This window comes from Scardinius erythrophthalmus, assembly GCF_964197995.2.
Source record: "Scardinius erythrophthalmus genome assembly, chromosome: 7".
NCBI lineage: Eukaryota > Metazoa > Chordata > Actinopteri > Cypriniformes > Leuciscidae > Scardinius > Scardinius erythrophthalmus.
The window spans coordinates 16,211,128-16,331,497 of NC_138227.1; the positions used below are offsets into that span (position 1 = coordinate 16,211,128).

Here is a 120,370-nt window from a genome sequence, read left to right on the forward strand (position 1 = left end):
TTAGCACTAGCTAAACATCTAGTTGCAAATCGGCACTACAGTTCACGAGTTCAAGAGACAGTTCACCCAACCCTGATCCAACTAAAAGACTTTCGATCACCTTCGAAACACAATTGAAGATATTTTAATGAAACCTACATTAAAAGTTCCTTCTACTTTGACAAAAAGTTATTAGGAACATTGTGAAAGTAATAGTAAAAAGTAAAGTCTTCAGAAGAGACACGTTCGGTTTATATGATGAACCGGTTTTAATTTAGGCTTTTATTCACATATAAATTAAACATTAATCAACTCACATAACATGGAGCACATCAAATATGGTTAACGGCAGCTCAACCGCACTTGCTTGTAGTAGTCATTAATGTGGCACTTTACGGCATGTACACATTGTCTTATAGTGTATGAATTTTTGATGGAACACTTATCGGTTTTCAATATACAGGAACATTTGCTGTTCCATTTAAAGGAAATAATGTTTCAAATGCACATGCTGTGTTGCTGTTAGCTTTAGCATGTTTAGCCTTAATAGCCCCATCCACCATGTAGGGAAGGCTGTGATAAAGTGTCCAACATTACACACTTCATTTTTATCTCTTTGTGCATTTTTCTGTGTGAATTTCTGTGTGAACACACTACTTAAGGCCTTTTCACACCATGCACTATAACTAACTCATTTTAATAATCATTCTAATGCTATGAGAATATGGAAGTTCACACCACAACAACAATAAAAAAACACATAGAGGAACAAATTTTTTTAAATCATTTGAAGAATTATTGTTTTTTAGAATCAACAGGCTTTAATGAGTGAGAGCGTTTAAAGCGGCAGATGACAAAACTGCATAGCACGCTTATAGTAAACAGAACATTGTTGAGCGTTCATGTGGAAGCTTGTTATTGTTATCTTTATAGTTAGTTATATAAACTGTTCTTATGTGAATTATTTTTATTCTAAAAAATGACTTTCTCTTACCAAACAAACCTTGCTAGCATATAACCTCTTGTTAGCCATTTGGAAGGCACTCCCAGCTCTGTGTATACAAATATATCCTGTTTTATAGCCAGTTCAAATTGACTGGTTATCACTCAAAAAGTTCAAACAACACAACAGTGCTATGTGACCAAAGTTGGGCATTAAGAATGTGGTGGGCTTATACATCATGACATAAGAATGCCAAAGCAGTTAATCTGTAGCCTTATCACTATCGCAATATCATCAGCAGGGTGTGGGTTCACACATTGACAGACTTCCTGATAATACAAAGCTTGAAAGAGAAAACAAAACCAATCGGTTTAAAAATAAAACATTGATGTTCAGTCGAAAGATCCTTATCACTGCATTGAAACTGATTCAATGACCTTCCCTTTTCTTTTTCTTTCAGTTTGCTATGAAACGTTTGTAAAACTCGGCTTGCACATCTATGACCAGCATTATTCTGCTCATGGTGCAGCTAACGTCACTGTGACCAATTAGCTTAGCCGCAGGTGCCTGCTTATCTGAGAGGCACAGAAAACTGCAGGGAAAAGATTTTAAGACTCCCACAAAGCAAACAAGACTGACGAGCGGACAGATGGAATGAAGAGTATGAAAGGGGAGTAAACTTCCATATCGGGACTTTATTATCAGTTTAAAAATCAAGCAGACTGTAAGTGCTAACACAAGTCATTTACAGGAATAGGCTACAATGCTATGCAACTTGAAGCTAAAGGAAGGTTAAGGGGTTAGTTCTCCCCAAAATGAAAATTCTGTCATTAATTACTCCCCCTCATGTTGTTCCAAACCTTCGTTCATCTTCGGAACACAAACAAAGATCATTTTGATGAAATCCAAGGGCTTTCTGACCCCTCCATAGACAGCAACGCAACGACCACTTTCAAGGCCCAGAAAGGTAGTAAAGACATCGTTAAAATAGTTCATGTGACTACAGTGGTTCAACCTTAATGTTATGAAGCAACGAGAATACTTTTTGTGCGAAAAAAACGACGACTTAATTGAAGGATTTCTTCTCTTCTGTGTCCGTCTCCTACGCTATTGACGTAGTAAACACACTGCAGCGCTTCCGGGTTCTACGTCACAACGGTAGTTTTGTATTGGCTACAATGATATATTACACTATCATTTAATAAGGTTTGGTAAAAAAAAAAGTTTTTGAAAGATGTCTCTTAAACCAATCAAATACTGTAAAACAGTAGTATTGTGAAATATTATTACAATTTAAAACAACTGTTTTCTATTTTAATATAAATTTAACTTATTCCTGATTACTATCAGTCTTCAGTGTCACATGATCCTTCGGAAATCATTCTAATATGCTGATTTGATGCTCAAGAATATTTTCTTACCATTATCAATGTTGTTCTGCATAATATGTTTGTTTGATGAATAGAAAGTTAAAAAGAACAGCATAAATTTGAAATAAATAAAAACTTCATAAATGTATTTATTTAATGCAGACTTTCTGGATCAGTTGACTCAGGATGTTTCTATAATTATTTATACATTTTTGAGAGTTTTGGGGTGATAAATAGAAAATCTTAATGGTGGGTCTCTGTACAGAGACAAATCTGAGTGTCTGTGGGCTGGTGGTGAGGACAGGTGTCAGACCAGGCTGGGCCCACATGTCAACGCTCCCCAGGGAGAGCGAGAGCAGCTCAATCCTCCCTCCCCCCTTTCAAGCCCCGGCTTCTGTCTTTGAATGGAGGAAGAGGAAGAATGGGGGGTGAATGGCAGGTGATCCTGTCTGAGGACCATTAATAACCCTTCACAATTTTCTCTGCCTTCATCTGTACTGCTCTGACCAGAGCTGCTAACAGCAAATCTGGCTGCCAGACTAATTATACAACACAATAATTACTTTATGTCAATTAGTGAAGTTAATATTGGAATTCTTTCTGATTAATTTGACTAGAAAATTGTTCACTACAGCTGTTTAGATAATTTCCTTTTCTAATAGTGATCAAACCTTGAATCATATAGGGTATAACATTCATTTATAAGTTATTTGGATGTTGCATTTATACCATAGGCGGTAAAACAAGTCTAATCTGATTCAAAATAAAAGTTTGAATAAATCCATCCTGGAATAACCGATATCAGTTTCATATGAAGAAAAACAAGTCATGATACAAAGTAAATTATTTCAGGATTTATTGTATGAAAAAATATATATTTCTGGCCTTGTGACAAAAGGCACAATACATAAACATATATACATTTATCTTTTATAAATACAAATTATTTACATTCCAATTAAATAGTACGAATATTTTGTACAATATTGCATTGTTAAATTAAGAATGACAATATAAAATATAAAAGTATCTATTTTGGTTTAAATGGTTTAAAAAACTATTAGGAAACAAATGCCACATACAACAAAAAAAAAAGGAAAAGGAAAAAAGAAAAGAAAGAATTCTACTCTTGATACGTTTTTGTTTTTGAAAAAGACCCTTAATGCAGAGGTTCACAAAACCAGGAAATCTTGACAATGATGAGGCTATCAGTTTGAACCCACTGGTCCTTTCCAGCCCTGGGAATGTCGGAAATAGCTTAGCAGCAGTGAACGGTGACAGGATGAAAACTGTACACAACAACATCCATCATGCACTGCTGTTTAAACAATTTGAACCCAAGTCATTTTCTCGTTGAAAAACATACTCCTGTAGTTAAAAAAGTTAGTTTTTTTTAGTGTTTCTAAGGAGTACCTTCTTCATTGAGCTATAACACATTAAAAGACGAGGCACTTAATCAAGATTAGGTTTGGTTTGAGTGAACATCACTGATAGTCAAATCCATTGGAGGCACTAAGTAAAATCACAGCCGTAATAAACTGTAGATTCCCAAGACATTTGTTCACAGCCGAAACAGCTTGTTTCGATAACTTTGATTGCTTATCATCACAGATCCATTTATAAATAGCATTTCGAACCATATCCGAAAAAAATGTAAATAATAAAATACTCCACGGTCACAGTTCCAGATCCATCAGTTGCACCTCCTTTGCCCATAAGGCTGATTGACTGGGCTTCGTGTGATTTATAGAGCGAGATGAACTTCAGGATGTCTGCTTTCTTCCTTTTCAAGGCTTCTGTGATTAATGAATCCTTGTTTCTTCTCAGCTCTTCCAGAGAGTTCTTGTTCTTTATGTACATTTTAAATATGATGAAATATATATAAATTCTATTTGGGTCGTTTAAAAAAAAAGAAAAAAAAAGAGGAAAAGAAAGTAGTGCAAATAATGCAAGTCTTCAAGTCTCTTGCTTTGTCTTCGCAAAATGTCCATATCAAAAAGTAGTCCTTTTACTGAGCAGCATGAATAAATAAATAATATAATGCAGATATAATATAGTCTCTCTTCACGTCTTCCTTTTGTCCTTTAAGACTGTAAACATTTTGGGGGTCGGGCCCTCTGGTGATTAAGGGACTCCAGATAGAAAAATACTGTTAAACCTGAAGAAGAACGAAAAAAGAAGGAAACTATTAACGTACGTTCTTTGAAAGCATCACATTGAAATCTTAAATATCAAACTGTCTGGAGATGCTTACCTCAGTAGCAAATACACATTGTTCTATGTGTTCGGGGATGATGTACACAGGGTGATACACTCCCTCTTTCGGATAGTTCAAGGGTGGAACTAACAATGTCGATTCAGAGTTTTTCCTGAAATGAAGCACACATAAACGTTAGATTTGCACATCAAATAAAAACACGCCATCAACATAAAAAGCATGAACACGAACTTACATGTCTAACTTGTTGTTTGTAGGTTTTTCGTCAATGCTCAGGTTGTAGTCCACCATCTTCTGCTTGTAATTTGATTGAGAGTCCACGGTGGTACATCTGAATGCCACGTCCTTATTGGACACCTTAAACGGACCACCAGGAATGAGGAAAGCCTCCTTCTCTCTACCTAATGTCGAGGACGGGTTCAAGGAGACGCGGTTGTTGATGGACTCCAGGTCGTTGCGCACGGTGGTCGAGGTGACTTTGCAGTCTTGTCGCATCTGTCTCAGCACCACGACGGCGGCGCAGATCACAAGAGTGAGAGTGATGAGGCCTAGAGTAAATGACACCACCATGGCCGCTGGAAGAGAAGGGCTGGTCACAGGGGGCTTCTCGTTATACTCGCATCGGGTTCCCATGAAACCTGGTGGGCACTCGCAGACGGGCCCGGAGAAGTGGGTGTAGCAGGTCCCTCCGTTCTCACAGGGCATGTGGCTGCAGGCATCAGAGCGGACGCTGCAGTATTTGCCTGAGAAGCCAAGCGTGCATGAGCAGGTGTAGCCGTTGATGCCGTCCACGCAGGTGCCTGCGTTTTGGCAGGGGTTACTTGCGCAGTCGTCTATGTTTATTTCGCAACGTGAGCCTGTGAAGCCGGGGCGGCATCTGCATGTCAGTCTGATACCCAAATCGAGACATTGGCCACCTTTAAAAAAACCAAAGAGGATGTTAAAACCACAAACTATGTTAACGTATTAGCCTAAAAATTAGGGAAGGTGAACTGAATAAGGGCAAGGGAGTAAACCAGAGCAATTATAACCCTTGGGAATGCAATGGTGATTTCTTTAGACTAATAAAGGCCTATTGCTTTATGACAGCTCTATCTCGCCATTCATATCAGTGTAAGAGCCTCACTGGCGTCTTTTCTATCATGCATGACTAGTACGTCATGCACTGTGGATGCATCTCAAAACAAAACAAAACTGAAAGATCAGCAAGTTGCCTGAGATGGAGGATGATGGAATGCTGTGGTGGACAAAGTACACAAATCAAGTACTTAAGTAATCTTTTATTAGGGTATCTGTACTTTTGCTTAAGTAAAAGTATTATGTCCTTTTCAGTTTCACTTGAGTAAAAGTACAAAAGTACTTGAATTTGAACGTACTTAAGTACTAAAAAGTACTGTTTGATGAATGCATATTTATTTAGCAAATTTATACTTTTATATCTTTATATCTATACTTTATATCTTTCATTCAAGCATTTAATACTATGGGCTTAAACACCTCACCTTTTACAGCAGATTTAATGTACAAACAACTGACAGTCGTGACCTAAATATGATTATCATTTCATGATATATCGTATAACACACATTATGTTATAAAATTCCAATCAATCTCCGAGGATCACGTTCTTGGCTCGTTTTGAGTCTGACTTATAAATTCAGTGAATTGTTAACTGGAGGCTCGCTCTTACCGGATTATTTGAATCAGTGAGTTGTCGACTCGAGGACAGATGCAATCGGATCAGTCCAATTCACAAATGAATCATTCTGTGCGATTTGCGAACCGATTTAACAGGCTAAATGAGAAGAATCAGCTTGTTCCACGAAACTTGTATCATGTCTCGGAGCGGGTGACGATTTCTTCAGTTCAAAATAACGAGGAACGACATGCCTTTATAAAATGTAGTGAAGTAAAAGTAAAGTTTCCCTAACATAAAAATACTCCAATAAAGTACATATACTTGAAAAATGTACTTAAGTACAGTAACTATGTAAAAATATGTTGTTACTGTCCACCACTGCTGGAATGTTTAGCATTTATGACTAAAGATAAGATTAAAATGTGCTTACCATTGGCACAGGGGTCACTGCTGCACCGGTCGATTTTCTTCTCACAGTTGGAGCCCATGTAACCGGCAACACAGCGGCAGGAGTAGCCACCGGTCCCCTTTTCTGTACAGGTTCCTCCATTGAAGCAGGGTCCGTCGGCACAGGTCATAGCGCTGACCTCGCAGTTCTTCCCATAGAAGCCTTGAGGGCATGTGCAGGTGTAATCGTTCACCAGGTCCTGAGAAGAAAAAGCAAAAGCCATTAACGTTCGAGCTCCAGCAAAGACAAGACTCAAGCGTATAGTGTCGTAACCGGCTGCTTACATTGCAACTGCCTCCGTTCTTGCACGGATTGCTGTCGCACTCGTTGGTCTCGATCTCGCAGCTTTTGCCACTGAAGCCCGGCTTGCAGATGCAGGTGTAGCTGCCCTGGCCGGTGTTGGTACAGGTGGCGTCGTTCATGCAGGGCTTGTGATTGGTGCAGAAGTTCAGATCCTCGTTGCAGAACAGGCCGCCCCAGCCTTCCTTGCAAGTGCACTGAAATGGCTGTTTGCAGGTGCCATGCAGGCACCCCGGGTATCGCTTGCACTCGTCGCAGAGGGGGCCCTCCCACCCGAGGCGGCACTTGCACTCACCCGGGGCCTCACAATAACCGTGCTCCTCGCTACAGCCAGACGAGCAGATGGCTGTTTAAAAGGGAGAGGGAGAAAAAGGGGGACATTAGAATGACTGGCATCATAAAACAACCCCCCTTCTAGAGGCTCAGGCACATCAAGTATTTGTTAAGTACTAAACTAAGCAGCTGGGGGACACACAAAAGAAACACATGCCGCCTTTTTCACGGAAGGCAGAGCATATTAGGTTTCAACGCGTGTCCTTGTTAAATTATGCTCTTTGCTTCTATTGTTACAGTGAACAAAAGCTAACTTAGAGTTTTATGTGGAAACCGTTGAACTTGGCCGCGATTTTTTTCTTTTCTTTTTTCTTCATGATCTCTGCGGTGCACATAATAATGCACAACATTCGAAAAAACACTTACGTTCTGTTTTTGAATACACTTACGTTCTGCGCAATATTCGCCTTTCCATCCCGGCAGGCAAATTCTGTTTCCAGCGGCGTCACAGTTGAAGTGGCCGAACGGATCACTGCGTGGGCGGCAGAAACCCGAGCAGTCCTCGCCGTGGTAGAATTCATCGCACACGACGCGAAAAGAAAAGCGCAGTTGGCTTTGCTCTCCGAGATGCACGTCCTGGGACCAGTCCTCGCCGACAGCGAGTCGCCGTTTGGTGGCCAAACGGCTGATCATGTTGTTGATATTCTCTGAAATGCATGTAAAATATGTGTTAATTAAATACAGAAATAGGCGTAACAAATGTTAACTACTGAAAAAAAGAAGAAGAAGAAGAAAAAAAAAAAAAAAAAAAAAACAGGTGAGGGCGCATACCTGTTAACTGGTCAGTAGACTCTGCGTTCCAGGCTTCGATTATCAGCGAGACAATCCCCTGTAATGACAAAAAACTCTGTTGAATATGTTTGCATGCATACATAGGCCTACATAAGAAGTGATAGTGAATCGTTTAAGGCTGATTTTGAGCTACTCACCGGCCACTTGAAATTAAAAGGCACGCGAATATGCGCACTGCTGGAGATGGAGTCCGCGCTGAATATGTCTGTCATTCCAGTGCCGTAAGTGCACGGCGGCTCGGGTAGTATGATGTCTTGTGAATGCTTCAGGCAAACGCGGAAAAAGATCTGGCAGTCGCTGGACAGTTTACACACACTGCTTGTGCTTGTGAAAGAGTGCACTTTCAACTCAAACACACCGGATGATTCAGCCTATGGAAATACAAAACAGGACTAAGATTAGCACCGTGAAAACACTTGTCAAAAGAATCGGCTTACATTCAAATACATGTGAAATAGCCTACTCACCTGGTGCGCTAATATCAAAATAAAAAAACACGTTAATAAAACACAAGCCATTTTGGATCTTCTTGTCTGCTACTGAACGATAGCAGACTGTAAGAGTAATCCGATATGAATGTTTGTAGTGGTATCCACGATTTAAAGAAAAAAGTAGTTGAAAAAAATATCAAATGCAATAAGCTAAATTACTAAACTATTTGAAAAATCTTAATGTCGTCTGTGTTGGAGCTAAAAATCTAAGAGAAACCGATTTCTTGCTCCAGGAGACTTTGGACCCGTCAGTTTACCTTTCGTGTAGTGTGGAGTGCGCGTGGGGTTTAAATAGCGAGCCAAGAGAAGGCGTGGCTTATGCAAGGAAAAACTCATAAAAAGTGCTTTAAAATGTACATCATGACGCTTTACGTTCATTTCATAGTAAAAGAGATATAGGGCATATTACAGAACAATATAAGCTGTAAATAACACAGGCGTATGGAAACTTTAAAAAAGTAGGCTAATGTTGAAAACAAATTAAATATTAACTATTAACTAAATATGTACACTGCACTGGTTTCAAATGATTTCAAACGCCAAATCACTTTTGGTTTTAAATGCTAGGCCTATATAGGAATATCCTTAATTCTAAACCCCTTTTTAAAAAATATTTTTTTTATATAAACAATTGTCTGGTGTGTTATTATTAATCCTGTGCCTTTTGCCATAGTTTTAAGGATGTGAGAAAAAAAATCGAATTAATGGCTAATAATGTCTTTAACCAACTAAACGCACATTTTATTATTTTTCGATGCCGCGTGCCACGCAATTCTCCAAAAGTTTGTTTTCGTCTTAAGAATTAATGTTCGTCACCGATCGCGGAAGGGGGTGGTTGGGGGTGATCTGCTCATCCCATTTTATTCAGCTCTAAAATCTGTAATTGTTCTGACGCGTGTGAGTCGTTAAACCGGCAAGCGCTTTATTGTGCCCTGGAAAGATCCGGAGGGGTCTTTTGTTATCTTGGGGTTGGATTGTAGGTCTTTGGTAAAGAGGGTGAAATGGTGGGGGGTGCGCAGAGCATTTAAGATTGCAGATAATTGCTTTCTGCAGTAAGAGTGTGTGTGTACGTGTGCTGGGAGGGGGGCACTCGCTCACTACAGCTGTATGATAATCCTTGCACCTGCGCACTGTTTGCGCTTCGGTTTCTTCATTTATAAACACACATGAAAATGTAGGCTATATGGTATTTTGTATCGTCTTCTTTACTAATGTAAGTTTATTTAAATAACCCCAACTGGCATTCATGATTTCAAAGTTTAGTGAATGCGCTACAACATGCATGCAACAGCAAGTTGTTGCTGAAATGTTATTGGAACACAAAATTAAGAACTGCAGGTAAAAAAATTCCTTTTGCAAATGCATTAACTTCAGAGTATGAAAGGAAGGTTATGTCGCTCATGTTAAGGGTAAACAGAGGAGACACGCGAACAATGCAACGCGTTCCAAACTGTTGCTCGTGCTTTAGTGATTTTCTATTGTGATTCTAATGAGAGCAGCGCGTGCCTCCGCTGGCCCCATCTTTACCCCAGGCACGCTTTGCCTACTGGACGGCACCATGATTAGGGGGTTAAGAAGGACCTCTATTGTTAATTTATTGTCGGACAATTATTAAGACAGTCTGGTTTCTTGGCTTCTGATGAACACAAGGATGAATACGTAAACAATAGTTATTATCTGTGTAAACAAGAAAAGTAAGTAAATAACACTTTATAGCACACTTTATCCATACAGCGATTGTGTGGTTTAATGCAATACATAGCACGTCATTAGGCTATACAATATAATGTTAATTCCAACTTACCAACTTATTCGAGCTATTGCAATTGAAAACCAAATTAAAATGGTAACATTTTAATGTTCTTCCTCCATGAATTTCAAGGCAATTGTATATTTTTGAAATTAATAATACAACCAGGCTGCAGTCCAACAATCATTTTAGCATTTTAACATTTTTTGTTCATTTTTGGATATGGATTAGCTGTATGTATACATTTTAAGGTGGTTACATTTCCAGCTATGTCTTTTAAAAAGTAGTTTTAAACGTAACTTAGGCACATAATAAAATAAGAAAACTTAACTTTTTTTTGACCCGGCCCCATTCTGAGATACGTGCGCGTGCCCAAGCTCGTATTGATGTGCGCTATGGGGTACATGTTCGGCAAAATAGGTGTCGTGTGCCCATTATGTTCATTCGACAAAGAGAGTGATGAGGGGAAAGCGGGGAAAAGTCACAAAATCAATAGCCATCTGGCTCAATCGAAGACGCACATGCTGCATCTCTGATGTTTCCTGATATAGGTGAACGATAGATCAAACTTACACCAGCCCCATTTCCCCCGGGTACGTTATAAAGTCACCACTATTTTCATCGCCCGCTTTTGCGACTTACAAAATTAAGCGTTAGATGTTTTGCTTTGCGCGCCCGTGTTTAACACTTTCCCATCCACGTGTCTAACATCCAAACGGTGCGAGAGTCGTCGCGTTTGCTGGGATAAAGCGTGCCTGTGGGTGCTAGTGAATTCTGGCGGGAGGGGAAGGATTGGCACATGGGGGTGAAATGACACATGGCGACAGTTATGGTGAGGTGTTAGCCAGTGGCAGAAGGCGCGTCCATAAATGTGAATTGGTGCTCCTCTTTCAAGGTGTGAAGTGCGACACGCGGTGCCCAACGGAGACCGGTTCCCAGGCTGCCTGCACGTGCATGATGCTTGGAGGTGTCATTTAATTCGCATGTCATTTGTTCACACCTTTGGGAAAAATCTGTTCTGCAACTGGCAGCTTCATTTCATTGGTCTGGGAAAACAGTTGTGCCATATTTGTACAAACTTTCCGAGAACCGAGTTCGGAACACGTAACGTTAGGCCTACCATTAAAAAAATAGGCTTGCCTACTTGAACTGATAGATTTGTATGACTTTCGGTTCATCGCACTACTGTGCTGTACATAATCAGTGTAGGCTAGGCCTACTCTTTGTAACCTACTTATTATGAACTCAAATTATCTAAAAACAAAATTCAGTGCGATTTGCCATTATGAGTCGGTTCTTTTAAGTGAGCCAGCGTGAACAGCGTAGTTCGAAACTTCGAATCACAGGCGAATGGCTTTTAATGAGTGATTTCTTTTAAATGAATCTGGTTCTCAAACGAATGACTCCCACGAGCCGGTTCAATTGAAATGAATCAAAAACACTCGGAGAGGTCACTGAATTAATTTATCTTACTAAAGTTACTTCTTTCGTCGTGTCCGACTCTGAATTATGAATTTAAAGCTCATCAAACTTTGCAGTTACGTCATATGACAACGTGTATTTAACGTTTATTCACCTGTTTGTATAGGCCTAAATACAAATTAATGATGTCCCCTCATGTTTTTTTTTTTTGAACGTTTTACTCACTAGTTTACTCTGCAGAGGCCAGACAGACGATTCGTGCAATTCAGTGGTTACCATAAAGGCATAATTGGCACGTGTGCGTCTGTCAAACGCAAAGGTGTGACATTGACAAAAGTTTAACACCTCGCATTCTGTCTCCCAATTGACTCAAATTGTGTGCGTTGTGAAGCGTGCTGCTGGGGCATCGGTCGGTCACAGAGGTTGTCCACATTATGGGTGATTCTCCAACTACAGGCACTTTTGTTGTCCCTGGCCTTTTTTTGTAAATAAATAAACAAACAAGTGCACAAATAAACTGTCATTATGAAGTTCATGCTCCAACATCATAGTAACCACCAAATCTTGCCCCTTTTTTCTTTTAAAAATGCTTTTGCATGGCTGTTTATTAGCAGATTTTGCAGTTTTATGCTTGTCCCCAACCCAGACTGGCCCTCTTTGAATGTTAGAAAATTCTATTAAAGGATCGATTTAAAAATATTTTTTAACATGTTTGTCTTAAGGACAAATAAAATAATATCATACCATCGAAATTCCATATGTATATCATAATTTTAAACTATTTTTGGAATGAAATACGTCTGTCCCCAGGTTTTCCGTCATTTCCACCTCCCTCAACAAAATCCACTTTAATAGATCCACCTTAAATATTTTATTTACTTGGTAATCATGGAAATAATAGTGAAAAGGACGTATTAGTTGAAGATGAAACTTCAGGCACATGTGCTCTTCAGCACAAGAAAATAAATCAAGGTAAGTCAAGCTTTTATACAGAATATTTTTATTCAGCGTCATTTCCACCTTGGCTGTAGTTCGGTTGAATTATGTACAACAAATATGAAAATAATGTATTTATGTTTATTACGAGTAAACAACATAATAAGTCCAAAAGTAGCTAAGCCTGACATGAGGGTGTGCTAATATTGCAGAAAAACTGCTAAAATGTCATTTCCACCTCCGTCATTTCCACCTCTGAGAAATTTGAGGCGTAGATTTGGACATGATATATGCTGTTTTTGTGCGCTTTTGGCATGTTCTCATGACATATTTGTGCTTTTGGACTGAGAACTTTATATATCACCATTCCAGTACACTCTAAATGTATTTTTATTTATCTATATTTATATGAATGTTTTGAGCAGGTTTATATAATTTGCATATCATTTGTAATCATTATTTTTAAAACTATTAGGTATACTGTTCAACTCATATATGTTAAATAATAAAATACATGGCTAAAAATATTTTGGACTGGCAATTTAAGTAAAAATAAACAGAAACAATCTTTCCACCATAAACCGTCATTTCCACCACTTTCCACCACTACAGTTTTTAAGAAAAAATATAAGAATAACCAATGATGTGGATCTAAATGTATTTTAAAATAAGTAGTAATAGTTCATTACTTACAATATATGTGTGAGTGACTTATAATAAACATAGACCTGAGTAAAAATGAGATGCTGTAGGCAAAAATCCCAACTCGTGGCAACCCGTGGCATTTAGCAACTTTAAATGAAAATGCATTAAGTTCATGAAGTATTAATATTTATTTTGTTACATGATTAGGTAGCCACTGATGTTGTTGACAGATACATAATCTTATATAACAATTTTACAATATTATATTGTAATAAAATACATAAATTGAAAAGTGGTGGAAATGACATGGCTCTTCAGAAAAACTGTTAAAAATAATAATAATCCATGGAATTCTAAAACTGCCCACTGTTATATTGTGTTAGAAGACAAATGAATGAAGCTAGGAAGATTGTTTTAAGAGTGTTTTAAGAGAGTGAATTTTACATAAACTCACAGTGCCAAAAGTGCTTCTAGTTGGAGAATCACCCTTATGTGGGTGACTGGGTGTTATTTTAAGTGCACTTAGATCGAGTTAGAGTGTTAGTAAAAGAAACTGATTTCGTACTGGATTCTAATTCACACTAGAAAAAGGAACACAAATATATATACTTTTACAGTAGGGTATGAATTTGTAATATGTGCAACAAATCCATCAGTTACATTTAACCATCTAATTATTTTAAGTCTGATTATATTTTTAAGGGATTTTATTATTTTTTGCATCAAAGACCTTTGCACGGAACAGAATTTGAAAATGGCAAGACAATTATAATTAATTCTCATCTCAACACTTTGTTTCCTGAAATAAATACTGCAGCCACTCAATAAAATCAACAATTCACATTAATTTCTCTGCAATTGTTATTTTTTTTATTTACTTACATAAAGGCCTAAAAGAGTGCACTTTAAAAATAATAATAAAAGGCACAAATAATAAATAAAACCATAAAATGCAGTGTTAAAAAGGCAGTGTGTTTATTTATTTTTACATTACAGTATGTGTTTACTTCAGGACCACATTTAACTACCTGCCATAAATATATATAACAAATTATGATTCATGATAAACTACAGTACAAGTTTGTAATTTAAAGCAACACAATTAAAGGTGATGAAAGCAGATTTGCTCTGGATAAGACCTTTCAGCATTGAAAATAAAATACCATGACATCACACATCACACACATTATGTTATAGTTTGTTTATTGGAGATATTCTGGGTGTTTCACAACTTAAGCAATACAAAGCACATCCTTAGACATGATGGGCCATTTCTGAAATAGCACCAGACTGAGCTCGCTTTATTTGAGAGGTTCTCCTCAACACACTGCAACAGAATCACCATGACAAAGACAGTCTTGCTGGCAGCATGAACACAAATCCAAGGTTTTGCTTCATGTGCCGTGTCATGATCAGAACTTATGGGAGTCTAATATCAGGCTATTGCCAACAGCATCAGTTATGGGTTTAAAATGGGGCCTACATGATGGAAACAAGATCAATTCTTCAGTTCACGTGGTGCTATGCAGTTCTTTGCTCTTGCAGAGATAAGGGAGCCATAGAAGTGGACAAGAACAAGTCCTACAACCCTGAAACAATTTCTAATCAGTGAGATCATAAGTGAGGGCACCGTATCTGTGTCTGCTGTCCAGGAAGTGCTATCTTCCACAGGAATGAAACGTCTTTTGGAGTCGCTCGCTCCTATCCCAATCCCTGTAACAAGGTAGCATCCCTCCAGTGTAGCCGATTGGATGTTCTTTCCACACATGCCCTTCTGGTCCCATTCTCCCCTCCCGCCCACATACACTGCCCACCTGTTTGACTATGACCTTCATCTCAATGGCTGGTCACAGTCGAGGTGGGACCGTTTTAGGTGGGTGTGAGCAGGACGAGTCCTCACTGCTGTTTCCGAGACCAGAAACGACCTGCGATGGTACCTAATGAAATTCCCTGTTTCTTCTGTTGCGCAAGCTCCGAAAGTCTCTGTTCTTCTTCCTGTGTGTGCAAAAATATTCATGCAATATTAGCAAACACCACGAAATGTGACACCTGACAGGGAAGAAGAAAATGTGATGAGTACCTGTGCAAGCTGTGCTTGCCTTCTTTTGAAGGCTTCAATGGGGTCTTCCTCGTGGGCGTAGTTCTCTAATACTGAACGCACATCCTCCACTCCGCTGATGGCAATAGCTACACACCATATAGAAGGTCAATTGAGTTGTACGAATGAACAATACAATACAATCTGACAACATCTATTTGCCCCACACATGCATACTCACTTTTAAGGAAGGCAGCCAAGTCATAGAGCGTGCGATCCTCTGAGTTGCCGTCCCACTTGCACAACGCCAAACCGTTGAAAGGCTGTAGACCGAAGGCCTCTCGCTTACAGTCCACCACAATGACTTTGGAGGTATCTCTGTTCAAACAAGACACGTCCTGCAAGACAAACAAAGTCATTAGTGAATATCATTTTTAAAATAATTGTTCAGACTTTAATTTCTTTGAAAGTCTAGTGCATTGTCAGTACAAGATCTTGACCAGAAACTGATAACAACATTTCCATCAAGAGGTGAATTTAAGGTCTGGACTCAGAGGTGCCAATTCATGTGTGAAAATGATTCTTCATGCTCCCTCCCAACCATTCTTTCACTATTTGAGCCTGATGATGTGTCTTCCTATGTAGTTGTTTAAGAAATAAAAAAAACTACACACTCCATCAATCAAGGCCCTTTCACACTGAGTGTGACTCGATAAAGCTAAGCGAATCGCCAACGAACGAAGCTTTCAGAGCATCTCCAAGGTTTCCCATTTGGCATTAACCTCATCCGCTGCACAACATACAAAAGTAAATTAAGATAAATAAAGTTTGGTACCACTGTAGCAGCAGCTTGGGTAAGCTCAAATCTAATTGGACGGCTTGTTTCATTGCGGGGCGACGAGAAAGAAAAAAAAAGAAAAGAAAAAAAATCTACACTGGTCGAGAAAAAAAAAACAATCTCACTTTGTCGTGTTGCGATTGATCGCGCCCAGTGTGAATAGCTCCATAGGGATCTATTGTTTTCGCCATTTAATAGCTCTGTGTGAAAAGGTGCTTTAGGGTTAGAAGAACTGTTGCCAAACATATAACATGCTAGAAACATAATAATCACTGCAATAATGACCCAATCATTGACTCTTAAAGGATAATTCCGGTATTTAACACTTTGAATCTATTTTGTAGTTTGTTTTGGATGAACAAGAGTGGTGGACAATGAAATTGACAATGGTTCCTGTCTCGACTTTTTGACTATTTTAGAATTGCCCAAGACCGCTTTAGAATGGGAGTCTATGGCCATGAACAAACATGTCCTTAAAACAACCCACAACGTTCTTTTTCAAAACTGTGCAACTCACCGAGTGGTTAGTGGTGTTCGTTGATGATTAAAAACAAATATATCGGCGCAATGTATGATTTAAATCCGTTTATTTTTCTATAGTGGAACTATTTTTTCAGATACCTCACAACCGCGTAAAAACTTCCGCTCGATATTTGAGTCTGAAGCGTCTTTTCTGTTCCCGGTAGCGCAGTTATATCAACGAGCAATAAGTCCTCCAACAGAAATCAATGGGATTTTACAAAATGCCAAATAAAACACGACAGAAACTGTATTTCGCTACTCTACTTGTTTTGGAACATCAACGAACACCACTAACCACTCGGTGAGTTGCACAGTTTTGAAAGCGAACGGTAAGGGTTGTTTTAAGGACATGTTTGTGCATGGCCATAGACTCCCATTCTAAAGCGGTCATGGGCAATTCTAAAACAGTCAAAAAGTCGAGACAGGAACCATTGTCAAAATTGTCCACCACTCTTGTTCATCCAAAACAAACTACAAAATAGATTCAAAGTGTTAAATACCGGAATTATCATTTAAGCATTTGCCTATTTAAATCCAAACAGCGACTTTTTTTTGGCTGGGCAATCACACATACACAGACAAATTTGTAAAATGTTATATTCTTTATATTTTATTTAATATTTTTTATCTATCTGTATATATGCTGAACATTGCATTCTTTAATCATATTGCTGTTGTTAACGTTTAAAAAAAACATTTGAGGCTGTGTGGTACTGTAACTTAAATTCCAAAAACACCCCTAACTCTTGACCTCTTGCTGCTTATTGCTTCAAATGGCCTGACATCTAGCAAAATAGGTCCAGTCTGAGTCTATTTATCACAGCTATACATACAAATTGAGGTTAAATGTGACCTCTCACACCCCCAAACGTTTGTGTGACACTGATGTGAACCATATTTACACCTATGCATTTGTGGAGGGGTGCAAAGACTTAACACCAGCCCATTGCCCCCAGTTTTCGCTCTCTCGCTCGCTCACACACGCACACACTCTATCCGGGCCAGCTGTCTCAGTGGTGGTCCTGCAGAGCAGATGGACAGGGACGCTGCACTCTCTCTATCACTGAGGTCATCTGCATCCCCCAGAGAGACTGAAAAAGTTGCGTGTGCTAGAGAGATGGAGGGGCCCCGAAAGGAAAGCCCTCTTGACGGCGGCACACTCCGTAGCATTTACAATAAATTACCCGCATCTGCTTTCCCTATGAGACACGCCCAAACCCCACCGGGAGTGCGAGTGTGTGTTTCAGTGTATTTGTTATTGAGTGTATGAGCGTGCATGTATAAATAATGAGATTTTTATGGATTATAGCAATAGGCGAGCTTAATGGCGCCCAAATCGCATTCAAAATGTGAAACTGAACGATAATTAGTACGTTTTACGTAGCTAGTGTGTATTTGATCTTCAGTGTGGGTGTGTGAGCAGAGCTGTGTAACGCAGCTGGGCATAAGAGTGTCATGTTGCCGAGTCAAACAGCCTCTTCAATTCCCCAGGTAAAACACTGGAGCACGAGCCGGAGGAAGCGTGCCGCTGACTATACGCACGTGCCACACTATGCACCTGCCAATCAAAGCCCAGCTCGCCCCCCTATCTGTGCTGAGGACCTCAGCTGGGGGAGGGGAGAAGCATCTACTGGTGTCATATCTGTATGAAACAGTTCACAGAAAGGTAGGGCCCAATCAAATCAGTTATATTTTTCCACAAATTCAGTTTCTTCCATTTTCAATATTTCAAAATGAGCTAAATTTAAATAACGAGTCAATACATCATCAATCCTTCCAAAATGTGTTTTTGTCTGACCCTGATTCTGTAAGTCTATTAACTTTATATCTATGACCGGGCGGGATTAGCCTGGGTTTCCCCATGCTGCCTTGCGCGCAGCGCGATTTTATTCACGCTGCTAGGCAGCCTGAATTCCATGGACCAGATTTTCACCTCAGCGAGGGGACCAATCACAGAACGGGGAGGGAGCAGCAAGACGATGACGACGTCTCTGCGACACACCGAAGCAGTTTGTTTATATCTATGGATCCAACATGGCAGCAGGCGCGAAGTTACCTTTCGATGCAGCCTTAGATAGTGATAGCTGAACGCCATCGTGTGTACACATAAATCTCTGACCCATCGTCGTCTTCCTCGTCGAATTACATACGTCATCTGGTATAATTGAAATGATTAGCTATGAGATACGTACAGGCGCATTTGATAGACATTCGTAGCGCCCAATAAACAGCTCTGGGCATTCGTAACCCACACCTCAAATACGAGAAAATGAACATGTGGTTCCCAGACCACGACTCAATGAGACGAGGTCTGACGTTAGCCAGGCTGGGGCGGGATGGTTTTTGCCAGAAATTGCATACATGCGCTCGGGTTACTTTAACGCGTGTATGGTTGTAAGGGTGCCATAGGTTAGTTGTTACAACGAGCGAGAAAGGTTGACATGGAGAATGCTAAATCTCAAACCTCCAGGAAATCACCCCTTTTTAAGAAAAAAACCCCAAAAAACTGCAGAATAGAGTTTGCTGGTAAATGAGAAAGCAAGTCACAGAGCTCGTAATAAATCGAGAATCAACACTGGCTTTTCAGAGATAGCGAGAACTGAGGGTATTGCGAGTCAGCTTGAGATCCTTTCCATCTAAACTGGTTATATCTTTTAAGTCTAGTAGTGCATGTTTTATGAGCAGTAGGATAACCATATTCATCCGCACAGTCACAGAGCTGAAGCACAACCAAAACAATGTTCTTCCGCAAAATGCATACAGTATTTTTTTTAAACGCTAGAGGGCCAAAAGTTACATAGTTTACCTTTAAATTGTATTATTCAAAAAGCATGTCCAATTAACTAAATTCATAAAACACAAAATTGCGTTGTAAAGTCGCATTTTATTACATTCAGAAATAATGTAAAATAGTAGTGCATAACCTAACTTAGTGGTGTTTCTATAAACAATTTTTATTATAAATGCCAAGCCTAAGTGAATTTACGAAACATAACTGTACAGTAACACACTCAACCGCAGGAGAAAGCTGTTCTGCAAGCTTTCTCCTCCAGCTCAGGGCAACGAGCTTGTTTAGTCTTCATTTCATTTAGGGTAAAGTATGTAGTTTCGGCCACACTAGTGGCACCTCTGCTAGAACTGTATTGTTTTTCACGTGTATTTGTGTGTATATTTTGTGTGCTTATAGGCTGGAAAAAACGGTACATGTTGTTGATGAAACTGTGCCACTCATTCACACAGCATGTAGATTTCATGTTTTGTTTACGTTTACAGCCCTACTTTTGATTGACTCATCCATAATTTGCCAAATTCCGTGATATTGCACAATTCAGTCTGCATTGCAGAAATCATAGGGCCCAACAGAAAGGCCATCCTGGGAAAGTGAACGCATTCGTGAGATTCTTATAAATACCAGGGAACTCTTCCTTCATGCATCACTCAAAGCGATCAAGTTCATGCTGGCCCAAAATGCATCATGGCGCTGTAGAATTTGCTTTCAGTGTCATTATTGTCATGTCACCAGTTTTACTCTTATTTCACGTTTTTGTAACTAACCGTTTTAGTCATTCATTCTTGTTCATCTGCAGCTTTTTTACGTTTTTCCTTCTTAATTCTTCAGAAGGAAAACTCATTCGACTGCATTTGTTTTCTCCTTCCCCCCTCCCGCTTCTGAGGGCCAGATGGGAGGTGAGGGAGGGGAGAGAGAGGAGAGGAGAGGAGGGTGAAGCGGAGTGAAATAAACTTGTGTTGGCAGAAGGTGGATGGAGAGAGAGTGCCTGATGGGGGTCTGGTGGACAAGGCCAGACAGGCAGTGGTGAAATGTGACCGGAGTGAAGACCTATTGCACAAATACGCATGCATACACTGTTACTTCTGTAAGAGCACTAAGCAGTTACCAAGTAGCATGACTGTAAGAATAGAAAATTGTTTCAATTCTGCACATTAACAATTAAGGCTGTTCACTTAAAAAAACAAAACACTGTTCACTGTTCAAATCTCAAAATGATCATCTATTTTTCATGACTGCACATTATTATATTGAGATGCTTAAATGCACTTTGGTGAATGATCTACTTATTTTATTTAGACAAAAGAGTATAGAATTTTAATAATATTGGATATATCAGTTATGTGGAAACATTTTAATAAATGAAAATTAGAAAATACTTTTGCTTAATTTGTTTCAATCCAAACATGTTCTACAAGTTTCAATGTAAAATCTTGATATTAATATTAGTATTTTAACTATATGTATTTAAGGACACAGAGTTAAATGAATACCTTTAGAATGTTTTATACACCACCATTTAAAAGTTCGTTTTAAAAGTAAAATATAAACTTATTTTGTTAAATTATAAATGTCTTTACTGTAACTTTCGAACAATTGAATGCATCATCGCTAAATAAAAGTATTAAATTATTTAAAAAGAAAAGACCTGAAACTTTTGTGTATAAAGAATAAAATAATTCTATAATACCCTCCAGCAACATGTGACACTGTAATATAACCAAGGATGCTAAAAACTGATTTAATTTGTACACTAATGCAATTGCAAATTTGATCTTAAGCGTTAGATGTGCACCATTCATAAGCCTAATGAGGAGAGAGTTTAGGTAACGGCGGACGGCCTAACGAAGGAAAAAGGAGGGGGCAGAAGGTTAATGAGGCCTGAGAAGAGAGAAGGGAGGAGGAGGAGAGAAGGAGGGGAAGAAACTGCTATTGTCTTGGGCTGTTGAGAAAAGAAAAAAAAGAATAAGGACATAGCAGTGGGGAAATCAATGGGCGAACAGAAGGACGGCATGCAGCAGAGACACGGGGGGCATCGCGCCATAATGTTGCCCGGGTCACTCAGGAGAGGGGGCCCATGGGGCCGGGATCTTGAGCAATAAGATCAGACCATACTGTATTACATTCACATGGAGGAGCTTTACTCAGAGCAATTTATAATAAATGAGGAAATTAGCAAATGTATGTAACTAAATCTGTATTGCAGCATGAAAGCAAACATTTTGAAACTATAAATGGATTTCCCCAAGACGTGTTGTCTTTGTTGAGATGAACCATTAACATCTGTACAAGAAAACACAACATCTGGTCAAAAAAAGCAGCTTCTTGGTTTGCAACATATTGCTTATCTCTGATGATTTTGATGTGACTCAAACAACTTGTTGGGGTGAAATACCAGACAGCTGGATTTTACGGTAAGTGGCAGACACTGTTTACAAGAACAGAGAAGTGTCCTAAATACTGAGAGTGAGTTTGCACACGTCACCAACAAAGCATGATACTGAGAAGCAGATATATAGGCAAGCAGACTGAAGTTTACCTTAACATGGTGGCCCTCCATGTAGCGTGTGGCGTCCCGAAAGAGCCGGTACATCACGAATCCTTGAGGATCTATGCTGTCAATCAAGGGGTACGCCGTCTGCCCACACACAAACACACATTGCAGCATTCAGGAATCATTTTTATGTTTTACAATGAGAGATTGTCTTTAAGTGGGGTGGTGGTGGTGCAATGGATAAGACACATGCCTCTGGTGTGAGAGACCCGGGTTCGAATCCACTGTGAGACACCAACGTGTCCTTGAGCAAGACACTTAACCCCTAGTTGCTCCAGAGGCGTGCGACCTCTGACATATATAGCAATTGTAAGTCGCTTTGGTTAAAAGCGTCAGCTAAATGAATAAATGTAAATGTAAGTGAAGTTAAATTTCATGCAGGGGAAATCAAGAAATCTAAACATCCAATTTACCCATAAAAAGCACACATTACAAATGCTAGTTGTTCTAAAAAAAAAAAATCTGCTGAAAAGCTGAACTGACTTTATTTCACTGACCTGACTTTACTGTTTAGAATAAAACAAAACACCAGCAGCAAAAGGCAGTTCAAACAAAACAAGGCTCATTTGCATGACTTTACAAGTGTGCCACACCAACAGACACACACAAACACTTGCAGACTGAAGCTTAGCATAAAGGTCCCACTAATGGCATCATTTGGGAAACGTTATATTTGAGCACAAGACGACGTGTTTGTAGAATCAACAAAAGGGTAGGTGTGCCACTGTATCCAAAATAGCATCTATTATAAGTGGGTTCAATGCCAAGCATGGTTCAAGAAACTTTTCCTTTTAACTGCAATTGAAACAGTGTATGCGAAAACAAATAAGCCAATCGTAATGGTATTATTGTGGTAAACAGTCCTCACCACCACTGAGACTCACCATGCCTGTCTCTGATGTGAAGATGACTATCTCGTAGAGCGGGGCCAGTTGCTGGAACAGATAGTCTATGCCAGGCCTCTTCTTAAAACGCCAGCCTGTGGCCAACTAGAGGCGGCAGAGGAGATCCATAAAACATTAAAACTCAAAAAAAGTTGCATTAAACTGACCAAAAGTGATAATGTTACAAAAAGACTTCCGTTTCAAATAAATCGTTTCATCAAAGAATCCTGAAAAAAAAATATATATATTAAGCAGCACAACTGTTCAGCACTGATAATAATAAGCAAATCAGCATATCAGAATGATTTCTGAAGGATAATGTGATACTGAAGACTGGAGTAATGATGCTGAACATTCAGATTTGCATCACAGGAATAAATGACATTTTATAGAATATTAAAATAGAAAACACTTATTTTAATTTGTAATAATATTTCACAATATTACGGTTTTATTGTATTTTTGATCAAATAAATGCAGCCTTGAATAGCTTCTTTGAATTTTTTTTTTTTTTAAACGACCCCAACCTTTTGAAAGATAGTGAATATATTTTCCTTTCAAAATACAGTGCATTTATTTTAATGCAGTCAGTTCCTTGTTAAAGTGAGGAAAAAATTAAAAAAGGAAATATGTAACAGATTTTTGCCTCAGGTCTGCTAAAGCAGCCAACAGCTGGCCGTCTTATGCCATTAACGAAATGTTTTGCCTACACACGAGTATTGCTATTTGAAATCAAACATCTTTAGACGGCCCATCTGGAATACATTTATGAATAAACGAAGTTAGAGAGTCTTTCTCAAAAATTTACTGGAAGCCTGACTATTCCGATCATTAGTCAGTAGAAAGAAGGAATAGCAGGAAGCAGCATTTTACGTCAATTGACTGCGTTAAATATATGCCTTTAGTCGCTGAAGTTGCATTTTACCATCAAACTCAACTAAGTCTTCTTTACTTAGATAGGATTCTTACTTTTGTATCATTTAGAGTAACAGATACTTTAATTGTGCTTTTATCTGGCACCGAACACCTAATCGGAGTGTACATGTCAAACAAAGCCAAAAACAAGAGTACAGTCACAGACAAAGCTTCACTTGAGGTTCAACAAAAATCACTGTGCCGTGCGCCACGGCAACAGTCTGCTGAGGTGTGTCAGATTACAGGTAGGCTATGCTCCACCTGTCACCTTTGTGTGGCCCTTCCCTCACAGCTGGCCAGGTAGAGAGAACAGAGGGAAGGAGGGAGCAGGTAAGGGAGGCGACAGGTGGTTCGCCCAAAACAGCATTCCAGATGGCCTCATGTGATTAACAGGAATTGATAAGGAAAGTTTGTAATAAACAGATAGGTGACAAAGGGTCGTTTAATAGTAAATCAAATAGAGACACTTTATTGCAGATGGGATCTGAGTGCACAAATATACACACTATACAGCACAGCACGTAGAGAGTATGTACAAAATATACTAGAGTGCTTGCAGCTGTGTTTAAATTGGAACAGCATTAGGCCTGCAATTAGGAGCAAAACTTTTATGGGGGATTTTACCAGAGATCTAGTGTCTAATGATATGAACTTGCATCAAGCAGACTGAAACAATCTAGATTTAAGAGTCATTTTATGGTAAATAGAGTTCTGAGAATGCAAAGTCTTTGTCCCACAGCTCAAAGTGGCTCAGTTAGAAGGGCAGTAGACACTCTAAACTCAACCTAAAACTATTTTAAGCAGCATTTCGATATTTTATAATTATTATACATGCAGTATGGAAGCCGTATTCTAAATCAGAGAACAAAAGAAAGGTATTTATGTGATAAAGTGTGAAAAAAAAGTTTTCGAATTAATCGAAAAATACTCGATAGATTAATTGATTGGAAAACAAATAGTCAGTTCCAGCAATATTTTCTATTTTAATATATTCTGAAGTGAAGCTTTTCCAGCATCATTACTCCAGCCTTCGGGTGTCACACGATCCGATTCCATTCAGAAATCAAAATCATTCTAATATTATCTAATATATCTTTTTTTTTTTTAAATCTTGAAAACAGTTGTGCTGCTTAATATTTTTGTGGAAACCATGATATCTTTTATTTCATACTTTGATAAGTAGAAAGTTTGGAGCTCAGGATCAAAAGTGACAGTAGTGTACATTGGTCCTTACTTGATCCTCAAATGTTCTCTTGGTTACATTAATTGAGCTGTGACACCTACCGACCACTCTGGATGGAGGAGGACATCGGTGAGCTCCAGCACTAGAGTGTATGGAGGCTGGTAATAGGGTTCTCGCAGTGGGTCTGGGAGAAGCTTTGGGCTTGTGGGCTCGATGATCATCTACAGAGAAGCAGAAAGAGAACATTTGGTACCTCAGATTCTTACTTGTGAGGATACAAATGGGGTTTATTTTCTGTATCCTCTAACCTGTCGGTAATCTTTGAAATATTTGAAGGTTCTTCTGAGCTGCTGGATGACGGGAACATCTAGAGGAAGAAAAAAATAAATAAATTATCAACTGGTGTAGCCACATCGATAAAAAATGATTCATGATTAAAAGTAAAAATTGTTTCTTTAAGCTCTTTGTATGTCTTCAACTTACTGTATAAAATGCAAATATTAAATGTTAAGTCATTTTAAAAGGTTTAGGGCTTACTGATAACAACTACGTAAGCACATCAAATACTAATGGTAACTTCAAGACACTATTCAACATCCCCACATCATTCAAACTGAAGTGATTAGCCCCATTTTCATGGCTTTAGCTCCCTCCAATCGCCACATGCCATATGCCACCTCAAGCGGCAGAATGGACAGATAAAGTTGCGGCACACAGGTTCCATGCGCCTCCTGCCTGGCTCGCTGTGCGTCTGTTAAGGCAGCCAGCCCGCCAAGGGGCCCATCAACAACATCAGGGCACGAGGAAGGAGGTTGATTGGGGGAGGGACGACACAAACTGCCTAAACACCCTCTCCTCCAGCCCTATCCCTCCTTTTCTCCTGTTGGATTAGTTTGGAGGGGGAGTGTTTGTGCTCTTTGAGGGAGCATGTGCCTGTTGGCAGCCTCCAATGGAATAAGCTTTCCCTTGAGGCTAATGAGCGAGACGAGACGGACGTCTCCTTATCATACTTATGTTGAAGAGAGACAGTGGTGGTGTGAGTAGGTTCCATTTACATGATATCAGCATCACAGCTTTGTTTCTGAAAAGTAATGGATCAATGAAGAAACGTAGCTGTGTTAGACAAAACACCTGTTGAACAAGGAATAGTAGCTCCGTAAAAGTGGTCCATGCACTATACCTCAAGTCTTCTGAAGCCATACGATAGATTTGTTTAATGAAAACACCACAAGCACATCGTTATGCAGATCTCAAATCAAACATGGCACCTGAGGTGGATGAAGCACTTTATTTGAGAGTGAATAATGACTTAAATTTCGTTGCGCTTATAACAATCAGAGACATTACATATAAATATATTATTTATAGGGCTGCTTTTATGGTGCTTTTCTAACTTTGTGGCACATTGTAAATGTGAACAGATAAGTAGAATAACATGTAGGCGAGTTAATAATGACCGAAAGTGCTGAATTAAAGAACTTTTTTTTTTTCCTCTCCCAAAAAAACAAAAATTCTGACCCCAAACCTTTGAATGGGGTTGTCAGTATTCCTTGTAGTGTTTTCTAAAGAGATTTGTTTAGAGAAAGTTTATCCTCTTCACATCGACCCCAGTCGTCTGTTTAACTCCATCCAAACTGGCACACATCTGTCCCAACATAAGTCCTTCCTTCTCCACAAGTCCAAGATCAATACAAAGGGTGAACAGTTGCAAGAACCGTTACCAAGACTGATCCAAGACGACACCGGAGAAGCGGGGAACCACTGGGTGCGCTTTGAAGAGTCTCTTGTGCTAACCTTGTTTGTCAGTGTAAATGGCGAGGAGTCCCATTGTTGCTTCACAGAGGGTCTGTGTCTCTCTGGAGGGATGTCCACTGAGTCTCAGGCGAGGAGGGAGGGAGAGGAAGATCGATGGCTAGGCCTCTGGACACAACAAAGGCCTCCTTTAATCCTGCACTGGGTTAGCATATGCTTCGCTAGTTTGCCAAAGGCCATTACTCAATTGCCTTTCTTCCATCCCTTTCTTTGGGAGCCTCTTGCTTTTTTCTTCCCTGTCAATCGCTTCTTTCTGCAGCTGTGAAAAGTGGTCTTTAGGTGCAGCCCTTCTCTCATTGCTGTCATATGGGGACCTAACCGATCTGTGGATAGAGTACCAGGCCTGTGCTAAATTTTCCTGGATGATCTACAGCTCGCTATTTGTTTGCTTTGAGAACTGGAGGTTCTCTAAACACAATGTTAATGTAATGTAAACAAAAAAAAAATCGCAAAAAATAAAAACACATCTAATATTTTGCTCCATATAACTATAATGCTACAATATTACTGGAGATTTTTGAATCATTCTTCATGCCAAACTGAAATAATCACAATTAATAGTTGACCAATATATCATCAAAGCCTTACTTAAATATTAAAACAGCTAAATATGTTCATATTTAAAAGACCCATATACAACTGTTCACTGTGTAGACTACCAGAGGGATGTTAACTTCGTTTGGAGTCAGTAAGATGAAGAAATATATACTTTTCTTAAAGCAAGGATGCATTAAACTTATCAAAAGCGACAGTAAGTAATATCTGCTATATACACTCACCTAAAGGCTTATTAGGAACATCATACTAATACTGTGTTTGACCCCCTTTCGCCTTCAGAACTGCCTTAATTCTACGTGGCATTGATACAACAAGGTGCTGAAAGCATCCTTTAGAAATGTTGGCCCATATTGATAGGATAGCATCTTGCAGTTGATGGAGATTTGTGGGATGCACATCCAGGGCACGAAGCTCCCGTTCCTCCACATCCCAAAGATGCTCTATTGGGTTGAGATCTGGTGACTGTGGGGGCCATTTTAGTACAGTGAACTCATTGTCATGTTCAAGAAACCAATTTGAAATGTTTCGAGCTTTGTGACATGGTGCATTATCCTGCTGGAAGTAGCCATCAGAGGATGGGTACATGGTGGTCATACATCTGCTTGTGCAAATTGTAGCCTCTTTTTCCTATTTGTAGTGGAGATGAATGGTACCCGGTGGGGTCTTCTGCTGTTGTAGCCCATCCGCCTCAAGGTTGTGCGTGTTGTGGCTTCACAAATGCTTTGCTGCATACCTCGGTTGTAACGAGTGGTTATTTCAGTCAAAGTTGCTCTTCTATCAGCTTGAATCAGTTGGCCCATTCTGCCCTCTGACCTCTAGCATCAACAAGGCATTTTCGCCCACAGGACTGCCGCATACTGGATGTTTTTCCCTTTTCACACCATTCTTTGTAAACCCTAGAAATGGTTGTGCGTGAAAATTCCAGTAACTGAGCAGATTGTGAAATACTCAGACCGCCCCGTCTGGCACCAACAACCATGCCACGCTCAAAATTGCTTAAATCACCTTTCTTTCCCATTCTGACATTCAGTTTGGAGTTCAGGAGATTGTCTTGACCAGGACCACACCCCTAAATGCATTGAAGCAACTGCCATGTGATTGGTTGATTAGATAATTGCATTAATGAGAAATTGAACAGGTGTTCCTAATAATCCTTTAGGTGAGTGCTTTGTCTGACACATGTACTTCCTCTTTAGAGAGTTTGGGAAAAGAATTTAGGTCATGGAATATGTAACAATTAGTATCTTAAGTGTACTTCATTGGGGGTTCACAAACTTTATTATAAATTCATTAATAGAATCTCTCACACACCATTGTAAATTCTAATTTACATTAAATTCTATTGTTAATTGTAAATTCACGGCTTTTGGTACTGTGCATTTCTTCACTGCTTTTGGTACCGTGATAAAATCATCCATTTCTGGTCCAAAATACGTAACTACTACATCCTACAAGATTTTGTTTCTCTTTGAAATTGCATCTGTTATCGATCAGAGTGGAGACGATGTTTGACTCTCATGCTAAACATGTTTTTAATTTTGGTTTATCTGACAAAGAAATATATATAGTTGCTGTGGTCATTCCCTCAGGTGCCGCACTTCTTTCAAAATGTGGATGTCTCAAATATCTGCATTACTACCACTCGAGAATCTCACTTCTGATACACTTCAAAAGTCTAATGACTTTTGGCAGATGTGGACAACTCTTTGGCACCATGTTAATAACCTCTCCTTATTCCCTACTCTACTGTGTATATTTACCGAAGTGATATTTTTTTTTTATGGATTTCTTTTTCTCCCTTTTGTCCCTCATTGTATGTTTGAGGCTGTATTTGAATGCATCTGGACATTGGAGTAACCAATAAAAAATAAAAAAAAATAGAAAAAAAAGTGACAGTGAGAACATATAGTGTTACAAATGATTTCCATTTCAACTACATGCTGTTCTTTTGAACTATGTCCATCAATAAGTCCTGTATAAAAATATCACTGTATTCAACAATAATAAGAAATGTTTCTTGAGCAGAAAATCAGTATATTAGAATTATTTCTGAAGGAAACAGAACATTATCATCTATTGGCGTAGACGCTATATAGTTACCATTAGTTACAGACTTTTTAAAAAGTTTTTCTTTAAGTTAAAGTTTCTGAGATGCAGACTAAAAAGGGAGAACAGAATAAAACAGTGCAATGCCTTAAACGAAAATTGAGCTTTCACACCTGAGCATGTTACACAAACCATCCTTTTTTATTTCCAGTTTATTGTTGTTGCGATTGGTTGGAGATTACATCTTTGTATGTATAAGCTCAAGCAAAACAACCCCTCCTTCCTGACACATTTGAAGTCACACTGTACCACCTCAAACAAGACTACACTTGTCATTTCAGATATCAGACCCAAGTGATGGGTGAATCTGTCGTTAAATTCCAATTCAAAAATACCAGTAACACAAGTATAAAACCAAGCGGTTTCCAAGGTTTTAAACAAACAGAGAAGACAACTTATTTTTAGTCTCTATGATCTCATAACAAAAATAATTCATGTGACTCCATTAATTATGGCACTGGCCAGTTGCCATCCGGTACATATTGAGTGATGCAGCTTTGTATGAGGCGGCGGGCTGGCACAAGATGTGCATGTATGTGTCTTCCATTGAATGCCTTCACTTGGCACAGCAGAAAAGTTTTTTTTTTTTTTTTTGCAGTCGCGCCTCTTTGCCTTGTCCCTTCTCCCTGAGGATGCCGCTTATCAAGGGTCCACTCTTCGTCCCCACGCTGGCCTTCTGCTATTTTAGGCAGGGTGATCATGGGCCCAGGAGGCAGAAAACCTGCTTCTCCACTCCCATGAGGGAGTAGGCGTTTCACCTCGGTCCCTAAAGTAATCATGGCCCTTCGTTATGGCATTAAAAGCTATAAGAGCATTAGTGTTGGACAGCAGCGCTCCAGGCTCGGAGGTAATAAATCGAGGTGGGGGGAGAAAAGGACACTTCAGGGAACGCGTGGAATTAATTACGTAATTATTATGAGACCGAATGATTGCATAGAGCAAGCGAAAGCAGCCTGTTATCTCAATTGGCATCAGAGGTGAATGAAAAACGCAGGTGGTTTGCTTTTATCTGATGCGTGGCGTCTCTACCTTTACTCTATTAATGATAATGCCTGCTCCAAAGACAGCATACTGGTATCTGTTGTTGATGGTGTTATAAAGACGTCAGTCAAATCACCATAAAACCCAAGCCATTTCGCTGACAGAAAGCCAAACTTAAAGAAACAGTATACCTTTAAAAAATGTAATTCTGTCGTCATTTGCTCACCCTCATTTAGTGATTTTCTCGAAGACAAATGATGAAAAGCATGTACACTGCCGTTTAAAGGTTTGGGGTCAGTAAGATTTAAAAAAAAATATATATTTTATTAAGCAGCAATACATTACATTTATTAAAAGTGACATTAAGGACATATAATGTTATGAAAGATTTGTATAAATGCTGTTCTTTTGAACTTTCTATTCATCAAAGAATCTTTGAAAAAACGTCTCATGTTTTCACAAAAATATTAAGCGGTATTTTTAGTGTTGTTAAGAAAAGTTTCTGGAGTAATGGCTGCTTTGAAAATCAGCTTTTTAAATTACATTTTAAAATATTATTATTAATAAGTTAAACTGAATAGTTTTTAAATTGCAATTATATTTCACAATTTTATAGTTTTTACTGTATTCTTAAACAAATACAGCCTTGATAAGCATAAGAGACTTATCAAAAACATTAAATACATCTTAAAAACCCAAACTTTTGAACAGTGGTGTATTTTCCATGTAAAATTATGTGAAAGAGGTCACAGGGTTTCAAGCGCCAAAATAATTATGTCAAATGTTCATTTTATGTTAAAACAAAAAAATCAATGCGTGTTTCATGGATGAAAGAAAGTCGTACAGGTTTGCAACGACAAAAAGGTTGCAAATTGGTGACTGATTTTCTATTTTTCTGTAAACTAACAAAAAAGAGGCACAAGCCTCATAATTCAATAACCCGCAATTAAGAGTCAATGCAGCATGAATGAAAGCAATGAAACAATAGCCAATGTGAATGGCACATGTGCCACAGGCCACTGGTTAAGGGCCAATCAGGGTATGCGAGAGATTGATGCTTGCAGGGGTCATGTGCAGAGGTTCGGTCCCATGAAACATTTGGCTGTGAAGTGGGTTGAAACCCGCTGGCACTGGGTAAAGAGTGCTGCATGGCACCAGAAATCCATCATGAGCCTTGCTAACCTGACAGGTGAACAAACACACAACAAGCAGGCCAGAAGGGTCCTCATCTGCTAAAAAGGACCGCACAAGGGAACGAACAACAATACTCTGCATTCAAAAGGACGGGGGAATAACAGCATTTCACGCTTGTAGACCAAAGGTCTACAAATAATGGAGTTCTCAACTTTCTGTCATGTTAACTTCCTCCTGAGCTTTGCCTTTCACAGCCTTTAAACAAAGTGAAACTAAATTCTTAGTCTTATCACTTCGGTGAACATCTGTAAGACATTTAGATTAACGTGTGTAGGAATAAAATGGCCACTACAACAGGCCCAAGCTTAGGCTAATACATAGATCATTTACGGTTATTTAAAAAAGCATAGTTGGAAGGAACGTGTCCAAATCGTTAAAAAAACAAAGTGCCTTACATGTGTTTAGATAAGGGGAGGACTTACCGTTATCAAACTCATCTGGAATCTGAAAAAAAAAAAGAAAAGAGAGAGTTAAGGTACAAGACGAAATGTTCTTCATGCACACTGGTATATCAAGTTATGTTTGTACCACATGTGGGTATGAGGAGAGTTCAACCAAGTGTCTTTATACAAACTAGACTCCCACACCAAATTAACAGTAAAAGTAAAAAAAAAAAACAAAAAAAAAACTCTTTTAGACTGAGAGGGTTTAATGGATGGAAGCTTTCAGACACCATGTAAAAATTGTGTAATTCTTTGTTATGTTTCCTGAATTCCAAAGAAGGAAATGTTTTTCACTCACACACACACACACACACACACACACACACACACACACGTCTGGTGCACTATCTTTGTGAGGACTCTCCATAGACGTAATGGTTTTTATACTGTACAAACTGTATATTCTATCCCCTTACACTGCCCCTATCCCTAAACCTACCCATCACAGGAAACTTTCTGCATTTTTACATTTTCAAAAAAACTAATTCTGTATGATTTATAAGCTTTTGTACCCATGGGGGACCTCAATTTAGGTCCCCACGGTGACACGAGTCCCCATGAGTCTGTGTGCATTCAGGTTTAAGTCCCCACCGGTGTAGAAAAACATGTCCACACATACACACACACACACACACACACACACACACACACACACACACACACACACACACACACACACACACACACACACGTCTGGTTTACTATCTTTGTGGGGACTCTCCATAGACTTAATGGTTTTTAGACTGTACAAACGGTATATTCTATCTCCTTACACTAACCCTACCCCTAAACCTACCCATAACAGAAAACTTTCTGCATTTTTACATTTCCAAAAAAACTCATTCTGTATGATTTATAAGCTTGTTTACCCATGGGGACCTCTATTTAGGACACGAGTCCCCATGAGTCTATGTGCATTCAGGCTGAAGTCCCCACCGGGATAGAAAAACATGAACATGAACACACACACACACACACACACACACACACACACACACACACACACACACACACACACACACACACACACACACACACACACACACACACACACACACACACACACACACACACACACACACACACACACACACACACACACACACACACACACACACACACACACACACACACACACACACACACACACACACACACACACACACGATAAAAACATTGACAGTCAATCAGAATCCATCCTGCAAGAGCTCGAGCATTTAAAGTGGCAGACGACAAACCTGCAGTGCGTGCTTAGAATAAATACCTTTTTGGCACAGTACTGTTATACATTATTGTAAAAAATAAATAAATTATATATTGGTCTTTTAATAACAATACACCAGTCCACCAATAAGCACCAGACCAATGAATATTCAGCTGCATCTGTCAGCGTGTTCTGGCCCACTTGGGACCCAGGATCACAACATGCTGCCTGTTGGGACCCCTCACAGCACAACAGGGGGCAGGGGGCCTGTTTAAAACCACTGTCATTCTCCTACTACTGCAATCATTCATTGTACTGGAACCGCTTTGGCGCCCTCCACTGGACAAAGGGCTAAGTGGTATTTTTGGGCTGAAGGGGAAAATTGAATCCTCAAGCTCTAACTTTCTGCTCTAATTATCACAGACAAAAGTCACTCAATTATAATGGTTAAGTGAAAATAGGCAGTATAAATAAATAGAGTTAAGAAAAGCATCAACACCTTGTTGAGAATGAAGAATATACTCTGCCTCCTGCTGGTGAACTATATTTTTGCACTTTGTCAGAGAAACACTGCTTGATTTAGCCAATTTGATAAAAGGGACATTTCACCCAAAAAAGAGAATTCTGTAATCATTTGCTCACCATGTCATTTCAAACATGTATGACTTTTTTCTGTAAAACAAAAAAAAATATTTTGAGAAACGTCTCAGTATTGTTTTGCCCATACAATGGACAAAATTGTACGGACAGAACTATTGGTTCTCAACATGCTTCAAAATATCCTATTTTGTGTTCCACAGAAGAAGGAAAAAAAAATTTGGCTAAATTATAAAAAGATAAAGAAGCCCGATAATACAATGAGAGAGATTGATGTTTATATTATAGCCATATGGATAATTATATCCATATAAAGTTATGGAACTAGCACACAGGATTCTGGGCAGCATATGCAAGTGCCAACCTGTCAATGCCAAGTGGGCATGCAAGCAAAAACAGACCAGATCTGTTTTTGTATTTATTTGCTATGAGTGAGCTATGAATTTTTATCATAAAAAAACCACAACCACTGAAGATGAAAGCCGTGTAACTACACTGTACTCTTATCTACCCACAAACACACTGCTGTTCAACATAAATTAGTATTCCAGGTGAATATACACTACCATTTAAAAGATTAGGCTTGGTAAGTTGTTTTATTTTTAAGAAATAAACATTTTATTCAGCAAGGACACATGCTGAAGCACAGAAACAAACTTCAACAGCCACTGTAGCCATTATATGAACCAATAAAGATTCGATTTTGTTCTATGAGAAGAGGATTCAGCCACTGGTCTCACGCTGTCACTTCCTTTAAGTGCTCTTCAATTAAGACCTTGGGTTGTGAAAAATGGCACCCAAAAGCCTGGCACACTCCACACATCTCTCCAAAAAGGCCTCAACTACATGTGAAGTGTGCCCTGTTAGGAGACCACCAGTCCAAAAGGGTCAATATACCAAAGAAGTGTCGGCAACAAACATTCCCACATTGTGCTAAGTCTGTCCTTCGAGTCACTTGTTTCTGGACATCACTCAAAGGTTTAATTCGCGGGACAAATGCTGTATAAACAGTCTGTTTGAAGGCTATGCTTTGGTGAAGGTTCCTCCTTTCAAAATAGTCCTTGAGCTAAACTGTCACGTAAAATTTGTTCCTGCTTGCAGGAAATGATAACAGCCAAGCACTTTTTTTTGTAAACACATAAATCAAGTGAAATGTGTGCGATTGTCAAATGTGAAACAGTGGGTGATGACAAAATGCACGTATAGCGTGCTTTCCCAAGCACTTTCCTGTTACAGGTTAAACTGGTTGAATGTTCGAGACCTTCCAACAACTAAATGACTGAGGTGCGAACACACTCTGGCAGTGTGACAAGACCTTCTGTCGAGAAGGCTAATGAGCGCAGTCTCGCTCTGTCTTGTTCATGAGACGCGTGACTCATCGTTGAAAGGCCAGGCACACGCCATTCACAAGTCTCATTACATCTCAACTGACTGCGAAGTGTGCCCATTCAAAGTGATTCACAGCCTACAGGAACACAAGCTTTGAGGTAGCAATCTTCCCGAGGAAACACCTCAAGCCTTTTTTACTAGGGACACACTGATACCACTCCTTCTGTAATATTACAACAGCTGTAATGTTTTTACTGACATATACAATTTAGTTTTAATCCAGCTGACGCTTATGTGCTGAGAAGTGCTTTGTCTCTCTCCCGACCTTCAAGTAACATTGGTAATGGGTGCACAGCTTTCTTTTTTTGCTACTGACGCATCCAAATCTAAATGACCTAACTAACTTTTCAGCAATGCCTGTGAGAAAAGGATGAGAGCATTAGAGATATGAAGCAAAGACTCAACTATAAATTGATTCTCGATTTTACAGTCAATTTTATTCCGAAATTCAAACAACAGGTTAAATGTTGTTTTGGCACACTTTAACATTTTGTACAACTCAGTTTTAGCTATTTTTTTAGCCCTGTTTGTGAAACCAGGCCTCAGATTGAGCCAGGATTAAGCGATAGTTCAATTAGGAAATTTAACTAGCTTTTCTAAATGTGTCTTAAAAAAAACAACTAAACAATGGCACTGGCATAATTTAAGATGTCAGTCCAGGTTACTTTCAATTAAAACAGCTCAAACATGCATTTTAGTCTGGGATTAATTTAAGATTTGCATGGCTTGATGATTATTTAAAAAGTTTGATTGATTGATTATTCATTTTTTTAATTGATTATCTATTTTCGGTTTCGGTTTTCGGACAATTGCATCCTGAATTTTCGGTTTCAGACCAGAATTTTCATTTCGGTGCATCTCTGATTAGATATATCTACTTCATAGACATCTTTAATCTCTGATGTCTCCATATCTCTGTTTGTTCTGTTGTCGTGTTTCTTTGTCTGGATTCTCCGATTCTGAGCCGGTCCATTTTGTTTCCAGCGGCACAGGCAATAACGTCAGCTGCGCGTTCTCACTCTCCTCTCCGACGGCGAAGTGACACACACCCGCCTCCTCTCACTCACTCGTCTCATTCGCTCTGGATAAATAGTGCTTGTATTGTGCAGAATTTTACTAATTCCCGTAGGTTTCGTGCTCACACAAAAAGCGTGCACCACTGATCTATATAAGTGGAGCGCACAAGCCGCCTCTCAGTCTCAAGCAGCTTGTGAGTCACAAGTTCCAAAATGAGTGGCTTACTGCGCTTAAACGATCAAACACACACAAAATTATGTCAAAATGCCCGTCTTGGCGAGTATTAAACAGTCAGTTTTGGAACCTAATTAGTTGAAAAAGATAATGCTTATTGTGTAACAGTATATTGGATCCAATAAACTCTTAAAGTGAAAGCAGTCTAATATTCCTGCTGCTGTCTGTCATGTTAATAAAAATACAAAAGACAAAGAAAATCACTCCTGCTCTTGACTGAATAACTTCTGTAACTAATTGTAAGCATTAATCTGTATTTGATTTTTACAGTGAAGACTATCCAGTGTTATTTTACATTTCTGTAGTATTTCTGAATATACTGAATAAACACCTGAAAAACTTAAAGCCGTATTTATTTCATATCTCTCTTTATTCCATTGATTGCATCTTCCATTGTATTGAAGAAAATTGACACTTCCATTTTTCTTGGCCGATTCCGATTTCCAATTTTTTGCAATCGGTGCATCTCTAACCAGGACCGATGGAATTTCAAAGAACAAATTTCGGTCAAAATGGATTTAGACCAAAACAGTGACATTTATTATGACCGCCGCTAGCGTAGCTAGCGAAAGCGGTCATATAGGGATTGTCAAAGTTTTTTTTTTTTTTTTTTTTCGTCACCTTACTGAATTTTTCGTCAACGATACCAGGGACACCGAAGCACCGGGGAACATGAAATTTGGTGGGCATGTAGCCCCACTAGACTTCTAAGGAAAAATTTCGTTTGGTCCCCGGGGGCCACTCCCCCCCCGCGCTGGGCCCCCCCAAACCCCAAAAAATGCAGTTTTTCCTAAATAACTACCTGAACCGTGGCACCGAGGATGAAGAAATTTTTATGGTATGTTGGTCTACTAGACTTTTACGGAAAAATTTCGTTTGGTCCCCGGGGGCCACTTCCCCCCCCGCGCTGGGGCCCCCGTAAATTTTTCGTCAACGATACCAGGGACACCGAAGCACCGAGGAACATGAAATTTGGTGGGCATGTAGCCCCACTAGACTTCTAAGGAAAAATTTCGTTTGGTCCCCGGGGGCCACTCCCCCCCCGCGCTGGGCCACCCCAAACCCAAAAAAATGCAGTTTTTCCTAAATAACTACCTGAACCGTGGCACCGAGGATGAAGAAATTTTTATGGTATGTTGGTCTACTAGACTTTTACGGAAAAATTTCATTTGGTCCCCGGGGCCCACTTCCCCCCCCCGCGCTGGGGCCCCCGTAAATTTTTCGTCAACGATACCAGGGACACCGAAGTACCGGGGAACATGAAATTTGGTGGGCATGTAGCCCAACTAGACTTCTAAGGAAAAATTTTGTTTGGTCCCCGGGGGCCACTCCCCCCCCGCGCTGGGCCCCCCCAAACCCCAAAAAATGCAGTTTTTCCTAAATAACTACCTGAACCGTGGCACCGAGGATGAAGAAATTTTTATGGTATGTTGGTCTACTAGACTTTTATGGAAAAATTTCATTTGGTCCCCGGGGGCCACTTCCCCCCCCGCGCTGGGGCCCCCGTAAATTTTTCGTCAACGATACCAGGGACACCGAAGCACCGGGGAACATGAAATTTGGTGGGCATGTAGCCCCACTAGACTTCTACGGAAAAATTTCGTTTGGTCCCCGGGGGCCACTCCCCCCCCGCGCTGGCCCCCCCCAAACCCCAAAAATGCCGTTTTTCCTAAATAACTACCTGAACCGTGGCACCGAGGATGAAGAAATTTTTATGGTATGTTGCTCTTAAGGGCCCACATCAACCTAGCCCATAATCACTCATTTGTGATTTGCGCCCCTCCCATAAAAAATGAAAATGCAATATTATTCTGCTTTAATCGCCCCTATCTTCAGTGGAGATGTTCAGAACTGCACCATATTTCATGTGTATGATTAACTTGACATCCTCTGGGGGTATCCTCTGCTAAGTTTTGTAGAATTTCATCCATGGGGGGGTATAAAATAAATTCATTTATGTGCACATTTAGTGACTGTACACTCATCGGCCTGTAGATGGTGCTGTTGAGCGAAGGGTTGCTGGTTTAGGATGATACTGTCACACACACACATGCAGGAATACAAACAAACGCAAGCATGCACACACACTGACATCCACACGCACAGACACACACCCATACACACACATACAAATCCACATGCACAGACACACACACACACGCGCACACATGTACCCACACATACATACACGCACAGACACACACACACACACACACACACACACACACACACACACACACACACACACACACACACACACACACACACACACACACACACACACACACACACAAACACACACACACACACAGACATGCACATACTATTACTTTTTTTTAGGTATATACATAAACACGCAATACAGCCAAATTACTCCACGTCATTTATTTTTGTGGAAAGCCAGTGCAGGCCTGAGCGGCGGTCATATTTTGTACCGTGATGCGGTACATCTAGTTTAGCCTTGCTCCAACGCATTTTGACTGTGTCAGTGTCTATTTTGAGCAAATTTTGGATAAGCTTGATAACATGACAGCTGTGTGGACGCTAAGGCTGAGTTGACAATATCTATTTCTCATTTTTAATTAATACTGATATGGATTCTGAAAAAAAAAAGATTAATATTTGAGTCTAAGTTGTTTTCTGTCAATAAAACACATTGCTTGTAAAAAGTTTTGGGTGAGCCTAAGGCACAGTAGACAAAAAAACCTGTCCATGGGAAGAGAGCGAGGTTCCCAGTCCCACACTGTCACACAATTGACATCCAATTGGAGTGGACAGAGGTGACAATTTTTACAAGCAAAGATCTGGCACACTTCACATTTGTCTCCTATGTGGTTGCAAACATATGTTAAAGTGTGCCCTTTGAAAAAGGTGAAGGAAGCAGACCAGGAGGGGTGGCACCAGCGAAGAAGATTTTCCCATGCACACACCTTAGCCCAGCACATGCCACAGTTTAAAGAGAACTTGAAAAGTGTGTGGTTTATAGAGCAAGCAGCAATGAGGTGACACCCATGATCTCATCCCGAGTGCTGTGAGAAGTGTGTCTGTGCAGCGGACCCTAAACCATAGAGGCCTGATAATGAACACCTAAACATGTGGTGTCTAAATCCCACAGTTAGGAGAGCTGGCAATCCTTCTGAAATCAACATTTTCCAAGATCAAGACCAATAAGGTGTCTACAAATGTAGTTTTAATAATAGAAGTAATTACCTTTAATACCATTTGATCCTTCAGCCAATCTACATTAGCAGCATATTCTTAGACGTTTGATAACATAGTCAAGCAAAAGGCTAATCACATTAATTACTGTTATGTGTCCGATATTGTAAAGAGCGATACCATTATGCAGCATTTACTACAGTAAGTTGACCGAGTGCATCTCTGAGCTGGAGTGAGTGAGTGGAGGCGGGGCTAATTTGCATATTTATAGAACCACGTATACTATATGAAGCAAGGGTTTGGAGTAACATTCAAGCCATTTTATTTTTCACAAAAAAAATTTTATTTTTAAAAAAACTTTTAAATATGCCAATTTGGTGATCAAAGATGAGTTTTAAGGGATATAATGATTGACTACTACAGGGGGTTTTGAACAAATTCTTATTTAAAGTTTTATAAAATATCTTAAAGTTTTACTAACTAATATCAACACTAAATTTATTAATCACATAATTCATCTATGCAAAATAATTATCAAACTAAAGGCATATAATTATATATAAAGCAGAGATTTTTTTAATTAATAATTTTATTAAACCAAGATGTTAAAGATATTAAATAAATGCCATTATTTTGAACTTTCAATTCATCAAAGAATCCTGTATCACGGGTTACACAAAAATATATAAAGCAGCACAACCATTTTCAACATTAATAAGAAAAAATATTTATTGAGCTTGTTTTTAGGGTTGGGTGGTATGATGATATATATCATCATGATGATGTAAAGTGTCTTATAGATTGCGGTTTGTAAATATATCCACATCGCACAGCACTACTTAAAGTTCTAGACACTTTAGACTGATAAAGAAACCTGAATGAATGAGGAATAAAGAGTGGGACATGCATAAGAGTTAAGCGCAATAAGCCGTGAAAAACGAACGCTGACTGACGCATCCAAAGCAAGCGCACTAAAGGACACCACTCCAGACACCATGCCATCCCAAATTCAGTTCTCTTTCACAACTTATGGAGCTTGAATGGTAAAACATACACAATTGTGTCAAAATGCCCATCATGTGGAATATTTATCTACTTAAAAACAGTCGGTTATGACTGAAGAGAAAGTCAACAATGCACTCTTATTTTTACATTTAGTATCTCGAATTTACCTTTTCTGTCAAAATTAATAGAAATGGCAGTATCCTCACAACTATGTTCCTTTTTAGAAAGAAATGGTGTCTGCGAGGATTTCCAGTCAGGATTTAGACCATATCATAGTACTGAGACAGCTCTCATTAGAGTCACAAATGATTTGCCCTTATCATCCGATTGTGGTTGTATCTCTCTATTGGTGTTACTAGATCTTAGTGCTGCATTTGACACTATTGACCACAACATTCTTTTAAATAGACTCGAAAATTATGTTGGCATTAGTGGAATTGCATTAGCATGGTTTGAATCATACTTATCTGACCATAGACCAACAAACTTTGTTGTATTATTTTCATGTTATCACTGTGAAGCTGCTTTGGTAAAATCTGTATTGTAAAAAGCGCTATATAAATAAATGTGACTTGACTTGACATTTGATTATTCAGTTTCTGTAGTATTTCTTACAACATGTTAAATATAACTACTGTACCTAATGACAATAATATTTATAAAAAAAAAACAATAATCATAAAGATAAAACAAACATTTAACTTCAAATTAATTTCTTTGTTCTATTGTATTTGTCCTATGGTTTGTAATTTGCTTCTTTGTTCTTATTTTAGTCACAAAAATGTAATTAACTAAAAAATAACTATATTGTGATATATATCGTTATTGTGAAAAAAGTTTCATATAGTGAAATAAGATTTTAGTCACGTTGCCCACCCCATAGTATTTTTGATCAAATAAATGCAGCCTTGGTGAGCACATGAGATTTACCGACCCCAAAATTTTAAACTGTGATGTATATAAATGTACAATTGTTTCTGCTATAAAAGTTTCTTAAGATTGTTCTTCTTCTGATTTACAATAAGGGCAAGAAGACAGAAGCGTGGGAGACCGATCATAAAGCCAGTCCCTGAGACGAAAAAAATAAAATTACAGTACGGGAACAGGACGAAGGTCTCGTGCTCACAATAAGATCACAAGAGCTGAGAACAGTAAAACCCCTCCAATCTAACGAACGAGGTGTGTGATCAGGCACCAATGGCCCTCTGAACTCACGTGAGGTCACACTGACCTGTGAAGTGTGCCCTTACAAGTGGGCTCTAATTAAGCAGGTAACAAAACAGGATGTCTAACAACGGTGGAGGTGTGCTCTTTAAAGTGACCACCTTCCTTAATCCACACCTCATACCTCTGGCACATGCCTCCAGACTAGGTGCACTTGGCATCTACTTGTGAAGTGTGCCCCTTTGGAGGTGGGAAACAGTGGGTGGCTTCCAGACACATTAAAGTAACCTTGCTAATTTGATCTTTAAGAAGCCAAACAGGCATTAATGCTCATTTATGAGCTCTAAGGCCTTTAACACCTTAAAAAGATAGTTCACCCAAAATCTCTATTTGTGCTCCACAGATGAAATAAAATCATACAAGTTTGAATCAACATGCCGGTAAGTCAAGAATTTTCATTTTTGTGTGAACAATCCCTTTAAGACATTGCAATCACTATAGTTCACTATGGCATTGGAAATATGGCACTGAATTTATAGAAAGAATCTCTTCTGAGCATATGCAAAAGGAGCATCAAAAATACTAAATACTGGTCCTTGTCACAACATTAAAGTCAAGCTCCAATTACAGTAGCACAGGTCTTCCACACAGGGGAGAGAGAGGTACAAAACGCAACACCAACAAGCAAAACACATTTCATAGAGTCTTCTGCGAGACTGGCTTTGTAAAGCGAGTTGTTTGAAGTGGGCCACCTCGAGAGGTGCTAGAAGTCTGCACCCTGAATAAAGGAAATTCACAGCACTATGAGAAGTGTGCCCTACAGAGCGAAAATCTTCACACCGACACCTGATTGAACTGCCTGTAAGCAAGAAGCCGTTGCAGTTTCAATAGAAAGAGACTGGTGGGGGAGCGCAGGTGAGAAAGTGTGCCACGGGAAATAGCACAGCGTTAGAGCTTGTTAAAATTACCATATTCTACAAAAACTGAGGGAAACGATGGGACACCATTAAGATACTTTTAGACTGCTAACTTAATCTATTCAACAAATCTGATATTAACTTTTTTCTTTCTCTGAAAGGTGCTCTTATCATCCGATCGTGGTTGTCATAACTCAGAATATGTAGCCTATAGAAAATGTATGGGTGATGTCAAAAATGTTGAAACACTGCTCACTGATTCCTTGTCGAACTCTTTTTTTTGCACACAGAAAGTATTCTCGTCGCTTCATAGCATTAAGGTTGAACCACTAAACATTGCTTGCTCTATGTGGGGTCAAAAAGCTCTCGGGATTTCATTAAAATTTCTTCATTTGTGTTCAGAAGATGAACGAAGGTCTTACAGGTTTGGAACGACATGAGGGGGAGTAATCAATGACAGAAATTTGATTTTTGGGTGAACTAACCCTTTATTACCAACAAAGGCTAAAAAATAAACTATAAAACCTGGTTTTATGATAGTTAATGCTTACCTTATTTCCTTGTTCATCCACGGAGTTGCTACCTAGAGACCAGAAACACTCAGAATTTTAGTCACATGATTTCAAACCTTTGATAGTTTATGCAAGCAACAAAACATTAAAACAAAATTAAATGAGATAATAAATATCTAATAGATATTAGAAATTTATTTGAGATTTTTATGACATTTACATAATAAAATGTCTAATATATTTTACACACGTTTATCCACTTATCAATTCATTCTTTTATCTAAACAAAGACAATACATTATTATTGAACTTGCATGCAAAACAAACATGTTAAAAGGTAATACGCAGCGTTGGATACGTTACTCTAAAAAAGTAGGCTAATTAAGCTACTAATTACATCTTCAATAGATTAATTACATTACTGTACCAATTACGCTCTCTAAAAAGTATTTCATTGGTTATTATTATTACTTTCTAAATACCATATCAACCATGTTGAACAATACAAGGACAGATATAAAACTGCTCTTAATTCTTTCAAATAAAGTATATATAAAATTGCATAGGCTACATTATTCTTGAACTAACCAAAGCATTTGAAGGGTGAAGGTTTAATTAAAAACATAGATTTTAACATTAGACACTAAACTTTGATGCTTTATATAAAATTGTTCTATACAGGATTTAATGCAGTTCCATCAGAAGTAACTAATTAAATCACAGAAAAATTAAGAGTAATCCCTAATTTTATTTTTTATGGGAACGTATTTAATTTACAGTAATGAATTACTTCGTAATGAGTTACTCCCAACACTGGTAATAAGTATAAAAATGCAAGTTAAATACATTTTTGCCATTACCAAAAGACCAAAAAAATAAATAATCACCATACATGTTGATCACATATGTGATGATTCATGCAAATTACAGGAACAATTCCATCCCAATGTCTTCATGATGATCCAGAATAATCCAAACAATAATCCAATAATATAAAAAATAATCCAAAACATGCCAGTCACAAAAGTTTCGAATAATCCAACGATGTTGAAAGAAAATCTTCAAGCTTATAAAATTCCAATCCTCTAGTGCCAAACCTTAGCTTAAGAAAGCAACAGGCAAACTCACCGAATATGTATACGATTCCGACTGTGCCTCCAAGTCCCATAATTCCTGCTAACCGAAGGACCATCTTCTTAGCGTATGCCGTGTTCTCTTTCTGTTTCTTGTCCTCACCCTGTTCATCTTTTTTGTGAGCGGAGTCATCACCCTTTGGAGGAGGCTGGTCCTGTAAACAACGTGTCAAAAGCATCCCACTTTATAACTGCCTACATTACAAACCATGGGATTCAAGTCAATTTCTCAACAAGCCTGCCAACTCTTCAACCTGGAACGTTACAGCAGCCAGTTTTAATCATTCCTGTAATATGCACGAATTACATTTTTCTGAACAGCTGTCACTGTCACTCAATGAAACTCACTGTCCTTTGACAGACATTCAGCCCTTATCTGTATTCAACAGTCAAAAGAGGATTCCTGACCTTGTATGATACAGCTCCAACGTGAAAGTCATTCAAATGTCATTTTAAACCACACTCAATTGTAATTGAAGGATATAACAAAAAAGTTAAACCCTATAAAGTCTACTGTATCATATTTGGTACATGATATTCTATGGCCTCTAAATTATCAACATGGTCAAAAAACATGTTGCACACCATATTCTACATGTCTTCAGACACGTGGCCGTTTTACTGTGAAATCTTCAGTGATTTTTCTAAAGTAAACGTAAGAATAACATTTACATGTTATTGCCATTTCAAGATGAACATTTACTTCATAAAAATCATGTTAACCCTAAAACAGGCAACGTGACTCACGAGTCACATAGTTTTTATTGTCTTTTTTGGGGCCTAAGAATGATTTATTCATCAAATCCTTTTATCATTTATCACAGCCTGGTCTGTCTTGAGTATGCTGGTCACATGATTTGCTTCAAGTTTTTTGTGATAAATTAGTCAGCCTGACCTAAATCCAACATGGCTGCCGGTGGTGCAGGACATTCAGATTTTGAGGAAAGTAAATATATATTAAACTTACTTTTCTTCTGGAAAAATAATAATAATACTGCTAACATTAATTGTGAACATTGTCTTAAAGTGCTGAAGAAGAAAATTAATTAATATGTTGTTCATGTTGTTATTTAGCACGTTTTTTAAATATATGTGACTCTTGAGTCACGTTGCCTGTTTAGGGTATAAAAAAGGGATTACCCAGGTGAAAATAAAGTGTACTTGAGTGCACTAAAAAAACACTTAAATACAAGAAAGTACATTTGTAGTACATTCCTATTTTTTGTGCTAAAGAAAAGTTTAAAAATTATACACTATAAATACACTAATTAAAAGTATATTTTTACTTAAGTAGTACTTAAGTGTAATTGCAAAAGTATACTAAATAACATTGATATTTTAAATGTATTTTTAGTGCATAAGAAAAAAGATATACTATTGAAAAAATACACAGAAGTGTTTTATTAGTGTATTTCTTACAAGTAAATTTTTAACACATTAAAAATAGTTCATTGTTAGTGCACTTTTAGAAAGCTATTATAAGTTTAAATTAAATTGATTTTACTTAAAATATATTCAAAATGTAATAGTCAAAAATTAAATTTTCCCAAAAGTAGTATTTAAGTACACTTTATAAAAATAAACTAAATATTACTAATTCTTTAAATTGATTTTAAGTGTATAAGGTACTCCCAGGTGAAAAAGACATAGTATTAAATGTATTAAAAATATACTTGAAATACAAATAGTATAATACATTTGTATTACCAACATGCTTATTTGAAGTGCATAAAAAATACATTGAATTGTATTTTAATATATTTCTAAAAAGTATACTAGAAATACATTGGTAATAAATATATGCTTAATTATACTTTAAATAATTATGCTAAACACAAGCATAATTTTAATATATTTCTAACAAATGCACTACAAGTACATTGGTAATAAATATATGATTAATTATACTTTCAATAAATATGCTAAACACAGGCATACTTTTAATATATTTCTAATAAAAAGCACTACAAGTACATTGTTAATAAATATGCTTAGTTAAATTTTTAAGAAATATGCTAACACAATCTACCATTTGTGTGAAGTTTTAGTGTATTTAAAGAAAACATACTTATGTTGCTCTTAATTAAAGTACATTTGTGTAACTTGTGTAAGAACATAGCTAAATCTAAAATATTAAAATGGTTAATCTAAAATATAAAAAGCTTTTAATGTGTTTAAAGTACTTTAAACACTTAGGCCTACTGCAATATATTTGTAATATTTATCATTTTACCATTTTAATATTTTAGATTTTTTTGTATAATGTACCAACTTCTAATGTATTATAAACATTTGTCAACTATTATTGAGCATTGCAATAAGCACTTAAAATGAATGTTGTTCACTTTTACTTGTTTGTAGGCTACTTGTAAAGGGCTGTTGACCATTACATGATATGTTTTTACTACTGAAATTCCCACATGGATATCAACATCATATTATTTTAAATGCATCATAGATACATTTTCCAAATATGTTTAAATGTTGTCCAAAAATATGTTGTACTTGTTTGAATTTGAAAAACACTAATAACACACGTGACTAATCCTGATTGGTTCCAGCTGTTGAACGTCTGTGATTGGTTCTGGTGTAATTATGAGCTCACACCTCACTCAGAGCTTGCTGACGGCTGTGCGTTCATTGAATGTGATTATATTTCGGCGTCGCGTCGCGTGTAGTTAGGACACGGTGTAATAATTCAGACATAGAAGTCTAAATTCAAACTAGAGCGATCGTGTTTCTTTAGAGGACTTGGAGGAAACCACGCGATTCATATGGATTAGGTGAGTTTTTTTGCGATTAACCTTTTCAAACGTGAAGGTTTCATTAGTCTACGATATTTCAGTTTTTATTTCTAAGATTAACGGAATTCTTAAATGTTTTGCAACTAATGAGTGATCATGACAGTATTTAGATTTTTTTTCTAACGTTAATAGAAAAAGTAACTGTTAGTGTTGTTTTTATTTTTTCCAAGTCGAATCTCGAAGAGATGAAGATACTGCTATCAGAAGTTACTGGTAAGTTTTAGTTGCTGTTTGCATAAATAAATAGCTCACTGTTTAGTTTAATTTGTGTTCATTCATGTAAAAATCTATTTAATTGTTTTTTTGGGACAGCTGCAAGTCACTTGTCATGGCTTACAATATTTTGCACTACTTCTAATTTCCTTAACTCTTTGAAGAGTTTGAGAGTTTGTGTTTCTGCACATAACTTTTTTTTTTTGCTCTCAAAGTCAAAGGGGGCTGACTAAAACAAGATTAGCATTTGTTGTACATTTTAATTATTATTCTTGTTGGCTGCGTATACTTTTTCAGTTAAACGGTTAGCCTAAATTGCCCTTTTTTGCTGTGATACAGTGACATATGTAGACTTAACAGTTGTTCAAGAGCTATTTTATTAACTCCTTTTCTTAATTAACATGTTATATTAAATGTCTACTGTTAAAATATATGAACTAAGCATTACATGCTATGTTAAAGAATTCCATTTTTACTAGGTGAAAAAGACTTACTATTAAATGTAATAAATATGTACTTAAGTATGTTTTTAGTACAAAACAAATATACTTTAATGCATTTATAATACATTTAACAGTATGTCTTTTTCACCTTGTATGTACAACAGAGGGAAATGTCAAAACGTCATACTGTGTTGTAATAAAAAGCGTCTAGGTTACGACCTCTGTTCCCTGAGAACAGGGAATGAGACACTGCATTGATGATGCTATGGGGAACACCCTCCATGTGAACCGGTGTTTGAAAAGCTGTACAATCTCGGCAATAGAATTTGACTGGCGACAGCCTATGACACGACTAGTGCGACTCAGAAGAATTAAAGAGGCGCCTAGAGAACATTGTTCCCCAATAGCATCATCGAAGCAGTGCAAGTTCCCTTTTGAAAGGGAAGAGTTACTTTTTTAACAGAGGTTAATTTTGCTTTAATATAAAAATAAACTCCTCTTTTTCCCCTTTCACAGACACTGTGATCAAACAATTTCCTACACGTCTGAGGTGCGAGCACTGATTCGAAGGAAATGCAACAATAAGGCAAACTCAAAGACCAATCAGTAACAGTAACTGTTTGCAGCTATTAATGATTGCACTTTATTGACTAGTTAGGTTTATTGAAGTTATTTTTTTTGTTGTTGTTTATAATACCTCTGCAGATCACTGTATTTTGTTAATGTATTTTTTTTACAGTTTACATATGCTGCTGTACTGATGTACACTGGGTAATACATTAAAGTTTACTAGCTTTCAAAGTGTGTTTTATACAATTTTTTTATGTGTGTTTTAATACACCATTAACATATTTAATTGTTTTATAAAGGTACTGTTCACAGTATTAAAACATATTTGAAATGATTTACTATATAAAAAAATGTGAGCAATACATAAATATGATTTGTATATATTATATATTCTTAAATTTTAAATAATTTAAGTGTATTTAAAATGCAATAAAGATGGGTTCAATATTGTACTAAAAGGGGTAACAAAATAAAATAAATTAAAGCCTAAATAGTATGTTAAAAGCGTATTTTAGTTCATCTTCAGTGTGTCTCAAAATAGCACAATTGAGTACACTAAGATGATCTTAAGTTTATATTAAGCAGTACTAAAGGTAAGCTTTTAGTATATTAAGTGCAAAATAAGTGTGTCGAAAATAGAGCACTTTAAGTACATTATGGAAGTATATTATGGAAGTGTAATAAAATGTATTTTAGTGCACTTTTTTAATCTAGGAATACATTCTAAGTATAATTTGTATATAATTTAATATTATTATTATTATAATTTAAATAGTTTATTATTGTATTTAAAGATGATTTCAATTATACTTAAAGTGGTAACAAATACATTTTTTAAAAATATGAAATAGTATATTAAAAATACACTTAAATTCATCTTCAGTGTGTCTCAAAAAAGCACAATTGAGTACACTAAGATGATTTTAAGTTTATATTAAGCAGTACTAAAGATGAGCTTTTAGTATATTAAGTGCAAAATAAGTGTGTCGAAAATAGAGCACTTTAAGTACATTATGAAAGTGTATTATGGAAGTGTACTAAGTGCACTTAAATAAAATGTATTTTAGTGCACTTTTTTTCACCTGGGTAACTCTAATTTTGATTATCTGTGTATTTTGAGTTTTTAATTCACTATATTACAATTAAATCCTAATCTAATCATGACAAACTATATATCGTTGGAAAGGTCTAAGACTCCTAAATAGATATTCTAGCTCTGTTTTTTGTTACAAATTATGTAGGAACAGTAGTAGATGAATTTATGACAAGAGTGCACCTCAAAAAATCTATATCGTAACAGGAGTTCTGGCATTTGTCACAAAAAGTCGACGCACACACTTTTAATAATTGAAACTTTGGTTTTCATGCTAAAAGTTCATAATAAAACATATAATCTAGTATTTGTCAATAAAAAATGATAAAATAATATTATCCTCTAAAAAGCATAACATATATATATATTATACTCTAAAATATAATATTATCTTTTATCACCTTTTTTATTACATCACATATTTTAGTAGTTATCATAAATTAGGTATCATTTGAAAGCTTACAAACTCAGAATTCATCCTGTGAAAACCGCTTTGAATTTGGACGTTGCGTTACCATAGAAACGGTAGTCTAAATTCTTTTCTCTGGCTCCACCCCTTTTGGGCGTAATCATGTTTCATAATTTATTATCAAAACCTTTTCTAATCTTGACAAAATATTGTCGGAAAGGTCTGAGTCTCAAGGTTTGATATTTTGTGACAGAAGTGATATTTGGACAGAAATGTATTAATTTGTTACAGCAGAATGCATACAATTAAATTCATTGGAATGTATGTCACCCGGTGGCTATTTCTGGTATTACGCCTAAACAGAATCTCATGGGAACTTCAAGTTTTGTGATATCAACTTCAAATTTGGAACAAAACATGGTTAGATATATGGCTTTGATTTTATATTAATTTTAGAGTAAAACATATTTTGTAAAATAGATATTTTATATAAAAGAATATTAAGTACAGTATACTTGATTTACTGTAAATTTAAACTTCCATAACTTTTTCATACTTTCCTTTTTTTAAGTGCTTTCACTTCAGCAATAATCTGCAGAGTGTTTTCTTTAAAACAAGACCAAACTTAGGTCTATACCCAAAAGCATTCTTGAATTACAACCATTTAAGTTTGAATAGTGCATTTTAATGTCCATTCTCAAAAAGGTGGTGACAGTTAAGGGGTTAAAGTACCATTTTTATGGTAACGCAGGGTCCGATTTCAAAACAGTTTTCACAGGCTGAATCTTGAGTTCGTAAGCTTTCGAATGATATATAATTTGTCAACATTAGATCAGGAGAAGTATAGGGTATAATTGTTTAAAACATGCAATGGCAGTTACAGTTATAGATTTGGTCCTTTTTTTATACCCTAAACAGGCAACGTGACCTGGGAGTCACAACTCATAAAATCCAAAATATATAAAATATTTCAAAAATTCTTTTGGATATGTTTTACTTAAGTCCAGATGATATAAAAAATTACATGAAATTATTTTTTGCTTATCATTTTCTACTCTTGCCTGTTTAAGGGTTAAAATGCGAGTATGAAATATGATACACCGGGATTTTAATGAATGTTTATTATGCTTTACCCCCCACAACAAAAACTACAGAGCTTTGATCATAAAACTAAGAATTTAAATATTTTACCGAGACATATTATTGGCAGATACAACTGATATGCGTGTACATTTTATGCAAGTAGTCTGCTGTACTGTTGCAAATCTCATTGATTTACATTACAAGCCATCAGAACTTCATCTTTAAGTCTCAAAGTAAAATTGAGGTCTTTTCCTCCTTGTATTTCATACAATATGAGCCACAAATTTTGATGTATCAAGTATTTTTCTTACTTTTTTATTATTATTATTTTATCTGTCAGGCTTTACAGAAACTCGGTATCTTCATACAATTAGTTATGTAATCTATCTCTTTGTATAGTCCTTTCATAATGCTACATATTTAAGACTAAAGGTTATAACCTGCATTGATTTCTACTGATGATGTGAACATGTAACCAATGTCCTTGGTCTATCATACATAACATTGTCTGCTGTGTCTGAATTCATTCAAACCACCACCTGTCGACCTCTACTAATCAGACCAAAGTATTTGACAAAGTGTGGTCGTTTGTGCATCGACATACTCAACACCTCAGTATTAACATGTAAGAATGGAAATATTTTTCCAAAAGGCAATAATTGGCTGTCTAATACCCTGTCACGTAGGAATGTCAGGCGGTCATAGGCAGCGCTCACCTGGCTTTTCTGCTGCTGAAGCCTGTCTTGCAGTATTGCTTGGGCCAGTCCACCTGTGGCACTACTGCTAGATGTGTCAGCGGAGAGTGACCGGACAACATCCAGCACCGCAGGGGTTATGGATCCGTTGGCCCCCTGCCTCAGTCGGAGGAGGCCCCGGCTCGCCCGGACACACATGGGATACATAGACACCGCAGACATCTTGAATATGATGCAGCTAGTACCCGGAGCGCGAGTGGAAAGGACAAACGACTTTGATTGGTTACGTCTGTCGTGATTGGCAGGTAGAGAGAGCCAATCGAACATATGAACTGCGCCGCGAAGGCGGTTCTTAGAATGTCGTCACTGTCACCCTCAAAAGCGGCTAAAAGTTCCCACAAACTACAAATAGCATAATTAAATGCAATGCCTACTTTATTAATAAAAATAAATATTGTATAATGGCTAACATGTAGAAGTCTTAGAATAATGGAGATTTACATTCTATATTTCCAGAAATCTAGAACATTCACTTATGAAATGGGTATATTTCAAAATAAAAGTTCTTCATCTCTTGTGAAATGAAATACCCAACTTGTGAATATAGAAATAAAATACGATATTAAAGATATATTAACTAATCAAAACGAAGATATGTCATTTTTTAAATGTGAAGCAAAAACAGAAAAAAAAATCAAGTAACAATGTTAGTTAATGTTTTGAATTAAAGTTATTACAAAGTGGTTTAGCTGAGAGACTGGTTTTGTAACGGTTAAAATTATACCATATATAATTAAACATGATTTTAGGTCATGGAAATGGATATAAAGGTAGGCTAGTTGACTGAAAAACTCGGTTGTTTTTTATTATGAAAGATAAGATTGCACAAGTAGGTTGACAATCCCTGTACTAGCCACTGGGTGGCAGTATATCCTTATCACGGTTTAACCTGTTGCTTGCTATTGTTCTTTCAAAGAAGAAGAAAAACACACCTTTGTATTACTACTGAAGTTTGAAGTAAAAAAGTGTTTTCCCTTTCTAAATCTTCAGATAGACCTGTTTACTTTTTTCTTATAAAATGTGCTCGAAGTAAAACTGTCGAACTAATCAAGTCTACGGGTTCAGTTCAACGCCCAGGAGTTACCGCAGAGGAGTGGGTGAGTTTTCTAGATTATGAACAATTTCATGATGGCAAACTTGCCTTAACATCTCAGTGTTTTGAATTAAACCAACTTGACTACTTTTAGCTTAGCATTAAACTTAACTAAAGTCTAGAAAAGATGTGGGTCGTTAGATTAAGCGAACCAGACAAGTTTTGTTAGGAATCGACAGTTTATAAACACAAGTATATGAGGCTTTGCTAGTGTATGTATTATTATATAATGTTATTATTATTATTATATATTTACACTGGCATAGGCTATATATAGATTGATTGATTGATTGATTGATTGATTTGCTTTATATATATATATATATATATTATATACATATTATTATTATTTTTAATAAAAAAAATATATATTTAAAAAATATATTATATATATATATGCATAATATATACAGTATATGCATTATATATATATATATATATATATATATATATATATATATATATATATATATATATATATATATATATATAAAAATGCATATATATATGAGAGAGTCAGTCAGTTACGGTCAAAAGTGTGTAAATATTACTGTTTTTCATGTTTTTGAAAGAAGTCTTATGCTCATCAAGCCTGCATTTATTTGATAAAAAATGCAGAAAAAACAGTAATATTGGGAAATATTATTACAATTCAAAATAACGTTTTTTTATTTTAATATACTTTAAAATATAATTTATTTATGTGATGCAAAGCTTAATTTTCAGTATCATTCCTCCAGTCTTCAGTGCCACGTGATCCTTCAGAAATCATTATAATATGCTGATTTATTATCAGTGTTGGAAACAGTTGTGCTGCTTAATATTTTTTTGGAACCTTTGATACTTTTTTTTTCAGGATACATTGATATCTAAAAAAGTTAAAAAGAACAGGATTGATTTAAAATGTAAATCTTTTCTAACAATATAAATCTTTACTATAACTTTTTATCAATTTAACACATCCTTGTTGAATAAAAGTATTAATTTCTTAAAAAAAAAAAAAAAAAATATATATATATATATATATATATATATATATATATATATATATATATATATATATATATATATATATATACGGACCCCAAACTTTTGAACGGTATTGTAACAAATACAATTACAAAGGTATTGTTCTTTTTTTTAAACTTTTTATTCATCAAAGAATCCTGAAAGAAGTATCATAAAAACTATTAAGCTGTTTCCAACATTGATAATAAATCAGCATATTAGAATGCTTTCTGAAGGATCGTGTGACACTGAAGACTGGAGTTATGATGCTGAACATTCACCACAGAAAAAAAATATATTTTAAAGTATATTAAAAAAGAAATCCATTATTTTAAATTGTAATAATATTTCACAATATTACTGTTTTTTTCCCCTATATTTTTGATCAAATAAATGCCGGCTTGATGAGCATAAGAGACTTCTTTCAAAAACATAAAACAGTCATGTTTCCAAACTTTTGACCGGTACTTTGTATATAAAGCAAATATTAGGCTAGAACACACACAAATATGTATATCTCTTTCTATCTTTTGTTTATAGTTCAAGTTCTTGCCTTAAATATACTACTTGTAAATAAATACATAATATCCGTAATATCAAATTTATATAAATCATAGCAGAGTCTTGTATTATATATGTAAGTTGTACACATGTTGTTCCAGGTGATGTGTAGCATGTAGGTTTGGCATCACAAGCAGCCTGCCCAGCAACATTCACCACGGCGGGGGAAATCAGACCCATTGTGTGCAGGGTGGTTATCTACCTACAGCGGGACATGTCAGGAGAGAGCTGCCTGCACCAGCTTCAACCGCAAACTGGGCCCATTGTGTCAGTCTCTTCAGTGGCCTGCCCCAAGACTAACACCTGCACCTACCGCGGTGTAACCGGCAACAAGTATGTACAGCTCAATGTTGGCGGAAATCTTCACTATTCCACACTGCAAGTGCTCACCCGACAGGACACCCTGCTGAGATCCATGTTTAGCGGCAAAAAGGAAGTGCTCACCGATAAGGAAGGTAAAGTTATTTAGACATTGCAGAGATAAGACCTCTTTAACCTTGCCTCAGTGCTGATGTTGTTAAAGTGAATTCTCTGTTATTTTTTCTTTAGGTTGGATCCTAATAGATCGCTGTGGGAAACACTTCGGTTTGATTCTCAGCTATCTCCGAGATGGATTTGTGACTCTGCCCAAGAGCAGACAGGGAATCATGGAGCTCCTAGCAGAAGCCAAGTATTACCTGATCCAGGGCTTGATAGATTTGTGCCAGGAGGCCCTGCAGGTTGGTTTAGAATAATGAAAGGATGTTGTGCACTCATTTGATTATGTATCTTTTGCGTTATTCTCATGAAACCTGACAAAAAAAATAAGAAATTAGATTTTTTTTAGGTTTTTAAAAAAAATATGGACATGCAAGTCAAGCACATTTCCACCACACATTTTTATTGTTATTCATTGAGATTTCATGGTAGTGATAATTAGGGCAAATTCCCATAATGTTGCTTGTTAAAAATGTAATGTAAAAAAATAAATATGCAAAATATATGTACATATTTTAAAGGGATATTTCACCGCTGGAAAGATGAGTGTGTGTTTAAATTGGGTCATTTATGAAGTAGCAGTGTGAAATTATTTTAGAAGTTGGTACCTTCTAGACTGAGTAAAGCCAGAAAATGTGTTTTTGGCTCATGTGGATAAAAGACAACAACTCCCAGAATGCACTTGCTTCGCTGCTCTACGAGGCCACTCCCAAGCCACGCCTACCGGTTACAGAGGGCAGTATTGGAAGAAATGATACAACTAGTTGACTCGAAACTGAAAAGATGCCGTTTTATCGTGAGATCCCCCTATGGGCTGGTTTAAAACATGTGGAACTAACTCCTACTACTGGCTGTAGTCTCTCGCCTCTGGACAGAAAAGCCTCAAATGACGTTTTTTGCATCATCAGAGGTTTTTTTCCAGACACACAATACAGAAATCTCTCGTCTCAGGGGGACATGAGGGAGGGAAGCATGGACATGAGGGATAGTTCACTTTGACATTAAATTTTGGTATGTTTTAGCTTACCTCAAGGGCATCCAAGATGTAGGTGTCTTTTTTTCCGCAGTAGTTTAATTTTTAATTAAACATTAAAATTTTTTAAAAATTTTAAAATTAAAATTTTTAATTTTTAATATTTTTAGGTCAAACCGTTCTTGTCTGTCAGTCGTATAATGCAGGTCTATGGTCACTGTCTCAAAGAGCATGCACAGAGTCCAAATTAAAACAATTCCCCATCGTCCAAATTAAACAATTCCCCATCGTAAGTACACATTGATGGCCTAAGACACGAAACGAGCGGTTTGTGTGAGAAAACGAACCGTTTATATCGTTTATACCTCTTGTAACACAGCCACGTCCAAGTGATCTGAGGGCGCGCGCGGTTCCTGCTGTGTGACGTGTACGCAGACTGGTGCATAGATATAAACACTAGATATCGCCTTGGCTACGGCAGTTCATTGGAACGAATGTCTTTAAGGCGACATCTAGTGTATATTTCTATGCACCAGTCTTGAAACCTACATCTTGGATGCCCTTGAGGTAAGCTAAAACATACCAAAATTTTATTTCAAAGTGAACTATCCCTTTAATGCTAATCGGTGAAGTATCCCTTTAAAGTAGTATGCATTAAGAAAAAAGTCTTTTTTGTTTGTTTATTAGTTGAAATGAGACCCAGATATTTTTGAGATAGATCTTTGTTTGTTGATCTATTTTTATTTTATTCATATATTTTTATGTATTTGCTTGCTTGTTTTGTTGTGTAGGATAATGAAGAAAAGGCTCTGTGTGTTATCCCATTCATAACATCTCCTAAAGAGGAGGAGAGACTGATACAAGGCTGCGTAAGGGTGAGTCTATCCTGCAATGCAAATATTCCCCGTCTTTTGGTGTTCATTGTTCACATAAAAACAAGATAATCTACAATTCTAAAAGTCTCCTGGCATTATCATTTTCTCACTTACAGCCTGTTGTGAAACTACTTTACAACCGAGGTAACAACAAATATTCCTATACAAGGTAAATACAAGTGTTTTATCCTTCTTTAACATTCAAGGTGATTTAACTTTTTGAGAGATTCGCATAGCTTCTACTGTCAATACTTGTCTTCTTGATTGGTTTTATCTTCCTCAAAAGCAACTCGGATGACAACCTACTCAAGAATATCGAGTTGTTTGAGAAGCTGTCCCTGAGCTACAGCGGTCGTGTGCTCTTCATTAAAGATGTCATTGGAGACGAGATCTGCTGCTGGTCCTTTTACGGACAGAAGCGTAAACTAGCAGAAGTCTGCTGCACGTCCATTGTGTATGCTACTGAGAAGAAGCAGATAAAGGTAACTCCCGTTTGAATAGGTATTTGCAGAGACACTTTCATAGCCTGTTCAAATGTATCAAAGAAGGACTCTTGTAATGCTCTCAGGTTGAGTTTCCAGAAGCACGGATCTACGAGGAGACACTAAATGCCCTGCTTTATGAGACTCTCCCAGTCCCAGATAACTCCCTGTTGGAGGCCACCCGCAGACGGAACAATTGTTGCTCACACAGTGAAGAGGAGGAGGCCGTGGAGCTGAGGGAGCGCGTGCGTCGCATCCACATTAAAAGATACAGCACTTACGATGACAGACCGCTTGGGCATTAGCCTAACTGTGAATTGAGGCTTCCAAGACACTAAATATCCTTCCAAATAGTGCCTCAGTTTTCACATTGTCTGTGGAGAACGCTAAACTACCAGCACCCTTTAACCACTTTGTAATTTGCTGCTTTCTTTTTGTTTTGTAGGGGGCTTGACAATCAGTGTTTTGAATGAAATCTGTCTTAAACATTAATGTGAACCGAACACAAAAAGGTTGATCTTGAATTAGCATTAATTCCTATATTTTAATTTATTGTTATTTTATGAGGAAAACGCTATGTTTTTAAATAGTAATTACTAATCTAATCATAGAATGTTTTTATAACATCTTGCCTAGATAAATCTGCCAAATCCAGTACATCACTCTGTTTCTGCTAACCATACAGGATCATATATTCTGTTACAATCTTGCCTTATGCCTACGTTAATCATCCATACTGTGATTTAAGATGATTAATATAGGAAATAGATTTGAAAACAAATTATGTATGTGGACTTGGGGTGATGCATTTGGGAAAATGAGGTTGTAGTGTTTGATTTTTTTTGTGTAGTGTGATAAGAAATGTGCTTTTAACGCCTAAAGAATGAATGAATGTGCCCTAGAAGTTTCCTGCTCATGAAAAATGTCTATATTAACTTAAAGTGATAGTGCATCCAAAAATGAGAGCACAAGAGAAGATATTTTTTTGCCCATACAGTGAAAGTCAATGGGGTCCAAAACAACACTGCTCCTCTTTGACAATGAATTGACAAAAAAATAAACGGACACATTTTTCAAAATATCTTATGTATGTTTCGTTTTTGTTACAGGTTTGGTATGTAAATTGTACCTCAAAGCCCTTAAACAGCTTCTAAATATTCTGTATCAACTCAATAGTTTCATTATTTTGGTTTCATTTGGATGCACCTGTGCCATTTATAGGTAATAGCTAGCTGTGCCTTCCATAATAGGATGTGAGACTATAACCATCACGCATCACGTATCTTTTCATCCAGTAGGTCTTATGAGCATCATGTCTTGATGAACGCCTAATGACAATGCCTGATTGGTTGAACCACCGCAAGCGCCTCCATCTGAGCTGTCAAATGTGGAGGAGAGCTAAAAATAAATCGCCGTCACTGCCTTGAACAGCGTACGGCGCGTGAAGAGATTTATCCCATTGATCAACAATGACGAGGGGGCGGGGTCAGCGGCGATTGCGTCATAAAGGAACCGAAGATGGCTTCACGATGCGCTTCGGCAATGCTTAGATGCGTCAACGCTCAGCTGTCAATACACACGTTTATATGAAAGGGGAGGAAGGATAAAAAAAAAGACATTGGGGGAAAAGGCAGGCGAGCCGTTCAGATTTATGTCTCCAGACAGTTTATGCTGCACTTGGGTTGTTTAACAGTCAGGGACAATGGGTTCGACTACAGATGAAGAATTTAAAGAGAAATTACTATGGAACGTCAAAAGAGAAGTAAGTATAATTCACTTAAATATATTCTCTTAGTTTTGATTGCATGCTGAAAACACGCTTGCTCTATTATCTTGCAAGCTTTGTTGTTGCGATGTGCATCCGAATTAAGTGCATGCATATGGAAGTTTCAGATGTGCTGATGGTTACAGTGAATCAATTTAGCTTACTATTACAAGTCACAGTTTGAGTCTCCATGTAGGCTATAATATCTTCTTTAGATTCACATTCAAACCCTTTTACCTGTAGAGCTGAAGGGTTCGGATATTCTCTTCCTCATCCGCGTCCAACTTAATATGGCTATTGGAGACAATGATTTAATCAATGGTTTCTGCGGTGATCAGATTCTTCCCTCTGCAAATGACTAAATACATCCTAAACCGCACGGACGAATACGTTTTTAGTGTCGAGTACACTGTAAAAATAAAAGGTGCCTGGAGGAACCTTTTGGGGTTCTTCACTTCGCCACACCGGCGGAACCGTCTGTAGATCCTCTAGGCACCCTTTAAAAAGGGCCGGTTCTCTGAGGAACCACACAGGTTTCCTGAGGAACTCTTATATTAGGCACTGTGTGGAACCACTTTGGGTGCCTCCAGGAACCAAATTTCATTTTTTTTTAAATATTTAATTTCATGTTGTTACTATGGTTACCTTTGACTTCTATTATAATAAACAAATTGAACCAAATACAAAATAAGAATTGTTTATTACATATTTGATATTCATTTTTATACAGACACTTCCATGCACATGGGGAAAAAAGCTAACTACAGATTAATATCAATGACTACACAAAAAAATAGTATAATACATAAGCAACATGAATAATCAACCATGTATATACAATAGATAAACAAGAAAAGACATCTCAACAAAATGCATGGAAACACATAATGTTCCACGAAATAAATCAATGTAAAAAAACTACATTTGAACTAATTAAAAATGTCCATCATACTTAACTTTAAAACATTTGTGTTTCAGTCCGATGGTTAGTCTGACATCACTGTTTCCAAGTCCAAAAGCTCTATCAGATGCCAAAAACAAACAACAGTGCTAATATACACTCATTGTGCTGTAACCTTTATCTCTAGAAATCTCTGATGGTTAGTTATTCAGCTATTTTGAATCATAAAATGTTTAAGTCTGGGATGCCGTTAGACTGGAGACTGTAATGTTCACTATGGCTTTTGAAAAGCTTAAATGTGTGACTTGAATCAACAGTGTTCATAAATGGTTGTTGAGTATTCTCATGAAACAAGATAGAGGAAGTAGAGGCTTCGACCCGAAACAGAGTTAAGGTGCAGTAAAATGATCTGTTGTTCTGTGAATGTTCACTGGTGAATTCAGTCATTTCACTAAGAATCCACACGATCAGCAATTTCGTTTGTGGTCAAAAATGTCACTATGGGACCAAGTTGGTGTGAGGTACTTAACGAGTTAGAAAAGTGAAAAGGTACAGCATCGTTTTCCATTTGTTTTTCTTCTTTTCTGGTGGATGGTCCAGGCACTTCAATGATTTTCAGGTCTACAGGAGGATTTTTATTCTTGATCAAACTTGTATTTCAGCTTACCGAGATCCCTGCAAAGTACAAAATTTACTGTTAGTAATGTTATTAAAGTGATAGTTGTGAAATTTAAATAATTTCCTCAGCCTTGTGACATTCCAAACCTGTTTGAATTTCTGTCTGTGGAACCCAAAAGCAGATCTCAGGCATAATGCAACCCCAGTCACCGTTCGATTTCACTGCATGAAACACAAGCAGAAAACAAATGTGTAAATCATTCATGAAACCATTCTTATGTACACTTGTCTAGTTCAATTCAATGCAACACTTTATGTAAAAATGGTTAAGCTCCAAAAATGTCCCAGAAAAGATCCTAAAAATAATCAATGAGTTCACAACTCATGTGTTATGGGTTGTGTTGCAAGTCTTCTGAAGCCTAATTGCTTTTTCCTATTTATTTATTTTTTTTGTCGAAAAAGACTAAACTTGAAGTTATAATTCAGAGTTAAAATGTCTATAGCATTTTTTGTGAATCAAACCGGTGATATTATTTTTCTGAGAAACATGAATGAGATTTGAGATCATGAGAAAAGATTTTCAGAGAGTAACTGATTAAAAAACACAAGTACACAGTCAAACAATACAATTTCACACAGAGAAAGTTCATAAAATGGTATTTGAGAAAATGAGGGCACCTTAAGTAAAGTTAGGCTAAACAAAAACAGAGCAAACTATAGCTGTTTTTGTTATTCATAACAAACGCCAAAAATCAGAGAATTTTCTAAATTAGTTAGGCTATATCAGCAATTTGAAGACACAGTTGTACAAAATATGTTGAATTGAATGACTAAATCAATCTAAGACAATAAGTCAATCATTTCCATTTGTTCATTAGATCAACGTAGTTAGCATCGCGGCTAAAACCTTCATACCAGATACTGTGCAATAAACGAGTGGTAAACACTGTAAAAACGTAGTAATGTATAATAAATTTAGTTAATATATATGTGTGTTTAAATATATAGTGAGTAGACTCTGTATTTATATTTATTTGGCGAGTTTACAAACCTTGTAATGGAGAGCCGAATAAACGGCGGAAGCTTTGATGAGAGGAGCCGTTACTTACTTAATTTCCTGATGACGATCAGCTGAGCTTTGTTGCGCGCGAGCAGCGCGAGCATCACTGAAGCGACGACAGCAGAGGAACAGCAGCAGTTTCGTGACAGAATAATACTTTTCTCCTCCTGCTTCTTCTTCTTCATATAATATTATTATTATTTAGTGTTGTTGTTTAAGGTTTAAATGACTTAATAAAATAGGCCTATACTAAATATATGTAAGCTACCCAAGTGAAAAAGACTAGGTCACTGTTAAATGTATTAAAAATGCATTAAAGTATATTTGTATTGTAGGTCTACTAAAAACACACTCAAGTACATTTTTAATACATTTAATAGTACATCTTTTTCACCTGGGTATGTATACTGAATCAAACTTGCCTATAATAATAATAATAAAAATGCTTTAAAGTATATTTGTATTGTAGGTCTACTAAAAACACACTCAAGTACATTTTTAATACATTTAATAGTACGTCCTTTTCACCTGGGTATGTATACTGAATCAAACTTAAGTAGCCTATAATAATAATAATAGGATAATAATAATAATAATAATAATAATAATAATAATAATAATAATAATAATAATAATAATAATAGAATAATAATCTAATTCGGGCCTCACTGAACCATTGGGTTCCTCCAGATGCTGGCTTTAACATAAGAGATCTTCCAGGAACCACTTAAATGTTAAAAGATCTTCCAATAACCCTTTTATCGCATTTAAGTTCCTCTATTTTCCCCCAAAGCACTTCGAAGTCTCATGGTAATGAAAAGGTGACTCCAGAACCTCTGAAGTAAATACAAAGTGCTTAAAGGATCCCATAAGTTCCAGCAAGAACCTCAAAGATTGTCAATGCTCCTCCAGTAACCCTACTATAGGAAAAAGAGCTTTGAGGCACCAAAATTACATTTTGAAGTTCCTTGAGTATCCAACAGGATACTTGAGGCTCCTTTAGTTTTTACAGTGTATGCTCCTGGTCGTTTGCAATGTAAACAAAAACGAGCCGACACCGAATTTCCATTGACAGATACTTGAGGGGCTGAGCGCTCAGAGCACGCCAGCTTTATTTATAACGCGACGGCAGGAGAAAGCGCTACTTTATTATTTGACTGATTAGAAGACATAGGTTGTGTTTTGTGTTTGAATTGTATGTTTGCTCTGGGCTTATTTTCTTTTTATCGCATGCAGAGACTAGTTAAAAAAAAAAAAAAACTTTCTCGTGTGGAAATTCAACAGTAACCTATTTTTTCGAGCTGTTTACACTCATTTCAATGATTTAAGTTTTTATTTTATGTGAGGGGATTAGTAAAATTAATACTTGCATTAGCATAATATAGGACCATTATGGCCGTTGTTGGTTTACGCTACAGGTTGAACTGGCCAAGTCATAGCCTACTTTTGTATTGTAAATTCAAACTCATTATTAAAAACCATTTAATTCGACCACTAGATTAAATTAAGTAAGAGATAATGTATGTAAAGTGTATAATGTCATAAATCACGGGTTTATTTTGCTATAATTGCCGGTGTATTAATAAAACATGACATTTATTTGAAATCATAGTGTTAATTGACCTCTATGCTAGCATAAATCTACTAATAAAAGTTGACCAATAGTCCATACAGTACAGAAAACAATATAGGCCTACGAACATCTCAGTGGTGAATTAGTTTAGTGATCATTTTACAAAATATTGTATGATTGACCAATCAGAACCAAGTATTCCATGAGCCTTGTAATAGTATTGGAAAACAGATTCATCCAAGTATAATCTTAACCTATTTAAAATGTGTAAACAATATACATTTTTTATGTGCTAACCATACCACTTCAAAAATAAGAACACTGAGATAACATGAATGCACTCTTGAGCATATTTTGCATTAATTATTTGATTAGACTTAACATTTGCATTGAGTTTCGAATGTTTTCACTCCAGGAACTGTATAGTGGAAGAAGCTGTTACATTCTTTTATATCAGTATAATTAATTCTTATCTTTTCCCTTACAGTGCAGGGAACGCTAGTTTTAAACCCAGCCCTCATGAATAATAGAAATCTTGAATGAATTGCTGCAAAGAATAGATCTCCTAAATTGGTACCAGGATGTCTCATGTTTTAGAACAGACTGTCTAAAGCTGATTCAGCCTCTTCAACTTAATGCCCAATCCTGGCAGACATAATTTCTCATGATAGTTAAGGGAATGTCTAATAAAGGCCAATAATCATGCATGTGAAGAGCAGCAGTAATTCTTAAGGTGTCTGGCCTCATGTGGCCCGGTGGCCTAATAAGGAAATCAATTTTTAACGTCTCGGTCATCAAGTTTTAAAGAACTTTTGTGCGTCATATTCAATTAAATCTCCTATTTTTGCATCTAAAATTAGTTACTTCCTCTACAGAGATGTCCTGGACTCTTTTCACCAAAACAACAACAACAACAATTTCCACTGATTTAACACAGTGTTTCTCCTTCAGTTACTTCCACAATTACCTTTCTTTCTTCATTTGGGGCATAGAAGTACATGCTATTTAAAATGAAACATATCACTTCAAAAGACATTAGTTGGGTTAAATTTTTTTTTTTTTATTAGTTTCCAGCTGTTTAAACAATTCATATATATATATATATATATATATATATATATATATATATATATATATATATATATGTGTGTGTGTGTGTGTGTGTGTGTGTGTGTGTGTGTGTATATATAGTATGGAAATAAATGTCCCGTTTTACAGGAAATAACAGTCCCGCTGCAATACACACAGAATTCGATTTTTCTTTCCTCCATTGACTTTCTTTGTGTAACATCCCATGTCTCTGTCGCTTTAAGCTGCAGTCAGCCGTCTTCTGGTTGCCTAGGAACTGAAAGCATCAGCAGCTACCTAAGAAGTTAAATTGCATCAGTGGACGATTAATACAGCTGCATGAAGCAGGGATCCTCACAAATGACTCCCACAAGAGCAAAACAACTTAGTTTTGTTTTCCTGTTCTCTGCTTTTCCCCCCATCAATATTTATTGGTTGCACCATGTTGCAATTATCTATTTAATAGGTTCTGAACATTTTTGCATTTGCAGAAATACATCCCCAATTTTATTATTGAGGTTTGTCTGATTTTCTGTCAAGAAGCTTCAGTAGCACTTTATTTTACAGTCCTGTTTCGCATTACATTCTATGTACTTGGTAATGACATTAACTGGGCAATAATTTGGTATCAACCCTGAACCAACCCCTAAACCTAACCTTAACCCATGTTGTTACCTTACATTACTTGTTTTTTTTCATGGGTAAGTATACTGTAAGTACATTGAAAGTGCACATACTGTAAAATAAAGTGCAACTGACTTTTCATTTTATAGCTCTGTGTGTGATTGACTGCAACCCTTCATAGGTGTTCACTATATCCCCCTAAAGGGATAGTTCACCCAAAAATGAAAATTGTTACAAATCTGTAATTTCTTTATTCTGATTTAGATATTCTGAAGAATGTTGTTAATCAAATAGTTGACGGTAGCCATTGACTTCCATAGTAGAAAAAAAAAAATACTATGGAAGTCAATGGGGTCCAAAAACGGTCTGGTTACCAACATTCTTCAAAATATCTTCTTTTGTGTTCAGCAGAAGAAAGAAACTCATACAGGTTTGGAACAACATAACTGATGACAACATTTTCATTTTGTGGATTGTGGAAGCATGGGTTACAATAAACATTTACAATTTAGTGCGTGCCATTCGAGCGTCCAACCGTTCTTGAGTCTTTCAAGGCGTGTTATGTAATGCATCAGGCTACTGTAGTTAACTGGCTCCACAAGTTCATTTTTTTTCTTTTTAATCCCAAGGACAACTGGCCAAACACTTGATATCAGCCTTTAAATCATCCTTCTTTTGCTGTTTGTTGGCCTTGTGGCAAATCTCATACCATAGGGTGCGCACAAATCATGCCCGTAATCAGAAGATGCCCATAATTTGCGCCTTCCTGTTGCTACAATTACCCTTCTACTGTTCTTCAAATTACACACAGTATAAAGCCGCCTGCAAGGATTGTGATTAATTAGTCTGGGATTTGCTGTATGCTGACAGTTGGAGGAGAAAAATGTGACAAAGCCTCATTCTACACAGTTCCTTGCACTCTCAGGGAAACTTATCAATTGAATGATGCTAATTAAAGCATTTGTGGTTCCGCTGTCATGATTAATTAGTTGCTTTTGTGCACCCGATTCCAATGTGCAGAAAGAAGTTTGACTTGCCATTATTTTTCGCCGGCTCCTAATTGCATGTCTTTCCATGTCTAGGTGAAGCAGATTATGGAGGAGGCGGTGACCAAGAAGTTTGTACATGAAGACAGCAGCCACATTATTGCACTTTGCAGTGAGTACAAATCAAGAGATGTTTTTTATCTGATTCTGATTGGCTGATTCAATCCAGTTCACCTAAGTTCACATTTATTTGTATAGCGCTTTTCACAATGCACGTTGTTTCGAAGCTGCTTTACGGAAAATGTATATTTCTGCATTACAATTTCAGTAAATCAGAGATACAGAAATAATATCCATTAGAAATGTACAGTTCTACAAATCATGCAGATAGTTAACATCATGTATTCATTTAGGCAGAAACAATGAGCTCATTAAAGCAGTTATTACAGGGTGTGATCATAATGAGGCTGATGTGACATACGGGATGTTGATTGCACTCATTTGAATGCCAGCATGTTATTTGGCTGGTTAACGTAGATGAGGTTTGAAATTGTGAGAACTTTCAAACTTTCAAGGATGTTTTAGAATTGGTTGAAAATAATCAACAGTAATAGTTGAAATCGACAGTTGGTTGAAAATCATCATAGTTAATTTATCATAGTCAAAATGTCATGAATTAAACTACAGCTGCAGAATTTCCTAACTTTTAAGCATTATTATAATTAATATGCATTCAGTATAACTTATTTTGTAAAGAAAGCCTAATAATTACTCAGAAATGTACTCTAAATATAGATACAAATATAAATATTTTTAATAAAAAAGTAGCTGCTCAATTTCCCATTGTGAAGGAAATTATTAATTAACTAATAATTATTATACATAAAAATAAGTTTTTGTAAAGAAAACCTAATAATTACTGAGAAATATATATATATATATATATATATTCAATATATATATATATATATATATATATATATATATATATATATATATATATATATATATATATATATATATATATATATATATACTATAAGTAGAAATAAAATAACAACTTTCTCACACATAAACATATCTGCACAATTTCCCAGCTGTTGTTGCAAATTAAATTATTAACTAATAGTTATTATGCATTGATATGTAAAGAAAACTCAATAATTACTGAGAAATATATTATATAAAAATATAGAGATAGAAATAGAAATATAAAAATATATTTATTTCTGACCCATAAAAATAGACACAGTTTCCTAGCTGTAATTGCAAATTCATATAGCAGAATAAATGATTAATTAACTAATAATTACAACTTGGCATTTAATGAAAAATATCTTTCAGACATATAAAATTATGTTTGCTGAAAATATAATAATAAACATTTTTGCAATGTGGCCAGTGAAAATACTGGCATGGCAGGCACTAAACTGAACCAGGACCAGCAGAAAAAATAAATAAATTGTTGAGCAGGAACATCTCCAGAGGCAATGGCTGGGGCTCCATGGCATGATAGTTCCGGAGTTTTGGATCGCTGCCTACAATAAGGTTAATTTGTCCAGTGCGGATTACTGGGAATGTGTGTGTGTGTGTGTGTGTGTGTGTGTGTGTGTGTGTGTGTGTGTGTGACTCACACTCTTTACTCCAGTGACACAGAGACAGGCCAGAACATTAACCCAGCCTCATTACGTCAGTGAAACACCAGTGCTGCGTGGCACCACAGATATTGCTTAGTCAAGTTTCATCAGTGCAGAAGTGTAAATGCTGTTAGTATATAGTATGCTGTTAGGAATAAGAACAGGGAAAGCAATAGTACAGTAATGTACTATTGTATTTCACAGCTTTGTTACCATTTACATGCTCCTTTTGCCTTTGTTACAGTAAACAGTGCATTTACCACCAGAAAGCTCTTGATCTGTGTGTTTATGCAAATATGAATTCAGTTTATAATTTGTGGTCAATCTGTATTTCACACATAGCAGATATTCTTGCGCTGCCGCTGCATGAGCTTGTTGATATTTACAGTTTGTGTCTCTTTTCATCCAATATGGCGTGCCAGCTTTTGCTTTGAGGCTCAGTTGTTGTGTTGTGTGAACAAGACATATCAGGACAACAGTGTACAAGACATCAGGACATGTCACTGCAAATCAAAATATACAAAATGCTAAATTTATCCAAACTCATGTTATTTTCCATGACTGCTCTCATTTAAAAGACTAAAATGGAACGGCTTCTGTGTCTCGAGGTTAAAGGTCACACGATAACAAGCAGTGATGTCAGCCCTCGGCTACGCTGTGACTCATCTCTGTCCTTCCGTTTGCCGGTTAGCGCTTTTTAATTGTGGAACATCTGCTGATAAATTTGAATTATTACTTCTGTTACTCAGGCACTTTTTTTGGATACCGTAATGAGTACATCTTCATTCGGCGCTCCTTTTCATTAGCTCTAAATTGCAAGTTGGAATATGAGATTTGCTGTGTAAATGCTATAGCAATACCTGTTTAACTCCATGACTACAGCAGATCTTCTTAATGCTTAATGTTAGTCCTTTGAGATAATGTGTTTGCACTCAGTTTATGTGAAACCCTGTGGTTCACGGGAACCTTTCAAGATGTAAATCAGGTGAACAGTGGCACAAATAATACAGTAAATAATACATATATATATATATATATATATGTATATATATATATATATATATATATATATATATATATAAATATATATATATATAATGCTTAATGTTATAGTACAGTATAAATGCAGTATATATATATATATGAAGAGTTCAGATGCAAAAGCCTCTAAGTGCCATCTGAAATTTTCTTCTAGAAAATGATCATTTTTATCAAGCTTGTATATTTAAGTTCAGTAATTTCACTTAAATGGCAATGAAAATTACCTATTAACTGTCATTTAAGTGAAATTACTGAACTTAAATATACAAGCTTGATAAAAATGATCATTCTAGAAGAAAATTTCAGATGGCACTTAGAGGCTTTTGCATCTGAACTCTTCATATATATATATATATATATATAGTGTATTCATGCATATGTAATTCTAATTATATATAAATATCTATTTGGATTTATTGAGAAGTGTAGGACTGATGCATTCACATTCTTGTGTAGTTTGTAGTTCTTCTAATTTCTTTTATTTAGAGTGACAAAGAAAGAGGCTGATTTTTGTGTGCTTTCTTCTAAGACTTTCCTCCTCTTACTCTGGTTTTCACACACTCTCACTGCAGGCGTTTTACATGATGATTTGGAGTGTTTTTGGGTGTCTGAGGATAAGAGCATCTGAGTCGTGACTCGTGACCGTGAGCGGGGTGATGAGGTTTCAGTATAAATGCTGGTGTGTGTGGGGAGGGGTGGCCTGGGAGCGCTGCCAGTCTGTCATCACTACCAAAAAGCAAGAGCACATCCCCTGTTTTCCAGGCAGTCGACGGGCACGGATTCCCCACGCAGCCGGCCACCCCCTCACTTTCATCCTGGAGCACGCACTCACCCACGTCACACCAGCTTGTGACAATGCACTTCCCAGCTAAATTATGTTTCAGGGGAATAAATCAAAAGGAATTGTGCCTGTGCAACGTAGGCTGGTTGAACGGTGTGCGTGTTATGGAGGCGGCATGTTGCATTTGAGCACTAACATAAGGCTTTGTTCTGATCTAGAAGGAGAAAGCTGTCCGTTAGCATTTCTGTTCATCTCAGTTGCAGTGTTGCCTGGCTGGACTGTGCCATGATGCCAACCAACCAAACCTTGACCGCTCTCTTCAGACAGTCAAATTGTTTTTTGGCATATTTGATTCGTATCCATGAAGTAGTTTGCAGCACAATTTACAATTTACAATGTTTGAAATTTACAAACGGAAGGGTCGATTTGGGACCCATTTTTTAAATGAAAGATAAGCTGATTTGCTGCTCAAGAAACATTACTTATTATTATTATTATTATTAATGTTGAAAACACTGCTTAAATGTGCAGTATGTAATACACATATTGGTTGAAATGGGTACTGCAGTCTAAGTTCAAAATATTGGAGAGAGTTGTTTCTCTTCAGACTCTGCGCTCATGCGGGTTGCCAGATTGAAGACACGCAACAGTAGCACGCGCAATTGACATTGGGAAGTTGATCAGCTAATGTATATGTTTGCAATTTTTTTTTTATTGCCGAGGCTTTTTAGGTTGGGTACAATCTGTGATTTTTGACCTAGTTTGTTTGCTGGCTTCAGTGTTTTCCAACAACTGGCAACCCGGGGTGTTTTTTTTTTTTTTTTTTCAGGATTCTTTGATGAATATAGAAAGAATAATTTGTTCTTGCTGAAGAAAAGTATTTCTTTAAAAAAAAAAGTACCGATCCCAAAATATAGCAACATGCAGTGTCTGAAAAAAATGGATCTGGCTGTATTATTTTTAGAATAACTGATATAGTCAGTCATAACATTGAAAAACCTCAAACGTGTTTATGTGCAAAGTCACAAAGAACTCTCTTAGTCTGGCAAGAACATTTATTTCCTAAATTGGTCTCTTTTTTGGCTTCTCTTTAGAAATGAGATGAGTCAAAAGCCTAAAACTGGGTTTCCCAGATAGCACCTGTCAGATGCTTTGATCCCAATGACGTCTTTTTCAGTGTGTTTGATATTGGTGTTGCTGTCTGATCATGTGCCTGTACCCTGCTGCCTCCCCATAATGCAGAGCACACACTGTACGGACATGCCAAGCCATTAACCACAGCAGAGCTGCATAATAACCTCGTTCCTGATGCTGCCACTGCTAATGCCTGTTTGAGAATTACATGGGTGTGTGCACTCACAGATCTCTCTGTGTATTTAGTGTCGAAAATAAAATCACACTTAATCATGATAAAATCATACAGTCGTAATCATCTTTCAAATCATACAGTGACTTTTAAGGCTTTTATCGTAGCTTACAATAAAGTTTTCTGTTAACATTTTTTAACACCTTTCGTATCTTGAACCTGTTCATAGGGTTAATATTAATATTTTACATGTACACTACCATTTAAAAGTTTTTGATGAGTAGAAAGTTCAAGAGAACAGCATTTATTTGAAATAGAAATCTTTTGTCATATTATAAGTGTGCAAACTTTGAAAATTTCAAGTTGTGTAAAGTAATAAAACGTTATTTTTATGTATTTTTAACAAACACGAATTGGCGCTAATAGAAGAATTCAAATTTAGCATTAATGTAGATTAATAAAAGCTGTTAAAATGTTATTCATAATTCATTAAATTAGGTATCATTAATTATCATTGATAAATCTTTATTATGCTAACTAATGTTTACAAATTAGACCATATTGTAAAGTGTTAGAATTACCATAGTAAATGTTGTTACAGTCAAACATAGTTAATAAAGTGATTGAAATGATAAATAATATATTTATGGTTTGACGAAATGTGCTACTTTCTCGGATGAATACAATTTCTGTTTGTGATACAACTCACAGGTGAGTCCTGGCTAACTTGTGATATAAGATTACTGAAACTGAGTTCAGGACATACCTTAGTTTTGGAATCAGGGCATATTTAGTTATAGCTGCTTTTTTAATCTATATGCAACGTAAAACATAAAAATACTATAATCTTAGTTATCAACAGTATTAACATTTTCTACATGATTCATTCATTTACTCCAGGATGAAAGGAATGTTCTACTGGTTTCCCATGGGTAGTTTCGACATTGTGCTGGTGTTCATCTTGCAAATATACATGTAACCATTTTGACTTCAAGACTTAAAGACTTGCTTAAGGCATATATGTATGTCCATCACTGTGCTGATTTTGCCTCAGAAGAGTTTGGCTAGCATGTTCTAAAAGTTTTTGTCCTCTGCATATTAACAAGCAGTGGGTTGTGTCGAGGGTCAGCTGGCTCCAGGCTGTGTAAACCACTGGCTGATCAATGCAAAGAAAACACACAGACCTTGTAAATCCTTCAGGCTGTGTTTCAAACCAGAGCTGAGTGTGGGTGGGGTCAGGGGTCACCAGAAGCCCAAATTGCTATTTACGAATTTACTATGATTTAAAAAGTTTTTGAATTGTGTTTGGACTACATTGTATTATTCATTAATGGCACCAAATTACAGAATAGAAGCAGAGATAATTAGTCAAATCCTCTAAGATGCTGATTTTCTGCTGTTATGCATTCGTAAAACTGCATCAGTTAGTTAAAATCAATGCAACCCCCAAATTGTTGTCATATTAAAAGTTTACACATTAAATTGACATCCCTAAAAGCGACTTTAATTTGAGCGATTGATTCAGATCTGATTATTATCTGTCACAGTCTACCCTAATATGAAAATCCATGCCGTTCCAAATCTGCGACTTTACACAAAAGTACATTTTTGAAGAGACATTTCTCAAAATATTTATTTTATGATCCGCAGAAAAAGAAAGTCGTACAGGTTTAGAATGACATGAGGGTGACTAAATTATGTCTGAGTCCGAAATCGCATACTGTCTTGAGTAGGTACTTATTTTGATTTGAATAAGTAATTACTTCACGACCGCTAATAAAGTTAAATAATAAACCGGAAGAAGTAGGTCATCCGGGGACTTTTTACCTACTCTTTTATGAGTACTGTGAATTCATACTTTTGTCACATACTGTTTTTCACCCAGGGAAGTATACGATTTTGGATGCAGTATAACACAGAATGATCATTTCTGGATGAACTGTCCCTTTAAAGGTGCAGTTTGTAATATAGTGGTTGAAATGGGTATTGCAGTCCAAATTCAAAATATTGGAGAGAGTTGTTTCTCCTCAGACTTGGCGCTCATGGTTGCCAGATTAAGGACACACAACAGGAATGTGCTCAATTGACAATGGAAAGCCTTAGCCTTACACTGTAAGCTGATCAGCTAATGTATATATGTTTGCAACATTTTTATTGGCAAGGCTTTTTAGCTCAGGTAGAATCTGCGAATTCTGGCCCAGTTCATTTGTTCGCTTCCATGGCTGTGATACACTGTGTTTTCCAACAATTGGCATCCAGGGTGTCAAAATACTATTGGATAAATTGGCAGTGGGTTGGATCACACAGACCAAAACAAAAACAGACATTGACACGGAATGCACATTTCAAGGTAGAAAAAACACCAAGTTCTGTCATGAAACTCTAGATGGCGTAGGCTGATGGTTCCTTAATGCTACCTGATTACATTTACATCGTTTATGGCACAAGCTGATTGGTTCCTGTCGCATCTAATGAGTTTGCTGCTCAACATTGAAATAGCTGGTTAGAGTTTACTATAGCAATTTGCAGCACTCTTCAGGGTTGAAACCCTGAAACCCACCACCTTCCCGAGCTCCACCTGTATAGATCTGCTGCAGGTAATTTTATATATGCTATTTTTGCAGCAGTAGTATGTCTTGCATGTCACAGCAGCGTGTCGGTGTTTGTATTGAAAAGTCCCTGTACTTGCTCTACAGGAGCAGCAGCAATAATCTACAACAAAAACAATAATCAATATCAGCAGCAGCGTAGTCAAGACCAAATACATTAACATTGTCATATCCATTACCATGCTAAAAATCTTTGAGTTGTCATAACAGAATTGGTTGTAGCATTGTTTTTCGGAGAAACAAGTATTTAGCAACTTAGCATGTTTCCTAAATCTCTGCAAATATTATGGTATTTTTATGCTTACAGTACCTTTAAGTCAGAGACTTGAGAGGAATGACTGGTTGCATAAGGTCACATCATGTGATATCCGATACTTCCTGATTCATGGAATGCTAACAATACCAGAAGGCTACTCAAGGAAGTAAATTACTGTGTTGTTGTTTCCTATTTTCTTGTGGAAAATACAAATCTTTTCACTTCACCCAGTCTAACTTCCTCTGTGCTGCATTTTTAAGTCCCTTAACGTCATAAGGAGCTGAAAAAGAACTTTGCAGATTTTCTCTCAAACACCTGCTCTACTGTGTTTAATTTTAATGAGTGAGTGAATAGAGTTGTGAGTCATGTCTGTTTACCCAGCTAGGATGATGCTCGCAATGAAGCATCTTGTGAATGAGTCTTACTTGAGACCCAGATTTAAATTAGACTGCGAGCAGACTTTATTTGTGAAGCGCACAGCTGTTCGCTCGGATATGGCCAAGTCGAATGTAGAACAGGTAGTGAATTTTCCAGATCGGATGCTCCTTTTACCCATTGACTCAAAATCGCGGGAGTCATAGAGATTTTTTGTCGCTGCAACTGCAGGTCTTTAATTTAGGAAGGAAGCAGACAGAGCAGGGTTAGTTTCTGAATGGGCGTGTGTTGAGATTGTAGGACACGCATGCTTAAGAGACTAACAACATTTTTACGTGAGACAGCTTTTCTGTCTTTGTTTGAATCATTAGAACAGGCAGATTAAACTGGTAATTTACTGATCAACCGATATGTTTTTAGTGTCAAATTTACATGCCACGTCCAAATTAGAAAGTGGGAAATGGGAGTTAATAATATTTTAAAGCATGTGTCAGACCATTTCAGACCATGCCCCTCCCCCCACCCAATAGAAAGACCATCTGAATGTTTATGACTGAGTGTTGCATTGTGTGGCCTATAACAACATGTCTATGGCATCATATGTATGTATTTACATTAGGTATGCACAATATATTGGTACCATATATGGTCGATATTAGAAACATTTTAATTCATTGATACACACACACAGAGAGAGAGAGAGAGAGAGAGAGAGAGAGAGAGAGAGAGAGAGAGAGAGAGAGAGAGAGAGAGAGAGAGAGAGAGAGAGAGAGAGAGAGAGAGAGAGAGAGAGAGAGAGAGAGAGAGAGAGAGAGAGAGAGAGAGAGAGAGAGAGAGAGAGAGAGAGAGAGAGAGAGAGAGAGAGAGAGAGAGAGAGAGAGAGAGAGAGAGAGAGAGAGAGAGAGAGAGAGAGAGAGAGAGAGAGAGTAACTAAATATCTAAACAAGGAGCTGGTGGAACAAATCAATCAAACAATAAGTTGCCATGACAACAAATGAGAAAATTCTAGAAACCAAGGAAATGCAGGTAACAAAGATCTATAGACTGACGACAAACAGTAGGCGAAAAGTCTCCAGATGACCTACTTCTTCCGGTAAGATTCTGAAGTGTGCATTTGATGGACACATTACAGGATATATGAATGGCATTGAAGCGATGCAATTGATGCTGGTAGGTCACCTTATAATGACAACATGGCGGATGTAGTATGTCCGGATTACATTCATACTATGCACATTCATACTATATAGAACATACCTTTTTAATTGTTGCGAAGTATGTCCAAATTCAAATGTAGTACCTACTCAGACAGTACGCGATTTCGGACGCACTGTAAAAGTCCAAACGAAACTGAACATTACAGAAAACAGTTGTTCTGTTAAAATTTTTTTTTTTGTATTTTCAAGGTTATGATGAATAGAAACAAAATGCAATTTAACATAATTGGCAAACCTCCAGTAATACTGCAGTGGACTTTCTGTTTTTAAAATGTTTATTGTGCTTCGAAAAATATATACAGTTTTCCGTGTAAAATGAAGACTGATTATTAAAATTCTATGTGAAAAAGGTTAAAATACCTGACATTTCTGTAATGTTTTGTTTTAAGGTTTCATATATTAACTCATTTGAGTGTATCCATGGAAACTAGGAATTCAAAAATGATGTCATACTCATGAAGAGAGGCTGATCAGATTTATTATAATCCACTCTACATTTTAATATTTCTTCTTATGCCCCTAGATGCTGATACTGTCAAAATGGTTAAACATCGGCTGACACATCATTAGTCTAGCTTTCCCTTTTGGCAGTCAGTCCTGTATCTCCACATATGTGCTTGTGCATCATTTAGGGAGACCACAGATGCTGCAGAAGACTCTAGTATTTCACTAATTATGGTCTATCTCCATGACAACACAGTTTCTATACAGGGATTTGGCCATGTCAGAGGCTATTACCCACACATTTGCTGAAACAAACACACCGGTTATGTAACCCCCTCAGTCGGTGGTCTTTTTTAGGGTTATTTCTGAAGACAGTGTGCTGTGCCCTGAAGTGACCGTGAGGGTGGCCACAGCTGGCAACTCGGACACTGATCGCCCTCCAGATTTGTAGTAAAAGTGCACCATGCCTGCTTCCTCACAGTATGATACAGGTGCTAGGCTGATAAATAACATCGGCTGTGCCCACAATTGATAAGATTATCCCTGGCACGGTACTGAGGAGCTCACAAGCCCCCTGCACGCTATCGCTCTGATGCTGTCTGTAGGGGACTGCGCTCTGGGGACCAGGTGGCCTTCACAGCTTGAACTCCACCAAGGTTGTACAGTTCGCTCTGCTCATGAGGACAGGGCCGGTGTCATATTCCCGTCGATTTCATCAGCCACGAGAGTGCACCGAGAGACGCTTTATGTTGAATGACATGGACACTTTGACGGAGCTGTCCACTGGGGTTGATGGGAAGACCTGTTTCAGGTGTCTCTGACGGAGGTGTTTTTGTTGTTGATGATTGGCAGTCTAGATGGGATGTTATTTATGTGTTGCCATTTGGGGTTTGTGGCTGATTTTCACCAGTCGTGATCAGCTCACCTGTTGAATGATGTGTGTGTGTGTTCTGGTGTGTGACTGGATGACTGTAGGGAGCGCTGCTTAGATTGATGGGGGTCTCTGATGGCTCATTGTTATCTCTTCACTGATTGGACAATGAGACTGTTAGACCTGCAGAAAATCTGTCTATCTATCCTTTTATCTTTCTGTCTGTCTTTCAAACAAGTCTTTGTCAAGCCACTGTTTAGAATTTGTCTTAATAAAAAAAGTAATAAAATTATAATTGTCTATTTACTTTACTTATGCTTTTTTATATATTCAAATTTGTATTGCAATTTCCTGTTTGCTACCTCAATTCAAATTCATAAAATTGATTTTAAAAGGCATTCTAAATTCAATTCTGACGAAGCATTGGAAATTATGCGAGATGGTCCTCAATGCAGAGCATAAAATCCAGGTGGAGGAGTTGGATAAAATCCAACTCCTCCCACCTTACATATACCTAAACCTACCCGTCTCCACCCCCTGATCCCTAAACCCACCCCTAAACCTACCCATCTCCACCCCTAAACCTACCAATCTCCACCCCTTATATAAGATCCGACTCCTCCCCTCGGATCTTGTGTACTGCATTGAGGTGCTACTGAATTATGTCGTTCTACATACATTCTCTGACACTTGTCACATATATTTCTGAATATAATTTCTAATAATACTTGTTTTAAAATGATTATCTTTTTACTGAGATAATGAACAAAATTTTATAAAATAAGATTACTGTGAGTACAGTTTTTTCTTACTTTCTTTGCTTCAAGTCAAAGTTTATATTGTGTGGATTCTTCTTTGATTTGGTTGGTTAAGTTTATGACTTAGAAACAAGCAAACAAACAGAGACACATTTCAATCCTCATTTCATACCTATTTGCAAACAATCAGGTTCTCAAAGAATCTGGCTTAATCCCATCTGTACCAACATTGTGTTAGCCTAAATGATGTCCCACTGACTTCTCTAAACCCTCCTCAAATCCCACAATCCCCAGCTGCCAGACGGACACGACTCCTGATGCTCCTCAGCATTCCTTAAGACATTAACCTATGGCAGTATCAACTGTTGTTCTTGTTCTCTCAGTGTCTCCATGACGGGGCCGGACTAGTTGATGTTGTTTCCCTTCATTAGAACCGAGAGAGGTAGTGCGTAGGAGTGGCTCCCCAGTGGGAGACATGCTTATTTGGGATTGAGAAGCTTTAGCGCATGTCCATTTCCTGTGGAGCATGGAAACTGAAGTGCACAAAGTTCTCCTTGTCTTGTGATCAAGAATATAAAAGATATCATTATATTTGATATGGTTGCATGTGAATCACATTATGAAATAAATGTTTTTCTACAAAACACATTGGCCACAATTATTGGCACCCGTAGAAATTCTTATGAGTAAAATAGCACAATTCTGCCTCTGCATATATTTACATTTATATTTACCTGGGTGATTAGGAACATGAAATTGTCTAGGTGTGACTTCTTATTTCACAGGAGTATAAATATGAGGAAACACAAAGGCCAAAGTCCCTTAATCATCCATCACAATGAGTAAAACCAAAGAATATAGTTCTGTTGTGCAGCAAAAGATTGTTGAGCTTCACAAAATAGAAAGTGGCTGTAAGAAAGCTAAAGAATTGAACATCCCCATTTCTTTAATCAAAGCAATTATTAAGTAGTTCCAATCAACTAAAGATGTTACGAATCTGCCTGGAAGAGGACGTGTGTCTATATTGTCTTAATGCACGGTGACGGCGAGGAGGATAGTTTGAGTGGCCAAAGACTCTCTGAGGATCACAGATGGAGAATTGCTGAGATATGTTGAGTCTTGGGGGTCAGAAACCCTAAAAAAAACCTACATCACCACATGTTGTTTGGAAGGGTTTCAATAAAAATCCTCCTCGCACATCCAAGAACAAACTCCAGCATATTCAGTTGTCAGACATGACTGGAACTTCAAAAGGAACCTGGATCTGTGGTCAGATGAAACAAACAAAAAAGAGCTTTTTGGCATTAAACCCCACCAGAAGGGTTTGGTGCAAACAGGGATGAAGAGTAGTACCCCATGCCCACGGTTAAATATACCATTGGATCTTTAATGTCGTGGGCCTATTTTTCTGCTGGAGGTCCTGGACCTCTTGTTCAGATACATGGTATCATGGATTTTAGCAAATACCAACAGATAAAAAATAAAACCTGACGCCCTCTGCTAGAAATCTTATAATGGGCCGTGGTTGGATCTTTCATCAGGATGATGATCCAAAACAAACATCAAAATCAACACAAAAATGTGTCCCTGGCCTGAGCACAAAATGGCCGTCTCAGTTCCATGACCTGAACCCTATAGAAAATGAGTGGGTTGAACCAAAGAGGAGAAGCACTAACATGGATCTGGAGAGATTCTGTATGGAGGAATGGTCTCTGATCTCTTGTCAGATGTTCCCAAAATTCATCAGGCATTAAATGAGAATATCTTGGGAAAATGAGGCAGCAAAAGTATTTAATAAAACGTTGCCAATAATTATGGCCAACGTGTTTTGGTGAAAAACATTTATTTCAAATGGAATGTGATTTTCCCCACAATTTCAATTAATTTACTTCAATGAAAGCTTAGATTTTTTTTACTAAATGCAGTCCCTTGCAAAGCATTGCTGGGAACTACAGGTCCACCGCCCAGTTAGTTGTCAACAAAAATGATTTATGTAGTCCCAAAACAAAATAATTAAATAAACTTCAGTTTTAAATATAGGTAAATTGAACACAATGAAATTTAATTGTGACAAAATCGTGTTACTTAAATTGAACAAGGCAGACATCGTTGAATTCATTTTTTTGAGTGTACAATATGGTTCACAAACAAACCATGGGTGCAAAACATGGTTTGTTTGATGTTTTAAGACTGAAAATTCTCAAACCACTATCGGAATGTCAGCTAGCTAGACAACATTGACGAAATATTCAACCAGCCCGAAACTCTCTCTCATTATGTGTTATTACTTTCAAAAATACCAAAAACAAAGTGTACTTGCATTTGTTTTATAATAATAGTCCCTAAAAACACAGTGCTGTCTCTGACAGCGGTATCAGGGAATGTTCTCAGTGGGTGTTTCTGTCAAGTGAATGCAGCATTGTCATGTTTTCCTGTCTCTGGAACAGGTGTTTGGTCACCGCTCTACTCTTCCCCATAGTGTCAGCAGCTGTGGCTGAGCGCTGCGCATCCCTCAGCTGATCAAAGCATCTCTATGTTTCGTAGGTGCTTAGACAAATAGAGTGTTGATGAAGTAAACACTCTCTTTCACACGGTTGATGGAGGGTGGTGCAAGCAGATAGATATCTATTCAACCTGCACATCTTTGTCCAGAGAGATTAGATAAAACCCAAGCTTGCGATCACCACTGTAATTCTCAGAGACGAGATTGCTGGTCTGATGGACCGTTAGAGTGAATCAATACTTAATCACCTGGTTTGAGAGGATGACCTGCTAGGCCATGGGAAATGGAGGCGCATTTGAACAGTATCTGTGTCAGATTTAAGGTCTTAGCATGTTCATTTATACATCTATCATTTATTTTTCATCAATAAAAGTTTAATTTATGCGAAAATGCAAGCAAAAGTATTATCAGCATACATTTTTTAGTTAAAAGTTCTATAAAAAGAGGTGAGCTTGTCATGACTGAAGCAACCACAGCAATGCCACTGAATAATGTAGTGAAAGGAAGCGTGCTTATAATCGAGAGATTCCACTTAGGAGTACGCTGTTGGTTATATTTATGATGCTTGTACTCGTTCAGTTCATTTGAACAGTATCTGTGTCAGATTTAAAGTCTTGGCATGTTAAAGGGTTAGTTCACCCACATTGAACGTTAGTTCACTGGATGTTACCAGAAGCTAGTGATTACGGTTTATAAATTTATAATTATAGATATTTTTATTACAAAACGCTTTGCTTCAGAAGGCCTTTAAAAAAACAAGGTACCATTCACTCCATTTATAAAGCTTGGAAGAGACAGGATATTTTTATATAACTTTGATTGTGTTTGGCTAAAAGAAGACAGTCATACACACCTAGGATGGCTTATGGGTGAGTAAATTGTGGGAAATTTTGGGGTGAACTAACCCTTTAATTTAAACATCTAGAATTATTTTTTATCAATAAAAAAATGCATGCAAAAGTCTGTGGCCACTAGTGATTTATTTTTATTTTGCATTTTAAAAAATATAGGCTATTATCAACATGAAGATTTGAGTTAAAAGTTAAAAAAGATAGACTTTTCAATATGAGAATGCATTTGATTCATCCATCTTTTTTTTTTTTTTTTTTTTTGATCAAAGTATTCAAGCTGCATGAAGTTCATGCAGAAGTCCAGACACAAGTTTGTGTCTCCAGCATTGATTTAAGATCCAAAGAGCATCTTGAGCTTCACTGGAAACAAAGGCATCTGTATGAACAAAGTCAGATGATCAATGTCACACATACTGAATATTCAAGGACCAAGAAACAATTCCATTTTTTCCCAAATATTTATTTTTAATTTTATGTAATACAATTTATTTTATTTTATTATTACCAGTAATTAAAATTTTATGTTTTTTTTTTTTTTTCAAACTTTAGATTTTCAGTGTGGCCTTTTGGATTCCACTTTGTCAATCTATCCTGTTTTCATACAAAGACTGAGATGAATCCAGCCATGTGAGGTTTGTTTGACTGAGAGTCACTGGTTTGGAAGGAGACACATAGCAGTTAATAGGATCATGAAAGCAGGAGTCTCAGGTGTCTTGAGGGCAGGAATGGGGTGAATACATCATAAACTGTGTGTGTGTGTGTGTGTGTGTGTGTGTGTGTGTGTGTGTGTGTGTGTGTGTGTGTGTGTGTGTGTGTGTGTGTGTGTGTGTGTGTGTGTATGTGTGTGTGTGTGTGTGTGTGTGTGTGTGTGTGAGAGAAATGTTTTCTGCCATTTTGCAAGGCTTCCTGGTGACAGGAATGGGTTGTGTTCACACTTTACTCCTTCCTTTCACAAAAAACTACAGATGCCTGTATTAATAGAGGTGTCTAACTGTTTAAACTCGGCTCATTCTCACCTCATAGAAATAGCATAGCAAAAAAAAAAAAAAAAACGTTTCTTTTGAGAACAACATCTGTAGAGCACAATATTTGTCATCACGTTGAAGATTCTGCATACCTTCTGCGTGTTACTACCTCCCAAGGTTTCTTCTTCATCCTATTGACCATCTTATGAAGCTTTTCCTTGCAGTCTCAGTCTCAGAACAGTCCCAAAGCTTAAAGGTATACTCACTTTCATGTCGTTCCAAACCTACAATATATGACCTTTTCTTCTGTGGAGAACATAAAAGAAGATATTTTGAGGCAATGTCTTTTTATTTTTCGTGGTGCGTAAAATGGAAGTCAGTGGTAACCAAACGTGTTTGAATACCATCATTCTTAAAAATATCTTCTTTTTTGTTCTCTTTTTTCATACAGGTTTGGAATAACATTAGGGTGAGTAAAAGGACCAAACAGCACCAAACATCATCAGAGCCATACTTGAGCTTTGAATGAGAAACAGACTGAAATTTACATTGTTGACAGATAATCTTTCCCTATGGAGAAAATCCAGGTCATTCAGATGAAAGTGTGACTTGTCATGGCAGTTTCAAAGTCAGAAGTGATGTGCTTTCAAGGGGATAGACAACAAGATCTGCAGCAGAGGGGCGATTGGGAGATACCGACCTCTGCGTAATGGTCAACTTGAATCATGTCATTGATTTTCGCACAACTCTGACAGAAATTCAATCACTGTTTGTGGATAAATATATAGATATACATAGAAATGAATGAGAAGTGTCATAAACTGAATCAAAATGGTCTCAATCCAAAACTAATGTTTGATGACAAACATGGTTGGATATTGGCCGACAGGCTGTCGATTCTTTGAATGATAAGCTGTTTTATCACAAAAGCAGTTAAGCATAGTGAAGCCTCTCCCCCATTGATATCAATTTGTTACACTTTTTTTTTTTTTTTTTGCCAACCTTGGAGGCTTGCCTTAAAGTGGATTTTATGTGCATTTGTCATCTTTATAAGTTCTGTTTTTTATTTTTCTATTTAGCTAAATTAATATTTTATTTCAGTTTTAGTTAACAGTAGCAACGCTGGTAGTGTCTTTGGGTGAAAGTTTTCATTATTTCAGCTTGTGCAATTGAATTGATTCAGAATTAAATAAAAAATGTATTGAACTGAATCGAATATTGAACGGAATACCCACATTTTCTTAACCAGCACTTCCCTGTGGGAATGATCAGTTCCACATAGCACTGTCCAGAGGAAATTCTCATCTTAACTGGTCGTCATTGGTATTCAGATGAACAATCTGAACATGCTCTTTTCCATAAGGCCAGCGCTTGAAGTCCAGACTGAGCCTGAGTCCAGAATGAGGGACAAAGATCAGGCTGATTAAGTACAGCAATGCCAGAGAGCAATGAGTCACTGAGCCTCTTCCATTTTCTTTCTTCCCCTTTCTTCTTCTTTATTAATCTCCTCTTTTGGGTGTGTAGTTTCTCTCACGCTCTCGCCTCTCTCATTTTCTCAGTCTTCATCACTTTAACTCTGGCTTTCTTCTGGCCTGCCTTTCTCTGCCCGTCGCTTGATAAACTTAAGGTTGAGCCACTGTAGTCACTTGGACTATTTTAACGATGTCTTTACTAACTTTTCTGATAGCCCTCATCACAGGCGCTTCCTGAGATTCATGTGCGGATTTATTCCGAACGCTGTGATTGTAGATATAACACGCTTGTAACAGCTGGTCTGATGTTGTATGCACTTGTTGCTTCATTATGTTGTATGCACCAATATACCCGGGCCGTGTTGCTTCATTATTAACACTCCATGTGATATATTATTCCTGTGTCGGCTCGACCGTGTTTATGGCAGTGCTGAAGGCGCCGGCGAAGTTTTGGCACTCTGCCAGCTAGATGCATGAGTGTTTCAACCAGGTCCGGTATCTGAACTGGGTGAGACGGGGCTTTAGTTCTTTGCTGTATTCATCTGCTACGGCATGTGTAACATTTTTCTGTCAACTCTGCATATCTTCACGATCAATATCGCACGTTTGTCGATGGAGCGGGTTCAGACCATACTAAATGTTCTGACCGCGTTTGTGCAGGACAAAGCTCTGAGGACATCAGAAGTTAAAGGTACTGATGGAAGCTGTACAAAGTACACAGGTTACACCGTAATTTAAATTTTAATGGACAGTTAAACAAAGGCAGAACACTGTAGGCCTACAATCTGACCGCTATCATTATTTGATAGAACACCGGCACAGTAACTTCATATTGACGCGCGGCTAAACAAAGGCAGTACCGTAACTCAATTTGAGCGTTCCAAAACAAAGCCAAAGAGCGGTAACTGGTGTTACGGTGTTCTGCCTTGGTTTATGGGCTTTTGGAAGTTACTGTTAAGACAACCCATTATTTTCTCGAAAAAATAATGGAATTGACTCAAGATACTTATCCACATGAATAAAGGAGGTCTTCAATGTGCCAAAAATATCAATAACTAATTTTCGACCAAAAAACGAAGTTACGGTCTTTTGCCTTTGCACGGCAGTATGGTCCTCCTTCGCCTCCTACGCTCTGTGCAGCTGCCAAGTACCTCTGTAATGCAGTTCATACTGTCTATTACTGTGACTCACCGCTTGACTGCACAGTCTCAAGTGTGTTCCCCTACGGACGGCAGTGATCGCCACCATCCAGACCTCCTCTCAGATAGTAGCTCTGATTACAGCCACCGATCAATGTGTATAGTTGATTGTGAGCGCATTCACGTGTGTTATGTCATAGCGCCTCAAAAGCTGATCTCAATATAGTGATGTGCAACAATATATGGCTAAAACATGGTCTACTGTTTTCTATCAGTCTGAGCTTGATAAAAATGGTTAATTGTGCCTCTTAGCCTCAGATAAGGCAAGACACCATGAATAAGGTAAAATTGTTAACTGAGAGACATCACCATACTTCCCCAGTTGATTAATCACAGTACGTTAAGTGAATTATTTTTGTATTAGCCTATAGGTTTTCTGCAGTGTTATGTTTGAATGTTGATGTTGCTTTTTTTTGTTTGTTTTTTTGCATTGTAAAGATTTTTCCAGAGAGGATTTTTAGATATTTCTTTTTATCGTTCGTTCGTCATTTATTTATTTATTTATATAGCACCTTACAGGCTACACAGTAGTTCAAAAGTGCTGTACATTACAACAGAAAGCAAAAGAACATCAGGACAAAACATAAAAACATCCATGTGTACTAATGTACTAAAATGCCAAAGAGTACAAATAAGATTTTAAATGATCCTTTAGAGTTAAGGTAGATCTAACATCCAATGGCAGATTATTCCACAGTCTTGGACCAGCGACGGAGAAAGCATGATCCCCCTTCAATTTGAGATGCGCACGGGGAATAGTTAGAAGAAACTTGTATTCTGTATTCTGTATTCTGGCACCATTCTGTGAAGTGCTTTAAAACATATATCAGAATCTTATACTGTATCCTAAATTGTACTGGTAGCCATCCTAAAAAGGAAAACGGGAGTATCATGATCCGTTTTCCCAGCATTCATTAACCTTGCAGCAGCATTTTGTACTAGCGGCAAGCGAACAACATATATTTGGCTACAGAGAACTACAATAATCTAGACGGGAAAAAATATAAGCATGGAGAAATTTCTTTTGGTTTCAATTTGGCTATATTCCTCAAATAGAAGAAGCAATTACAAACCACCGTCTTTATCTATCGATCAAATTTGATGGATAGTCAAAAAAAGCTCCCAAGTTATTTACTTGATCCTGCAGGTACCCCTTCCATGGGCCTAAGTTACAGTATCGTTTCTGTGCGACCAAAAACAACAATTTCTGTTTTGTTTTCATTCAATTTAACGAGGTTTTCAGCCATCCACAGCTTTACTTTCTCCAGACACTTAAGAGGTATGGCATTGGAATCCTTACTACTGGGTCTCAACAACAAGTAGACTTGAGTGTCATCTGCATAAAGATGGTAAGAAATACCATACATCTTAAAAATCCTTCCCAATGGGAGCATGTACAATGAAAACAGGACTGGACCCAAAATGGACCCTTGTGGGACCCCACAGGTATTAGGTGCTGGAGCAGAGAAATAGTTACCAATCTTCACTGAAAATGATCTACATTCCAATAAGAGGCAAACCATTTTAAGACCGTCCCCTGAATACCAACAAACTGCTTTAAACGAGTCAGAAGGATCAATGGTGTCAAAAGCTGCTGACAAATCCAATAAAATGAATGCTGCATGATTACCTGCATCTGTAATTAAAAGAAGATCATTAACAACCCCATTTAAAGGGCTGATTCTGTGCCCACCCCAGACGGAAATCTATCTAAAATATTAAGAAAGTGGATAATTGTTTCAGCACAACTTTTTCAAGTACTTAAGACAAGCCAGGCAATCTATCACTCCATAAATCAGAAAAAAACATCTTTCAACAGCCAGAAATATTTTAAGGAATACATTTATGTATAAACCAGATGAATGCTATATGAGCAAACCCATCAGTAAAAACCTTAAGATATAAATTAAACTCGAGCATGTAAGTGCTTCTGAAGTGGAGATTTCTGGCTCAGTGCATGAGGAAAATAACTCTGTTTGAGAAAACAAACTGATATGTATTGTAATTGAAATCTACAATTGATTGATGTCGCTTTGGATTTGCATATGCTGAATAAATAAATGTAGATGCAAGCAGATGGAGTAAAATAAACAGTGTAAATGTGTATTTTGGATATTTTCATTGCAGTCTGAAAGGAAGCATGTTCTGGAGGCTAAATAGACCAAGCTCTTGATATTGACCAGTGCATGAAAAAAAAACAATACTTTTGCCTGTAGTCTTTTGCCATAAGCAGAGAAATGTTTAGATAGCACCACAAAGACAAATCAAAATTTGTCACATAGGAAAGGAATCTATGGATGGCGTACATATAGTTTTATAAACTTGGATGGAAGTATTTAAAAATTACATAGCTTCCATGATTGAAAGACCAATGGAGTCTTTCAGTCATTAATGCCCCATTAAGAATAGCAACTGCAGCAAATGATTTATAGAGGTAATATGTCTAATCTGTTGTTCATTAAATCCCCATGTGGTCTGTCAGATGCTCTTCTAATGCAGTTCACCCTTGAACCAGATGGACCATTTTAATGTCTCTGTGATGGGATACTGATATCCCATGTGCATTGTTTCAACGCTTTCTTAAGTTAAATGCACAAAGCATCTTACCCATATGAGATACGAGTTAAATGTATATTGTCATTTCCACAAAGAACAATTGAATACAAGATGAATAGACAAAATGAATAAACTAGTGAGAGTGTGAAAAGTGTGTTTATTTGTAGGCATTATTTTTTCCTAAAATGGTTGTGTGCATTCAAACGTGTGCTTCGAGCATGAGACCAGAGTAGCTTGTGGGTGTATAGATGCACACAGAAAGTAGTGCAAACCAGCAGGCACAGAGAGATTATGTAAATACATCTTCATGAGCGTTCAGCTTTTTTCTCAAATGCACAGCGCTTTGTCTGCACATTTGTTGCTCACTGAATGATGGATCCGAGAAACACGGGAAGTGCCGTTTCTTATAGTGCCTCTCAGGGCATCACTGTTCAGATCAGAGCTGCTTTTGGGAGAGGACGGTTATCGTTCTGGGTTCTCAAGGGGAAGTACTTAACAGTCACTTAGATGATTCATCTCGTTGTATGCTCTGAAATTAGACGTGTAGATTCGAAACATATTTGCAACTTGTTGTTAAAGTGTCTTTCTGCATGTCTGCACAGAGTAAAAAAAAAAAAAATCTTATTAAAAGCTATTGCCATAGTAGTTGACTCAAACTGTATGCGCTGATGGGCCCTGCTGTTCAGCTTCTTTTGTGAGGCCCCTGGAAATAGTCCTATGCAATCCCTGTCTGCATGCATTTTCCCTTCATGAATGTGCATTTTAGCTGTCTAAATGTATCATAAAGGCTGTTAATGGGAAAAACTTGAAGCTGGGAATGCTTAAGCCACTGCCCCCGGTGGCACAAGCCGAGCAATAAAAGTGCTATTACTGCCATAAACATCTGATTGCTTCCGCAAATGCAGTCGATTATGTAGCAGCGAAAGGACCTCGATACCGCTGAGATATTGATAGCATCAATCACACAGCGAGTCGATAGGTTGACTTTACTCAGCTGTCATGGCAGATGCAGATCTCATAACTGGCCTTTCATTGCGATCATGTAAAAAAAGTATTTTAGTTTCTTTGCTGGGCAACTCTCCTCATGTATCTTGATTTATGTTATTCTTGGCGCACAAGCACTTGGCTACTTGTCAAGAAAGATGGACGAACGCATTAGTCATGCTTTTGCGCCAATATGAACATCCTCTCCATCCTTCATCTGTGAGATTAGGGGGCTGGGGAACTGTTGCCGTTGTTTATTTGTTTTTGAAGTGAGCCCACAGCGCTTGAGGCGGTTAAATCCCAGGCGCGGTAACAGGTAGTTCGCCCTGACTCTGCCTTACTGAAATATTTAGCTGTGCTCCAGGAACCAGCGGTAAATCTCGTTCCCAGTTGCAATTGTTTTCCCGTCATGGCTGTTTACCTCACAAAAGGAGAATGAGTATGAGGCAGAACACAATTACTTCTGCAATAAGATTTTCCCTTGCATCATGCGAGTTCATAGATAGCGAAGCCCATTGGGAAAGAAATGGAATTAAAAACTTGACTTGTGAGAACAAATGGCTGTTATTAAAGGAATTCATTAAGCAGTTGGAAATAATAAGATGCTAATTGCTTAAGTTTTTTCAGTGTTCTGTTTGATCTTTGCCTGCATACCTCTTATCAACTCCTCCCTCTATGTTCCTGCAGGCTCCATTGAGGCTTGCTTAAGTCACCTGCTGAAGCGAAGAGCGGCCGGATTCCTCCGCAGCGATAAGATCGCCGCCCTCTTCACCAAGATCGGCAAGGTGAACACCACGGCGAGTGAGATCTGTCGCAAGGTTCAAGAACAGCTACAGCAGCAGGCCGAGATCACCAGGTCTGACTTCTTATTGTGCGCAAAACTATGCCCAATCTAATTGAAATTATTATTATTTTATGCATCTTTTCATTTAATTAAACAATTTTCTTTTCAGCTGATATCACGTTGGCCATGTGGGCTATTGGTTAATCATAGTGTACACTATCCCCCAAAGTGTTAGTTCACCCTGTAGCCCAAGACTGGCTGCCCACTGAAGCTAAGCAGGGTTGAGCCTGGTTAGTACCTGGATGGGAGACCTCCTGGGAAATCCAGGTTGCTGCTGGAAGGGGTGTTAGTGAGGCCAGCAGGGGGTGCTCACCCTGTGGTCTGTGTGGGTCCTAACACCCCAGTGTAGTAATGGGGACACTATACTGTCAAAAAACACCGTCCTTCAGATGAGACGTTAAACCGAGGTCCTGGATCTCTGTGGTCATTAAAAATCCCAGGATGTCCTTCGAAAAAAATTAGGGGTTTAACTCTGGCAAATTTGCCTATTGGCCTCTGTCCATTATCCTCATACATACTGATTGACTTCATCACTCATCACATGTCTCCTCTCCACCAATAAGCTGGTGTGTGGTGGGTGTTCTGGTGCACTGTGGCTGCCGTCACATCTTTCAGGTGGATGCTGCACATTAGTGGTGGTTGAGGAGATTCCCCCCTTTCCATGTAAATATTAATGTAACAAATTATTATTATTATTATTACCTTTCTGCGCCTTGTGATTACGTTGCAGTCTATGTGGGGTCAGAAAGCGCTCGGATTTAATCAACAATATCTTCATTTGTGTTCCGAAGTCTTGCGGGTTTGGAACGGGTGAGTAATTAAAGGGGGGGTACAATGGTGTTTCATGTATTCAGAGTTGTTTACAGTGTTAAAGAGATGGATTCTCATGCTTAACATGGCCAAAGTTTTTTAAAAATATTTTGGACGAATAACGGAGAATTTCTGTGCCGAAAATCTTACTTCCGGGTTGGTACAAGTTTCGGCTGTTTTTTTTTTTACTGTGGATCTAATGACGTAGACCAGAGTGGAACTCCTTATATGAGCATTTCTCCCGGAAAAGCGCGACCGCGCACCTCAACGCGCTTCAACAGGAAATCATCGGCAGCGCTGCATAGTGTCTCCAAAGTGTTTTTGGTGAGGGAAAGCTTACCAAAGAACCCAGCGTTAGGAACAGTGGATGCAGAAACGAGTTGTGTAGACTGTTTGTTCCCTGCATTTCGACGATGAATGTTTTATAAACAAAGCCCAGATCGACGGATTCTCTCTATGGCTCTGGCTTCGCCCACACGGCCCGCCTCCAGACGCTCGTTTTTTTCCGGAAAGACTCGGTACAGCCTATTTTCTCTTATAGATATAATAAAACTAAAAGACTTTTTGGAGATATGAAGGATGCAATACTACTCTATAGGTACTCAAGATTAACAGGAGATTGAGTGAAAATGAGCATTTCACCCCCCCTTTAATGAAAGAATTTAAATTTTTGGGTGAACTGTCCTGTCCAATGTATACTTTGTTCTTTTCGTGTACGCTAGCATATGCACATAGTCGAACACGTAACTTTTTAAAAGTATACTCCATTTGATAGAGTGCACGAAACCAGGGTCGACATGTATTCTAGAAAGTTTCATCTTTGTCCAGTGTCTGCGCTATTTTTCTCAAAACCTGAAGTATACTTTGGGCTTTAGCCTTGTCGTGTCCCCTCTTTTTATAACTTCGGGTCCCCCCTAGGGGTTGTGCCTCCCAGTTTGGGAACCACTATCATAGCCAATAACCACATAGCTTTTGCTTTTGATTAGGTTCTCCAGCCTTTCTAAAATCTGGTTACCAATGAATAATGTAACAAAGTTTACGGAAATAATGTCTAATTTATATAGCGCCTTATACAATACAGATTGTTTCAATGCAGCTTTACAGTGATAAACAGGAAAATAATTATTAACGATGCAAAAAGAATTCAATTCTGCTGTAAATCAGCTCTAAAAAAGACAATTGTGTCATTATTCATCTGAAGTCAGTTCAGTGTTGATTCGGTTGACAGTGTAGATGGTGCAAAATTAGCCAATTATGAATCAGTATATTAGGCTGCCCCAACATACAGCAATGATATACTTTACTTTTAACAGTCTCTTATTCTGCTTATTATTATGAACAGTAAGTAGAGTAAGTAATATGCTAAAAGGCAAAGAAGCCATAAACTGGAACTGATAATATTAGTGATATAAGCAATGCTTTATGACTGATAAGCTGTTGAGACAATGATGAAAGCAGGAAGCAGATCACATCTGGTGTGTGGAGAGGGATGATTTGCTGCGTTGACTGGCTCTGCAGCACTCTAAATGAGGGATGGTTTGGGCGGATGCTCCAGGGCTTCGGTCAGCTTCTTATTTTCCAATTAACTCTCCATTAGCAGAGCCACATGGCCAATGTGTCACTCAAGAGTGGACCTCTCTGGTCTAATAGCCACAATCTCCAGGTGATGTGGTCAGAGATTAGTTGAAGCCACTGTGGTGTGTCAGTACAGTAGCTCACACACACACACACACACACACACACACACACACACACACACACACACACACACATTTAAAGCATTATTGTGGAGTGCTGCTAGTCACATGATCTGCGGTGTTCCCTGCCTGTCCATTTTAACCACCCATCCCCCACCGCACACACTCGGTTACTGACGTTGCCACAGCAACACCATGGTGTCACCATTGCTAGAGCAACAAGATGCTCGCTGGTTATTGAATACCTCTACCGCAGCGATTCAGGGCTCAAACTCAGATCTAATAAAGCAACTGCATGTCATTAATTTCTTATATTGCACTCTAAACACATTTGTACTTCAGTGAGGGGTAGACCCCTGGGGGAGGGGGTGCCAGAGTTATAAAAAGGGAGGCATGGCAAGGCTAAGGGATAGTGTACAGGCAGCAGATTGTTATATAAAAGAAACCTCCTCAGGGTGATACAAGACCCCACTGCGAAATGATCCCGCTTATTATGTGGCTAATTCAAATAATTGAACACAAAATATTAATTTGACATATTTTATTACCTCAAGATGGCTTACAATACCAGCTTGAGTGGTCTGTTCAGTTGTAGCGGTTGCTATCATGGAATAACACACTGCTACATGTGAAGAATCAGGATTGATTATTGCAAGAAGCCGTGTAAAAATATAAAAGAATGATGCATGGTTCTGCATGGACAAGTTTGTGAAAGGACTGCCATTGCCAGGTAAACGTAAAGCAGGCGATGAATCTACTTTAAACGTTAAAACTTTCAAGACAATGTGTCTAGATGTGACACGAACGTCGTGACGCGACAAAAATAAAAAGAACCCATAATAATCAATGATGCTGTCTACACTGGAAGTGGCGAGGCAACAAATTCCCGCCAGTTAACGGTTATATTTCATTATATTCCCATTATATTTCTGACGTAAAAGACAAATAGATTTGCTGTACAACGGTGATAAGGGTATACCTGCAGCCTGGAGATCTCCAAATTGGAAATAAAAAAGCTTACATTATAGAATCATATGTTTTTTCTATCTATAAAATACTAGTTGATTTGTTACTCATCCCTATTAAATACATGGATATTACATGTCAATTAGCTTAAAGCTAATCGGCCAAGCCACAAGACAAACACTGCAACAATATTACAGTTTGCAATTTAAGTGAATTTTTCAGTTGTTTTCTTTTTCTTTAGCTAACATATCTGTGTGTCTCTTACAAGTTTGTTGTACTATGTGTTTGTTTTCTTGCTTTATAAATGGAGACTCCTGAGCTTGTAGTCATCTATCAGAAAGTTGCAAGAGTGATATGAAATACATGTTGACATGAACAATGGTTAAATATACAGTTTAGCTGACGTTATACAAAAATATGTGCAGTTTGTGGATTCGATATGGATTCACTTTATTAATAGCCTCTGAAGCTGCCCTGCATGATTGCTTTTGTTGGATCAGAAACGCACAGTTTCATCTCCAGAGCATCTGCATAGCTCATCTCAGGTGCATGGATTTATTTGCTTGTTTATACTGAATGTCCACCGCTGTGGCCAACACTCACACATACAGTGTAAGTGGCAGGCCATTATGGGATCAATGCTTATGTAAATCAGAGAAGATGAGGGCGCTGTTGCATAGACAGCACACTCATCCATCTCTGGTGTGCCTGCAGCTGTGGTGTAGTGTGATGTCCGGGCTGGAGGGAGATTGATGGCTGCGGGGTGTTATTGGCTTACACCCCATGATGGACTCCCTCAACATTTCAGCGGTCTTCCCAGCTCTCCACAGCCTCCGAACGGATCTCAGAATAGCTGGCTTAGTCACAGAAACTGTCTGAAAGGAATATTCCTGGTTATTTAGTGATAGTTTAAGTGATGAAGTGATAGTTCATCCTAAAATTATTCTTTTACTCACTGCCATGTTGATACAAAACTAGTATGATTTTCTGCCTTTCTTTAAACATAAAAGCAATAATTGAAGAACTGCTTTTCTCTATACAATGAAAGTCAATGGGGTCCAAAAACAAAAATAGAAGACTAAATATTTTCTTTTGTGTTTCAAAATAGTTCAGAAATATTTTTTTAACTCTTCCTCAAACATGCTGATCTCCACCAGGGGTTTTCCTCATTTTTCTCTCTTATTTTCCCTGAACAGCTCTATTCAATCTTAGCTTTCTGCTCTAACTAGACAGTGCCCTAAAGCAAGATGTTTTTTTTTTTATCTTGTTTTTTATGTGATTTCTTTATTTTCTCCAGGTGCGGCAACGACTGTCTGTCACCCTAGAGCTGGTGTTTGGTTCTTAGTGAAAACTAACAGTGCTTACTGAATACTGTGATGTAATCTCAGCCAAAACATACAGTAGCATTCAAAAGTTTGGAGTTGGTAAGATTTATTTCATTTTATCAGAGAGACTTCTTATGCTCACCAAAGCTGATTTTATTTGTTCAAAAATACAGTAAACAAAGAAATATTGTGAAATATTATTACAATTTAAAATAACTCTTTTCTATTTGAATCTATTTAAAAATATATAATGATGCAAAGCTGAATTTCATCATTACTCCAGTCTTCAGTGTCACATGATCCTTCAGAATTCATTCTAATATGCTGATTTGCTGCTCAAGAAACATTTCTAATTATCAGGTATTATTTTATTAATATTATTATTTCTGAGAAACCCTGATTTATTTATTTATTTTTTGATGATGAATAAAATTTCAAAAGAAGAGCATTTTATTTGAAATCGAAATCTTTTGTAACATTATAAATACAAAGTTCTGTCATAGAACTCTAAATGTCACCAGCTGATAGGTCCTTGACTCTATCTGTTTGCAATCACATCATTCTCTATGGGGAACAGCTGATTGGTTCCCGCTTTATCAGCAGCCAATGAGCTTGCTGCTCAACATTCAAATACTTGCCTATCGTTTGCTTAGCAGTTTAGAGTGTGCTCTCAGAAACCCTCCACAATTTCCCCAGTTTTCATGTATGCTTGTACAGCAGCAGCATGTCTTACTTGCTCACAATAGCGTGTCATGTCTGTATTGGCAGTGGCAAGTCCCGTACTTGCTCTGCATCCAACAGCTGTAATCAACAGCAGCAGCAATAGCGACCAAACACATTAACATTGTCATATTCATTACCATACCAAACTCTCAGAGAGTTGTCATGACAGAAATGCATTTACTTTCACTTTAGGTCAATTCAATACGTCCTTGCTGAATAAAATAATTAATTTCTTTTGAAAAAAAAAAAGAAAATCTTACTGACCCCAACTTTTTGAATAGTAGTTATTATTGCAGGGATTTTGCCCAAAAATACTTTTCAGGAATAAGAGGAAATACTGTTTTTGATGGGTTGAGTGGTCTGCATGACAGATGATGCAATAACTCTAATCCTAGATGTTCCGGCTCTCGTGTTACTCAGTCTTTTATCTGTGAGATTGATCTTTTTTAATACGCTGAGGGTGAGTCTTTTGGGATGACACATGCTCTGCCCCTGTCATTGTGTACATGTGTGTGTGTCGTCTTCATTGGCTGAATGGCCTGGCGGGTTCGAGTGGGCTTTGTGACTGCCGCTGGCCCTCCTGCTCTGTTGTAGATGAGCAGCCAGGTCATCCTTTTGAGATGCTGTATGGAGAAGTATATAGACGCACAAACACTTAGAAACACCTACTGACAGGCACAGTCATGATCCCTTATGTGTCTCTTGTTTCTTTCTTAAGACCAGACAATGTAAGGGATTGTTAGAAGGTTATATGAGGATAAACAGAAGCACAAAATGAGTGAAGGTCTAGTCACGACAAGACTTTTTTTGAGACTTTTGTCTTAAATTCATATAATGTTTTGGGAGAATGTCCAAGAAAACTTGCAAATTGGTGTGCAAAAATGTGTGCAAATCAATGCTGTTGTTTCATTTGGTCACATCAGACTTGACTTTATCTATGTTCTTATGTTAAGTGAGCATTTTTGTCATATTCACGTTTGATCTTGTGTGTGAATGTGTTTGTCATTGCTCGTCTCGTTCACAGGAGGACTCAGAGCACAGGACAGGAGGCTCTCAGGAGGCAGGGTTCCTCTGCCGGACGAGCACCTCAGCCACTCTCCGCACAGGCCATCAAGCACATATGGGTCCGCACGGCCCTCTTCGAGAAAGTCCTGGACAAAGTGGTGCAGTATATTGTGGATAACGCAAGGTAATAATTAGCATCAGTACTTATTATGCTTTATTTTGTAGGATTCAAATTGAATATCTTTTTTTTTTACTGTATATTGTAATATTGTGATCTGGGGCGTTTATCTTTTAATCAGTCCTGGGGCACAGGCCCTCCATCAAAAAAAGTGTGCCTATATTTTGATTCTCTTTTATACTGTTTTGGATATAAATAAATCTAAATAGTAGTTAAAGCCACTTAATATAAAGTGGGACCTAATAATTTGTTCCCTTGTTTTAGTAAAATCAAAACAAGAAAACAAATAAAGACAACGTGGCCAATTATTAAGTCATAGGAACAAATTCTTAATTTGTGGTTACGATTTAACTAAAATGAGAGAACGGATGAGTAAATCGTGCCTGTGGTTATTGACCATAACATGAATATAATTATCAGCTTATTGATATCAGCCATAACATGCTTTGCTCATATTTCTTATTCATATTATTCTTTGTTAAGATTAAGGCTAGGCATTCCTTTTTTGTCCATTGTGATTGATTGGACTGTCTATGGAGCTGATTGAAATAATAATGGTTTATTTGTTCAGCTTTTGAAAGAGGTCAATGGTTATTGACATACACATTGTGTGTGTTTGCTGTTGGTGTGTGTTTGTAGTAAGTATTATGAAAGGGAGGCCCTCATACACGACTCTGTATTCGGCCCTATACTGGCGGCACTGCTGGGTGAGTCCATCTGATGCATAAAACACACTCTATCTTCTCATAATGCAGATAAAAGAGATTGACAGGCCATTGTTTATTGAATTTCTTAACTGAAAAGAGATATAACATATTATAGCATTCAAATGTTGTTAGCATTTCATTATTTTATTATGATTCACTGTTGTATCACATTAGAATTTGTTTTGTGTGAAATCACTTTTTTTTTTCATCTATAGTTGGGCCTTGCGCTCTAGAGTACAGTAAGCTTAAGACGTCAGATCATTTCTGGACGGACCCGTCGGCCAATGAGCTGGTCCAGAGGCATCGCATTCACCGGGCCCACAGGGGCCAGGAGGTGTCGCCGGGACGCAGGCCTGCACTTGGGGTGAGAATATCATACATATGGGGTGATTGTTCAGTATGTTCAATATAAACTGCATAAATATGTCATATTCATGGTACTTTCCTCAGATCCGAAAGCGTCAGTCCTCAGGAAGCATGTCTGAGGATAAGTTTGCAGCCTCGGCGAGAGAGTATGTCGAATCCCTGCACCAAAACTCACGCGTTCACTTGCTCTATGGAAAGAACAATGTACTCGTTCAGCCGGTAAGACGGAACACACACACACACAAATGCACTTACAAGAAAACTAGTTAAATTTGCATCTACATTTCTTTTAATGGTTGTAACAAAACGGATTGATTGTAGATCAGTGTATCTCGTCTAATCAATAGTGGAGCTAAAAGACGGCTGGTTATAGGAAGTGAGCCACAGCGGTGGACTGTAGTTAGAAAAGATCATTGATCTACTGGTCAAAATTTGTTGAATGGTCAGATGGATCTGGCTCCCTTTATCCCTGGCATTTTTAGCTCTGTGGACTTCCTGGCTGATAGTTGTGAACTGGAAAAGGCAGACTGGATTAGCCATTACACCACATTAGATTTGTCATCAGATGAGTCAGGCACGGACTGGATGTGTGCATGAGAGTGTCTGTGAGATTTGCAACAGTGACTGATGTAACTGGGCACAGAGAGTGCTGGGTCTGGCGAGGACTTGTAGAAATCAATAGTGTAAACGTCCCTTGCCAAAAGGATTGCAGTGATTCAGGTCTAATTGGATTTCTGTGTGAAACCTGATGCGTTTCGCAGTTCTCATCATCACAGTAAATCGTCAGAGACATTTTATTTATGTCACTCTGTCGCTTATTTCACTCTCTTTTCTTTCATTCTGTGATCTCACACAGTTTTTCTCATTTTCTTGTTAACTTGTAAACAGAGAAAAATGTGTAAGGCTGCTGATTTTACGAGTTATTGTTAGACTTCCTGTAGGGGAATCGGGGAAGCCGCTGTGTTTTATTGAATAGACTTTGTTCTTTGTAGAAGAAGGACATGGAGGTGCTGCGTGGTTACCTGTCCCTTCATCAGACGGCAGAAACACTGACGCTGAAGTGGACGCCCAATCATCTGATCAATGGCACTCTGGGAGACTGTGACCTGGAGAAGAGGTAAAATATACTGTGTACACACACACACACACGGGGAAATCAGGGAAATTAGGCCATCTGGTAAAATGGGCCACAAGATCTTGAATTGATTTGAGATTGCCAATCACTGCAAATAATTTTTCCCATACTTGGTAGAAACTGATCTGATTGGTCTGAGATTGTTTGGTCAGGATTTACAGGAAAAGCATAAGATGATTGTACTGATTTGCTGATTGCTGGTTTGCAATGATATGGTTGATATGTTTGTGAAGAAGAAATAGACATCTGAATGTGTGGTATCAGGAATGAGATTAGCAAAGCAACCTGGTTGATTTTATGAAAAAGTTTATTTAGATTCTGATCTATTTTAATAGAACATGGGAGAACTTTCTCTCTCTTTCTTATTTTTCAAATTTTTTTTAATCAACCTCTATCCCACTTTAGTATTTATTGGGACTACGCTTTGACTGTGCCTTTAAGACAGATCGTCTGCATTCATTGTCACCAGCGCCGTGAGTCCCCTTCCTACACCTTTGATTATATTATATTATATTATATTATATTATATTATATTATATTATATTATATTATATTATATTATATTATATTATATTATATTATATTATATTATATTATATTATATTATATTATATTATATTATATTATATTATATTAATATACAGTTTTTCAAACCGCTTGTTCCATATAGGGTTGCTGGTGTATTATATTATATATTATATTATTTAAAAAAATGCATTCATGTGAATTTGTCTTAGCGGACTGTGGCGGTACTCTGGTGTTAGTAAGTCAGGATGGGATCCAGCGGCCTCCTCTGCACTTCCCTCCTGGGGGCCACCTGCTGTCGTTCCTGTCCTGTTTGGAGACGGGTCTACTGCCCCGGGGTCAGCTGGAGCCCCCCCTCTGGTCCCAGAGGGGTAAGGTGAGCGTTTTACTGCAGCAGTTCTTAAAAACCTCATGTGGCAGAATGTTTAGATGTGTCAGCAGCATTTGAACCTTCCACACTCATTCATTCTCATTGCCAGTGATCTACTGTTGATCCCCTCACTGCCTTTTTCGGCATTCTAGCTTTTTGCTTGTTGACGCATTGCAAATTAATTCCAAGATCTTTATTTGGAACCTGAGTTTGGTTTGAATACGGCTCTGTGTGTTTGCTTAACAGGGCAAAGTCTTCCCTAAGCTTCGTAAGAAGAACAGCACGGCCCGTTTAGTAGATCAAGACGTGGATGGAGAGGAACAAATCGCTGCAGACTATGTGTTTCGCATCGTTTATCCAGGGCATCGTCACGACTCAAGTGAGTTTCAGCCAAAATGTGCCTGACCTGTTCACATCTGTATGTACATCCAACTACAGTGACCCCAAAAGCATTAAACACTTAAAAATGCATGAATCTTTTTGCATTATAATTAAACTTTTTAAGTACTCACGCATCCTGTTCAGCCAGACCTGATTTCCTGGATGTGTGAACACTGAAGAGGGCTGTATCAGACACCATCCCCGCATATCATTGTTGTCTGTGTGTTTTGTTCTCACTTTTTCCTGTAACATAACAGCCGTTGTGGAGGCTGCTGGGAGGGACGTGGGTATTCAACCCAGAATTTAGATTTTCAACTGTTCTTGGGATGACACTGCTCCTTTTTATATCTGTGTATGTTTGCACTGCAAAAAAAAAATATTTTTCATGTCAGTGTTTTTGTCTTGTTTTCCAGTGAAAATATCGAAGCATCAAGATCCATTTACTCGAGAAGCAAAAAGTTATTAAGATTTGTTTGCAGAGAACATCAACATAAATTCCATCAAATAAATCAATGATTTTTTTTTAATAACAAGAAACGTGAAAAAATGTAGAGTGGGACTTGAGTTTGTCTATTGGGAATTAATTGGATGGTTGTGGTTTGCTATTGGTTGATCTCATGTGAGTGACTGGTTGCCAGTAAACACATTATCAGAGAAGAGAAGAGATGTTGCTTTAAGAGGGAGGGGAAGTTATTTTGATGAAAGATTTTGAGTCACATGTATAAAAAAAATGACGTGCATGAATAAATCATTTATAATAAATACTGAAACATTCCATAATAAAACAAGAATTTTAATTTAAAAGCTTAAAATAAAAATACATTTCAATTCAAGATGTGTTCTCTGACAACCAGTTTTAAAGTCTTATCTTATGCGATTTCACTTGTTTTAAGGATGTTTAGATACTTTACTTCAAAATAAGACAAAAGTACCGATTGAAAAATGTTTTTGCAGTGTGTGTGAGTGGAATGTGACTTTGCTTCAGAGGCGGGTGCTAAACTGTGTTCTTTTATTGCCCAAGCAGTCACTATAAACTACCACCACACCACGGGCAGTCGTGCGCCCTCTCTGGACGACGATGAGGAGGAGGAAGATAGACTTCACGCTATGATCTCTATGATCTGCTCACGGAACCTCACAGATCCTAATGTCATGAAAGGTTTTTATCACCAGTGGCCCACTTCATTCTCCCTTCCTCCTTTCATACATCCTCTCCTCCCACTTTTCTTTCCATCCCAACTGTTACCTGGTCCCCACAAAGAGCAACCCAGCAGTGCGACCGGTTGTCGGTCAGTGAGGGCAGATTGAGACACAGTAGGCGTCTCATGGTTTCCTTGTCACTCTTTAAGTTGTTGGCCTGATCTGTGTGCTTGTAACCATTGCGGCTAGGACAAAAGCTAGGTCAAGTCACACAAGACCCTGAGTGTGTGTAGCACACATGCATTCCATTGATATAAAATATGCAAAAAATCTACATGTAGTAGATGTTAGCTAAATGAAAAGTAGATAAACACCACAAGATCATACTGTGCTAGTGATGGGAAAGTGTGTAGTAAGATAGTATGGCAGTGTTGGGTGAGACTAATACATCATGAATTGCTCTCAAATGCCATGACCTCCTATGTTGCGCATTATACGCTTTTAAACATTTAGCTGCTCACCTCCAAGCCTATTTTATTTTATTTCATTTTATTTTTTTAAATGTCTATAGTTTTAACCTAAAATTACTAATAATTCTAATTATTGATTTTGATTTAATTTACAAAATATGAATGTATAAGTACAATCTATTCATCACAAATCTATTTAACTAAAATTTATGTTGTTCTAACCTGAAATAACTATATGTAGACAAAGTTTAAACATATATTTAATTCAAAAACTTTGAATGAATTCATAGAATTATATTATATTATATTATATTATATTATATTATATTATATTATATTATATTATATTATATTATATTATATTATATTATATTATATTATATTATATTATATTATATTATATTATATTATATTATATTATATTATATTATATATCAATGTAGCACATCTGTTTTCAGAATGAATTGGGGCCCAAGCACCGATGGTGTGAGGACCCTATTGGAATCGCTCCATTTATTATTGATTGAATTTTCATTATATCACTGATTATATTATATGATATTATTATATATAGAATTTATTATATCTGTGTTTCAAACCGCTTGTGCTATGTAGGGTTGTGGTTGTATTAGTATATTATTATTATTATTATTATTATTATATAAGAGGAATATACCTTATTTTTACATTTGGGTTTGCAAGCAAAGTTTACACGTATGTGTGTGAGGTCAGTACAGTGCACATCTCTCCCCTCGACTCACTCTCCTCCACTCTTTTCCCTCCACGCCACCGTTGCCGTGGGTTACCTACTCTAACCCTTTTCACACTCAGGAGAGCTTCCACTGCTCTGCCACGTTGTCACACTACTACTGTGTCCTTGTCCTTTTTCCTTCTCACACATACACAGACACAACCTGACTGGCCTAGGAGGTATATTTTTGGCGGTCGTGGAGTACAGACTCCTCACCTGAGCGCTCTCCTCCTCTCTGCACTGTTGGGCCTGACTGTGGTGGCCAGGCAGCAATGCTTCCAATGATTTGCTCTATTTTTCCTTTTGCACTCTTTGGTTGACATGAGTAAGTTCTTATGAGAAGTCTCGGTTATTTTTGGGTTCTGTATCTTCATTTGGTTTCACTGCCAAACGCTCAAGGGCTTTGCATGTCGAATTTGCACACGTTGTGTCTTGTGTTTTCTTTTTTCTTTTTTATCTTTGCAGCGAATGTGCTCCACTGCTTACTTGTCAGAACTGTGTCTCCTTCCCTTTATTAATTCTCTCTTTTCCTCTTTGGTTTGAGTTGTTGTCGTTGTCGTCGTTGTTGTTGTTGTTGTTGTTGTTTTGATGTTCCTCCTGTGTTGAGCCGGTTTTCTGCAATGCTGTTCACTGTAATTCTTCACTAACTGCAGTCACCTTTCATTATATCAGTTAGGTCCTGTGGGGTTCTGGTGTAGTAGACACACGAATCGTTCTGTGAACGCGTCGCCCATTCGATCATAGCCTTATCAAAGTCCTATAGCTCACGTGAGACTCCTAGGGACACATATTGAATACGTGCTCTCCGTCCACTTTTGTTATTTTGGTTACAACCAGGGAAGTTACTGTGTATAGCAGGTCACCAGCTCCAACCTGAAGAATTAAGGTGAAGAGCATTTACGTTTACTATCGACTCTTTTGGTTCAGTTGGTTCACTATCACATTTTATACAACTACGCACAGTATACATTTCTCTTCTTTATTTGTCTTTATTTTTGTCATGGTTTAATCTGATGCATCCAGCATGGTAGGAATGGTTACTGTCTGTCCTTCTATATTCCTCTCCAAGCTCTACCAGTGCCTGGCTTGATTTGTGACACTGTGATTGATTGATCGATTGATTGGCAGGTCTCCTGGCATGGCATCCCCGCATCGTTTTACACCTTTTCCTTCTGTTCATTCATAGATGCATGTTTTTTTTTGATATCCTTACACGTCAGGTTTGCTTTGATTTCATTATCTGTGTTTAAGGACATCTGGTAAATGCCATTTCTGACAGGAAGAAATATCTGTAAAGAAAAGTACATCTAAATTGGGGCTGTCAATTAAACATGTTAAATATTTCAAATAAAGCAAAATATGTCTATAAAGGGATATCATTATCGATTACTTTAAACTAGAGATGCTGTCTTTAAAAACGTAGTGCTCATGGCGTGAGATGCTGAAAAAAACAGCGAGACGTTACTCTACCGGCGTGAGTTTGTACATATGCCGAAGTTTAAAAAACCAACGCAGACATAATGCAAGAACAAGTCTTGTGTAAACAGCCCCAACATATAATCAGAAAGACTTATGCCCAATGATTATATCGACACTTTTTATAATGTTTCTTAAAAACCTATTTACTCATCTGCCACAATAATTTAATATCTTTAATGAATTATTTTGAATCCGGGGATGATTTCTCAATCGAAGTGATTATGTGAATAATTGCATTTATTTTGGTTTCATTAATCAGTATATCATTAAATGAATTCATGTAATGAATATTTGATTGACAGCCCTAATCTAAATACCATCCAAAATTTAGAAAATGTATAAATATATAAAACATTCAAATCAGATATATTTAAATGCAGTTTAGGATGCATTTAACTCTTCCTTAATTATCTCATGGTTGAGCTGAGGCCTGTAATTCAGTGAATCTGAGGCTTTTGAGCTGAATATGGTGTTTTATGGCCATTCTATTCCAGCTGTAAGAGCTTAATTTATGGGATGTGAAGTGAATTCCCGTATGGCATCTTCCCACCGTACAACAGCTTCAAATTGTAGAGTAGCTCTGAGAGTAATATTAATACTAATATGTCTTCAAATGCAGGTTACTAGAGCAGGTTTCATAGTTGCTTATTCAACTCTTATTTCCTGTCTCTCTTTCTCTTGCTCTGCCTCTTTTCTGTGTGTTCCGCTCCCACGCCCTTGTAGACCACGGGGACATGATGGAGATGCAGGGTTTTGGCGGCAGCCCGTTGTCATGGCAGCAGGGCGAGTACCCCAGTCATATGTCATCTTGTCTGTCCTGCTCCACTGGGGGCAGCAACGCTTCCGTCGAGCTTCCAGCGAGCTGCACCTGCATGCATGACCGGTGAGTGAGAGACCTTTTACACTTCTGGCCCTGGGGGGCATTTATTCCTGTGATCATGTCAAAGCTGAATTTTCAGCATCATTACTTCAGTCTTTATAGTCACGTGATCCTTCAGAAATCATTCTAATATGCTGATTTGGTGCTCTAAAACATTTTAAGGTGTCATTGTTACAGTGCAATTATATATTTAAGTACTGAGTAATATTATGCAACTACATGTACTTACTATAGGGTTAGGGTAGGATTAGGATTTGGTTGAGGGTTAGTTGCATGTAATTATGCATAATTTACTGTTATTACTATGGTAAGTACATGTAACATATGTAACAAGGACACTGTAAAATAAAGTGTTACCAACATTTCTTAGTATTATCAATGTTTAAAATGGTTTCCACCATAAATATTAAGCTGAACAACTGTGAAACATTATTGGAATAAAATTTCAGACAACTTTGTCTTGTTTAGCATTTTATGCATGTAAATTCATGTAAACGCATGCAATTAATTATTTTTTTCACACTTCTTTTAATATTGCAATTTTTACTGGAAATGACACAATAAATTGACGTTTCTTCACATGTCTCATTTTTCATCTTAAGATTTTTACTGACACTTAGTGAAAACTATAGTAGCGGTAATATTGTTGATTGTAATGAGAATGACAGACAGTCAGTTTGTGTAAAGATTGATATAAATCACATGAATTGTTTGTATATTTCACTCTGTTATGGTTGTCAATAGATTTTCATATTTTAAGATAATATAAAATTAATACATAAACATCATTTGAAAAGTAGCAAAAACAAATGATGAAGGCATAATAAAAAATTCCATTTTTCAGAGTGCATAATATATACAAAGTTCTGTCATGAAACGCTAGATGGCGCAGGCTAATATGTCCTAACTCAATCTGCTTGCAATTACATTATCTATAGGGTACAGCTGATTGGTTCCTGCCATTTCAGTAGTCAATGAGCTTGAATACTTGGTTAGCATTTGCCTTAGCATTGCAGTGCACTTTCAGAAACCCTACACCTTCCCCAGCTCCACCTGTATAGATCTGCTACAGATAATTCATGTATATTTTACGGCAGCGTGTCGTGTATGTATTGGCAGTTGCAAGTCCTGTACTTGCTCTGCAGCAGCAGCTTGTCTATTCCGCCAAGACCAAACATATTAACATTAACATTTCCATTACCATGCCAAACACTCAGAGGGTTGTCAAGATAGAAATACAGATTGTATTTTGGCTTGCATATATTTTTGCAAAAGCATCTGACTAGTCTTCCTGTATTGAAAGATGTAATGGATATTTTTCTTCTGTGTCTAGAATTCCACTGAAGATGCTGTGCCAAAATATGAAGAGACAGATTGTGTCTCGAGCGTTCTATGGCTGTAAGTCCAAAAGAATCTGTGGTATAATTCATATGAATTAGTATAATAAACCCTCAGCTTAAGTGCTTTAATGCTCGTTTTGCCACTTTCCCGTTTGTAGGGCTGGCCTACTGTCGGCACCTGTCCACTGTGAGGACGCACCTTTCAGCACTGGTCAACCACAACATTGTCCCTCCAGACAAGCCTTGTGAAGCCTCTGGAGGGCTCAGCAAAGATGTGTGGAGTAAATATCAGAAAGATTGTAAGGTTAGCCTAGTACTCTTCAGCTCCAGTCACTAGAGGGTACTAGCGGTCAGTGTCACGTACCGTAGGTTGCCGTAGTCCCACTGTCTCCATCTGTCCCGTATTCTCTCTTGCCAGAATTATAAGGAGCTGGAGCTGCTGAGGTTGGTTTACTATGGAGGGGTGGAGCATGAGATCAGAAAGGAGGTGTGGCCGTTTCTGCTGGGACACTACAAGTTCGGGATGGACAAGAAAGACATGGCTCAGGTAAAGAAGTTCCTAAAACTTTGTAGTGTGTACATGGCTTTTGACCACCCTTGTGAAAAAGAAGTACACTTTGGCATACCTTCAACAAAGAAAACAAAAACGTTCAGTGTGAGCTGGATGTCATGTTTGCAGTCACTTAATTGCATTATTTTTATTAATAATTGTTAATTGCAATTTAATGTAAATGTATTATAGTTTACATTCAGTTAGTTGATTTTTAGAGGGCTTTTTCTGGCTCACTTAAGTATGACTTAAGTACATCTTTATAATTAATCTCATAATTACTTTATTGTATATGAAGTATGGTAAAGTGTACTGCTGAGTGTACTGACAAGCATTTATTTTAAACTAAAATATAATTTCATGTAATTTCTATTGAATCTTGTATGTCATTGCACATTTGTAATCATTAAGTTGAAGTTTAGCACATTTAACTTCAAATGTAATATTGAAAAACACTACAGTTAAAAGAATAATCAAGTACTTTACATGTACTTTAGTATGTTATTAATTGTACTTTAGTCAACACGTCAAAATAAGTGTATTTCAAAGCATGACAAAAGATTATTAAAACAATCATTAATTTACTTTAAAGTAAAGCTTTTAAATTTACCAGTATTACACTTAAATGTACTTAAGTGAGTTAAGACACATAGACTTTAAGTCCTTTTATTTTTTATTATATTATCTGAAAATACAGTTGTATACTTTTAAGATCTGAAGTGCCCATTCAAAACAATTAAGCACAATTCTTTGTCACAAGGGTAAAATGTATGTGCCCTTGTGTGTTTTGTAGATTGATGAGAAGATCACTGCAAGGTATCAGCAGGTGATGCGGGAGTGGAAGGCATGTGAGGTCATTGTGAAGCAGCGGGAGAAAGAGATGCAGACGGCCATCTTTGCTAAGTTGTCATCAGGGAGCAGTATAGACAGCCACGTCCTCAGACTCATCCATAGGGACTCCACCATTAGCAACGAGGTCAGTCACAGGCTCTGTTTGAGCAAGAGAAGGCTAATAACTTATAAACTCTAGGTGCGTTCCAGTTGACAGGGTCCCTACACAGCTCCCTATTCCCTGAGCATGGGATATCCTTTGAAATGGACTTCGCTGACAATAATCCCTCATTTGGAACTCCCTACACCTTCATCAAAGAAAAGCAACAACGGGGTCGTGCAGTATATGAAATAACAAAAATATTGTCATTTACTTTCAAATTTAAAATCGTATAATAGGCCTATACTTATAAAAAAAACACACATTATGTATCTAATAAATATAATTAAAACATGTTTACATGTAAAACATAGACTGCTTGTATTTAATTGACTATTACAGCTATTAAAATTGACTCAACAGATTTGAAGCTGTACTGTAACTGTCATTTAATATGAAAATAAATTTTGATTTGGTTAACTATGTATAAATGTGTTCTTAATCAATGGTCTTATTAATTTTAACCGTATCATCTTGTGCGCTGCATAGTAAACATTCCTGAGGTAAATAAAGTCAAAATAAAATATGACCGCGCCTCAGCTGTTTCTCAACACTTTTAGAATAGAATAGAATATGCAAATGTAACATTCATCGCCATAACTATTCATAAATGTTCTAGTTGGTATAATAACAACAAAATATGAATGAATACTCAAACGCATACGTAAACTCCTCCATCGCAGAGCCGTTTAAATATTCTGCTTTTCAACGGCTCTGCTGGTGATGCGATGCACAATGACAGTTGGGTGATTTCGCTCTCCACTTCCTGTGAAGTGTTGTAACGATGCTCCCTTATTCCCTATGCCGTTCTCAGTGCTCCCTTCGGATTAGAATCTCACTTAAGATGGCGGAATACCCTGTGAAGTCCACTCCACAGTCCACTCATGGTCGAATGGAACACACTTTCTGTTTCAAAACCGCTGCCTCGCTGCCTACATAGGCAGCATCCTAATGCTCATATAACTTCATAATTGAATGGTTTGGGACAGTATTACTATGCAGCACTTGTATACAGTAAATAAAATGGCGTTCCACCTCAACTTGCAATTGATTTCAATCTAGTTTACCATTAGCATGTTGGTAAGCTAAGTGTTCAGTAAGCATAAACGTGTGGCACACACAAATATGAGGTAAAATAGTTTGTTTTTGATTACACATTTTGATACTTTTGAATATTGAATGAAATTTATATATATATCATGTAGTTTTAGCATGTTGCTAATCTATCGGTTCAGTACTTTAATAAGCATAAACAAATGTGGCACACACAAATATTGGGTACAATAGTGTTTTTGTTTCAATATGTTTGAGTATTGAATGAAATGTATGTTTATTTATCATCTAGGATTCTAAGAAGCATTGTGTAGTGTCGTCATATCCCATGCATCCCATCTCTACTCTCTCTTTAGGTATTCATGTCTGTGGATGAGCCTGATGCAGGCGGTCACGACACCTCATGTGAGGGAGGAAGTACTCCCACCTTAACCACTGTGGTCACCCCGGCCATGTTAGCCCCAGATGAGAGGCCTCTGGTGGAGTTTGACTCTCCAGACTCAGGCCTGCCCTCCTCCAGAAACTACTCCGTAGCCTCTGGACATTCCCAAATCATGTCTAGCATCGAAGACGGACAGAGCATGGAGGAGGACACTACACCCACTGGGACGGAGGAGCAGGGTGGACGGGACTCTTTGAGTGAGGACAAACTCTGCAGTCAGCTGGACAAGCTCGCAACCACCACTGAGGGCTCTACACCATCTTTCTCCTCCTATACGGTACATTTAATGCAGATAATACGTTATAGATATTTCATAAATCTTGTCAATTGGTCAGATCTAGTTTTGAATCCAATGCTGTGCTTGTGAGCAGATTGAGGTGTTGGACACGGTGGCGCTGAACTTGCACAGAATAGACAAAGATGTCCAGCGCTGCGATCGCAACTACTATTACTTCACTACCAGCAACCTGGAGAAACTGCGCAACATCATGTGCAGGTCAGTAAAGGACAGTGTTGATCTCTGTGATCTGCTTTGTGTCTCTCTCAGAATAGCTCATTGAATTTCAAATCAGTCAGTCTGTTAGATTAATTGAAACATAAATCATAGACTAATTTTCTAAACCGGCTGAACTCAGTCTACCTCGGCCTCTCACGTCTTTGTCCCTGTTTTATCATCAGTTACGTGTGGGAACATTTGGAGATTGGCTATGTGCAAGGCATGTGTGACCTTCTAGCCCCTCTGATGGTCATTCTGGATGATGGTGAGTGAGACATCGATGACGTAAAACATCTGTCTATCATGTTTATCATACAAGCAATTTTATTAAATCCACTCGAGACTGCTGACTCTGAGGCCATCACAACTTTCAAGAAGCAGCTGAAGACACACTAGCCTTCACACACCACTTCACACACCACTTGCACTTACACACACATACTGTAAAAAAAGTTTATATATTTTTTCAACCAATGTAATATGATTATTATTTTACAGAACATTAAATAACATTTTGTAATATTTTTGAATGGCGTATTAGAAACTTTTTCTCAAAATCAAGATTTTAAAAGTAAAATTATATAAAACATAATATCAACATGATACCATTTTATAATATTTTATATTATATATTGTAATCTTTTTTCAATAATAAAAGTGTAGGTAAATTTATATATAAAATTGATTGTTTATTATTATTATCATTATATTTCATTCTCTTTAACCCCTAATATGATGTAATATGTAACATACAATATATATATATAATTTATTTATACAATTTTATAGTAATTTTTTAAGATTTTAAGTTCAAATTATATTTTTTCAGCAAAATTTTAGGTTCAAATTATATATAAAATATAACATTGTTATAACCATATTCTCTTCTTTTTAACCCCCTCTAAAGAGTACTTAGCCTACAGCTGTTTCACTCAGCTGATGAAAAGGATGAGTCAGAATTTCCCTACCGGAGGAGCCATGGACACTCATTTCGCCAATATGAGGTCACTGATTCAGGTAACATGACATATGACCTTTCTGCCTCTTCCTGCCTGAGTCACGTTGTGATTTGTCTGTTCCTCTGATGCAATCTGTGACATTATGAGCTCTTAACTTGATGATTTTTCTTCAGATCCTTGACTCAGAGTTGTTTGAGCTCATGCATCAGAATGGAGATTACACCCATTTCTACTTCTGCTACCGCTGGTTCCTCCTGGACTTTAAAAGAGGTAGCGGCACACAGACACTCAAATGGAGCCTGTATGTTATCAAACTCTGTGAAGATATTGTACCCTCATTGTTTAACTTGCTGTTTATTTTGTGCGTCTGTGTCAGAGCTTCTCTATGAGGATGTGTTTGCAGTATGGGAGGTTATCTGGGTCGCCCCTCGCATCTCCTCCAAGCACTTTGTCCTGTTCATTGCATTGGCCTTGGTGGAGGTGTACAGAGACATTATCCTAGACAACAACATGGACTTCACTGATATCATCAAGTTCTTTAATGGTGAGTGAACTGAACAGAGGACAGCTTTAAAGCTGAAGCATGTCATTTGTGCGCCACTAGCATTGCTAAATGAAATTGCAAAAATTTAAACAGAACACTTCCCCGTCTTTCATTGATTAACTAAATTAGATAGCATCACCCCAAACTAACACAATTGGTGGAGCCAGCTACATTCTGTGGAATCTTTCTCCATTGACGGCTAATCAAAATTAGAAGTGTGTTCTGACAAAATAAATGGTTTTGTTAACAACATACACTACCATTTCAAAAGTTGGTGAGCAAAAAGTCTCTTATGCTCACCAAGACTGCATTTGATCCAAAATACAGTAAAAACAACAATATTGTGAAATATTACTACAATAAAAAAGTTTTCTATTTGAATATATTTTAAAATGTAATTTATGACCAAGCCGAATTTTCAGCATCATTACTCTTTACATTACACTGTCTTCAGCATCACATGATCCTTCAGAAATAATTCTAATATGCTGATTTGATGCTCAAGAAACATTTCTTATTATTATCAATGTTTAAAGGGGTGGTATAAATGCCCCTTTTATAATATGTAAAATAAGTCTCTGTTGTCCCCAGAGTGTGTATGTGGAGTTTTAGCTCAAAATACCCCAAAGATCATTATCCCTTTTTGAGGGTCAGTAAAAACATGCCATTTCGTGTGTGTCCCTTTAAATGCAAATGAGCTGCTGCTCCAGGCACAGAGGGTGGAGCTTCAAGAGCTTGTGTGTGTTAGCAGCAGACTCACGTTACCTCACTCAGACAAGCACTAAAATGCCAGAAACTGTTCTGCCTTTTATATTTAAACTGGAGTCGGACAATGATGGACTCAAGAAGAAGTGACAACATGTAGAATGCAACAGGACGTTTCTGAATGGTTAGTTGATGAATTTATGTTGCTGATGTGGAGTTAACTATCTTTAATTAGCATATTCTGTCATGATAATCTATAAAATCGCTAGTGTGGGAACTGTTATAACATACCTACAGAATGACCAATGCATTCTCATCCTAGGGCGTCATATACTGACGCTTTTGACATTTCGTGTACATCGAACGCACATGGCACCCTTTAGCGTCAATATGACACGCACAGAGCTTTGTTCGGTTATGGATAGGTTTAGGTCTGGTGTAGGGTTAGGGTTAGACCGCTAGGAGGCGCCTTCTGGCCCACATCTATCTGCGTCTCATATTGACGCTAAAGGGTGCCATGTGCGTTCGATGTACACGAAATGTCAAAAGCGTCAGTATATGACGCCTTGGGATGAGAACGGGCTGGAATGACATGCTATTGCATTTGTGTTACGTACTGTATTGCATGTGAAAAGACAGATGCGACAGCTTGAGCAGACTCACATATGTGCACTACTACAACAACTCTTCCTCTTCTCAACATGGACTGCGTGTTGGAGGCGGGGTTTATGTAAATTTTAGGGTTAGTGATGTCACTAACCCGGAAGGAATGTCGTGTAGTCCCAACCAGCCGTTTGATGTAGTCCGTAAAAAAACGATTTCTTTAAAAGCAAATATCTCCCTTTGCTTTGAACTTTGAGCGTTGTGACTTTACAGATGTTGTTTATGCTCAAACAGTAGCATTACACACTAACTAAAGTTAGAAAAGTGAAATCATAATCAACCACCCCTTTAAAACAGTTATGCTCCTTAATATTTTTTGGTGGAACCATGATACTTTTTTCAGGATTCATGATGAATAGAAATTCATTCAAATTGTTTTTAACTAGTGTACCTTTTAACATAAAAAAGAAAGAAAAAAAAGAGTATAACATCAAAAAAGAGACACAAAAATTTGACAAGAGACACTTTAAAATATGATGGCACAACAGAGTGAAATGTGCGATGTGATATAAGCAATGTGAAAATGTCACTCTTCTGAATCACTGTATTCGTTGTGTTCCTCTCTAACAGAGATGGCCGAGCGCCACGACGTGCAGCACATCCTCCGAATAGCGCGGGAGCTGGTACACAAGGTTCAGACCCTTATCGAGAACAAGTGAGAACAAGAGTAGGCTGCTGCCCACCTCGCCGAATCTCCTCCTCTCCTTCCCAACAGCCCAAGGCTTGAGACTGCCCGGGATCTGCCTCGACGTCTTGACTCTTTATATCGTTTGCCTGCCACAGAATGCCGTTGTGTCAGACCCTGGCGTTGTCTGCATGCTCGTGGTGTTTGAGCACACTGTGACTGAGGTTTTTTCTTTTCCATTTCTTGCTCCAGCACACGCCGCACCAATCAGGTCCTTTTAGATCTGCTTTTGTAAGACATGAGAAGCCTCGTACAGGGGTCACAACCGTTTCCCTTCCCTAACGGCCGACAAATGTTATTATTCCACTCTTAATGGAGACAACGATATTGTCTGCCTCGAATAAAACATGCCGTTGGACAGTTTAGCTGAGCACAGTTTTTAATCCTCAAACAAGGCTGCGTTAGCTCCCTTAATAACTAAGCCACGAAAAAGTTGTCCAAATAGTGTGTGACCAAAAGGACTGTGCCAATAACCTTGTACTAGTATTCATTGTTTAGCGTCTTTATTGCCCCTTTTCTTCTGTACGATTCGTTGATGGTGATGACGACAATGATCTCGACATTGCCTTTGTAACACGTTTCACGACCTGTGTCCATACTTTTGCACTTTGAATCTGTCGCTCTGTGACACCTGTGATGCTCCTCTATGACAGGAAGTGAAGGGGCTGAGGTGCTCACCACACTTCCCTCAGTGTCCTAAAGTCTGGAAAGGGTCCAGACTCTTCCACGGGTCAGCAAACTGCTTCCGCATGATGGAAAGAGTGTGACGAGACTAATAAGTCTTTAGCGTGTCCCATTTTAGATGCTGGTTGTCTTTATCTACTACCTGCTTTGTTCACTCTACACTTACTGTACACTACTGTTTAAAAGTTTGGGGTCAGTAAGAAGTTAGTACTTTTATTCAGCAAGGACACATTAAATTGGTCAAAAGTGATACAAAATTTCGGTTACACTTTATTTTAAGATGTCATTGTTACAGTGTAATCATATTAAGTACTTAGTAATATTAAGCAACTACATGTATTTACTATAGGGTTAGGGTAGGATTAGGATTTGGTTGAGACTGAGTTAGTTGCATGTAATTATGCATAATTTACTGTTATTACTATGGTAAGTACATGCAACATATGTAACAAGGACACTGTAAAATAAAGTGTTACCAAAATTTCAAATAAGTGCTGTTCTATTCATCAGAAGCACAACTTTTTTAACACTGATGATAATAACAAGAAGATAGAGATATGCGAATGTCCTCAATCGCGGCACCTTGGCACCAGTGGTACCAGTTTTCAAGTCAATCGGACTGACTGTTGTGTAGCTATAGCTGTTTTCATGTTTTTGTCATTTTATAGCACCACCAAGTGGCCAGTCGCCGCGTCTTTTTTAATGGGACCATAGACCAAGGCCATACATAGGTGTACCGAGTTTGGTGAAATGATCTCATTCTGTTCAAGAGGGATAGCCGCTTTAGTAAAAGTGGCCACGCCCACTTCGACCATTTTGGTGTCCCGTCATGGACGTAAATAACATTTTTGACTTTTTTTGTTGGTTTTGTAACTATTGACAATCAGACTCTTTCTGCGAGAGAATCTTTCTGCAATGGTTTGGATCCGATTGGACGAAAAACAAAAGTATTTTTTTCGAAAAATCCAAAATGTCCGACAATTTTGCCATGACGGGTGACTCTGAATCTGAGATGTGGATTCCAAGCCAAGGATTCCATTGATATGAGACACTTGAGCCTGCGATGAATGGTTTAGAAGTTATGAGCTATTACGTATTTTTTATCACTGTAGCGCCACCATCTGGCCGATTAAGGGCGAGTCTTGGTGACGTTGTAGACAGGGAGGTTATTATCATCCCTCAAATTTTCAGATCTCTATGACTTACAGTTTGGTCTGCCCGATCACTTTTAAGGGAGAATGCTGATCATTGGAAATTCTAACAATTACAAAGATCTTGCCAACCCCAAACTATTAAAAAGAAGTTAACATAAATCATGTCCCTATTTTCACATCCAATCTTTACGACATGTCCCGAATCATGAAAAACAACTACTTGAATAAATCTGATCTGACTGTTCAAACTGAAATTCACGTCCATACTGTCTTCCCCATTTTCCAACTATTTGATGCCTAAGGCTGTTCAGAATGGATTACTAGCTGACTGAACTCTTCATACAGTAATACTGCCTACTATTTGTTCATGAATAGTATATAGTGCAGTGTATTTTGGAAATAGTTATTTATAGTTAAACATTTAAACTTTTGGCATGCTGATCAAATGAATCAATTATATCGTATTGGAAATGGATGGTTAAATATTTTGCACATTTGGTCATCAGGGTATTTCACGCACATGGACAATTCACACATTGTGCATAGTATGCATGCTTTACACTACAGAAGTAGTAGTATGGTAAAATGCTATTCTGAACAGCCTAAATCAGTCCCAGTCCAAAGCAACAGCTGACAGAGATTATGGGAGAAGAGTTGTTATGATGTGACTATTGGTCACTGCCTCACATCTTGCCAATTCCTTTATTTTGGTTCCGGTTGAATGCGCGGGATGTTTCAGCCCTTATGAAAGGTTTATTTCTGACAGGAGCTCATGTACCAAAGTCTCTGAAACATCATCATCCTTGTCATACATGCGTGCAATGTCAAACCATAACTCAAAGACTGTTGATGGGTGCATAAAAGGCAAATCATTTCTTTTTATTTCTACTGTGAAACATTTATTATCCTCCTTTCCATGTGTATTATTGCACTGTAAATAAAGAAAAAGCCCTGGATTTCTATGAGGACACTACTGTCAGCTGTATTTTTTACTTCAGTTTAGAGACTGTGCTAACCTGGAGAGCTGTACAATTTGAATGTGGGAAACCTTTGTTACTTGTTGACTGTTATGTCCCTTATCAACATCGTGCACTGGTTTCTAATCGTTTAAAAAAAATATATATGTACATTTTTGTTTGGATGCCAACATCAGAATGAAGTATGTATTGTAACAGATGTATCATTAATCTTGAATGTACATGTATTATGACAAAAAAGTTGTTCCTTCCAATTAAAACATTTTCATATGCAGAAAAACTGTCGCTTTTAAATTCTGAATTGCTTGCATTGGAAGTTCAAACAGTAACTGATAACATAATATGGATGACGTAATCAGATTCCTTATTATATTTCATACTCGTAATCAGACTATGATTACACGTTATTCTCATTCTCATTCTCATTCATTATTTGATTTATCACTGTTATTTTCGTTGTATATGCTTCCGCTGAGCTTTATTTTAAGTACAGCATATCTTATCACTGTTATGCCGATGATTCCCAATTTTATTTCCCAGTGAGTATAGACAAAAATTGCTCATATGAGAATGCCTTCAATTGTTTTAAAGATATCAAACATTGGCTGGCTTGTAATTTTTTACAATTAAATGAGAGCAAAACTGAAGTCTTGAACTTTGGTTCCTCCTTGTCCCGTTTACCTTGAACGTTCAAGATCGATCATGTGAGGAACCTTGGAGTGATTTTTGACTCATCTCTACTTCTCAATAAGCAGATCAGTGCTGTTGTAAAGAGTAGGTTTTACCATCTGAGATCAATTGCTAAAATAAAAACTTTCCTTTCCCATTCTGACTTGGAAATTGTGACTTATTTCATCTAGGTTAGACTATTGCAACCCATTGTATAGTGGTCTGCTTCAAACTGCATTATCTCGTCTACAACTCATCCAGAATTCTTCTGCCAGGCTGTTAACAGGATTAAGAAAAAGGGATCATATTTCCCCAGTTTTGGGGAAATCTCTACACTGGCTCCCGGTGAAATTCAGGGTGGATTTAAAAATTTGTAAAAATTCTGTTTGGTCTCGCACCCAAATATATTAGTGACCTTTTAAACCTACTCACCAACTAGAGCACTCAGGTCTTCTGACCAATTGCTATTGACGGTTCCTCGTTGCCGTTATAAATCTAAGGGTGACCGTGTCTTTTCGGTGAAGGGTCCGAAATTATGGAATAGTCTTCCTTTCCATGTGAGGTCATCTTCATTGCTAGCCTTCTTTAAAAACATATCTGTTTTCTTTAGCTTTTGAATAGATCATGAAATGGGTTTTTGAAGCTGATAGAATGTATGATGTTGTATTTAAATGTGTTTATTTATTCTTGCTTGATCTGTAAAGCACTTTGGGTCAACTTCTGTTGTTTTTAAATGTGCTGTAAAAATAAAGGTTGACTTGACTTGACATTTAACCATTACTGTGTTTAGGGTTTTGTCTTTCAAACTAATTAAAATGTACAAATTCACTTCATTTCATATTTAGGCTACATGCAATGCAGGGATTTCCCAACTTTTTTTGTCAGCTGAACCTCTTTGACCAAATATATTTTATTGATGTAAACCCTTGGATTTTAAGTTTAAGTTAACCAAAGTTAGGTCAATAACAAAGATATATATATATATATATATATATATATATATATATATATATATATATATATATATATATATATATATATATTGTAGAAAACAAAGAATGGAATATATTTTCTCTTTGTATTTTTGTCAATATGGTACAAGATTATCCTATTCAAATCAATGTGATAAACGGGTTAGGTAAAAAGTAATCCAATTAAAAAGTAATCAGATTATATTACCTTAAATGTGTAATGTAATGGATTACATTACTAACTACAATTTTTGTCATGTAATTTGGATTCAGTAACTGAATCATTAATATATATATATTACATACCGTTGAAAAGTTTGGGGTCAGTAATAAAAAAAGAAATTTAGTTTCAATTCAATTTATGCATTAAATTGATCAGAAGTTACAAAGTTGCTCATGAAGTTATGTCGAACTTTCTATTCTTCAAAGAATCCTGAAAAAAATTACATTTTTCCACAAAAATATAAAGCATCACACCATCGATAAGAAATGTTTCTTGAGCAGCAAATCAGTATTAGAATGATCTCTGAAGGATCATGTGACACTGAAGACTGGAGTAATGATGTTTAGCTAAACTCAGCTTTGCATCACAGGAATAAATTACATTTTAAAATATATTAAAATGGAAAGCAGTTATTTTAAACTAGTGATGGGGAACCAAGGCTTTCTGAGGCTTTCATCAAATTGTGCCGACAGATGGTTTATGACTCGAAGCTTTTAACACAATGCGCATTAGCGACATCTGGTGGTCAGACTTGTTTTCTCCACCATAAATCACGGCAGAGCAGAAACAGCACGTGGACTTCGGAAGTCCGTGACATACAAGAGTGGAATCAATCTGGGATCAATACAGTTCTATCTAATCTGATCTAAATTATGTCATTGAGACCACAACTCGTGTCATATGCAGCCTGGTCAACGGATTCACATATTGATCAATAATGTAAAATATACAAATATGTGATCATAAGTAGGCCTAATAGGAAAAAGAAAAAAAAAAAAAAAAATATATATATATATATATATATATATATATATAATATATATATATATATATATATATATATATATATATATATATATATATATATATATATATATATATATATATATATATATATATATATATATATATATATCCTATATATTTATTTATTTATTACACAATTTATGTTATAGGCTGAGGTGGGTAGAGTACCCAAAAACTGTACTCAAGTAAAAGTACAAGTACTTATAGAAATATTTACTCAAAGTAAAAGTAAAAGTAATAATCTTATTAGTTACTTGAGTAAGAGTAAAAAAGTATCCAATGAAAAAACTACTCAAGTAGTGAGTAACTAGTTACTTCGGATCATATAGTGTATATATATATATATATATATATATATATATATATATATGCTATATATATGTGCTATATATATATATATATATATATATATATATATATATATATATATATATATATATATATATATATAATAATAAGTTTATTTTATATAGCACCTTTCTCAAACCCAAGGTCGCTTTACATAGTAGGAAGGCAAGGAAACACAACAACAACAACCAAAACAATATGAAGACTTCATGATGCAAAAGCCTCTGAGTGCCATCTGAAATTTTCTTCTAAAACAATCATTTGTATCAAGCTCGTATATTTAAGGTTAGTAATTTCACTTTAATGACAATTAATGGGTAGGCTACTTTTCATTGCCATTTAAGTGTGAACATAACATACAAGCTTGATAAAAATGCTCTTTCAGATGGTAGGTTACTTAGAGGCTTTTGCCTCTGAAGTCGTAGGCTATACTGTATATAAAATGATATATTTAGATTTTGTTTATTTAAATGACTATTATTATCAGCTATCTTTGCAACAAAAACAGAAGAGAGACATAAGCATTATTTCTGCCATCTGTAGGCTATAGCTCGAAAATCATTGCCTGTCCTCTGGTTTGTATAATATTAACTTATACAACTACATTTGGATTATTAGAAAATTTCGAAATAAAATGAATCTGCAGTGTTGCATTCAAAGGTATTTACAGAGAAGAGTTAAAAACTCTTCACATGTGCTCGCGCTCATGACTGCTACTGAACATCTGCACACACACACACAAAAAAAAAAGGTACATCGACGGTTCTTCTTCTGACTGTTCTCCAAAAATATAATCAAATGTATATTTCTGCAAGCATGTTTAAACTGGTTAACTGTCAACGGCAGGCAAAGGCATTCGTTTTCAAGTCGAGTTCGCACGCCACTGCGCAACAATACACACAAACTACCGCGGGATGGCGGGTGTTCATTACTGTGAACAATGGTAGCTTTATTTAATGTAAATTAATTTATATGTCCAAAAAAACGGGTAATGTCATACTTTCTAGTATCGTGGCGTAGTAATCTGTTTGGTTGTAAAATGTAGCCTATTACCTGAGTGAAATGAAATCGAATATATCGTCCTGTGGAATCATTCATTCACAGACAGCTTACGAAGATGTTCAACTAATAAAGATCTTTATCGCTGGCAAATATATGACGCATTTGAAGATTTGCTCTCACTTGACTGTAGCTAGTAGCTACTGTAGGTCCACTGCCACTTCATCTAACGCTTCTGATGTGCTTAAATCTTCCTGTTACGACTCCGAGTCGAGTGTGAATTGAAAGGGCTTCAGATGATTCAGTGCGTGCAGGAACTGAACAGATCATTCAAACTGATTCGCGAACCGATTTAGACAGATCTGCCAACTTGTTTGATGAAGTCTTTGAACAGAATCGACTCAAAAGAGTCATTCATTTGTGAATTGAGCATCGCTCAAGTCCAGAAAAAAGATACAGCGCGCTTGGAATAAACTACGCATTTAACAACACATATTGCATTAAAATAAAGTAACGAGAGGAACGTCGCCCAATGTAACGAAGTAAAAGTACAGTTTTTTCATTAGAAATGTACTCGAGTAAAAGTAATAAGTACCCACATTCAAATCTACTCTTAAAAGTACAATTTTTCTAAAAAAGTACTCAAGTAAATGTAACGAAGTAAATGTACTTCGTTACTACCCACCTCTGGTTACAGGCAAGTATTGTGTTAAATCATTTAAATAAATAAAGCCTCCTCGATAATCATTTCCCTTTTTATGCATCATCGGAAATCGCCATTTTTGCAAACCAGCTGTTCCGACCTTGCGAATCGCTGCATGACGTTCGAAGCTTCAAACGTCATCAATCACGTGGTATTGTCATTTCGATACAAGCATCGGTATTCGGTAGTGTGTGATAGAAAACCGAGTCGGAGCATCGGAGCCCCGGTATTAACCGTCCCATGACTATAAACTGTAATCAAATTTCACAATATCACTGTATTTTTGATCAAATAAATGCAGCCTGGTTGCAGGGGCGCAGATAGAATTTTTTAACTGGGGGGGACCAAGCTGTCAGCAAATGATTTAAACTCAATTCGTTATTTTCGTAATTTGGGCTTTAACTAGTGCTCAGGTAGTAACTTTGCATAATTTGGGCTAATGATTTGCATTAAAAAGCCATTGGGGGATTGTTATTTGAAATCATGGATAAACAACAATGACCAAAGGTAAACAAAAGCCTACCTGATCACCACTAGCAATGCATGATCAGACTGTTATTTGACTAGTTTGCCAATCACCCACCAAAACTTCATGTCTTTAGCAAAGTATGTTTTTTTTAACATTTGCTTATCTCAGCATACAAAGTCTATCATTATGAACAAAAAAGCAAAGAACCTATGTGCAAATAATAATAATACTAATTGTTTGGTTTTTGAAAAAACGAGGTGATTTTTTTTGTCTCTTCATCGCCTTTATATGACATTTATACAGTCAATTTTTTTCAGTTCAGAAAATCACCGGCTCAGCTCAGAAATAGGGGCTGTTTACACCTGGCCACTTCATGCGCTTTCTGTGATGGGATAGCTATCCGATCGTGAAAAGACCAGGTGTAAATGCCCTCCGAAACGCATTTGAGACAGATTTGAATCCGCGCGCTCAAACCACTTCAGGAGGAGGTCTGAGACGCATCCCAGACGAAACT

General features: G+C 37.3%; 4 protein-coding genes across 5 annotated transcripts; 2 read left to right on the forward strand and 2 right to left on the reverse strand.

Annotated features, from left to right (window-relative positions):
* Positions 1-3,126: 3,126 nt before the first annotated feature.
* dlc (deltaC) lies at positions 3,127-8,777 on the reverse strand. Its single transcript, XM_081370425.1, has 9 exons — positions 8,490-8,777; positions 8,160-8,393; positions 8,002-8,059; positions 7,620-7,877; positions 6,882-7,243; positions 6,580-6,796; positions 4,746-5,427; positions 4,547-4,661; positions 3,127-4,450 (listed from the first exon to the last, which is right to left on the reverse strand). Exons 1-9 carry the CDS (start codon positions 8,538-8,540, stop codon positions 4,445-4,447), a joined length of 1,983 nt encoding a protein of 660 aa, XP_081226551.1. The 5' UTR covers positions 8,541-8,777; the 3' UTR covers positions 3,127-4,444.
* A 5,339-nt stretch (positions 8,778-14,116) lies between these two features.
* On the reverse strand, positions 14,117-52,016 carry timm50 (translocase of inner mitochondrial membrane 50 homolog). 2 transcript variants are annotated; one of them, XM_081370334.1, is made up of 11 exons: positions 51,745-52,016; positions 44,409-44,568; positions 43,320-43,351; positions 32,062-32,083; positions 25,297-25,355; positions 25,090-25,209; positions 22,891-22,995; positions 21,992-22,090; positions 15,546-15,702; positions 15,347-15,453; positions 14,117-15,261 (listed from the first exon to the last, which is right to left on the reverse strand). In XM_081370334.1, exons 1-11 carry the CDS (start codon positions 51,943-51,945, stop codon positions 15,163-15,165), a joined length of 1,161 nt encoding a protein of 386 aa, XP_081226460.1. In that variant the 5' UTR covers positions 51,946-52,016; the 3' UTR covers positions 14,117-15,162. The 2 variants fall into 2 exon arrangements, with proteins under 2 accessions (XP_081226460.1, XP_081226461.1); XM_081370335.1 differs by lacking the exons at positions 14,117-15,261; positions 15,347-15,453; positions 15,546-15,702 and adding an exon at positions 20,170-20,502 and having other exon boundaries at positions 51,745-51,966.
* A 622-nt stretch (positions 52,017-52,638) lies between these two features.
* tnfaip1 (tumor necrosis factor, alpha-induced protein 1 (endothelial)) lies at positions 52,639-58,442 on the forward strand. Its single transcript, XM_081370184.1, has 7 exons — positions 52,639-52,880; positions 54,547-54,900; positions 54,995-55,164; positions 56,687-56,770; positions 56,887-56,939; positions 57,057-57,252; positions 57,339-58,442. Exons 2-7 carry the CDS (start codon positions 54,660-54,662, stop codon positions 57,555-57,557), a joined length of 963 nt encoding a protein of 320 aa, XP_081226310.1. The 5' UTR covers positions 52,639-52,880; positions 54,547-54,659; the 3' UTR covers positions 57,558-58,442.
* A 440-nt stretch (positions 58,443-58,882) lies between these two features.
* sgsm2 (small G protein signaling modulator 2) lies at positions 58,883-114,936 on the forward strand. Its single transcript, XM_081371021.1, has 24 exons — positions 58,883-59,014; positions 65,944-66,019; positions 88,360-88,528; positions 95,062-95,226; positions 95,860-95,927; positions 96,143-96,291; positions 96,378-96,512; positions 97,286-97,410; positions 97,834-97,901; positions 98,166-98,329; positions 98,570-98,702; positions 99,729-99,863; positions 103,268-103,427; positions 104,758-104,822; positions 104,923-105,068; positions 105,183-105,311; positions 106,108-106,290; positions 107,715-108,077; positions 108,172-108,296; positions 108,479-108,561; positions 109,204-109,313; positions 109,429-109,525; positions 109,632-109,799; positions 111,738-114,936. Exons 1-24 carry the CDS (start codon positions 58,955-58,957, stop codon positions 111,824-111,826), a joined length of 3,165 nt encoding a protein of 1,054 aa, XP_081227147.1. The 5' UTR covers positions 58,883-58,954; the 3' UTR covers positions 111,827-114,936.
* Positions 114,937-120,370: the final 5,434 nt, after the last annotated feature.

What these genes read in the sequence shown, in the direction of transcription:
- dlc (XM_081370425.1), bottom strand. Translation starts at nt 8,540, where the DNA reads ATGGCTTGTGTTTTATTAACGTGTTTTTTTATTTTGATATTAGCGCAC. An exon ending in GTCTACTGACCAGTTAACAG is followed by an intron (nt 7,878 to 8,001) that starts GTATGCGCCCTC and finishes CATGCATTTCAG; the next exon opens with AGAATATCAACAACATGATC. An exon ending in AGGCGAATATTGCGCAGAAC is followed by an intron (nt 7,244 to 7,619) that starts GTAAGTGTATTC and finishes CCTTTTAAACAG; the next exon opens with CCATCTGCTCGTCTGGCTGT.
- tnfaip1 (XM_081370184.1), top strand. Translation starts at nt 54,660, where the DNA reads ATGTCAGGAGAGAGCTGCCTGCACCAGCTTCAACCGCAAACTGGGCCC. An exon ending in AGTGCTCACCGATAAGGAAG is followed by an intron (nt 54,901 to 54,994) that starts GTAAAGTTATTT and finishes TTTTTTCTTTAG; the next exon opens with GTTGGATCCTAATAGATCGC. An exon ending in TGTGCCAGGAGGCCCTGCAG is followed by an intron (nt 55,165 to 56,686) that starts GTTGGTTTAGAA and finishes TTTGTTGTGTAG; the next exon opens with GATAATGAAGAAAAGGCTCT.
- sgsm2 (XM_081371021.1), top strand. Translation starts at nt 58,955, where the DNA reads ATGGGTTCGACTACAGATGAAGAATTTAAAGAGAAATTACTATGGAAC. An exon ending in TCTGGTCCCAGAGGGGTAAG is followed by an intron (nt 98,330 to 98,569) that starts GTGAGCGTTTTA and finishes TTTGCTTAACAG; the next exon opens with GGCAAAGTCTTCCCTAAGCT. An exon ending in TATCATCAAGTTCTTTAATG is followed by an intron (nt 109,800 to 111,737) that starts GTGAGTGAACTG and finishes CCTCTCTAACAG; the next exon opens with AGATGGCCGAGCGCCACGAC.
- timm50 (XM_081370334.1), bottom strand. Translation starts at nt 51,945, where the DNA reads ATGTCTGCGGTGTCTATGTATCCCATGTGTGTCCGGGCGAGCCGGGGC. An exon ending in TCCTCCATCCAGAGTGGTCG is followed by an intron (nt 22,996 to 25,089) that starts GTAGGTGTCACA and finishes TGCCGCCTCTAG; the next exon opens with TTGGCCACAGGCTGGCGTTT. An exon ending in GGCAAGCACAGCTTGCACAG is followed by an intron (nt 15,262 to 15,346) that starts GTACTCATCACA and finishes TTGCACACACAG; the next exon opens with GAAGAAGAACAGAGACTTTC.